This window comes from Capricornis sumatraensis, chromosome 18 (assembly GCF_032405125.1).
Source record: "Capricornis sumatraensis isolate serow.1 chromosome 18, serow.2, whole genome shotgun sequence".
In the NCBI taxonomy this organism is placed as follows: domain Eukaryota; kingdom Metazoa; phylum Chordata; class Mammalia; order Artiodactyla; family Bovidae; genus Capricornis; species Capricornis sumatraensis.
The window spans coordinates 77,602,588-77,744,048 of record NC_091086.1 but is presented as its reverse complement, the minus strand read 5'-3'; the positions used below and the strand labels follow the sequence as shown (position 1 = coordinate 77,744,048).

Here is a 141,461-nt window from a genome sequence, read left to right as displayed (position 1 = left end):
GGCTGCAAAGAATATAATCAGTCTGATTTCGGTGTTGACCATCTGGTGATGTCCATGTGTAGAGTCTTCTCTTGTGTTGTTGGAAGAGGGTGTTTGCTATGACCAGTGCATTTTCTTGGAAAAACTCTAATAGTCTTTGCCCCGCTTCATTCCACATTCCAGGCCAAACACCTGTTACTCCAGGTGTTTCTTGACTTCCTACTTTTGCATTCCAGTCCCTATAATGAAAAGGACATCTTTTTTGGGTGTTAGTTATAAAAGATCTTGTAGGTCTTCATAAAACCATTCAACTTCAGCTTCTTCAGCGTTACTGGTTGGGGCATAGACTTGGATGACTGTGATACTGAATGGTTTGCCTTGGAGACGAACAGAGACCATTCTATCATTTTTGAGACTGCATCCAAGTACTGCATTTCAGACTCTTTTGTTGACCATGATGGCTACTCCATTTCTTCTGAGGGATTCCTGCCCGCAGTAGTAGATGTAATGGTCATCTGAGTTAAATTCACCCATTCCAGTCCATCTTAGTTCGCTGATTCCTAGAATGTCGACGTTCCCTCTTGCCATCTCCTGTTTGACCACTTCCAATTTGCCTTGATTCATGGACCTGATATTCCAGGTTCCGATGCAGTATTGCTCTTTACAGCATCGGATCTTGCTTCTATCACCAGTCACATCCACAGCTGGGTATTGTTTTTGGTTTGGCTCCATCCCTTCATTCTTTCTGGAGTTATTTCTCCACTGATCTCCAGTAGCATATTGGGCACCCAATGACCTGGGGAGTTCCTCTTTTGGTATCCTATCATTTTGCCTTTTCATACTGTTCATGGGGTTCTCAAGGCAAGAATACTGAAGTGGCTTGCCGTTCCCTTCTCCAGTGGACCACATTCTGTCAGGCCTCTCCACCATGACCTGCCCATCTTGGGTTGGCCCATAGGCGTGGCTTGGTTTCATTGAGTTAGATAAGGCTGTGGTCCTAGTGTGATAAGATTGACTAGTGTTCTGTGAGCATGGTTTCAGTGTGTCTGCCAGCAGTGGCCACAGGACTGGAAAAGGTCAGTTTTCATTCCAATTCCAAAGAAAGGCAATGCCAAAGAATGCTCAAACTACCACACAATTGCACTCATCTCACATGCTAGTAAAGTAATGCTCAAAATTCTCCAAGCCAGGCTTCAGCAATACATGAACCGTGAACTCCCTGATGTTCAAGCTGGTTTTAGAAAAGGCAGAGGAACCAGAGATCAAATTGCCAACATCCGCTGGATCATGGAAAAAGCAAGAGAGTTCCAGAAACACATCTATTTCTGCTTTATTAACTATGCCAAAGCCTTTGACTGTGTGGATCAAAATAAACTGTGGAAAATTCTGAAAGAGATGGGAATACCAGACCACCTGACTTGCCACTTGAGAAACCTGTATGCAGGTCAGGAAGCAACAGTTAGAACTGGACATGGAACAACAGACTGGTTCCAAATAGGAAAAGGAGTACATCAAGGCTGTATATTGTCACCTTGCTTATTTAACTTCTATGCAGAGTACATCATGAGAAACGCTGGACTGGAAGAACACAAGCTGGAATCAAGATTGCTGGGAGAAATATCAATAACCTCAGATATGCAGATGACACCACCCTTATGGCAGAAAGTGAAGAGGAGCTAAAAAGCCTCTTGATGAAAGTGAAAGAGGAGAGCAAAAAAGTTGGCTTAAAGCTCAACATTCAGAAAATGAAGATCATGGATTCTTGTCCCATCACTTCATGGGAAATAGATGGGGAAACAGTGGAAACAGTGTCAGACCTTATTTTCTTGGGCTCCAAAATTACTGCAGATGGTGACTGCAGCCATGAAATTAAAAGACGCTTACTCCTTGGAAGAAAAGTTATGACCAACCTAGATAGTACATTCAAAAGCAGAGACATTAGTTTGCCGACTAAGGTCCATCTATTCAAGGCTATGGTTTTTCCTGTGGTCATGTATGGATGTGAGAGTTGGACTGTGAAGAAGGCTGAGCGCCGAAGAATTGATGCTTTTGAACTGTGGTGTTGGAGAAGACTCTTGAGAGTCCCTTGGACTGCAAGGAGATCCAACCAGTCCATTCTGAAGGAGATCAGCCCTGGGATTTCTTTGGAAGGAATGATGCTAAAGCTGAAGCTCCAGTACTTTGGCCACCTCATGCGAAGAGCTGACTCATTGGAAAAGACTCTGATGCTGGGAGGGATTGGGGGCAGGAGGAGGAGGGGATGACCGAGGATGAGATGGCTGGATGGCATCACGGAGTGAACTCCGGGAGATGGTGATGGACAGGGAGGCCTGGTGTGCTGCGATTCATGGGGTCGCAAAGAGTCGGACACGACTGAGAGACTGAACTGAACTGAACTGAACTCTGCATATGAGTTAAATAAGCAGGGTGACAACATACAGCCTTGACATACTCCTTTCCCCATTTGGAACCAGTCTGTTGTTCCATGTCCAGTTCTAACTGTTGCTTCCTGACCTGCATACAGATTTCTCAGGAAGCAGGTAAAGTGGTCTGGTATTCCCATCTCTTTCAGAATTTTCCACAGTTTGTTGTGATTCACACAGTCAAAGGCTTTAGTGTAGGAAATAAAGGAAAAAAAATATTTTTCTGGAACTCTCTTGCTTTTTCTATGACCCAGTGGATGTTGGCAATTTGATCTCTGGTTCCTCTGCCTTTTCTAAATCCATCTTGAACATCTGGGAGTTCACGGTCCACATACTATTTAAGCCTGGCTTGGAGGATTTTGAGTCAATGAAAGAGTCCAAAAAGCAGTACTTGGATGCAATTTCAAAAATGACAGAATGATCTCTGTTCATTTCCAAGGAAAACCATTCAATATCATAGCAATCCAAGTCTATGTCCCAATCAGGAATGCTGAAGAAGCTGAAGTTGAACAGTTCTATGAAGACCTACAAGACCTTCTAGAACTAACACCCTGCAAAAGATGTCCTTTTCATCATAGGGGACTAGAATGTAAAAATAGAAAGTCAAGATACCTGGAGTAACAGGCAAATTTGGCCTTTCAGTACAAAATGAAGCAGGGCAAAGGCTAACAGAGTTTTGCCAAGAGAACGCACTGGTCATAGCAAACACCCTCTTTCAACAACACAAGAGACAACTCTACACACGGACATCATCAGATGGTGAATACTGAAATCAGAGTGATTATATTCTTTGAGCCCAAAGATGGAGAAGCTCTATACAGTCAGCAAAAACAAGACCAGGAGCTAACGGTGGCTCAGATCATGAACTCTTTATTACCAAATCCAGACTTAATTGAAGAAAGTAGGGAAAACCACTAGACCATTCAGGTGTGACCTAAATCAAATCCCTTATGATTATACAGTGGAAGTGAGAAAAAGATTCAAGGGGTTAGGTCTGATAGACAGAGTGCCTGAAGAACTATGGATGGAGGGTTGTGACACCATATAGGAGGAAGGATCAAGACCATCCCCAAGAAAAAGAAATGCAAAAAGGCAAAATGGTTATCTGAAGAGGCCTTACAAATAGCCAAAAAAAGAAGAGAAGTGAAAGGCAAAGGAGAAAAGGAAAGATATACCCATTTGAATGCAGAGTTCCAAAGAATATCAAGGAGAAATAAGAAAGCCTTCCTTAGTGATCAATGCAAAGAAATAGAGGAAAACAATAGAATGGGAAAGACTAGAGATCTCTTCAAGAAAATTAGAGATACCAAGGGAACATTTCATGCAAAGATGGGCTCGATAAAGGACAGAATTGGTATGGACCTAACAGAAGATATTAAGAAGAGGTGGCAAGAATACACAGAAGAACTTTACAAAAAACATCTTCATGACCCAGATAACCACAATGGTGTGATCACTCACCTAGAGCCAGACATCTTGGAATGTGAAGTCAAGTGGGTCTTAGGAAGAATCACTATAAACAAAGCCAGTGGAGGTGATGGAATTCCAGCTGAGCTGTTTCAAATCCTAAAAGATGATGCCGTGAAAGTGCTGCACTCAGTATGTCAGCAAATTTGGAAAACTCAGCAGTGGCCACAGGACTGGAAGAGGACAGCTTTCATTCCAATCCCAAAGAAAGGCAATGCCAAAGAATGCTCAAACAAAAGATTACTGCCAATAAAAGACGACTCTGGACTTCCTGGTGGTCCAGTGGTTAGGGCGCCGGGCTGCCAGCACAGGGAGCGTGGGGTCATCCCGGTCGGGGAACAAAGGCCCCCACGCAGTCAAAGCCTAACGATCCAGCACTTACCGGAAGGTGCAAGAGTCTGGGCTCACTGAAGCCACTCCTTTGACTTGCACCTCAGCTACCTGGGACGAGGGTGCTGTGTTCACATCCTCAGCTTCCCCAGGCTGTGCCGCTGCACGTGGCTGGGCAGGCTGATGGCTGCTAGCTGGCAGGCACTCTTTCCTTCATGAGCTGCTCAGGGCCCAGCAGCTCACCACCGTGGGTGGCTGCAGCCGCCAGGACTGCGACACCTTTGTTTGCTGCTGCGGCAGGAGCCAGTCCATTCCGCCACCGCTCTGCCCGCAGCCTCTGAGTTCTGCTATGTTTCCATTCTCACTCATCTAAGCACTTTCTAATTTCCCTCGCGATTCTTCTCTGACTCAGTGACTGTGCTGCTTAATTTCCACCGGTGTGTGAATTTGCCGTCTGTTAGATTCCTAGCTTTCTCTGTTACAGTCGGAGAAGATACTCGGCATGACAGTTATCTTCTAAAATCTGTTGAGACTCGCTTCGTCGCCTAATGCGTGGTCTGTCTGGAAAATGTCTGGTGTGCATCCGAGAGGAGTCTCTGCGCTGTCGTGTTGGGCGGAGTGCTCTGTTAGACCCAGTCAGTTGTCGTGGGTTCGAGTCCTAGTTCCCTACTGATCTTCCGTGTGGTTGGCGTGTTCATTGTTGTGAGTGGTGTGTTGAAGTCTGCAGCTATTACTGTAGAATCGTCTGTTTTTCCAGCTCTGTTGGTGTTTGCCTCATAGCTTTTGATGGTCTGGTATTAGGTGCATATTTATAATTGTTGTGGCTACTTGCCGCTGCTGCTGCTGCTAAGTCGCTTCAGTCGTGTCCGACTCTGTGCGACCCCATAGACGGCAGCCCACCAGGCTCCCCCGTCCCTGGGATTCTCCAGGCAAGAACACTGCAGTGGGTTGCCATTTCCTTCTCCAATGCATGAGAGTGAAAAGTGAAAGTGAAGTCACTGAGTCGTGTCTGACTCTGTGCGACCCCGTGGACTGCGGCCCACCAGGCTCCGCCGTCCCTGGAGCGTCCAGGCGAGAGCGCTGCAGCGGGCGCCTCCGCCTCCTCCCACTTGCTGTGCTGGGCCTTTCGTTTCTGCGTGATTTCCTTCTCCATCTCTTGCGCCGTCTTCTTATTTCACGTCTGTTCTGCCTGATATCAGTGCAGCCACCCTTGCTCTTTCTTGTCACTTTGCATGGAGCGGCTTTTTCCAGCCTTTCACTCTATTCGTGTCTTTGGATCTCTGCATCACAGACTCAGTGGACGTGAGTCTGAGTGAACTCCGGGAGTTGGTGATGGACAGGGAGGCCTGGCGTGCTGCAAGTTCATGGGGTCACAAACAGTCGGACACGACTGAGCAACTGAACTGAACTGAGCTGAGCCTTTTGCAGGCCACCTTTCCTCGAATCATAAGTTTTTATCCATTCTGCAAATCTCTGCTTTTTACTGGAGAGTTTAATCCATTCACATCTAAAGTGCTCACTGATAAGCAGAGGCTCACTCTGCCATTACGCTTCTGTTTCCTATCCGCCTCGTAGGTCTTAGTCCATCATTTCCTGCCCTCCTTTGTGTTTAGTTGACCTTTCGCAGCGTAACTTTCACCCTTCTCCCTCATTTGCTTGTGTGTGTGTCCGACAGCTCTGAAGGGACGGAGGCTCTGGCCCTTTAAGCCCACAGGCTCTCTGCTGCTGCTCCAGGAGGCTGGGGGCCAGTCCTGCGTCTCCTCCTCCATCTCCAGGAATCCTCTCTCAATTGTTTTGAAAAGAAGCATTTCCCCTGCCACATCGCTTCCTTCATCCTGAAGACTGTGGCGCTAACCTGCCTTAAATTGTCTTTATTTCCTCCTCCCAGGGGTGCGGTTGTCCCAATTCAATTGGGAAGTGGTGACCAGAAATATTAGGTAGGCCATGACTCATCTGAAAAGACCCTGATGCTGGGAGGGATTGGGGGCAGGAGGAGAAGGGGACGACAGACGATGAGATGGTTGGATGGCAGCACCGACTCGATGGACATGAGTTTGAGTGAACTCCGGGAGTTGGTGATGGACAGGGAGGCCTGGCAGGCTGCAGTCCATGGGGTCGCAAAAAGTCAGACACGACTGAGTGACTGAACTGCACTGATGCCTAATATTATCTGGTGTGTAGAGTCTTGTGAACAGATGGCATGCCCCTAACAGACCAGATTTGTTTGCACGTGGCATTGGACAGTGGAGAACACACCCGGTGGGCTTGCATGGCTGGGAGCTGAGGGGGTCTGCACGACGTGGCCTTGGGTCCAGGGAGGCCCCTCTCCCCTTGGCTGTGGGGCTCCTCCAATAGTACCCTCACCGCACATATCTCAAAAGGAAACAAGAAGAGACCAGCTCTTGACGGTCCCAAATGAAGAGAGAGAGCTCTGTTGCAGGTCCCCGAGGAGGATGCTGGGAGCAGCCAGAACACCTCCTCCCTCTGGGACAGTTGCTCAGCCAGTCTTGCGAGCTTGGCTCCAGACTGTGGGGCCCCCCTCTGCTCTGCCCGGCATGGGCACCACACACGCAGGTCCTCGGACTTCTCACCTCCGTCTGTGGCGGGAGCATGGATGCGACACCGCCTTGGACAGGGAACGAAGAGACTGGGAGGCCTGTGCTGTCCCTCCTGGTATCTCGCCTCACTGAAGGGCTCAAAAATAGACCCAACGTCAGCTGGGCTGTCATCTGATCTGTGCACAGCTCTTAGTGTCCCTGAAGTCAGCACCAAGTACACAGTTCGTTAGGAAGGAGGGAGTGGGGTGAACGCAGAAACGGATAAGCCCTCTTTGTTGTTATTGCTGTTTTGCAGCAGAAACTAACACAGCATTGTAGTGCGATTATGTCTGTGTGAGTCGCTCAGCCGTGTCCAGCTCTTTGTGACCCCGTGGACTGTAGCCCACTAGGCTTCTCTGTCCATGGGATTCTCTAGGCAAGAATACTGGAGTGGGTTGCCATTCCCTTCTCCAGAGGATCTTCCTGACCCCGGGATCGAACCCTGGTCTCCTGCATTACAGGCAGATTCTTCACCTTTTGAGCTCTATGGAAGTCCTCTTAGTAATGTAAACAGTATACAGTATCTTAGAAAGAAAACATTGGAGTGAATAAAACAAAGCTGGGAGCTAAGCTTTGTAGATGGCAGAGTGGCTTGGCTCAGAGGAGCTCGTCCACAGATAACAATCGTGTACTCAGGGAAAAATAGGAAGCGCTAGCTGAAGGCACTAGAGAGTGACTTAGACACAGACAGTCCTTGGAAGGAGGCCCTGCGGCAGGTGAGGTTCACAGGCTACAGCTTTTCGCCTGAGGACACAGCCGTGTGGTGTGGGCAGGTGGAACCCGAGAGAGCACTGCAGCTTTGATGGCTGGAAGAGTCAGACATCAGGAAGTGAAGGCTAAAATCACAAAGCAGAAGGAGCTCACATCTGTGTGCAAATCCACCCAAATCCTCAGCTGACTTGTGTAGGGAAGATGCCAATGGTCCCACAGGAAAGAACCGGGCGGGGGGGACTGCCACCCACGAGGCAGGGACGGAGCTGGCGTTGAGTTCAGCTGGGCAAGCGGCCGGCTGGGATGAAGGTGAACCCTCACCACGTGAAGACCACAGAATCCAGAGGCATACCCGTGGACCAGCATGCAGACCAGCAGCAGGCGTGCGCCGGTGAGACAGGACACGGGAGGCCGGCCCAGTGACGCGCGTCCCGCAGAAGCCTGCCTGGCAGGCAGGCATGACAAAGGGCGAGCTTCGACCCGCTCGAGGAATTCAAGAAAAACCTAGTCATGACGAATGAACAGGGAGTCTCGGCAGAGAAATGGAAATGGTTTTTTGAAAAGAACCAAACAGAAATCTGGGACTTAAAAGTGCTACAGATTATGTGCTGGGTCACAAAATAAGTCTCAAATATTTCCAGTGTGAAATCTTAAGAGTATATTCTCTGATCACAAGGAAGTTAAATTAGAAGTCAATGAGGATTGGACACAAATATTTGTAAATTAGAGAACACATTTTTAAACAATTCATGGGTCAAAAGAAATCACCGGGAAATTAGGAAACACGTGGGACTGAGTGGCGATGAGCGCGCATGCGTGAGCGCTGTCGTTTCTGCCGCGCCCGACTCTGCCCGACCCTGTGGACCGTATAGCCCGCCAGACTCCCCCGTCCATGCGATTCTAAGGGCAACCATATGGAGTGGGTTGCCGCTTCCTCCTCCAGGGCATCTTCCCCACCCAGGGATCAGTCTCCCGCGCCTCCTGCTTTGCAGGCAAATTCTTTAATGCTGAGCCATTGGGGAAGCTCCCTGAAGAGTATATGAGTGCGTGTTAGCTGCTCAGTGTGTCCGGCTCTTTGCAGCCCCACAGACTGTAGCCTGCCAGGCTCCTTTGTCCATGGAATTCTCCAGGGAAGAATACTGGAGTGGAATGCCGTTCCCTTCTCCAGGAGATAATGAGTATATCAAATCTGTTAACTAAGCAAAAGCGAGCTTAACAGGATAATTATACCTTCAAATGCTCACATCAGAAAAAAATTTCCAAGAAATATATAAGAATTCACTTTAGGAAGTTTCAGAAAACTGAGTAAATTAAATGCAAAACAAACAGAAAGAAGAAAGTGATGGTCAAAGGAAAAAATGATCATAAATTACTAATATCAGGAATACAAGAGACGACATCACTACAGATTCTACGGACTTTAAGTAGACACTGAAGTGAAGTCGCTCAGTCGTGTCCGACTCTGCGACCCCATGGACTGTAGCCTACCAGGCTCCTCAGTCCATGGGATTCTCCAGGCAAGAGTACTGGAGTGGGTTGCCATTTCCTTCTCCAGGGGATCTTCCCAACCCAGGGATCGAACCCGGGGCTTCCACGTTGTAGGCAGACACTTCACTGTCTGAGCCACCAGGGAAGGTAATTGGACACTATCAGAGCACTATAAACAAGCTTACTCTGATACATTTGGCCATTTACACAGTGCACAAGTTCTGTTAAAAACATAGCTCACCAAGACTGTGAGTCAGGTGGCAGACAGACAGAAAGCCCTGTTTCCTGGGCGAGAACTTTGATGAACTGAATACTATTACAGACAGCACCTTATTTACTCGAGAAATTGAATTTGTTATGAATGCCTGGCCTGTGTGCTTGTAATAAGTCGCTTCAGTTGTGCCCAACTCTTTGTGACACCATGGACTGTAGCCCACCAGGCTCCTCTGTCCATGGAGATTCTCCAGGCAAGAATACTGGAGTAGGTTGCCATTTCCTCCCCCAGAGGGTCTTCCCAACCCCGGGATCGAGCCCTCATCTCTTGCATCTCCTGCAGACTCTTTGCCACTGAGCTACCTGGGAAGCTCTGCAAAAGGCGACACAGCATGACAAAGCAGTGTTTTTCCAGGAATGGATGCAAGACTAGGTTAGTATTGAAAATCAAATCAAGGGAATCCATCACATTGGCAAAGTAAAGGAGGACATCATATCAGCATCAAAATGGAAGCAGAAAGGGCATTTACCAAAATTCAAAACCCTTGCAAGATAAAAGGGCTCAGCAACAAAGGCATCAGGGTAAAACCAACCACTAACATCGGACTTACTGGCCAAATGCCAAATGCTTCTCCGAGCCCAGGGACAAGGAAAGCAAGCCTGTTCTGACCGTGTCTAGGCCACACTTTACTGCAGGTGTTAGAGCAGGAAAGCAAGAGAGAAATGGGAGTAAAGATTGGCCAAGGAAAGGTAAAACCCCTTCTAACCGTCACTCCAAGCCTTTGTTGTGACGAGACAAACGCCGAGGAGCATACACTCGCCTCACATAACCATCCACCGGTGCTGCAAGTGTTAATGCAGAGACTGTTCAGGAATCTCTAAAACGACAGTCAGCGCTGTTAAGAGCTTAGCTGTGTCTCAGAATACAACGTCAGTTAAGTCTCTATACAGTGACAGCAAATAACTTGAAAATAGAAATGTTGAATTACCCGGTTTTTAACAGCATCAAAACCGTAAAATACTTGGGAGTAAATTTAACAGAAGTTTGCAGGGCGTCTCTGAGACTCACCGAGAGGAAATGGAAGATCAGGAGACCGGAGAGATGGCCTTCTTGGGTTGGGACGTTTGTGGCTGATGGTCGCCAGCGGTCCCCCAGCTGGGCTGAAGACTCCAGGCGGATCAGACGGATCTGGGGTGGGGGCGGGGCGTGGGGAGACCCTGATTCCGAAAGCAGCCTTCAGCGTTAATGGCTCCAGTGCCAGCTCTGTTCTACCCCTCGTGGCTCGGCCTGGGAGAGGACACAGGGAGTCTCTGAGTCCTCACCCCACAAGAGGGAAGGAGGCACCCCTCTGAGGCACAGAGAGGCTGCTGGCCTGGCCCAGAGTCACCCAGCTGGACAGAGACCCTGCTGGGCCCCAGGCGCTCACCGCACGTGCGCAAGGGGTGTCCAAGGTCACGCTTTTGTCTCCTTATCACCATCCTGTCCCTCAGTGGAGTGGAGGCCTAAAATAGCACTTGTAGACCACTCTTTGGGGATTTCTGTCTTCATTCTCAGGGTTGAGAAAGACAGGCTAACCCTGGAGTGTGCTTTCGCTCTGAAGCACTGGGGTCAGGGGAAGCGGGGATGGCAACCCAGAGGTGGGCTCCCGGGGACCAGGGCCTGGGACTCGCAGCCTCCCCGCATTGCCCGAGTGTGGGGACATCATGGGGCCGCCTGTGATGAGAACGTGGGACCCTGACCTCCGAGGCCATCCTGCCTTGGGACACTTCACCAGGCGGGCTCTGCCCTGCCCACCCTGGGCAGCGGGTGGACCCACCTTGGCCCTGAGACCCCAGGTGTGAGCGAGGCCCAGGGAAGTTCTCACTTCCCTTGGCGGGATGAGGACCTTTGACGAAGTCCCAGGACCACCAAGAGGGCTGTCGGGGTTTCCTTGCAGGCTTGGGAGCGGCACGGAGCTAAGGCAGTACGTGGGCAACACCGCATCCTCCGTCCTAATCCCTAAATTGGCAGCAAGCTTCCTCCTCTGATAAGCTCGGCCTTGTTTTGAATGTCACCCAGTCTCAGAACACTGTGTTTTAAAGATTTCTTCACATCTGCTCTGCCCTACTTAGGGCATCACGTGACACCCAGCATAAGGCGTTCCCTTCTCTGCTCTTAATCCTTCAATTTCTGCTGATACTTAATATTCCCCACTCCTGAGCCTTCACACGGGTATTATGCTCTTGTTTGCTACAGAATTAAAGGCAGGAAGAGAATAGACAAAGCAATGCCTTTTGCGTGGCAAGCTCCCGTGGCCCTCACCCCTGGGGTTCCTGTTAGGGTGGCTGCCCAGCACCCTAGCCACCCGGGCAGGTGTGGAAGGTGCCACACCACCAGGCCTTTCGAAACTGTGCTAAAGTGGCTGGGTGGAGGGGAGACTGGAGGAGCTTGAGGAAAACCAAGTGTTCATTATTCCTAACTGTACTTTTAAAGCAGATTTACACCCTAAAATTACTGTGTGAGTTAGCAACGTGTTTCCTCTTGGAACAGCACGCGTGCTTTCAGGGTAATTTTTCAAGTCGCGGACAGAACTCTTTTTGACATTTTGTGATTGAAGCCACAGGTGGAATCATAGGACAGAACTCGGCGGTTTTCGACTTGTACAGAAAGCAAGCTGCACCTCTAGGCGCTGCCTCTTTGGCAGACGCTGTAAAGGAGCCACGGTGGCTTCCTGCTCCTAGCTCTGGGGCAGCCCCAGCCCCTTCGGGCATGGCTGGACCCAGGTGCCTAAGTGATCACTTCACAGAGCTGTCAGAGTCCACCTCTTAGCCGTTTTCTTCTCTGCAGTCACTTTCTCACAGAGGGGTGGGCTGTCCTGAGTAGCAGCAAATAGATCCCAGCTCCAAAGTCTGGTACAAACACCAACCACCTCTTTCCTAAGAGTTAGCAAGTCTTGATTCCAGCTCTCCCTCGATCACCTTGAGTTGGGGTCTACCCTGGTGCCTTGGAAACTTGTGACCAAGAGGGCAGCCCCTAGGAAAACCTAGACTTTGAAATCAGAGAAGGGGAGCTGAAGCTGCAGCCACAGAAGATACCCGCCAGCTGGTGAGGCTAGGGCAGGAGGAGCGCGCTCCGTCGTGGGACAGGAAGAGGGCAGGACTCCGCAGACAGGAGCCGTGGGGCGGGGCCGGAGTGCCAGGGGGAAGCAGGGCTGGTTCACTGGGAGGGCCCGGGTCCTTCCCTGCCGGCAGCAATGGGAACCCATGCAGGGTTCACACAGGGTGTGGTCACTCAAGCTGTCGGGGAGGTCACTCCAGCTGCCTGGGTTTGTAATATCAGAGCTGATGCAAATCGTGGCTCCCATGAACGCTCAAGGCTGGATGGGCAGACAGAGAACGGGTGGCTGGTGGATGGTGAGGGAGTGAACTGAGAGAGTGGAGGCTGAAGGGAGGGAGCGCGGTCCTGAATCTTAGCTCAGAGACCCCCTCGGCAGGCCCGACCCCATTTGGCCCCCTCATCTGTAAAACTGGGATCATGGGGCAGGACCCCAGCACTGGGTTCCCGTGCTGTTGGGGGAGGGGAGGAGGGTGCACGTTTGTTTCATGACTGGTCTGGACCCGCTGGGACTGACTCCTGGAACGCTCTTCCTGGCCCCGCCAGCGCCAGCCCTGTCCTCACCAAGTGGAGAGGCCCGCTGGCCTCACACCGTGGGCCACTCCAGGCCGACGCAGGCAGGCCTCGCTCTACTGCGCTTCACAGACACTGAGGTTTTTGTTGCTGTGGTTGGTTGGTTTGTTTGTTTTTTACAGATTGAAGGTTTGTGACAACCCTGCGTTGAACAAGCCCATCAGTATCATTTTCCCAATAGCATTTGCTCACTTACTGTCTCTGTCACATTTTGGTGATTCTTGAAATAGTTTAAGTTCTTCCCAGCAAAAAGAGTGTGACTCTCTGAAGACTCAGAAGATGGTTAGCATGTTTTAGAAGTAAACTACTTTTAATTTTTAATTTCATGGCATGAAATTAAAAGATACATTTCTTGGAAGGAAAATTATGACCAGCCTAGATAGCATATTCAAAAGCAGAGACATTACTTTGCCAACAAAGGTCTGTCTAGTCAAGGGTATGGTTTTTCCAGTGGTCATGTATGGATGTGAGAGTTGGACTCTGAAGAAGGCTGAGCGCCAAAGAATTGATGCTTTTGAACTGTGGTGTTGGAGAAGACTCTTGAGAGTCCCTTGGACTGCAAGGAGATCCAACCAGTCCATTCTGAAGGAGATCAGCCCTGGGATTTCTTGGAAGGAATGATGCTAAAGCTGAAGCTCCAGTACTTTGGCCACCTCATGCGAAGAGTTGACTCATTGGAAAAGACTCTGATGCTGGGAGGGATTGGGGGCAGGAGGAGAAGGGGACGACCGAGGATGAGATGGCTGGATGGCATCACCAACTCGATGGACTTGAGTCTGAGTGAACTCCGGGAGTTGGTGATGGACAGGGAGGCCTGGAGTGCTGTGATTCGTGGGGTCGCAAAGAGTCGGACACGACTGAGCGACTGGACTGGACTGAACTTTTAATTTAGCTGTGTACATTTTTATACAGTGCTTTTACACACTTAATTGACTGTAGTACAAAGTGAACATGACTCTGATACACACGTTCGTGTTGGAAGCCCGGAAGCCTGTGTGGCTCTTTATTGTGATGCTTTATTGGTGTGAGCTGTGTGCTCAGTCGTGTCCAGCTCTTGTGACCCCATAGGCTGTAGCCCACCAGGCGCCTCTGTCCATGGGATTCTCCAGACAAGACTACTGGAGTGGGTTGCCATTTCCTTCTCCAGCTTTACTGGCATCTGGAACCAAACCCACAGTACCTCCAAGGTTGCCTGAGCTGTGGAACGAAAGGAAGCATTATGGCACAGCTGGCAGACCGGTTTTGATCTCACCTGGTCCCAGGTCTGAGAAAGGCAAGGGTGAGCACTGTATGGACACTGTACATTTGGGTAACTCGCCCAAGGCCAGGTTGTGGCGCATCAAGTCCAAAGCTGGGTGCTAAGTGTTCCCACTGCCCTCTAATGCCTCCTAATGGTAATAATCATTGTTTTCTCAACTTTGAAAAATTATTTCTTTTTTTATAGAAGCAATAACTCTAACACTTTTCAGACAGATCATGAAACAGAAAGCCTGTCACAAATACTACACTGTGTTTAATAGGATATGAAGATAAAGAGACAACAAAAATAGTCTTTCCTGCACCTGCTTAATCATTGAGACGATAAATGCGTTTAAACCCTGCCTGCGTGCCCCCACACAGGACGTTATGTGTCTGTTGAGGGTTCCTGGTTACAGATTCAAGGGGTTTTGGTCGTAAAAAAAAAAGGCAGCTCACTGTCCGTGGCACAGGGGACATGAATTGGCTCCAGGAAATAACTAGACTGTTGAGACAGCAAAGTGCCTCAGGGCAGGCTTCTAGTGCAGTGGGCGGCGTTGGGATGAAACACATTCAGGCATTTTATGTTTTATTTTCGATGTTTTCCTAAAGTCACTGGGACTTGTTTCGTGGCCTAGCATGTGGCCTACACTGGAGAGTGCTCCCTGCGCAGCTGAAGAGGAAGTGTCTTCTGCTGCTTCTGGATGGGATGCGCAGTAAAGAATCAGGTGAGTCCACCTCATCTGACGCGCCGTTTGACGCCAGTGTCTCCTTACTGGCTTTCTGGGAGATCTGTCCATTGGTGTGAGTGGGTGCTGGAGTTCCCCACTATTGCTGGGTTACTGCTGATGCCCCTTTGACAGCTGTTAGCACTTGCCTCGCGTATTGAGGTGCTCCTGCGTGGGGTGCGCATACATTTACAACGTTGTGTCATCTCTTGGATTGATCCCTTGATCATACGTAGAGTCTTTTGTCTCTGGTGACAGTCTTTGTCCTCAAGTCTATTTAGCCTGATATGACTATTGCAACTCCAGCTTTCTACTGATTTCTTTTTTTTTCTACTGATTTCTATTTGCATGGAATGTATTTTTCCATCCCCTCAATTTTAGTTTGTGTGTCTTTAGCTCTGAAGTGAGTCTCTTGTAGAGAGTATACATATGAGTCTTGTTTTTATATCCATTCAGCTACTCTAAATGGAGCATTTAGTCTATTTACGTTTAAAGTAATTATTGATAGGTATGTACTTATTGCCATTTTAAAAATAATTTTTTATGTGGACCATTTTAAAAATCTTGATTGAATTTGTTACCATATTGCTTCTGTTTTACGCTTTGGTTTTTTGGCCACAAGGCATATGGGATCTTTAGCTCCCCGGCCAGGGATCAAACGCACACCCCCTCATTGGGAGGCAAAGTCCTAAACACTGGCGCACCAGAGAAGTCCCCTTACTGCCGTTTGCTAGTTGTTTGGGGACAGTTCTGAAGGTCGTTTCCGTTCCTTTCATTCTCTTTTTCGCTCTTCCCTTGTGATTTGATGACTAGCTTTAGTGTTACGTTTGGAGTCCTTTCTCTTTTTTGTGCACCGATTATAAATTTTTGGTTGGCAGCTATTATGAAGTCTTTACATAGCAATCTGTATTTACACGTGATTGTTCTAAGTTGCTTTTAACTTAATCTCTTAAGCTCAATGCGTTCTAACAGCTCTACAGGCTTTTCCCTCCTTCTTTACTCTTTTGACATTATATTTTGTATCTTTTTGCTTTGTGGTAGCTCTTAATTACTTATTTTAGATGATTTGACTACTTTTGTCTTTTAACCTTCCTAGTGACTAGTAGGAATGTTTAGTATATGTGGTTGGTTTCCTGTCTTTCCTGTATATTTGCCTTTTTCCAGTGAGATTTTCCCTGAGCACTGGGGCTCAGCTCTCAGCAATACCCACAGGAGTGGCCACAGACCCAGAGCTCTTCCAAGATGGAAGGTGGAGGTCTGTGTTGTTCTGGGCACCCCCTCAGGACCTCAGTTACTGTGCCAGAGCCTGGGGGCCCACCTCACTGTTCATGGCTCAGAGGTTCCCACCTTCAGGAGAGAGATATTGTTCCATGCCACCTGGGCCTGCAGGAGGCATCTCCAGAAGCTCAGGCTGAGCCTGCTGGCCCAGGCCCTTTGACAGCTAATCCTTAGGACACTGTGATCGATATCCTTGTTTTGCAGTCATGCCACTGCTTTGCTTAGTCATAAATGATGCAATTGGGAACATGTTGTTTTTTTTTCTCCAAAGAAAGACAACTGCCAAGTCATGGTTCCTTCTTGAAGGGAGCAGCATCCAGGGCTCAAACCTCTGAGCTCCACGTCTCCACCCAAAGTGTCTACAGAGAAGTTAGCTGTTGTCCCGTAACTAGCTGCCCCAAGACTTCAGCAGCTGGAAAGAACCAACACTCTGCTGCCCTGGCTCCTGGGTGAAGGTCTGGGGGTCGGCCGGCTGCTCCGAATCAGGGGGTCTCAGGGGAGCTGCACTCCCACCCGGAGGCTCATTGTGGGGTGGCGGATGCCCACCCAAGCTCATGCACATGGGTTGGCAGGAGGCATCGGTTTCACCCCAGAGGCTGCCGGGGCAACACCCAGAGCCAGAGCCCCATGAGACAGCTCCCAGGTAGGAACACGGCCCAGCCCACAGTGACAGCCCTTCATACCTGCCGTTTCCCCCGGCCTCCCTGGTGTGCGAGGGAGGCGACACACAAGCGGGGAAGCAGGGAGGATCGTGAAGCCGGGAGGATCGCGGGCTCCGCGGAGTGGCCACAGCACGGGAGCACAGTGAGGCGGATTTCCTTTATTTTAAATGAACTTTTGTCGGCTGCCTGGCATGTCTCTAATGTTGTGCCGTGTTTTGTAGCAAAAGATCATACATCTGACAAGAACTGAACAGTCACACTGTTTAATTTTCATGTTTTTCTGCAGAATGAATTGGCCTTGCAGAGAGATGCAGAAACTGCCCCAGATACAAAGGCATAATTAGCTGGTGATAGAGATAATTTCCATTTCTATTCTACTCCACACAATTTCTAAGAGAAAAGCACAACTTTTGCATTGAGGAAGAATCTGAAAAGAAAATTCTTGGAAGATAAACGCTTTCTAATGAATGAATAATCACAGACACAATATTTCCCATAAACTATAGGTGAAGTTACTGGTCCACAGTGAAAGCAAGAGAAAAGTAGGGGATCTCAGCATGTGAAGGCACAGTTTGGAAAAATCAAGAAAGAGTGCTGATTCAGGGGCACAAGAGATGACAAAACAGAAATACGGCAGCCAGGGTAGAAAAGAGACGGCATCAGGGTCTCTTGCAACCAGAGAGAAGGCCTTAGGTATAATTAGAGGGTTTCCCTTGACATCCGAAAGGTATAATTTTCTTATTAAAAATATTCACTGTCAATGATGTATTATAATGAAATTTCACTACCTACTTGAAAATATAATTACCTTTTTAGTCAATGATAATGAGTCATATACCTTGTATATCAGTGAATGAGGGCACAGGCAGGAAGCAGAACCTCAATTATTTGAAGGTATTCAGTTCAGTAGCTCAGTCATGTCCAACTCTTTGTGACCCCATGGACTATAGCACGCCAGGCCTCCCTGTCCATCACCAACTCCTGGAGTCCACCCAAACCCATGTCCACTGAGTCGGTGATGCCATCCAATCATCTCATCCTCTGTCGTCCCCTTCTCCTCCCGCCCTTAATCTTTCCCAGCATCAGGGTCTTTTCCAATGAGTCAGCTCTTCGGATCAGGTGGCCAAAATATTGGAGTTTCAACTTCAGCATCAGTCTTTCCAATGAATATTCAGGACTGATCTCCTTTAGGATGGACTGGTTGGATCTCCTTGCAGTCCAAGGGACTCTCAAGTCTTCTCCAGCATCACCTTTCAAAAGCACCGATTCTTCAGGCTTCAGTTTTCTTTATCGTCCAGCTCTCACACTAGAGGTGCAGATTTTCTTCCAAAACTCCCCACTGTCACATTTACACAGGGAGTTGAATGGAAAGTGTTGTTAACTGGATATGATGTTTATCAGGTAGCTGAAGGGTATCTTTTATCTTTTAAAGTTTGTTTGGCTGCACTGGGTCTTAGCTGTGGCATGTGGGATCTAATTCCCCAAACAGGGATCAAACCCCAGCCCCTGCATGGGGAGCTCAAGGTCTTAGCCCCTGGACCACTAGGGAATTCCCTGAAGGGTATCTTGTATCAACAGGTAGAAACTTCCAAAAGCAGCTACCATGTTTGTGGGGGAGGGGGAGGGGGGAAGATTGGAATTATTAAAATTTTAAATTATTACAATTATTAAAATTTTTAAGCTCAGACTTCTGAGAGGGGCACCTGCTGTCAGGACTGGCCTCTCAGGGCTCAGGGGAGACACCCTGTGTCAGGCACGTCTCAGCGTTTCCCACGAAGACATGAAACTGAGCCCACGCTCTTCATTGACAAGACCGCGTTTTCCAGACTGCTTTGCGGCACCTTTGCTGTTCTCCCACACTCTCGCTTTCTTTTATCTTTAGTATGAAAATAGTTGTATTTTAACTTCATTCTTGAATAACATCTTTACTGGATACAATATTCTAGGTTGGGAGTTATTTTTTCTTTCTTAGAGCACTAAAGACATGATTCCTTTGCCCTTGGCTTTCATTATTTTTAAAAATCAATTAATTTTTATTTCTGACTGTGCTGCGTCCTCATTGCTTTGCGTGGGCTTCTGTAGCTCCAGGGATCAGCGACTAACTTTTCTGGCAGTGTGAGAGCCCCTCGTTGCGGTGGCTTCTCCTGGCGCAGAACACGGGTTCTAGGCCTGCAGGTCTCAGGAGCTGCGGCACGCAGGCTCTGTGGTTGCAGCTCACGGGCTCAGCTGCTGCACAGCGTGTGGGATCCTCCTGGGTCAGGGCTCAAGCCCATGTCCCCTGCACTGGCTGGCAGACCCTTGTCCGCTGGGCCGCCAGGGAGGTCCCTGGCTTTCATTACTTCTGTCGAGAAGTTAGACGTCTATCCAAGTGTCACTCCTTTTTTTGTCTGTATCTTTTAATCAATTGTTAATTATTGCATGTGTCGTCGGCTGCACTGGTCTTTATTGCTGCACGTGGGCTTTCTCTGGTTGCAGGGAGCGGGGCTACTCTCTCTTGCTGCAGGCGTCTCATTGCAGTGGCGTCTCTTGCTACAGGGCGCAGGCTCCAGAGCATGCACGCTTCAGTAACTGAGGCTTGCAGGCACTAGAGAAGGTGCTCAGTACTTGCAGCTCACGGGCTTGGTTGCCCCGCAGCATGTGGGATCCTCCCGGACCAGGAATCTAACCCAGGTCCCCTGTGTGGCTGGTGGATTCCTAACCACTGAACCACCAGGGAAGGGCTCCTCCTTTTAAAGTGAACTTACTTTGCCCTCCAGCTGCTTTTATGATTTTCCTTTTTATTTTCTGCAGTTTTACTATAACGTGCCTAAGCTGTGGCTTCTTAAAATATTTATAAATTTTTGGGGGGAGCTGTGTTACGCAGCTTGCAAGGTCTTAGAGCCCTGACCAGGAATTGAACCCAGGATCCTGCTAGTGGAAGCACAGAGTCCTAACCACTGGGAACCATGAAGGAACTCCTGGTTTCATTTCTAATTCATTTTGTTTGGAGTTCTTTGGAATTTCTGAACACGTAGATTGGTGTCTTTGCCCACTTTTGGAAACATCTCAAATGCCATCTCCTTCCATGTGGATTCTCCCTCTTTTCTCGTGCAGCTCTAACCATGCACAGGTCAGACACCTCACTGTGATGGGCCCCCTCCTCTCTGCCCGCCTCTCTTTTCCTGACTTCGCTCTGGATCATTTCTTCTGAACCGTCTTCCAAGTTACTGAATTGCTCTTTCATTCTTGCTAATCTTCTGTTAAACTTATTTTCTGTGGGTTCTTAATTTTTGGCTATTGTAGTAAAGTTCTAGAATTTCTATTTGGCTCTTGTTCAGATCTGCTGTGTCATCCTTTGATAGTTTCCAATCTTCTGTTGACATTTCATTCTCACATCTGTCTTCCTGAGTACAGTGAGTGCCACTATCTAAAGACTACTTTATTGGCTCCAAAATCATTGAGGATGCTGACTGCAGCCATGAGATTAAAAGACGCTTGCTCCTTGGAAGAAAAGCTATGACAAACCCAGACTAAAAAGCAGAGACATCACTTTGCTGACAAAGGCCCGTCTAGTCAAGGCTATGGTTTTTCCAGTGGTCATGTGTGGATGTGAGAGTTGGACCATAAAGAAGGCTAAGTGCTGAAGAGATGATGCTTTCAAACTGTGTTGTTGGAGAAGACTCATGAGAGTCCCTTGGACTGCAAGGAGATCCAACCAGTCAATCCTAAAGGAAATCAGTCCTGAATATTCATTGGAAGGACTGATGCTGAAGCTGAAGCTCCAATACATGGCCCACATGATGCAAGGAGAACAGGGAATTGGTGCCATTACCTTGTAATCACATTTAAATAAACTGTAAAAATATTGAATCACTATGCTGCACACCTGAGACTAATATAATATTGGCAATCAGCTATACTTCAATAAATCGTTACGAAATAAAGGGGGAAGAAAGAAAACAAACTTACGGTTACCGAAGAGGAAAGGAGGAGGGATAAATCAGGAGTTTGGGGTTGATGTATTCACACTCAGTTCAGTTCAGTTAGTTCAGTTGCATCTAACTCTTTGAGACCCCATGGACTGCAGCACGCCAGCTTCCCTTGTCCTTTACCATCTTCTGGAACTTGCTCAAACTCATGTACATTGAGTTGGTGACACCATCCAACCATCTCATCCTCTGTTGTCCCCTTCTCCTCCTGCTTTCAATCTTTCCCAGCGTCAGGTCTTTCCCAATGAACTGGCTCTTCTCATCAGGTGGCTGATGCTGTAAAGAACAACATTGCATAGGAACCTGGAACGTTAGGTCCATGAATCAAGATAAATTGGAAGTGGTCAAACAAGAGATGGCAAGAGTGAACATTTTAGGAAAGAGCGAACTAAAATGGATGGGAATGGGAGAATTTAACTCAGATGGCCATTATATCTGCTACTGTGGGCAAGAATCCCTTCGAAGAAATGGAGTAGCCCTCATGGTCAACAAAAGAGTCCAAAATTCAGTAGTTGGGTGCAATCTCACCAATGGCAGAAGGATCTCAGTTCGTTTCCAAGACAAAACTGTTCAATATCACAGTAATCCAAGTCTATGCCCCAACCACTAATGCCGAAGAAGCTGAAGCTGAACGGTTCTATGAAGACTACAAGACCTTCTAGAACTAACACCAAAAAAGATGTCCTTTTCATCACAGGGGACTGGAATGCAAAAGCAGGAAGTCAAGAGATGTGCACACGACCATATATAAAACAGATGAACAGCGAGGTCCTACTGTGTAGCACAGGGGGCTACACTCAATACTGTATAATAACCTCGATGGGAAAGAGTCTGAAAAAGAATATAGATGTGTATGTACATAAAACTAAGTCGCTGGGCCACACACCTGGAACCACCACCACATTGTAAATCAATTCTACTTCAAAAAAAAACCTAAGGCAAACCCAAAGGGCCATCTAGTCAGAGTTGTGTGTTCATCATCAAAATGAGGGAAGAGAGGCGGTGGAGGGGGCAGGCTCAGCACGTGGCCCTTCCTCATCACTCCTGCGCATGTTCCTGGTCCTAGAGTCCATTTGCGGGCAGCGACAGGGCCATTGGAGGATTTTTATTTAACTGGTGTTTGTCTGGTAGAACCTCTTCCCTTATAACCTGCCTACACCATTCTATCTTAAGTTGCGGGTAGCTTGTAGATGTGTCTCTAAGACATGACTGTTACGAGCAGCAACTCTAACGTGACAGTGGAGTTCAGTGGGTGCCGATGCAACACACGTGACAAGCACAGCACGCAGGGTAAGGGAGGGAGGGATGAGCTTCCTACGTCCCCCTGGAACGGTGAGACTCCAATTCTGCTAGACGGATAAGTCGAGTGTGTATATAGTAATCCCTGCACAAATTGGGTTTCGTTAAAAAACCAACAGTCAGATCAAAATGAAATACTGAAAAATACTCCAATAATCCAAGAGAAGACAGGAAATGCGGGAGACGAGGTGGCGACAAATAGAGAACACGTATTAAGACAGTTGCTCTAAATTCAGTTTATCAACAATTAGAATGAGGGCAAATGACCTAAGAATCCAATGAAGACAGAAACGGTCAGCCTGGATACAGGCAACAAGAGCTCTCCGCAGCCATCTACAGACCCCGCCGCGATATGAAGACACAGACAATGCAAATGAAAAGATAGAAAAGACACTGAGCAAACACCAACTTAAAAACCTGAGGCTGCAGAGTAAACCTCAGAGCCAAGAAGATTACGTGATGACAAGATAGCCGTCACCAGGACGCGGCAGGCCTGAACGCGCGGGCTTCTGCCCGCAGAGCTGCAGGTCCCAGGGGCCCACGAATAGGCTCGAGAGGGGTGGCGGCCCCACCGCCGCGAGCGGGGCTCCACCCGCCAGTCTCCCCCAGCCACGGCCCGCACGGCTGCGTGGGGCCGGAGCGGCCGGAGCCATGCCACCTTCCCACATCCTGGAGCTGCGGGCCCAAGATCCCGGGGCTGGCAGGGCTGGCCCCAGCCAGAGTCCTCTCCAAGGCGGATGGAGTCACCTTCCTGCTGCGTCCCCATGTGACCTTCCTCTGTGCTTGTGGGGGAGAGAGGCAGAGAGTGAGACAGAGACACAGAAAGACAGGGACAGAAAGAGAGACAGAGACACAGAGACAGACAGAGACATGGAGAGACAGAGTCAGAGAGACAGAGACAGAGAGAGACAGAGACAGAGAGACAGACAGAGACACAGAAAGACAGGGACAGAAAGAGAGACAGAGACACAGAGACAGACAGAGACACGGAGAGACAGAGTCAGAGAGACAGAGACAGAGAGAGACAGAGACAGAGAGACAGACAGAGACACAGAGACACAGAGAGAGACAGAGACACGGAGGGACAGAGACACGGAGAGACAGACACACAGACAGAGACAAAGAGTGAGACAGAGAGACAAGAAAGACAGAGACACAGAGACAGAGACAGAGAGAGACAGAGACAGAGAGAGACAGAGACAGAAAGAGACAGAGACACAGAGACAGACAGAGACATGGAGAGACAGAGACACAGAAAGACAGGGACAGAAAGAGAGACAGAGACAGAGACACGGAGAGACAGACACACAGAAAGACAGGGACAGAAAGAGAGACAGAGACACAGAGACAGACAGAGACACAGAGGGACAGAGACACAGAGAGAGACAGAGAGACAGAGACAGAGACACAGAGAGACAGAGACAGAGAGTGAGACAGAGACACAGAAAGACAGTGACAGAAAGAGAGACAGAGACACAGAGACAGAGACATGGAGAGACAGAGTCAGAGAGACAGAGACACAGAGAGACAGAGACAGAGAGAGACAGAGACAAAGAGTGAGACAGAGAGACAGAGACAGACAGAGACATGGAGAGACAGACACACAGACAGAGACAAAGAGTGAGACAGAGAGACAGAGACAGACAGAGACACAGAGAGACAGACACACAGAAAGACAGGGACAGAAAGAGAGACAGAGACACAGAGACAGACAGAGACACGGAGAGACAGAGACACAGACAGAGACAAAGAGTGAGACAGAGAGACAGAGACAGACAGAGACACAGAGAGACAGACACACAGAAAGACAGGGACAGAAAGAGAGACAGAGACACAGAGAGAGACAGAGAGTGAGACAGAGACACAGAGAGATGGGGACAGAAAGAGAGACAGAGACAGACAGAGACACAGAGAGACAGAGACAGAGAATGAGACAGAGAAAGAGGGAGACAGGGACAGAAAGAGAGACAGAGACACAGAGAGAGACAGAGACACGGAGAGACAGAGAGTGAGACAGAGACACAGAGAGACAGGGACAGAAAGAGAGACAGAGACACAGAGACATGGAGAGACAGAGTGAGAGAGACAGAGACACAGAGAGACAGAGACACAGAGACACAGAGACAGAGAGTGAGACAGAGGAAGAGGAAGACAGGGACAGAGACCCAGAGACAGAGACACAGAGACTGACAGAGACATGGAGAGACAGAGTGAGACAGAGAAATGGAGATACAGAGACAGAGACACAGAAAGAGAGACAGAGAGTGAGACAGAGACACGGAGAGACAGAGACACGGGAGACAGAGACAGACAATGACAGAGACAGAGAGACACAGAGAGAGAGAGACAGAGAGAGACCTGACATCTCCCCCTCAAAACAGTTGGCAGAAAATTAACAAGGTTATATAAGAACCCACCCGGGCCATGAACCAGCTGGATGTAATCGACACTTATTGAACACACCAAACAAGGCCAAGACATGCATTCTCTTTAAGCACCAATGGAACATTCACCACCATAGACATTTCTTTGGTCATGAAACACACTTTGTTGCTGTCGTGTCCAACTCTCTGCGGCGCCATGGACTGCAGCACACCAGGCCTCTCTCTCCCTCACCATCTCTTGCATTTTGCCCAAGTCCGTGTCCTTTGCATCAGTGATGCCGTCCAGCCATCTCATCCTCTGATGCCCTCTTCTTCTGCCTTCAGAACACACTTTAATAAGCTTAAAAAAAAATCCTCAAAGGAATTAATGAAGAAATCAATAATCGACAAACATCTGGAAAATTCCCTGAGTATGTGGAAATGAAACAACATGCCTCTGGATCGTCTACATGCCAGGGAAGATATTTCAGCAAAACTGGAAATTATTTGAACCGAGTGAAAATAAAGATGCAGTATATCAAAACTAAAGAGTGTTTAGAGGAACATTGATAGAAATAACTGCTTGTATTAGAAGCATTTAACCAGAAGGAATAAAAGAAGTATTAAAGACAGAAGAAAATTAGAAATTAACAATGTGAGCTTCCACCAAGAAATCAGAAAATGAAGACCAAGTTAAACTGGAAGCGAGCAGAAGGAAAGACATAACAAAGATAAGAGGAATCAATGAAATTGGAAGCAGAAAGGCAGTTCAGAAAAGTATCATTGAAGCTAAAAGCTGGTTCTCTGAAAATATCAATAAGACTGACAAACCTTTAACCAAACGGATGAGAGAGGGAGACAGGGGACACAAAGTAAGTGGAGAGCAGGCGCCTGGCAACCCCACAGATGTTAAGGCGTCGTATGGACCACTGAGAGCTGCTCCAGTGCGTACGCTTGGCAAGTCAGAGGCAACAGACCAATTACTTGAAACAGATGACCAAAACTCATCCAAGAAGAAATAAACAGCTCAAAGAATCCTTCTTGTAGTAAAATAATTGAATTCGTATTGAAAAACCTAAAAATGAAAATTCCAGATACAGACGGTTCCATTAGTGAATTTTACAAATATTTAAAGAAGAAACAACCAACTCTACACAATCGCCCCCAGAAGACAGAAGACCAATTCTTCCTGTCTGACGTTCCGAGGCCAGCATCGCCCTGACAGCTAAAACTAGGCAAGTGACAGCCGAAAAAGGAAACTGCATGGAATACATGTCGTAAACCGAGATGCCAAAGTGCCCGGCAGTAGATCAGAAGGCCAGACGAAACGAGATGTAAGAGTGACGATGAGCTGCGACTAAGGGGGGTTAGGGCTGGACAAACACTCGAAACTCAGCCGGTATAATCTACCATATTTAGCAGATAAAGAAGGAAAACCATGTGATCATTTCAGATGATGCAAAAAAAAGATAAAATGTAAGATCCATCCATGACAAAAGTCTCAGCAGACTAGGAACAGAAGGGAGTTCCCTGAACCTGATGAACAACGTCTGCTTAAAAATGTGCACCTAACACCACACTCGGTGCCTAAACACTGAACACTTTCTTCCCAAAATCTGGGTTAAGGGAAGTGCGTCTGCTCTCACCACCCCGTCCAACATCGTGCTGGAAACCCCAGTGCCAAGAAGATAAAGGCACAAAGACTGTCAGATTGGAAAAGAAGGAAGAAAGCCATATCTGTTGGTTCAGTTCCGTTCAGTTCAGTTCAGTTCAGTTGCTCAGTTGTGTCCGACTCTGTGCAACCCCATGAATCGCAGCACGCCAGGCCTCCCTGTCCATCACCAACTCCTGGAGTTCACTCAGACTCACATCCATCAAGTCAGTGATGCCATCCAGCCATCTCATCCTCTGTCGTCCCCTTCTCCTCCTGCCCCCAATCCCTCCCAGCATCAGAGTCTTTTCCAATGAGTCAGCTCTTCGCATCAGGTGGCCAAAGTACTGGAGTTTCAGCTTCAGCATCAGTCATTCCAATGAACACCCAGGACTGATTTCCTTTAGAATGGACTGGTTGGCTCTCCTTGCAGTCCAAGGGACTCTCAAGAGTCTTCCCCAACACCACAGTTCAAAAGCATCAATTCTTCGGTGCTCAGAAATGGCAACCCACTCCAGTGTTCTTGCCTAAAGAACTTCATGGACAGAGGAATCTGGCGGGCCACAGACCACGGGGTTGCAGAGCCGGACCCAACTAGGCGACCTAGCAGCCAGCACACACGTTTAACGAAGCGCGACAGGGCTTGCAGGCTGAAAGAGACAATCAGCTGATGAAAGAAATCAAAGAAGGCACAAAGTGTGTGTGGCCTGGAAGACTCGGTAAGGCAAAGGGGCAGTTCTCCCCAAATCGATCTATGTATTTCACGCAATTCCAATAAAAATCTCAGCAAATGTTTCCAGATAAAGTGTTAGTCATTCAGTCGTGTCCAGCTCTTCACGCCCCCACGGACTGTAGACCACCGGGCTCCTCTGTCCGTGGAATTGTTCAGGCAAGGATCCTGGAGTGGGTGCCGGCACCCTCCTCCAGAGGAGTCCCTCACCCAACAAGGGGACGGCGTCTCTTGCATCTCCTGCTTTGGCAGGCAGATTATTTACCACTGCGCCGCCCGGGAAGCAGGTATCGAACAGACAAGCAGACAACCCTGTTGATAAAGGTGAAAGGCTTTATCAGACGCTTCACTAAGGAATTTTAGATGGCATGCTGCTGCTGCTGCCAAGCCGCTTCAGTCGTGTCTGACTCTGTGCGACCCCATAGATGGCCTCCCACCAGGCTCCCCCGTCCCTGGGATTCTCCAGGCAAGAACACTGGAGTGGGTTGCCATTTCCTTCTCCAATGCATGAAAGTGAAAAGTGAAAGTGAAGTCGCTCAGTCATGTCCGACTCTGCGACCCCATGGACTGCAGCCTACCAGGCTCCTCCCTTCACGGGATTTTCCAAGCAAGAGTACTGGAGTGGGGTGCCATTGCCTTCTCCGTTTAAATGGCAAATAAGCACATAAAAAGATGTTCAACATTGTTAGTGAGGGTGGTAGTGGTGGTGTGAAGTCTCTCAGTCGTGTCCGACTCTTTGCGACCCCATGGACTGCAGCCTACCAGGCTCCTCCCTCCGTGGGATTCTCCAGGCAAGAGTACTGGAGTGGGGTGCCATTTCCTTCTCCAGGGGATCTTCCCGACCCAGGGATTGAACCTGGGTCTCCCGCGTTCCAGGCAGACGCTTTACCCTCTGAGCCAGCAGGGAAGCCCTGTGAGTCGTGAGGGAAGTGCGAATGGAAACCACGGCGTTTGTCTGTGCGCTTCTGCGCGCATCATAAAAAATAAAAAATAAAATCACAACGTGACGCTGCTCTGCATTTATTAGAACAGCACAAGAGGAAACAGGAAAGGACGGACCACCGCAGCACCCCCAGGCTGCGCTGCCGACGAGGACGCAGAGCGACCGGGCGGACCGCGCTGCTGGCGCAGGCGCGCACGGCACAGCCGCCCTGGCAGAGCGCGCTTGCAACGCTGTCTTTTAAAGGTCAACATTCTTTTGCCATATGATTCGGCTATGTCATCCCTAGACATTCACCCTGGAGAAACGAAAACCTGGTTCACAGTGGACTCTATACCTGACTCTTTTTAGTAATTTTACCCACAATCAGAATCTGGAAACGGCTTCAGGTCTCTCAACAGGGGAGCGGATGTCTGCGGATGGAGTGCCAGGGGGCAGTCAGAAGGAGCAGACCGAACCCCGTGACAGCGCGGGCGACTCCAAACACACGCTGCTGAGTGAAGACGGCGGTCTCGGAAGGTAGACTCCCATGGCCTTCCCGGAAACACCAAACCGATGCGGAAACAGATGACTGGTTGCCAGGGGTTTGGGCTGGAGGAAGGGTTTGACTACAAAAGGGAAGCTCAAAGGAAGTTTTCGGGTGATGGCGCGGTCTCGTTTCCGCATCAAGGTGACCACCACTGGCTTTTCTCTGCCCTGTGCCCCCGCGCAGGGAATCACAGCTGACCTCGCTGTCAGCTCAGACACCCACACGGAAAGCTGGACCTGGCCCAGCGCCACGTCTCTCTCCTGCCCCTTCGAGGCCCTTTGAGTCCTCTTGGCATTTTCCCTGCAGGGAGATGTCAGCAAATCAAAGCTTACGTTTTCATTTCCTTGAAGCTGGTGAGAATTCAGGTGTGTGTCTGTGGGACGTGACCGGGCCCCACCCTGTGAGGAGCAGGTGCCTCCTGGGACTTCAAAGGTCCCAGAGGAAAGGGGCTGCAAACAGGTGAGTCAGCCCATTGTTCACTATCTCAAAATCAATGGAGTCCAAAGGAAAACTCTTTATTTAATGACCCAAAATATGGAGCTAATTGGTTTTTGAAAGGATATTGCTTCCTGCTCCCTGAGACTGAAAAGAGCCCTTTGAACGAACCCATTAACAGAGACTGCGTTCTGAAAACGGTTACTTGAGGTTAAGTAAGTACAGAAAGGGGCTTCCCAGGTGGAAGATCCCCCGGAGGAGGAAATGGCAACCCACTCCAGTGTCCTTGCCTGGGAAATCCCGGGGACGCCTGGCTGGCTGCAGTCCACAGGGTCACAAAGAGTCCGACATGACTGGGAGCGCACACAAGCGCAGAGGACAGGTGACACCTCAGCCTTTCCCTTGGGGTCCCGAGGAAGCTGCACACCTCAGGCAATGTGGTTCCAGGGGGACGTACCCCAGGAAGCCTGTGCCTGGGCCCTCTGTGGCAGGCTGGCCATGTGGCCGCCCCTCCCTTCTGGTGCCCAGGGTCTCATGGGGGGTGGTCTCCGTCACTGCTGGAGAGTGGAGCTCAAGTGAGTGCCGAGCGATGCCCCTCACCCCGGGAGTCCTGTGGCTGTCGGTTGAGATTCCATGGCTAGCAAAGCCCCTCTCCGGAAACTGCCTGGGCCTCCGGGTCCCTCCAGGTGCCCCTGAGACGTGAGAGGGTGCAGAACCCCAGGGAGCCTCTTTGCAGAGGCTCACGTGTAGGGTCACGGTGCCCGCGTGGACAGGTACCCGTGTCACAGGGCCGTGCCCGCCTGCACAGGGCCTCGGGGAAGGGCCTCCCTGCCTCCCCCAGCTCCTGGGGGCTCCGGACACCCCTGGGGCCGCGGCTGCTTTGCGCCCACTCTGCGTCCATCCGCATGCGGTCCTCGGCGTGTGCGTGTCTGCGTTCGCACTCCTCTTACCAGGACACCTGCGATGGTGCCCGGGCCCTCCCAGGAAACCCAGGAGACAATCCCCCCAAGACCCTGAGGTTACTCTCATCTTCTGACACACAGGCAACACTCAGGAGCGCCAGAGGCTTCACATGGATTCTTTGGGGGGGACGGGGCATTTTTCAGTTTCACAAAGCACACTATCCAGGAAACTGTAAGCTTCCCGAGCAAAGATTTCCCTCCACGTCTGTCTGCTTCTCTGGAAGCCTCATCATGGACTGTTCATCATTATGAGTGGCAAAGGGCAGAAGGCATGGCTTCAGAATTCACACTCACTCTGTAGCTGGGAAACCAGTCAGCTAAGCTTCAGGTTCTGTTTGTACTTCGCCCTGATCTGCTCCATCATCACCAAGAAGCTTGGACTGGGCCGGGCTGGACCCACACTCAGAGCCACACCGGGCCCCTGAGAAGAGGGAGCGACAGGTCCAGCGGGTCCGCCTCCTCCTCCCTGACTGAGCCTGGGGGCCTCTCACTCCCCACTCCTCTGCTAGGAGCGCCCACCCCCTAGCCCCTCCCCTTCCTCCTCGGGGACCACGTCTTGTCTCCCCCAGGTGGAAAGGGAGCCCTCCTTTGGCACAGTCGCCTCTACACGCCTGCCTTGCAGCTGCGCGTGCTCTGAACACGCTTGCCTGCGTGGTCTAGTCTGTACACTCGTGGTTCATCTCCCACCTCGACAGACGCCAGGATCAGGTGGGAAAGCCTTCAGCTGCAGCACAGGTCACTCCGCATTAGTCTCTTCTCACTGAGCCAGGAGGCTGGAGGGCAGCGACTGGCGTTGGTTTGGAGCACAGGCTGGGCACCTCTGTGATATCAATTTCTTTCCTCCTTCATTGCACCAAGATGGCTGCTGCAGCTCCAGGCATCACAACTGTGTCAAGGCAAAAAGAGAAGGTCCTGGCGTACATCACCTATACGTATTCCTTTTTCCAGAAAATCAAAACTTTACCCCCAAGTGCCACTGCAGCCTCCTGCTTAGTTCTTATCAGTCAGAAGTGGCCAACCACAGCTGTAAGAGACGTAGAGAGGGTCTTCACCCCCTACATTGTAAACAGACAAGGTTGAAGAGGGCTAGGAGACACTGCTCCCCTGGAGAACCTTGTTAATTTTTTTTCTAGAGATGACAAGACTGTGTTTGGAGAGCAGCTTGCCCAAGCTACATAGGCCAGAAAGCCAGCCCAGGGCACCCCTGCCTGGTCGTAGGCTGGCTCCCCCCTGCCCCACAACAGGCCCCTCCTCCAGCTGTACTGTTAAGCCTGAGTGCCTGGCTCTCAGCCCTGCAGCCCTCCCCACTGCCCACTGTGAAGGAGAGGTAACCAATGGCCCTCAAAAACATGGCAGCGCCTGGCCCCCTGCTGGGCGCTCACCAGGCTCTGCCACCCGAGGGCTCCACGCCCGGTGGGAACCAGCGCTTCCAGGGCAGGCAGGGCGATGCTGGAATCTTCAGGGTCTGCACAGGCAGGTTCTCGGGGAGGAGTGAAGGCGGCTGGCCGAGGCTGGTGGTGAGGGAGCAGGCCTGTGAGGCTTGCCGACCCCAGGTCATACTCTGCCTGGTCCAGAGGGCCCTTCACTGGAGCCTTAGAGGTGGGGAGAAGGCTGCAGGGCTCCAGAGAGGACAGAGGGGCCCTGGCCCTCGTGTCTCGGCTGAGGTCTGCCCTCATCCCTGTGTCTCCCCCGGTGGGACGAGCAGGAGTGTGTGGCAGGGAGGGGTGGGCAGGGCAGCTCCCACCTGGAAGAGGCTAGGTACACCCAGTCCCGCTTCTCTTGGTGAGAGGCCTGAGGGGCTGTCCAGACGGAGCCATGGTCTGCCTGTGGGGCGGCCGCTGCTCGCGCCTATGTGCCCATGCAGAAATGCACGTCCAGTTGTCCTGTCTCCGTGCTTTCAGAAAGAGCTGGAAGTTTTGATTTTCCTGAGAAGTCTCAGGCTTTTGTAAGGCCTTACAAATAGCTGAGAAAAGAAGAGAAGCAAAAGGCAAAGGAGAAAAGGAAAGATATACCTATTTGAATGCAGAGTTCCAAAGAATAGCAAGGAGAGATAAGAAAGCCTTTCTCAGTGATCAAAGTGAAGAAATAGGAAAACAGCAGAATGGGAAAGACTAGAGATCTCTTCAAGAAAATTATAGATACCAAGGGAACATTTCATGCAAAGATGGGCTTGATAAAGGACAGAAATGGTATGGACCTAAAGCAGAAGATATTAAGCAGAGATGGCAAGAAAACACAGAAGAACTGTACAAAAAAGGTCTTCACGACCCAGATAATCACGATGGTGTGATCACTCACCTAGAGCCAGACATCCCGGAATGTGAAGTCAAGTGGGCCTTAGGAACCATTACTTACAAACAAAACTAGTGGAGGTGATGGAATTCCAGCTGAGCTGTTTCAAATCCTAAAAGAAGATGCTGTGAAAGTGCTGCACTCAGTATGTCAGCAAATTTGGAAAACTCAGCAGTGGCCACAGGACTGGAAAAGGTCCGTTTTCATTCCAGTCCCAAAGAAAGGCAATGCCAAAGAATGCTCAAACTACCGCACAATTGCACTCATTTCACATGCTAGCAAAGTAATGCTCAAAATTCTCCAAGCCAGGCTTCAGCAGTATATGAACAGAAAACTTCCAGATGTACAAGCTGGATTTAGAAAAGGACGAAGAACCAGAGATCAAATTGTCAACATATGGTCATAGAAAAAGCAAGAGAATTCCAGAAAACCATCTACTTCTGCTTTATTGATTATGCCAAAGCCTTTGACTTTGTGGATCACAACCAACTGTGGACAATTCTTAAAGAGATGGGAATACCAGACCACTTTACCTGCCTCCTGAGAAATCTGTATGTGGGTAAAGAAGCAACAGTTAGAACCGGACATGGAACAACAGCCTGGTTACAAATTGGGAAAGGAGTATGTCAAGGCTGTATATTGTCACTCTGCTTATTTAACTTATATGCATGCAGAGTACATCATGAGAAATGCTGGACTGGATGAAGCACAAGCTGGAATCAAGATTGCTGGGAGAAATATCAATAACCTCAGATATGCAGACGACACCACCCTTACGGCAGAAAATGAAGAGAAACTAAAGAGCCTCTTGATGAAAGTGAAAGAGGAGAGTGAAAAAGTTGGCTTAAAATTCAACATTCAGAAAACTAAGATCATGGTATCTGGTCCCATCACTTTATGACAAATAGATGGGGAAACAATGGAAACAGGGACAGAGTTTATTTTCTTGGGCTCCAAAATCACTGCAGATGGTGACTGCAGCCATGAAACTAAAAGACACTTGCTCCTTGGAAGAAAAACTATGACCGACCTAGACAGCATATTCAAAAGCAGAGACATCACTTTGCCGACAAAGGTCTGTATAGTCAAGGCTATGGTTTTTACAGTGGTCATACATGGACATGGTTCTTTGAACCACAAAGAAAGTTGAGCACTGAAGAGTTGATGCTTTTGAACTGTGGTGTTGGAGAAGACTCTTGAGAGTCCCTTGGGCTGCAAGGAGATCCAACCAGTCCATCCTAAAGGAAAACAGTCCTGAATATTCATTGGAAGGACTGATGCTAAAGCTGAAACTCCAATACTTGGGCCACCTGATGACTCATTGGAAAAGACCCTGATTCTGAGAAAGATTGAAGGCAGGAGGAGAAGGGGATGACAGAGGATGAGATGGTTGGATGGCGTCACTGACTCAGTGCACATGAGTTTGAGTGAACTCCGGGAGCTGATGAACAGGGAGGTCTGGAGTGCTGCAGTCTGTGGGGTCACAGAGTCGGACACGACTGAGCGGCTGGACGGAACTCAGGCTTTTAGGTGTCAGGAACTGTAGGGAGAAGCTGGCTTCAGCTACCCCCTCACCTAGCATAGGTGGGCACAGAGGTGGCTCAGGAGCCCTGGGGACGGTCCACCCAGGTCAGCAGAACAGGGGGCTCTTGGGGCTGTGACTCTGTGGGCAGGGCAGGGTCTCTAGCTGGACAAAGTCAGGAAGGAGCCCTGCCTTGTGAGCCGAGCTGCGTGGCCAAGTGTCCAGGAGAGAGGTCTGGCTGCCAGCCAGCCAAGCGGAGCCCAGCCCACTTGAGGGATTCTAGCTGGCTGTCCTTACGCCAGATCCCCCGATAGCTCCTGAGGCCAGAGGGTTACTTGCATCTTCACTGAAGGCTCAGTTGGATATAAGCATTTACACGCACGTGTGAACACAGACTCCGTTCTGTGTTCAGTTGAGGTAGTCATGATAGTAAGATGTTTACATGAGCCCCTGCCCACTCTCAATCCTGTTCGCCTTCCAAACAGCTGCAGGCATCATCACACCCCATCGTATGCCACACTTTGGATACAGGCCAGTTGGCAAAATGGTGCATTCACACATATTGGATTTGACATTGTGTATAAAAACCGCTGGGAAAGGGCTCTTTCTTTCAATATTTATGAACGAATGAGCGCAAGAACCAGTGGGCAGCTATCCTTGACCAGATCCTGTCGCCTGACGGGTGAGGCCCCAGAGCCCTGGCCGCTGGGCGATGCCTCGCATGTGACCGGGGGTTCCCTGCCGTCTGGCAGGGGAATGGCCGCCTGAGTTGGAGCTCGGGCTGCCTGAGGCGTTCAGTGGAGTGGAGGTGGGGTTGTGTGGCTCCGTGCCTCCCGTGTGGAGGGCCTGGTGCAGAAGCACCCCTGGGCTGAGCTCAAGTCTGATTCTTGGTCCAGGTGCCCCCAGCCGGCTGGTGTTTCCTCGGGGGTGGAGTGACCGTGCTGGCGTCCACCCCAGGGCAGAGAGACACTGATACAACAGGTCACGGTTCCCAGGGCCCACGGCCAGGCCACAGGTGCTCGCCCTGCCTCCTCCCGCCCCCCACCGCCCAGCCAAGGCCAGATAAAGGGCAGGAAAAGTCCAAGGCGTCCCAGGCCACCACCACCCTGCAGGACCCCTCTGACTGCCCAGCGCGTGACTGCTATGGGCTCATCCTCAGGTCCCCATCTCTGTGGCCAGCTTCTCCCTGGGATGGACTGACCCTGCGGGCTGGGGCTCAAGGCTGAGGGCCCTGGAAGCCTCCCTGGAATGTTCTAGAAATCTGTGGAGGACTCAGGATTGGGCTGCCCGACCTGACGTGACTGGCATCAGGAGGAAGCTGTGGTGTTTGGCGTGTGGGTCGTGCCCTGACTGACAAGCTGCTTTTGGGGGGGAGGCAATCAGTGGCAGAAGCCTTTTGTTTGCCCGTGTTTACTTCTGAAAGCCAGGATATTTGCTGTTTCTAGCGTCCTTGCTGCACCAGCTCCACTCAGGTAGCCGCAGCTGGTGACCACATGCCCTCGGCTGTGCCAGAGTCTCTCCATGGTCTTGTGGGAAGCGGGACACTGGGCAGTTACGAAGCATCACTGAGTGTTTGCTGGTCTCCATAGATGACTTGACACAGGGCGCCCAGCAGGTGTGAAGCCCCGCCCTGCTCAGGAGAGATTCTGGTGCCCTGCAGGGGACCCACGCCCCAGCCTCCCGAGCACAGCCCCTGTCTACACCCCTGCTGCGTTCTGCCATCCTGCCCCACACCAGTGGCTAAACCTGCCCTACCATCTTCTCTACACCCGCGGTGCCACCACCCAGGCTGTGACAGGCCAGGAAAGGCTACCAACAAGCCAGGCTAATCTGGGCTGAGTGGCTGCAGGGGCGCCCCAGGCACCAGGAGACCTGGGCAAGGGAAGCCCCAGGACGCAGGCTGCCTGGGGCAGAGTCAGACAGACGGGAATGCAGGTCTTCCCTGGAGGCGGTCCACAAAAGGCCCAAGGAGCCCGACACACCGTGACCCCCGGGGTTCAGACTCCAGGCTTGTCACCTGGAAACTGCGGACGTGGGCAGAGCCGGACCCGCCGTAGCGGGCGGGAGAGCCCCGAGACCCCACGTAAGCCGCCGCAACCCCGGGCAGAACCCGCGGGCCTGCAGCCCAGGATGCAGACCAATCCGGGGGTGGGTAGGTGCGCCAGCTGGGGCAGGTGCCCTGGTGAGGCGAGGTCCCCAAGTGGGGCGGGAACTCAGGTATGCCCTGGGGTGGGCCCCAACCCTAACCCCGCCTCCAGGCTGCCTCGGCCAGACCCACATCCACGCGCCCTACGGGCCTTGGCTCCGCCCACCCGCCCTCTGCCCCGCCCCTTCATTCAGCCCCCGCCCTACAAGCCTTGGTCACGCCCACTTCGCCCTCGACCCCGCCCATTCCCTCCAGCCCCGCCCCTATCCCGCCCCTATCCCGCCCCTTGGCACCGCCCCCGGCACCGCCCCGCCCCGCGGCCCGTCGCGTCCCCGGCGCGCAGGCGCGGGCGCAGGTGCGCGCCGTTTGAAAGTATGGCGCCGGGCGGGCGGCTGGTGCTGTGTGAGGAGAAGATCCGGGAGAAGAGCGGCCTGGCGCCTCACTGCGACCTGGGTGCGCGCCGGGCGGCGGGCGGCGGGGGGCGCTGGTGGAGGGCGCGAGCTTCCCGCTGCGGTGGCGGAGGACCGGTCAGGCCAGAGGTCGAAAGAGACCGCTCGGCTCCGAGCCGCCCCAGGCCTGAGGGGCGGGGGAGAGGGCTGGGCTGGGGGGCGCGGGCCGCGCGAAGAGGGGCCCCCGAGGAGCGGGCCGGGCGGAGGCCTTGAGGGGCGGGCCGGGCGGGCTGCGCTCCCGGGCGGAGGCCCCCGAGGAGCGGGCCGGGCGGGCTGCGCTCCCGGGCGGAGGCCCCCGAGGAGCGGGCCCGGGGCGAGCTGGGGTCCCGGGCGGAGGCCCCCGAGGAGCGGGCCCGGGGCGAGCTGGGGTCCCGGGCGGAGGCCCCCGAGGAGCGGGCCGGGCGGGCTGCGGTCCCGGGCGGAGGCCCCCGAGGAGCGGGCCGGGCGGGCTGCGCTCCCGGGCGGAGGCCCCCGAGGAGCGGGCCGGGCGGGCTGCGCTCCCGGGCGGAGGCCCCCGAGGAGCGGGGCCGGGCGAGCTGGGGTCCCGGGCGGAGGCCCCCGAGGAGCGGGCCCGGGGCGAGCTGGGGTCCCGGGCGGAGGCCCCCGAGGAGCGGGCCCGGGGCGAGCTGGGGTCCCGGGCGGAGGCCCCCGAGGAGCGGGCCGGGCGGGCTGCGGTCCCGGGCGGAGGCCCCCGAGGAGCGGGCCGGGCGGGCTGCGCTCCCGGGCGGAGGCCCCCGAGGAGCGGGCCGGGCGGGCTGCGCTCCCGGGCGGAGGCCCCCGAGGAGCGGGGCCGGGCGAGCTGGGGTCCCGGGCGGAGGCCCCCGAGGAGCGGGCCGGGCGGGCTGCGCTCCCGGGCGGAGGCCCCCGAGGAGCGGGCCGGGCGAGGGGCGCTCCCGGGCGGAGGCCCCCGAGGAGCGGGGCCGCCCGGTCCTCGCGCCTTCCTAGGGGAGCTCCTCCGGGGCGCGTCTGCGGAGCCTTTGCGGCGGTGTTTTTTGCGTTAACTGGTAAGATGGCTCGGGTTTTCTTTCACCCGTTGGTCAGCTGGATTAGGTTGGTTTTCTGCGAAAGCTTGAAGCACCTTCGTTTCTCCTGCGGTAAGCCTCGTTCGCCCCTCCCAGGCCGAGGATCTCTGGACTCGTGTTGAAGACGGATGTTGGGCGCTAGTTTTTTATTTATTTTTGTCTGGTTTTGATATCAAGGTAATACCGAGCTCATGACATCGTGGGTAAAGTGCCTTTTCGGTTTTCTAGAAGAGATTCTGTAAAATTGGTGCCAGTTCTTTTTTGCTTGATAGAACTTGCCAACGAAACCTTATGCGCCTGAAAATTTATGTATTTGAAGCTTTTAAATTACAGATACGATGTCTGCAGTTGTTATAGAACTGTTCATATTATCGACTTCATCTTAAGTGAATTATGGTTGTGTGGGGTTTTGCAAAACTGATTTCATCCAACATGTTAAATTTATGTGTATAGAGTTTGTGGTATTTCCTTATTAGATTGTTCATGTCTGTGTGGTCTGTAGTGATACCCTTATTCCATTCCTGATATTGGTCATTTCTGTCTTCTCTTTTTTGGTCTTTCTTGAGGTTTATGGTTTTGTTACACTTGTCGGTCAGCCAGCTTTTGGGCTTTCTTCGCAGGTTTTTTGGTTTTGCATTTCACTGACTCTGTGTTATTTTCTTCTTCCTGCTGCTTTGCATTTGTTTTGCTTTTTCTTGATTCTTGAGATGAAAATTTAGATTTCTGATTTATCTGTTATATTTCTGAGCGTTTCTCTCCAGATACCTTTTTAGTCATTGCTCGTATATTGCAGTAAACGTGTCTATGTGATTTAACACAGCTTCCTTGTGTGGACGGTTTACCATGTCAAGGAAGATAGAAACTTCACCACTAGTTTTGCTGCTGCTGCTGCTGCCGTCCAGTTGCTCAGTTGTGTGCGGCCCTGAGATCCAGTGGGTGGCAGCACGCCAGGCTCCCCTGTCTTTCACTGTCTCCTGGAGTTTGCTCAAAGTCATGCCCATGGAGCCCATGATGCCGTCCAACCCTCTCATCCTCTCCTGTCCTCTCCTCCTGCCTTCAGTCTTTCCCAACACTGGGGTCTTTTCCAGTGAGGCAGCTGTTCGCATCAGGTGGCGAAAGTATTGGAGCTTTAGCATCGGTCTTTCCGATGAATATCTGGAGTTGATTTCCTTTAGGATGGACTGGTTGGATCTCCTTGCGTCCACGGGACTCTCAGGAGTCTCCTCCCGCACCACAGTGTAAAAGCGTCAGTTCTTTGGTGCTCAGCCTTCTTTATGGTTCAACTCTCACACCTCTACGTGACTACTAGAAAAACCATAGCCTGACTATATGAACCTTTGTCAGCAAAGTGATGTCTTTGCTTTTTAATACACTGTCTTAAGTTTGTCATAGCTTTTCCTCCAAGGAGCAAGTGTCTTTTAATTTCATGGCTACAGTCACCGTCCTCAGTGATTTTGGAGCCCAAGAAAATAAAGCCTCTTCACTGTTTGCATTTTTTCCCCATCTACTTACTGTGAAGTGATGGGACTAGATGCCATGATCTTCGTTTTTTGAATGTTGAGTTTTAAACCAGCTGTTTCACTCTCCTCTTTCACCTTCATCAAGACGCTCTTTAGTTCCTCTTCACTTGTTCCATTAGGGCGGTGTCATCTGCGTGAAAGTGAAGTCGCTCAGTCATGTCCTACTCTTTGCAACCCCATGGACTGTAGCCCACCAGGCTTCCTCCGTCCATGGGATTCTCCAGGCAAGAATACTGGAGTGGGTGGCCATTTTCTTCTCCAGGGGATCTTACCAACCTAGCGATCAAACCCGGGTCTCCTGCCTCACAGGCAGATGCTTTACCCTCTGAGCCACCAGGGAATGCAGCCACCCTATATGATATATGCAGATATCATCTGCATATCTAAGGTTATTGGTATTTCTTCTGGCAATCTTGATTCCAGCTTGTGCTTCATCCAGCCCAGCATTTCACATGATGTCCTCGGCAAGCGTACCACCATTTCGGTTTCATTATCCTCCCACTGTATGATTTGTCTAGATATTTCATCTGCATACCTGAGAACCACAGTAATGATGAGTTTGTTTTCTTTTTACAGTCATCTGACGGTTTAAATAGCTTAGGAGGAAGCAGTACCCACATGTTTACCTGTTTCATTTTTCTTTCTTCATGCCTGATGTCCCAGGTTTCCTTCTTTTATCTTTCCTTAATGTTTAAAGGTCTGTCTTAAGTAGTTATCTTCCGGCAGGTGTGCTGGTGAAAAGTTCTCTTAACGTTTCTTCATTTAAGAATACCTGTATTTCACCTTCAGTCATAAAGACTGTTATTGGAGAATATAGATTTCTAGGATGAAAGTTCTTTTTTTCAGCAATTGGAAACTGTGAGAGCGTTTCCTTTAGGCCGCCATGGTTTCTGAAGAGTAACTCCCGACCATGACAGTTGTTTCTCCCTCTGGGTGATGCCTTTCTCTTTGGTTGCTCTTGGGATTCTTTCATTGCCGTTAGTGTTTTTGATTCTGATATGTTAGCTTTTGCCTTTATTCTGCTTGGTATTTTTTCAACTTCTTGAATGTGTGGGTTTTTGTTTTTTTGCCAAATTTGGAAAGTTTTCAGCTGTTACTTTTTTTTTTTAAGCCATGCTGTTTTTCTCTTCTTGAAACTCTTAATTGGAACTCCATGGGTTCCCAAGGACATGAATGTTAGATTGCTTTCTCTTTTTCTATAGGACCTGGAAGCTCTGTTCATTTTTCAGTCTGTTTTCTATCTTGGTCAGATAGGACAGTTTTGTTTATCTTTGCATTTACTCTCTTTGAATTTTTTCCTGTCGTCTCCATTCTGTTACTAAGCTGTTCCCCTGGTGTTTGTTTCTTTCAGTTATTGTATTTTTCAATTCTCAAATTTCTGTTTCTTTATATCTTCTGTTTTTTTGCCAAGAATCCCTACTTTCTCATTTTTTAAAGCATGTTCATAATTGCTTATTGAACTATTTTTGTATCAGTTGCTTTAAAATCCTTGTTAGACAATTCTGGTTTCTCTCATCTCATCTCATTATTGGTGTCTGTTGTTTTCTCTCATTCAGATTGAGATTTTCCTAGTTCTTCATCATTTTTGATTGATCATTTTCATTGGGATTCTGCTTCCTGTTTAAATCTTGTTACTCGCTTCTGTCACTGCCTGGATGCTGCCTTGTTGCTGAGGCAGTGGCCAGGCCCCTGCCATACACATCTACAGCTGGCTCATTACAGACAGCCCAGGACAGTAGTCAGGTCCACTCTCACGGCCCCAGTGCTGGCCACTGTGCAAGGCCAGGGGTACGAGGTCCATGATTTTCCCTTGGCGTTGGGTGGGAGTGGGGCTGGGGTTGTCAGGAGTCTGTCCTGCAAGGCCATCACTGTCCATCTCTGACAGTGGACAGCAGGCTTACCCATCTCTCCTGGTAGATGTCCGTGGGCGTTTCTGGGTGGCCAGCTTCTCTTGCATTCAGATTGGGATGTATAGGAGACAACGAAACCAACCCTCGGTGCTTGACCCTTTTTTTTAGGTCCCTAGACGGTTGGCCTTCTGCCCCCACCCTTCAGTTGCCAGGCACTTGCTTCCCATGTTGTTGTCCAGGGTTTTTTTAATGGGAGGAATAGGGTGAAATGTGTCTGCTCTGTCTTGTCTGAAACTGGAAGCCCAAAAACCAGTTTTGTGTTTAATCAGAATGTGTTTTAAAACATAAGTTCCCAGGAAAACATTTGGTGTATCCAAACACAGTGTCTGTTTCATTCAGTTCAGTTCAGTCGCTCAGTCGCGTCCGACTCTTTGCGACCCCGTGAATCGCAGCCCGCCAGGCCTCCCTGTCCACCACCAGCTCCAAATGCCACTGCTTTTGTCGTGACATTTGTCTTATGAGTGCTTGCTAGGTGTGTCCCAGAGAAGTGTGTGGTGCCCCCCGTGCCGCTGGCCCTCACCCGAAATCGCGTGCCCTCAGGCCAGCCCCTGAGAGGGTTTCAGGTGTGGCCCCTGCTTGGAGGCTTAGAGGCCGTGGGCTGGCAGCCCCCTTAGGAGGGCTTCCTGGTGAGCGGGTTTTGGAGGGAAAATAAATTACTGTAATAATTTATTTTCAGTAAGATAATAAAGTTAAAATCTCATAATTTTCTATTCTTAGCTGAACTTCGGTCATTATCTATTCCGGGAACTTACCAAGAAAAGATTACTCACCTGGGAAATTCTTTGATGAATTTAACAGGTCTAAAATCTCTAGATCTCTCACGAAACTCCTTGGTTAGTCTAGAGGTAAGTTTTAGGTTTGTTTCTTAAAAGAAAATTTATTACTATAATACCAGTGGCAAGTACATTTATGGTAAGAAAAAAAAGCAATCTGCTTTATGGCTGCTTCTAAACTTGTAAATGTACACGCGAAGGGACTGTACGTGCCGTGCCCCTTCTCCTGTGTTTGCTGTGAGCGGGGTTTCTTATGCATCACATTGTATTCCGACTATAACATGAAACCACCGCGCTCTGATGAAGATGGCTGTGTCTGTAAAGGAAAAAAGGCCCGAAAGATGAGCGTGTGTGCCCCCGTCTTCATCCTGCATCAGCTGTCCTCTGCATCTACGCTGGACTTCTCATCCGTGTGTGTCTGACTGTTAGCGACCTTGGGCCCTTGAATGGCTCGCGTGCCTGACGCGGCAGGCGATGGTGATGGAGAGGACGCAAGAAGTCACCAGGCGATGGCGAGTGGGAACTGCCGGGGCCTGCGGTGGCGAAAAAGGGAGGCAGGACGTCCTTGCCTGGAGTGCGAGTCTGTCAGCGCCCCTGACCTGGTTGGGAGCCCTGCCCCTCGCATCAGCCCTGACCTCGTTGGGAGCCCTGCCCCTCGCATTAGCGTCTGGTGCAAGATCTCGTCCAGGCTGCACTCAGTCCTCACCTGTGAAGCGGCGGCAGCGGCGGTTCTGCTGATGCGGCTGGGTGTGAAAGCGTGGCGTTTGATGCGTCGCTCAGCTGGCGCGCGAGGCCCCGCAGGGATTGACCCGCTCGGCCGCCTCACGGCCCGGGTGCAGCGCTCGCGATAGGCTCACCTCTGCCCTGCTGCCTGTTGATGGGGAGGGGGGCGTGTGTGCGGAGTGCATGCGTGTCAGCGCCCGTCTCACCGCGCGTCTGTCCCGGCAGGGCATCGAGTGCCTGACGGCGCTGGAGAGCCTCAACCTCTACTACAACCGCATCTCCTCGCTGGCGGAGGTCTTCCGGCTCCGCTCCCTGGCGGGGCTCTCGGAGGTGGACCTGCGGCTGAACCCCGTGGCGAAGAGCGAGTCTGACTTCCGCCTCTTCGTGGTGCGCATGCTCCCGGGTCTCCAGCAGCTGGGTAGGCCGGCCGCGCTCCAGCCTCGCTCGGCGCCCCGCTCGTGCTCTTGGGGCGATCGCGCTGCTGGCCTTTCTGGAGAGGGGAGCTGGTTTCCTCCTCTCACAGGAAAGCCGCCTGGGAAGGTGGCAGGGAGCCACTTCCCGAGGCCACGAGTGCCTGCCGCGCTGGCCGGGGTGCAGGTGTGGGCTGGCTGGCTCTCCAGCTGCTCTCAAGCTCTGCTGTCTGTTCCCTCACACGGCCTCCTGGGCGTTGTCCCAGGCTCAGCCGGACGGCTGGATTCAGCCTGGCTTTGCCTGCGCCTGGGGCATAGGAACAAGAGGTTACTGTGCTGCACAGGCCCCGGGCGACAGCGTGAGAGAGCGGGAGGGCCTCGTGGGAGGGCCTCTTGGCAGGTGCAGCTGCCGCTGTGGCCCGGGAAGAACCGAATCTCTCAGGCTTGCGGGACGAGCTGCCAGGGTGCCAACCAGCCATGCCCGGTCAGGAGCGCTGTGCTCAGGGAGGCCGGAGCCCTCACCCGCAATCCCGGCACTCGGGAGCTGCTGTGCTGTGAGCACTGTGGCCCAGGCACCGCTGGCCAACCCCGGCCCGCCCCACGTCCCGCTTCAGAGGAGGGCGCTGCAGCGGGAGCCGAGGGTGTGCCAGCCGGAGGCCCTGGGGAAGGAGGGCCTCGGGTGTCGGACCTGGTCCTCCTGTGGAAGTGCCGCTTGAGGGCAGTTAGGACTGTCTGATTGGAGGGTGGTGGTCCTTCTGTGCCCCCAGTGATCAGTGCGTGTTCTCCACTCAGAGGGCCTTTGACTGCTTGGGGAGGCTGGAGGGATTCCAGGGTGTCTCCACCTCCCAGGTGCTGAGATAATGAAATGAGACCCAGATGGCAGCGCTTGTCAGGTAGACGCTGGGCAGTGGGCAGACCGTGGCTCCTGCCCGCCCAGTGTCCGCAGGACCTGCAGACACTCTGGCTCTGCCCCCTCAGCTGCACGGAGCGAATCTCACAGGCACCCTGGCTCTGCTGCCCTGGCTCACCTCCTTGTCCCCAGGCTGGTGCCGCTGGCTCTAGGGAGCCTGGCTGCATGGTTAGGCCACTTTGGCCTGGGTCTGGGCCTCTGACCCCCAGAGGCGCACTGTTTGTTCAGACCTACTTAGGGTTTAAACGTTATGTTGGTTTTTAGATATTTGGGAGGATTAAACGCTTGTGTCCTTAGCTGATTGTGTAAGCATTCTGTAAACTATTGAAGCATTACAATCCTTCTTGAAGGTTGTGCAGCCTTCAGTTTTAAATGATGAGTTTCTACTTGTGATGAAAGTTCTAGATCCGGCTTACAGAGCTGTTCCAGTCTGAACGGCACTCAGATGAGAAAGGAGAGTCACTGGAGCCCGTGCTCCGGGAACCCTGGAGCTCTTGGAAGGCCCGCTCTCCCGCCGGGCGCCGTGGGAGCTCCGCGGGAGTAACCCAAGCGCTCTGGCTGGGAGCAGAGGAGGCCCTCGCCGGGCCTGGGGGCCGCTGCTGTGCAGAGAGGGTGTGTTCTGGGTGAGAGGGGTTTGCACTGGTCTTAGCCACATGGAGCTTGAGTTCAGCGAGGGGCATGGTGCTGACTCAGTGAAGTTCAGGCTGAGCAAGTAGAGTTGTGAGTTGTTGGCATGAAGGCCACGTCCAGGCCGTGAGAGCGCAGAGCTCAGGAGGCCTCAGACTGGCGTGTGCCGGACGGAGTCCCTGAGGGGATGGAGGGGGCTCCCGGGGGCACCCCGCATGGGGCCAGGGCTGCCATGCAGAGTCCACACCTTGGTCCTTGTTTCTCACTGGGACGTGCGCCTCTGGGCGCTGTGGGCTCAGCTTCCAGAGCAATTCTGGGGCGGTCCCGACAAGTTCCTGAGGGCCGGCCTCCAGCGTTTGGGAGGGCAGCCTCCCTCGGGTACTCGGGAGGTGTGGCTGTGGACGCGGGAGGTCTTCTTGGGTCCAGGGCGCATGCGGAAACGGTTAAGCTTGGCTCTGTCTCCTGTTCCAGTCCCCGGGATCCGAGGAGGTGAGCCCTGGGTGCCAGCACGTGGCCTGGGCCTGTTCTCTCCAGTGTGTTGGGCTCCTCGCCCGTGGACACTTGCTAGGGGTTTTTTGGGGCCCTTGCCCAGCATCCAGGATATGTGTCAAGAGGAGGCGAGAAGGGCGTGCCTGCGTGCGAACTTGGTGTGTGTTTCCCTTCCCGTCTGAGGCTCAAGCCGGGCGTGAGCTGCCGCCCCCGGGGTCGCGCTCAGCATCCGCAGGCTCCTGTGGTGGGTCGGCCCTCGGGGGAGGGGAGGGCCGCAGAGCAGGGCAGCGCCCCTGGTCAAGTGCGTGTGAGGCTGGGTGGGCAGCGGACACCTTACTGCCACGGGAGCCGGCGGGCGCGCCGTGGAGGGGCCTGGCACCTGCCTCCTGCTCCTTGCCCCTGCTGTCTTCTCTGTAGATGACCGCCCCGTGAGGGAGAGTGAGCGGAGAGCGTCCCAGCTGCTTTTTGGTTCGGAGGACTCACTGGACTCAAAGCAGAGCTTCCCATCTGTTTTCAGAGAAGAGAGGTATGAACAGGAAAGTGAGAGTGAAAGTCGCTCAGTCTCGCCCAGCTCTGTGACCTCGTGCGCTGTGCAGTGCCGTTCTGCAGGCGAGAGAGCAGGAGCGGGTGGCCTTGCCCTTTTCCAGGGCATCTTCCTGACCCGGGTCTCCTGCATTGCTGGGGAATTCCTTACCAGCTGAGCTATCAGGGAAGCCCATGAACAGAAGTGGTGTTTGAGCATCTTGAGGAGTGTTCATTGTTGATAGAAGAATGCCAACCTCTGTATTAGCCGGAGATGCAAACTCTGCCTGCGGATTGCCCCTGAGAGGCCAGGCCTGCGGGGGCGTGGTGGGGCTGGGAGAGACGCCCCCGCCAGCTGGCGATCGCGGACCCTTGGGACAGACTCTCTTCCTGTGGATCACAGTGTCTGTAGGTTACTTTTCAGTGTTAGGTTGGCCAAAATGTTTGTTTGAGTTTTCCTGTAAGATGGTAAGAACTTTCTGGCCAACCCAATACTGGAAACGTTGTTAAGGAAATTGCCGTCGGATAGGTAGCAGGAAAGGCCTGTGGCGAGAAGCCGCGGTCCGCCTCCCAGCTCCCGCCCACTCCTCAGGCAGCCGCTGGCCCTCCTCCAGCGGTTGCTGCTTCCAGATACGTTTGTTCCTTCCTGGTCTCGGCCGGTGCAGACACTGCTGTTTGTGGATGGGAGTGCTCTGACAGGCCTGGCAGCTCTGGGGCCGCCTCTCGCACCCCGGCGGCGCCAGCTCCCGGGCCCCGCGCCCTCTGGTGCCCCCTTCCTTTCCCTGCTCTGCGGGCAGGGCTCACACTCACTGTGCCAGGCTGTGGGAGCCTGTGCCGCCTGTGCCTGGCTTCTCAGCGTCTCCCAGCGCCTGCCGTCTGCACTTTGATGTCTGACTTGAGGTTGTCGGGGTGGTAGCACGTGTGTTCTGAAAGCAGAGTCTTCATGTGTTTGGTTGATTCTAAAGGTGTCAGTCAGTCAGTGGTGTTCACCTAGCTTGTAATGTGTGAGGTTCTATACTCCTTCTTAGACGGCGTTTTGTTCTGTCGGAAGCTTTCAGTACTCTTTCTCTTGCATCACACACCTTCGTCTGTAAGTCTCTCTAACGTAGAGGTCAGCTGGCTCTTTTTGTAAAGGGCTGGAGAGAATGTTTTCAGCTCCGTGGGCTGTATGATCTGTGTTCTAACTTCTGAACCCTGACTTTGTAGATGAAAGCAACTATAGACAATGCGTAAACTAATGGCTGTGCTCCAGTAGAACTTTGTTCACAGCACAGGCAGTGGGTTGGATTTGACCTGTGGGCCATACTTTGCCAACTTGTGTTCTAACATCTTAAGATCAGTTCCAAATTCCGGGAATCTCCTCTTCCCTCAGCTGCCTCGCTTGGAGTTCCCCTCCCCTCACATCCCTATTTCAAACCCGGCTAACTGACCCTGCAGGATGGTCTGAGTATCGTGTGCCCCGGATTTTCATGCTGGGGTCCCAACCCCAACTCAGTGGCTCCAGGGTGTTAGGGACCATAACACAGGGGACAGGGCCTGTTGGAGGCGGTGAGGTCCTGCGGGTGGAGCCCTCGTGATGAAGTCGGTGCCTCCTGCAGAAGAGACCCCGCGGAGCTCTCGAGCCCCGTCCACACCCACGGGCGTTTGCCAGTCACCCAGTGTGGGTCCTGCGACTTTGTCCCCCTTTACGTTGCGTTGCCAGTTACTCTCCATACGACTTTCAGAATTAGCCTGTCGGGATCCACAAAAGACCTTGCTGGAATTTTGATTGAGATTGTGTTGAATCACAGATGAGAAGGAACTGACACCTTAATATATTGAGTGTTCGTATCCATGGACATGGAATGTCCATGTATTTAGGTCTCTGACTTCATTTATCAGGGGTTTGCAGTTTTCCTGCTTTGATGCTGTCCATATTTCGTTAGACTGATGCTTTAGTATGTTGGTCTTTTGAGGCTAATTTGGGCTTTTTAATTTAAAATTCCAGTTGTTCATTGCTGAGAATGTATAAAAGCATTTGATTTGTATGCAGCTGATAGTGACAAAGTACCACAAACAGGGTGGCTTAAAATAACAAAAATTTACTGCCTTACAGTTCTTAGGCTGGAAGTCTGAAGTCAAGGTGCTGTCAGCCCTGCTTCCTCCTGGAGGCTCTGAGAGGGAGTCCATTCCATGGCTCCAGCTTCCACGGCTTGCTGCCCGTCTCCAGCGTTCCCTCCAGCCCTTCTCTCCGCGGCTGCCTTCTCCCTGCGTCTTCTCACAGAGCTCCCCATTGTGCCGTCTGTCCTGTGTCCAGCTTTCCCCATTCTTAAGGATATCAGTCACATTGGTGAGGGCCCCCCATAATTTCCTCATTTTAACTCGATTACCCCTGTAAAGACTCTTATTTCCAAATAAGGTCGTGCTCTGAGGTGTGGGGTGTTGGGACTTCAGCATCCCTTTTTAGGGGATGTATGCCGTTAATTTCCTTTTCTCGTCCTACTGCCTTGGCTGGGACATCCAGTATGGTATGAAGGCCGTGGGCAGCGGGGCTGTGCCTGCCGTGCTCCTGGTCTTGGCGGGATGGCAGCGGGTCTCTCGCACCAGGGCTGCTGCCACCTGCGGGCTTCCGTCGGTGTTCTTTATCAAGCGGAGCAGGTTCCCATCGATGCCCAGGTTACTGACCGTTTTATCATGGATGGGTGTTAGACTTTGTTGAACACTTTTTCTGTATTTACTGATATTGCCCTGTGACTCTTCTTCTTGAGCCTGCTGCTGTGATGGGTCACGCTGGCTTTTCTCCACGTGTTGAGCCAGCTATGCATACCTGGACTAAACCCCCTCGGCTGTGGTGTAGACTTGTCACACCTTGCTGGCCTCACGTTGCTGGTGTTTGTTGGGGGTCTTCTGCGTCCGTGTTCGCGGGAGGTGAAGGGCCTGCCGTTTCCTTGCATTGTCTTTGCCGGTTCTGGCGTCACGGCGATGCTGGCCTCACGGCGATGCTGGCCTCACGGCGATGCTGGCCTCACGGCGATGCCGGCCTCAGAACAGGTTAGGGTGCATTCCCTCTGCTTCCTCTCTGTCTTATAATTTCTTCCTTGAATGTTGGTAGGATTTACCAGTGAACCTGTCTGGACCTGGTATTTTAGAAGGCTGTCAATTATTGATTCAAGATCTGTAATCTGTACAAGTCTGTTCTTGGTGCCCACTTGTCCTGGTGTGGGTTTTGGAAGATGGTGCGTTTCTAGGAACGGTCCGTTTCATCCGGGCTACCCCGTCTGCGGGCAGAGTGTCCTGGTGCTCTCTGCTAGCCTCTTGCTCTCCGTGGGCTCTCTAGTGGTGCTGCTGCTCTTAATTCCTGTGTTAGGCACATGTCTTTTTGTTCCTAGTTAACCTGTTATAGAGGTTTTTCCATTTTATTTCTCTTTTTAAATTTGGAACTAGCTTTTGGATTTGCTGATTTTCTTTTTTCCCCGTTTCCAACTTCACTGATTTTTGCTCTAAATTTTACTATTGCTTTCGTCCCTCCTGCTTTGGATCTAACTTACTTACTTAGCTCCCTAAGGCGGAAGCTTCGGTTGTTGGCTCTGGGTTGCACTGCGTCGACTGTGCATTCAATATCATGTGTCTCCTTGCACACATTGCTCTCACTGCGTCCCACACATTTCGGTGAGGTGTATATTCTTTTTAATTTAGTTGAAAATATTTTTATTTTGAAGTACTTTAGTTCAGAATACTTTTGAGGTTTCTTTGACTCATGTTATTTGGGAATATGTTGTTTAATCTTCCTTTTTTTGAGATTTTCCAGTTATCTTTCTGTTACTTATTTTATTACAAGTTTAATTCCATTGTGCCCTGAGAACGAGCCTCGTGTGACCTGTTTCCTCTCTAGCGTGTAGAGGCGTGTTTTGTGGCCCAGGACGGATCTGTGCTGGGGAGTGTTCCCTGTGACTGTGGGATGAGCATCCTGCTGTCTGGACAAGGTGAACGCCGGCTCCTCCGGGTGGTGGTGTTGAGCCCCGCTGTGTCCTTGGTGGGATCTGCCCCTTTCCGACGCGGGGGAGGTGGGTCCGTCCTGCTGAGCTCCTCAGCGTCTGGGCTGGGGAACCTGGTGCTGTCTTACTGGCACGAGCGCGTCCAGTGCTGCTGCCGCTTCCTGCAGAGCGGCGCTGAGTCCTTACCCCTCTTTATCCCAGGCTGCTCTCACTGCCCAAAGTCAGCTCTGTCTGAAAGTGATGCAGCTGCTTCCACTTTGTTCTGACTGCTGTTAGCAGTCTGTTTTCCTTTCTCTGTCCATTTACTTTTAAACCTGTGCATCTTTATATTTGAAGGGGGTTTCTGTAGGGAACATGTAGTCCGCCTTGTGTTTTGATCCGCGCTGACCGTCTCTGCCCTCCGCGTGGTGTGTTTAGACCCTGCTGTCTGAAGTGATTCTTGATGCAGCTGGGTTGACAGCTGCTGTGTTCGCTATTTCTGTCTGATGCCCTTGTTCTTACTTTGTCTTCTGACCTTCCCTTCCTTTCGTGGTTTTACGTGATCATCCAGTGATTCCGTTTTCCCCCTCAGCACATCAGTTATGGGCAGGTTTTCACTTCGGGGGTCGCCCTGAGCACACAGGACAGGCAGACCTCGTTTTCTGTGCTTTGCCTTATTGTGCTTTGCAGATTCTGTGTTTTCATAGATGGAAGGTTTGCGTTAACCTCGAGTCAGGCAAGTCTGTCGTGCCATTTTCCCAGTGACGTTTGATCTCCGTTCACTTCATGTCTCTGTGTCACATTTTGGTAATTCTTGCAGTATTTCAAACTTTTTCAGCTTTTTATATTATGGTGATCTGTGATCCCGTTGCTGCCATGACTTGCAAAAGCCTCAGATGATGGTTAGCACTTTTTAGCACACTTAGCACTTTTCACTCTGGCCTGGAAACTCCCACGGACGAAGGAGCCTGGTGGGCTGCAGTCCATGGGGCCGCTAAGAGTCAGACACGACTGAGCAACTTCACTTTCACTTTTCCCGTTCATGCATTGGAGAAGGAAATGGCAACCCACACCAGTGTTCTTGCCTGGAGAGTCCCAGGGACGGAGGAGCCTGGTGGACTGCCGTCTATGGGGTCGCACAGAATTGGACACAACTGAAGCGACTTAGCAGCAGCAGCAGCTCATTCTAAAATTACAGTGTATACATTGTTTTTTAACATAATATTGTTGCTCACTCAATAGACTAAGTGCAGTGTAAACAGTAAGAAAGCTAAGGTCATGGCATCTGGTCCTGTCACTTCATGGCAGATAGAAGGGGGAAAAGTGGGAGCAGTGACAGATTGTTCTTACCTTGGACGCCATGGAATTAAAAGACGCTCGCTCCTTGGAAGAAAAGCTATGACGAGACACCACTTTGCTGACAGAGGTCCACATAATCAGAGCTGTGGTTTTTCCAGGAGTCACGTATGGATGTGAGAGTTGGACCGTAAAGAAAGCTGAATGCCGAAGAACTGATGCTGTTGAATTGTGGTGCAGAAGACTCTTGTGAATCCCTTGGACTACAGGGAAATCAAATCAGTCATTCCTAAAGGAAATCAATCCTGAATATTGATTGGAAGGACTGATGCTGAAGCTGAAGCTCCAATAAATACTTTGGCCACCTGATGCGAAGAACCGACTCATTGGAAAAGATCCTGATGCTGGGAAAGATTGAAGGCAGGAGGAGAAGGGGGCGGCAGAGGATGAGATGGTTGGATGGCATCATGGACTCAATGAAGGTGATTTTGAGCAAACACCAGGAGATGATGAAGGACAGAGGAGCCTGGCATGCTGAGGTCCATGGGGTCACATAGAGCCAGACGCAACTTAGCAGCTGAACAACAATAATGTACATAAAGAGTTTCTCCTTCTGACTTGTTTCAAAATTTTCTTCTTCGTCTTAGCTTTTCTCCAGTTGAACATGTTCCTTGCTTTAATTTTTCCCAGCGTTTATTCTGCCACTGTTCTCAGAGCTTCCTGTCTCTGTGATTTGGTGTCTGACATTCACTTGAGGATTCTTGGTCATCTTCAAAGACATCTTCAGTCCCCCTCTCTCCTGCCGGTAGTCTCATGTGTGAATGTTATGCCTTTTGGTGTTGGCCCACGATTCTAGGTATTCTGTTCTGGTTTTTCTCTTTTTTCCAGTCTTTTTTAAGCTTCGCTTTTCAGTTTTAGAGTTTCTGTTGCTCTGTTATCAAGTCCAGAGAGCCTTTCCTCAGCCACATCCAGTTTACTGTTGAGCTCATTAGAGGCACTTTTCATCTGTTGCAGTGTCTCCAGCTAGCATTTCTGTTAGGGTCTTCCTTGGAATTTCCCCGTCTCTGCTTGCATTTCCCGTCCATTCTTGCATGTTGTCTCTTTTTTCCATTAGATGCTGTAGCATTATTACTCACAGTTGCCTAAAATCAGAGCCTGATTTCATCCAGCGTTTCTGAACCTGGTTCTAGTGCTTTCTTTTCTCAATGTTGTTATGGCTATTTGGAGCTCCATGGGATTCCAGAGGCATTTTAGGGTGGTTTTTCTGTTTCTGGGGAAAATATCACTGGGACTTTGATAGGATTGCACTGATTCTGTGGATTTCTTTGGGCAATGGATGTTCTAACAGCGGCGAGTCTTCCAGCCCATGCGCATGTGGTGTGTTTCCACTTACTGTGGAAACTTCTGAGAGAGGTGGGAACACCAGACCAGCTGACCTGCCTCTTGAGAAACCTGTATGCAGGCCAGGAAGCAACAGTTAGAACTGGACATGGAACAACAGACTGGTTCCAAATAGGAAAGGGAGCACGTCAAGGCTGTATATTGTCACCCTCCTTATTTAACTTCTATGCAGAGTACATCATGAGAAACGCTGGGCTGGAAGAAGCACAAGCTGGAATCAAGATTGCCAGGAGAAATATCAGTAACCTCAGATATGCAGATGACATCACCCTTATGGCAGAAAGTGAAGAGGAACTCAAAAGCCTCTTGATGAAAGTGAAAGTGGAGAGTGAAAAAGTTGGCTTAAAGCTCAACATTCAGAAAATGAAGATCATGGCATCCGGTCCCATCACTTCATGGGAAATAGATGGGGAAACAGTGGAAACAGTGTCAGACTTTATTTTGGGGGGCTCCAAAATCACTGCAGATGGTGACTGCAGCCATGAAATTAAAAGACGCTTACTCCTTGGAAGAAAAGTTATGAGCAACCTAGATAGTATATTCAAAAGCAGAGACATTACTTTGCTGACTAAGGTCCATCTAGTCAAGGCAATTGTTTTTCCTGTGGTCATGTATGGATGTGAGAGTTGGACTGTGAAGAAGGCTGAGTGCCAAAGAATTGATGCTTTTGAAGTGTGGTGTTGGAGAAGACTCTTGAGAGCCCCTTGGACAGCAAGGAGATCCAACCAGTCCATTCTGAAGGAGATCAGCCCTGGGATTTCTTTGGAAGGAATGATGCTGAAGCTGAAACTCCAGTACTTTGGCCACCTCATGCGAAGAGCTGACTCATCGGAAAAGACTCTGATGCTGGCAGGGATTGGAAGCAGGAGGAGAAGGGGACGACTGAGGATGAGATGGCTGGATGGCATCACTGACTCGATGGACATGAGTCTGAGTGAACTCCGGGAGTTGGTGATGGACAGGGAGGCCTGGCGTGCTGTGATTCATGGGGTCGCAAAGAGTTGGACACGACTGAGCGACTGGACTGAGCTGATGTTGTCTTTACTTTGTTTCAGCAATGTTCCGCAGTCTGTGTGTGTGCTCAGTCATGTCCAACGCTTTGCGACCCCATGGACTGTAGCCCACCAGGCCCCTCTGTCAACAGGATTCTCCAGGCAAGAATCCTGGGGTGGGTTGCCATTTCCTCCCCCAGGGGATCTTTCCAGCCCAGGCATCAAACCCGTGTCTTCTGCATCAGCAAATGGATTCTCTACCACTGAGCCACCTGGGGAGCGTGTTTTCAGTTGGCCAGCCTTGATTATCTCGAGACTAAGTTAGCGCAGAGTTTAGATGATCTGACGCAATGGCCTTATTATCCAGACGTGCCAGTAGAGGCCCGAACAGGCTGCATGCGCCCACCAGCAGGTGTCTGTGGCAGCCCTTGAAGGAGGACCCAGTCCCCTTCTTTCTGCAGGGGCCTGGAAGACTCTCAGCTCCAGAAAATAGAGTGTCAGCTACTTCTCTAGGTGTGATCAGGGACATGAAGCCAGTATTCGTGGTGTGTGACTGAGTTCTGTTTTGAAGAGTGATTCTTAAGCTGCCTTTGTTAGAAATTAGGTCCCTGTGAATGTTTGCCTTTGTGTGGAGGGACCTCCTACTCTACAGCTTCACGTGTCAGTTGCTAGAGAGAGACAGATAGTCACTTAATGTGAGAGTCGACATTGGGACACTGTGTTCTTGAACTCTCTTGTTGTTTGGTTGGTTGGTTGGTCCATATGGATCTTAGCTTCCTTGGCCAGGGATAGAATTCGTGCCCCCTGAACTGGAAGCATGGGGTCTTAACCACTGGACTGCCAGGCAAGTCCCTCCTTGAATTTTGCTGGTCACGTATACCACAGTGCTAGGAGACCCTCACACAGGGGGCTTCCTGGAACTGCCACCCTTTTATGAAGCCAGGTGTGGTGACCAGTCATCCTGGCCGAGTTCGCTCCGCTTTCCCTGTGGCAGAAGGCCCCGCTGCTCCTCCTCAGAGACCCTGAGACAGGGTCAGCGGTGTGGCGGCTGTGTCCCGGGGTCTGCACGCGCTGGGTGCAAGTGGGGGCACCAGAGCCAGGTTTGCTTGTCTTTGTAGACCTCATCACTCCAGAGTCAAGGGCACTGACCCCTCCGCCAAGAAGTGCTTGGTCATGGACGCGGATGACGAGGCGGTCCTGAGCCTCATTGCCGAGTGCGAGTGGGACCTGAGCAACCCTCCTGAGGGCATGAGTTCCAGCCAGAAGGAGTCAGAGGCCAGCCTCCAGAGCTCCCAAGGTAGGCTGCTCCTCGCCGAGAGGATGGGCGCCCAGCCTGCCTGGGAGGCTGACGTCTGCTGCCTCAGGATTCACGCTGCCTTTTTAGAAGAACTTGCCTTTAAATGTAGACTCTTCAGGAAGTCCTGTGGCTGTAATATCCGTAATTTGATCGTGGAGTTCCGGGAGAAGTCAGTATATTTAGGTGGAGGTAGTCACACTGCAAGTCTCTAACCTCAGGTCCCTCTCAGGTCAGCTGCAGGGGTAGTGAAGACGTGAGGCATCCTGTGCTGGAGGGGCTGAGTCCCCGCCGCCGGCCTCAAGGGGGCTCCCCTCTGGCTCCGGCTGCATGTGAGTGAGGGGGTGACACCTGATGAGCGCGGGCATGTGAGCTCCTTCACGCCCATGCTGGCTTTTCCGCCAGGACACGTGTGTGAGCTTCAGCTGCTTTGCTGCGGCTTCTCTTGTGGGTCCCAGGAGCTTTTCGTGAAGTCACAGCGTCTGGGTCTTCCTGCTGCAACAGCGCCCTGCCTCCGCCTCCCCGCCACCTCCTGAGCCCATCGGGCCCTCCAGGGTGGCGCCCGTCCTGAGCATGTGGCGGTGTCTACCGAGGGCTTTAGTTCGCATATCCTGGAGATGAGTCCCAGCAGCCTGCTCGTGCGCTCATGTCATCTTCTGAGCCGTTTCTGCTCCCGCTGCCCCCCTCCATTCCTTTCTTGGTGTTGACGCCCCGGACTCCATTATGCTGGTGGAACACAGCCTGTCTCCAGTTTCTGCCCTCCCCGTGGCTTGCCTTTCATTTTCTCAGCAGCGCTCCCAGGAGCGGTTCTGTCTGCGTGAGGCCGCTCCTCCCTGTTCCCTTCCTGGTTGTACTTTCCAATGTGCTGGCCGTGTCTGCAGGCGCTCCCTCCCATGCACCTGTCCACCTCCTGGGGACCTGCACTTGGGTCTGAGAGCTGCTCTCTCGAGTGAATTTCTGGCTGTGGTGTGAGGTGGTGGCTCAGGTTGTCCGTCTGTCCCAACGTGTATCCAGCTGTACCAGTGCCATTTATTGCAAAGACAACCTTGCAAGGTTGTCCATTCCGTGGCTGGAGTCTCTGGATCCGCTGACCGTTGTGTCTGTCCCGACTCATTGGCTGGATGTGGGGCGGGGTCCCCTCGCCTGGGCTGCTGTGGGCAGTGGCGCCCGCATGTTCCTTACAGGGTGGCCAGTGCTGTGTTACCAGCTTTTTTTCCTGTTTACCCCACATAGGAGTGTGCTTGACAGGTATGCTACACTGTCAGAACCGGAAGTGTAAGTTTTAGTGGAATAAACTTTTTAAATGTTTTTAACACAGCAGAGTCGCGGCACCGACTGAGCTCTCAGGCAGCCCAGCACCAGTGCGGAGACTTGCTGTGGAAGGGCCCTGAGCGGCGCAGGAGCAGCTCCAGGGCAGGCTGCGTGGAGCCGAGGTTGCAGGACCAGCGCTGCGGCGAGCTCCCCCCGCAGCTCTTCACCCCAGGTGACCCCTGGTGTGCTGTGCTCGTCTTCTCCCGACTGTGTGTGTGTGTGACCCTGAGGTGTGTTCAGGGAAGACGCTCCTTTACAAAGGGAAGCTGACAAAAAGACATGACCCCAGAAGATGAGCCCTGCAGGTTGGAAGGTGTCCAGCATGCTACGAGGAAGGGTGGGGGGCAATTCCTAGTAGCCCCACAAAGAATGGAGCAGCCGGGCAAAATGGGGAGCAGCACTCAGGTGTGGATGTGTCTGGTCGTGAAAGTAAAGTCCGATGCTGTAAAGAACAGTATTGCATTGCAACCTTGAATGTTAGGTCCATGAATCAAGGTAGATTGGATGCGGTCAGCAGGAAATGGCAAGATTGAACGGTAGCACCGTAGGAATCAGTGAGCTAAAATGGGTGGGAATGGGAAATTCAATTCAGATGGCCAGCTTACCTATTACTGCGGGCAAGCATCCCTTAGAAGAAATGGAGGAGCCCTCAGTCAACAAAAGAATTAAAAATGCAGCACTTAGGTGTGGTCTCAAAAATGACGGAATGATCTCTGTTCATTTCCAAGGCCAACCATTCAGTATCATAGTAATCCAAGTCTATGCCCCAACCACTAATGTCAAAGAAGCTGCAGTTGAAAGGTTCTGTGGTGACCTACAAGACCTTCTAGAACTAACACTGGAAAAAGACGTCCTTTTCCTCACAAGGGGTTGGAATGCAAAGCAGGAAGTCAAGAGACACCTGGACTAACAGGCAGGTTTGGCCTTGGAGTGCAGAATGAAGCAGGGCAAGGGCTAACAGTTCTGTCAAGACAACGTGCTGGTCATAGTGAACACCCTCTTCCAGTAATCCAGGAGGTTAACTCTACCCAAAGGAGAAGCCCCAGCAAGATGGTAGAAGGGGTGAAGTCACGTTTAGAATCAAACCCCGTCCCCAGCAGGGACGCTCGGAGGGCTCACACCTTGTGCACACCAGGACCCAGAGCCCCCCACAGAGGCTGAGACAGAGCTGTGTCTGAGTGTCTCCTGAGGAGGCACGGGTCAGCAGTGGGCTGCTGCAGGGCCAGGGCCTGGGTGCAGCAGGCCTGGGTGTGGCACAAGCCCTCTTGGAGGAGGTCACCATGAACCCCACCGCAGAGCTGCCAGGACTCACACAGGATGGGGAAACAGTCTTGGAGGGCACAAACAGAACTTTGTGCACCAGGACCCAGGAGAAAGGATCAGCGACCCCACAGGAGACTGACCCAGACTTGCCCGTGAGCGTCCGGGAGTCTCCAGCAGAGGCGTGGGTCGGCAGTGGCCTGCTGCAGGGTTGGAGGCACTGAGTGTGGCAGTGTGTGCGTGGGAGGAGATTGCCATTATCTCCACTACTGCCGCTGTAGGTTCAGCTCGGTGCAGGCGCTCAGTCGTGTCCGACTCTGCGACCCCACGAGTCGCAGCACGCCAGGCCTCCCTGTCCATCACCAACTTCCGGAGTTCACCCAAACTCACGTCCATCAAGTCGGTGATGCCATCCAGCCATCTCATCCTCTGTCGTCCCCTTCTCCTCTTGCCCCCAATCCCTCCCAGCATCAGGGTCTTTTCCAATGAGTCAACACTTTGCATGAGGTGGCCAAAGTACTGGAGTTTCAGCTTCAGCCTCAGTCCTTCCAATGAACACCCAGGACTGGTCTCCTTTAGGATGGACTGGTTGGATCTCCTTGCAGTCCAAGGGACTCGCAAGAGTCTTCTCCAACACCACAGTTCAAAAGCACCAATTTTCAGCACTCAGCTTTCTTCACAGTCCAACTCTCACATCCATACATGACCACAGGAAAAACAATAGCCTTGACTAGACGGACCTTTGTTGGCAAAGTAATATCTCTGCTTTTGAATATGCTATCTAGGTTGGTCATAACTTTCCTTCCAAGGAGTAAGTGTCTTTTAATTTCATGGCTGCAGTCACCCTCTGCAGTGATTATGGAGCCCAAAAACAAAGTCTGACACTGTTTCCACTGTTTCCCCATCTGTTTCCCATGAAGTGATGGGACCAGATACCATGATCTTAGGTTTCTGAATATTGAGCTTTAAGCCAACTTTTTCACTCTCCACTTTCACTTTCATCAAGAGGCTTTTGAGTTCCTCTTCACTTTCTGCCATAAGGGTGGTGTCATCTGCATATCTGAGGTTATTGATATTTCTCCTGGCAATCTTGATTCCAGCTTGTGCCTCTTCCAGCCCAGCGTTTCTCATGATGTACTCTGCATATAAGTTAAATAACCAGGGTGACAATATACAGCCTTGACGTACTCCTTTTCCTATTTGGAACCAGTCTGTTGTTCCATGTCCAGTTCTAACTGTTGCTTCCTGATCTGCATACAGATTTCTCAAGAGGCAGGTCAGGTGGTCTGATATTCCCATCTCTTTCAGAATTTTCCACAGTTTATTGTGATCCACACAGTCAAAGCTTTTGGCATAGTCAATGAAGCAGAAATGATGATTTTCTGGAATTCTCTTGCTTTTTCCAAGATCCAGCAGATGTTGGCAACTTGATCTCTGGTTCCTCTGCCTTTTCTAAAACCAGCTTAACATCTGGAAGTTCACACACGGTTCACATATTGCTGAAGTCTGGCTTGGAGAATTTTGAGCATTACTTTACTAGCGTGTGAGATGAGTGCAATTGTGCGGTAGTTTGAGCATTCTTTGGCGTTGCTTTTCTTTGGGATTGGAATGAAAACTGACCTTTTCCAGTCCTGTGGCCACTGCTGAGTTTTCCAAATTTGCTGGCATATTGAGTGCAGCACTTTCACTTTCATCTTTCAGGATTTGAAACAGCTCAACTGGAATTCCATCACATCCACTAGCTTTGTTCGTAATGATGCTTTCTAAGGCCCACTTGACTTCACATTCCAGGATGTCTGGCTCTAGGTGAGTGATCACACCATCATGATTATCTGTGTCGTGAAGATCTTTTTTCTACAGTTCTCCTGTGTATTCTCAGTTCTTAGTTTGGCCCCAGGTAAATAACAGGGAGGGAACACAACTCCACCCATCAACAGGAAAATGGATTAAAGATTTAACTTTGGCCATGCTTATCAGAACAAGACCCAATTTCCCCCTCAGTCAGTCTCTCCCATCAGGAAGCTTCCATACGCCACTTATCCTTTTCTGTCAGAGGGCAGACAGACTGAAAACCACAGTCACAGAAAACTAGTCAATCTGATCACGTGGACCACAGCCTGGTCTAACTCAATGAAACTGTGAGCCATGCTGTGTAGGGCCACCCAAGACAGACGGGTCATGGTGGAGAGTTCTGACAAAACGTGGTCCACTGGAGAAGGGAATGGCAAGCCACTTAAGTGTTCTTGCCCTGAGAACCCCATGAACAGTATGAAAAGGCAAAAAGATAGGTAAACTCCCCAGGTTGGTAGGTGTCCAATATGCTACTGGAGATCAGTGGAGAAATAACTCCAGAAAGAAGGAAGGGATGGAGCCAAAGCAACACCACCACCCAGCTGTGGACGTGACTGGTGACAGAAGCAAGGTCCGATGCTGTAAAGAGCAATATTGCACAGGAACCTGGAATGTCAGGTCCATGAATCAAGGCAAATTGGAAGTGGTCAAACAGGAGATGGCAAGAGGGAACGTCGACATTCTAAGAATCAGCGAACTAAAATGGACTGGGATGGGTGAATTTAACTCAGATGACCGTTATATATACTGCTGTGGGCAGGAATCCCTCAGAAGAAATGGAGTAGCCATCATGGTCAACAAAAGAGTCCGAAATGCAGTACTTGGATGCAATCTCAAAAACGACAGAATGATCTCTGTTCGTCTCCAAGGCAAACCATTCAATATCCTGGTAATCCAAGTCTATGCCCTGACCAGTAACACTGAAGAAGCTGAAGTTGAGCAGTTCTATAAAGACCTACAAGACCTCCTAGAACTAACACCCCAAAAGATGTGCAATCTATAACCCCTTTTTGTTATAGGGGACTGGAATGCAAAAGTAGGAAGTCAAGAAATATCTGGAGTAACAGGTAAATTTGGCCTTGGAATGCGGAATGAAGCAGGGCAAAGGCTAATAGAGTTTTGCCAAGAGAACACATAGCAAACACCCTCTTCCAACAGCAGAAGAGAAGTCTCTACACATGGACATCACCAGATGGTCAACACCGAAATCAGATTGCAGCCAAAGATGGAGAAGTTCTATACAGTCAGCAAAAACAAGACTGGGAGCTGACTGTGGCTCAGATCATGAACTCCTTATTGCCACAATCAGACTTAAATTGAATAAAGTAGGGAAAACCACTAGACCATTCAGGTATGACCCATAAAGAAGGCTGAGTGCCAAAGAATTGATGCCTTTGAATGATGTTGCTGGAGAAGACCCTGGAGAGTCCCTTGGACTGCATGGAGATCAAACCAGTCCATCCTAAAGGAAATCAACCCTCAATATTAATTGGAAGAACTGATGCTGAAGCTGAAGCTCCAGTACTTTGGCCACATGATGATGTGAAGAACTGACTCATTGGAGATGACCCTGATGCTGGGAATATTGAAGACGCAAGGAGAAGGGGGCAGCAGACGATGAGGTGGTTAGATAGCCTCACTGACGCAATGGGCATGAATTTGCGCAATGTCTGGGAGATTGCTCTGGAGGACAGAAGAACCTGGCATGCTGCGATCCTTTGGGTCACAAAGAGTCAGACACAACTTTGCAACTGAACAACACAAAGACGAGGGAAACTAAACAAGTTAATTGAGAGTGGTGTTTGCATGAACGTGGAAAAGGCATCAGAAACCTCCCGAGTGAGAGCAAACCTGGTCCCTTCCTGAGTTTCATCCAGGTGAGCTTGTGGGGACCTTGGAGGCAGCACGGGTCGTGGCGGTGCCTGCCTAGCGCCCGTGGCCCGCAGTCACGGCCTCTCGCTTCATGTGCTTTGTGTTGTGAGATCTCACGCATGTCCCTTCACACGGATTCACGTGGGGGTGCATGTGTGTGTGTTCTGATCCAGGTCCATCCAGCACACGTGGAGTATCTTAATGTCACGTCTCAGATGCTTGTGAGCAGGAACACGTTCTCAGTTTCCATAGTCTGTCCTGGAGCTTTGAAGTGTTCAGACTGTACTTCTGTGGGGTCACCCTCAGTCCCAGGCGGCTTGCTCTGCTGGCTCCTGATGGCCAGACACGCTGGGGTGTAGTGGGGTGTAGTGGGGTGTATTGGGGCGTGGGCTCGTGCAGAAGCCCCAGGCTGCTGCAGGTCAGGGGGAAGTGGGGCCGTGTCACATAGTGGGCCGAGCAGCATGGAGAGTGACTGGTGTGCCTTTGGGTTGTGGAAGGCGGGGGCTGGGTCCCTCTGAGTGTGAGTGAGACCAGTCCCAGCAAGGGGGTGGTGGTGGCCCGCTGACACTGGTCAGGTGGACTTGGTGACGGACGTGGAGCCGGGGGGCCTTGATGTCCAGGTGGTCTCTGACCCAGGCAGCCAGAGAGCAGTGGCCCGTCCACTCACAGAGCCGGCTGGCCCAGTCTGTTATACAGAGCTTTGGCAGGAAGACGCAGTGGTTGGCCAGCTTGCCACTTGCCGGTTACTTTCCCATGTCTGTGCGCACACAGCTGCAGCTGGTCCCTGAGCCCTGGGAGCCGATGGCGAGGGCTCTGCCTGCGTCTCTGTTACAGACTCCACGGAGGCCGAGGACTCGGGCGCTGCTCCTCAGAAGCCCAGTGTGTGGGCACAAAAGATGTTAAACCCCTTACCTGCTCCTGAGAAGTACAGGAAGCGGAGGATGCCTGGCGGGAGGTTCCAGGTGCCTGCAGACGAGGCCTGTCTCAGCTCTCTGGAGGGGAGCCTGAGTGTGAGCCGGAGGAGCGGTTCGGAGGGCTGGGGCCAGGCCGCCTCTTCTCTCTCGGCCACCCCAGGGCCCGAGCAGCCAAGACCACCCAGCGCCAGCGAGGTGAGCAGGGGTGAGGGTGCTCGCCGAGCCCCCAGGGTGGATGCGGCCCTCACATGCACGTCTCCGTAGTGTGGTCACCGCTGCCATTAGAAAATGCCCTTCTGGGCTGCCTTCTGGGGCGGGGTGCCTTGAGGTGTCGTCTTGGGCCTCCCGCCCACACGGCCTGGGCCCGCGGTTGGTGCTCCCCCGGGGCTGTCGTGAACGCAGTCCCAGCTGTGTGTGCTGTGCCTCCCCTGGTTCAGGAGAGGAGGTTCTCCCCAGACTGTCCCACAGTGGTCGTAGACTGTGCCTCGCTGCCAGTTATGGCCGAGTTGGAGACTGAGACGTTCTCAAAGGTTTGGGGCTCGAGTGAAGACCAGCGTGCGGACATAGGGCAGCAGGCAGCCCTGCCACAGCGCCCCACGTGGGCAGAGGAGGGGAGAGCACCCCAGCTGAGAGGGCCTGGGGGCGCTGAGCCCCTGTGGTTGGTCCTGAATGGAGACCAGCAGAACCAGGGACGCTGCGCTCGTAGGCGCTGGGCGGTTCGTGGCTGCCACAGGCCACGGGCCGGGGTCTCTGCTCCCACGGCTGGTCTGGCTGCATCTTCCGTCTCTCACTGGACTGAGGGAAGGAGTGAAAATGGAGATTCGCTTGAGTCAGGACTGTGCTGGGGCTTTCCTGTCCCCGAATGGAGCCACCCCGATGGACCCCACTCACCGTGGGGTTGGGACTTTGCACGAGGGGGTGCTGCCTGCAGCTCCCCTCCTTCCAGCACTGTGGCCCCAGGTGGTTGTCTTGGAGAGGGCTTGACCCTGGTTCCTCAAGTGGGAGGCAGAAGCCTGACCCCACTGGGCTCTGTTCCTGCGCCTGAGGCCGCGTCGGGGCAGCTTCTGACGGAAGTGTTGGTGCGGTGCTCCTGGGTGCTCTCACCCTCTGCTGCTTGTGGCCAGCTGGTGGCCTCAGTGTCCGCACGTCGACCAGCCCCAGGGGACGGCTGCCCCGGCCCGATGACCCCTCGTGGGCCCGTGCGTTCCCGAGCCCTGGGCTCCCGCGGGTGGGGAGTGGCGGGAGTGAGGGGCCTGGTGGCTCCTGCACCCCGTTCTGGGTCTGGCTGGCTGTCCCAAGATGCTCTTTGGGAGGAAACTTTTGCTTTGTCTAACAGTGAGGGCACCAGGCCTCATCCCAGCTCTGGCCCTGCTGGTATTGACTCGCTAAATCCCTGCTTCTCAGGAAATGTTCCCTGGACACTCAGAAAGTGAGCCGGCAGGTAGGAGCCAGCTCCCTTTCTGCAGTAATCCCTTAAAACTGATGAAATGATTTCTAAAGGGAAGAAAAGTGAGCTCTGATGGAAATGCCCGTGGCTGTGGGCCCAGCGTGGCTGGACCCGGGTGGGGCCACGAGGCTCTGCCCAGCAGCCAGTTGCTGCACCAGCCCAGCCAGCCCTCCCTCTGGTCCTGTGTGCACTGGTCTACTTCGGGCCACCGGGCTCCAGTGAGCGTTCGGGCCGAGACTGTCTCCTCCCCACCCCACAAGAGTGGCAGGGGCTGCTCAGGAGGGCCCAGCCTGACCAGCCCCTGACTGACACAGGCCACAACTCAGCCGTTCCTCTTGCTGAGGGATGGTTTCCCCGCCCCCCAGACATGGACAGGCATGCAGGGGCAGGGAGGCGAGTCCCACACACCATGCCTGCAGGTGTGTGCAGCGTGACCCTCCTCCGTGGCGTAGGCAGCAGACGAGACGGCAGTCTGACACTGCATCACACCCGCTGGGTTGGGCACGGGAGCCAAGGGGGGTTTGTCTCTGGGCAGGCGTGTCCCAAATTGCACTCCGCCGCGCTGCCCGGGAAGAAGGCCGCCCTGGAGGCGCTGGTTCTGGAAGCGCTCCTCGACCTGGTGGATAGGCACTGGAGTGGCCGCAGGTCCTTGCACAGCAGCGAAGCCTTCCTTGGTAAGTTGGCCCAGCGTGCCGCATGCCGGCGCCTGTGCCCACTGCTGGGCCTTTGTCCCCTGGCCTCGCTGGACCTGTCCCCGGCCTCACTGCCCTCTGGGCTGCGGGGGCATCCCGAGGGCCCTGCTCACGGTGTCTGGGTGCTCGGGAGGAGCAGACGAGGAGGCGCCAGTGGCCGGTGGCTGCTGCTGCCCGCCTGCTGGTGCCCAGGCCCCTGGAAGGCACCAGCAGCCAGCAACGCTGGCTCCTTCCTCTAGGTCCCTAGAGCTGTTGCTGTCTGCGGGTCATCCCCATCCACACCTGGGGGTAAACAGGCCTGACAAGGTCATTTCAATGGCATACATATCCCTTTTCTAGTCTTCGTACCTGTCAGTGTTTTTGAGGTATGCAGCCTGTATTTTTCAAAATGCATTGAACATGTTTTGTCTACACTTATTTTCTCAACATTCTCTCTTCTAGCTCAGGCGAGACACATTTTGTCGTCTGTTCAAGAGTTTACACCCACTCAGGACACTTCGACAACTCTGAATGAAGAAATTAGCTCCCTGACTCTGGAAAATAAGTCTTTGCATAGTCGCCTTGCTGAGCTGCAGCAGCAGTACGGCATGCAGATGACTGAGGTGGTGCTGGAACTCAGCGACACTCGGAAGGAGATGGTTTGTTCCATTTATTCTCAGTAGGGGCAAGAACAGTCTTGACATCACAGAATGAGCGTAGCTTCTCAACTCTGCTTCCCCTGACAGCTGTCAGGCACAACCCTGGGGCCCCTCCTGCCTTTGCAGAGCATAAGCCCCCCTTCCACCAGGCTTCCCCGTCCAGGACGCCAACTGCCCTGGAGGAGAGCGGCCTGGCGCTCGCTCCAGGACCCTCATGACAGTGGCTGCAGATGTCTGCGTTGCCGCCGGCCCAGCTCTGCCGGCCCCAGCAGCCTTGTTCTGCTCTGAGAGAGGTGGGAGGTGAGGCTGGGCTTGGGGGGCCTCTGCTCTCGGTGTCCCCTGGCCCAGGCTCCGAGACCACTGGGGAGGAGGTTCCAGGGACCTGCTGCTGTCCTGCCCGCCCCAGCCAGTGTGGCGCCGGGGGGGGGGGGGGTGTGTGTGGAGGTCCTGTGGGACCTGCGACAGCTCCACCACCAGGTGGCACCATTGGGCAGCCAGAGCCAGCGTGGTACGGACCTGGCAGTGGAGCTCAGCTCCGGCCGGACAGGCCCCCCTCGTCCCCTGTGACTTCACCATGAGACCATCATTCGTGGATGCCTGCACTGGGACAGGCCCCCCTCATCCCCTGTGACTTCATCATGAGACCATCATTCGTGAATGCCTGCGCTGAAGAGGAGAAAAGGTCTCAAAATAGCAAATAAACAACCTAACTTCACAACTCGAGGAGCTAGAGGAAGCTAAACCCAAAGGAAACGGAAGGAAACAATAAAGATCAGAGTAGAAATAAGGAGAGAGTAGAAAACAACAGGGAAAATTAGCAAAGCTGACTTGGATTTTGAAAAGACACAAAAAACTCTTAGGTAGACTAAGACAGAAGACTCAAAATCAGAATTGAAAGTGGATACATTACAATGAATGCCTCAGAAATGAGGTCAAGGAATGATTATTTACAAGCATTTTGGAGAACCTAGAAGAAATGGATAAATTCCATGAAACATACAACCTACTAAGGCTGTGTCAAGAAGAAATAAAGCCTAATAGGTCAATGACAGATAAGATGGAACAGTAACCAACTTCTTAAGAAGGACCAGATGGCTTCATGGCTGAATTCTACCAGATACTCAAAGAAAAATGAATACTTATTCTTCTCAAACTTTTCCAGAAAATAGAAGCAGGGAGCCTCCTTTCACACTGTTTCATGAAGCCAGCATTACCTGGACACCAAAGCAAAGACTCCACAAGAAGAGAAAGTACAGACTGCTATCCAAGACTCGGCAGAAGGCTGGCACCCCGGGCTGCACCCAACACTGTCCACAGCCTGCGGGGTTGCCCCCTGGGGAGCACGGCTGGCTTACCATACGCAGACACACCGTGTTAATGGATCTGAGACTCAGCAGAAGGCTGGCATCCCCAGTGCGGCAGCACAGCACGGAGGCTGTGCACACCCTGAGGGAGCCGTGCACACAGAGACATCAGCACATGGGGAGGGAGAAAATGCTGTCAGCCCGGTTCACGCAGGTGCAGCATCTGACCAAGGTCAGCATCCATTCGTGATTTTAAAAAAAGCTCAACAAAATAGGTGTGAAAGAAAATGCCTCAGCATGATAAAGGCTGTTTATGAGAAGCCCTTAGCCAGCCTCATGATCAGTGGAGAAAACTGAAAGTTTCTCCTCTAAGATCCAGTGCGAGGCAAGGATGTCCACTCGTAGCGTCGCTTCTGCTGGAAGCACAGTTGGCACTTGAGCAATGTGGGCTTGAACTGCGTGGACTCGTTTATAGGCACAGTTTTTGTTAGTGAGTGGTATGTGTGCTGGGCTCAGCCACTCAGCTGTGTCCCGACTCTCTGTGACCCCACGGACTGTAGCCTGCCAGGCTGCCCTGTCCAGGCAGGACTATTGGAGAGGGTGGCCACTTCTTCCGGGGCCTTCCCGGCCCAGGGGTAGTACTTGTGCCTCCTGCATCAGCAGGCAGATTCTTTACCACCGCACTACCTGCAAAGCCCAGTAGATACAGTAATGCTGTGCAGTTGGAAGTTGGTTGCATCTTTGGATACGGAACTGCAGATTTGGGAAGTTGACTATAAATTGACTATAAATTATTTGTGGATTTTCAGCCGCAAGGAGAGTTGGCACCCCTAGCCTCTCCACCCACCGTGTTCAGGGGTCAGGTATACTAGCAAGAGCAAGTGGACAAGAAAAGGAAATATAAGGCATCCAGATTGGAAAGGAAGAAGTAAAGTCACCTCTGCTTGTAAATGATGAAAACATTAAAGACAGCACGAGAGAAAATTAGAATAAATTCAGTGGAGTTGCCGGGTACAGAGCATAACAGAGATCATTCTTGTTTCTTGACACCAGTGACCACTCCAAAGCAATCCCATTCATAGTGTCAGAAAGAGTGAAGCAGTTATGGGCAAGCTTAAGCAGGAAGGCCAAAGACCTTAAGCCAAAGACTGCCACAGGTGCAGCGCAACCCTGTAAAACCCCATGGCTGTTCCCACAGCAGCAGGGCAAGCAGCTCTAAAGACTGTATGCTTCTGATCACTTGTGTGCTTCCTTTTCTAGTTCTACAAAGACCCCAAATCACCAAAGCAAGCTTGAGAAAGATCACTTTTCAGGCATCACACTTGCTAGTTTGAAATTATGTTACAAAGCTGTGGTAGTCACATAGCATGGTGCTGGCATGAAAGCAGGGACAGATTGCTGGAACAGAATTGAGGGCGAAGGAAACCCTCACGTAGACGCCACTGATCTTCGGCAGAACCACCAGGGACACGCCGTGGTGAAAGAGTGATCTCTGCGGTAAATGGTGTTGGGAGAACTTGGTGTCCACATGCAGAAGGTGAACCCGCACCCTTGTCTTAGCAGCACACACAAAATCCAACCCAGAACGGACTAAAGAGTTAAGTATAAGACTTGAAACTATAGAACTCCTGGAAGGGAGCTCCCTGGCAGTCCAGCAGCTAGGACTGCTTCCGCTGAGGGGTGTGGGTTCAGTCCCCAGCCGGGAACTACAATCCCACAAGCCACATGGTGTGGCCAAACAGACATGTGGAAAGGATGCTCAGCATCACTAATCGCCAGGGAAGTGCAAGTCAGAACCAGAGCGAGACACCACCGCACACCTGCAGAACGGCTTTCGCCAAAAGAGACAGCACGTGGAGGGTGTGGAGACGAGGGAGCCCTTGTGCTCCGTGGGTGGGAATGTAACTCGGTGCAGACACCGGAAAACGGTACAGGGATTCCTCAGAAAGTCAGCCCTGGAGCTGTGATGCTGTTCAGGCGCTCAGTCGTGCCCTGCGCTGTGACCCCATGGACCGCAGCACGCCAGGTTCCTGTCACTCACCGTCTCCCGGAGCTTGCTCAAACTCTGGTCCATCGAGTTGGTGATGCCATCCAGCCATCTCAGGCTCTGTCGTCCCCTTCTCCTCCTGCCCCCAGTCCTTCCCAGCATCAGGGTCCTTTCCAGTGAGTCAGCTCTTTGCAGCAGGTGGCCAAAGGATTGGAGTTTCAGCTTCAGCATCAGTCCTTCAGTGAATATTCAGGGTTCAGCTACCATGTGCTCTAGCAGTCCCGCTCCTGTGTGTTTATTCAAAGGAGGTGAAATCAGGATCTTATGCAGCGTATTCCGGAGAAGGCAGTGGCACCCCACTCCAGTGCTCTTGCCTCGCAAATCCCATGGACGGAGGAGCCTGGTGGGCTGCAGCCCACGGGGTCGCTGAGGTCATGAGACACGGCTGAGCGACTTCACTTTCACTTTCCACTTCCATGCATTGGAGAAGGAAATGGCAACCCACTCCAGTGTTCTTGCCTGGAGAACCCCAGGGATGGAGGAACCTGATGGGGCCGTCTATGGGGTCACACAGAGTCGGACACGGCTGAAGTGACTTAGCGGCAGCAGCAGCATACTCACAGTGGCCTAGGTTTGAGAGCCTGAGGCCTGTGATGGATACGTAGAGCAAGATGATGAGCGTATACAGTGGGGCGCTACTCAGCTTTGTCCTGTGCGCATGCTCAGCCATGTCTGACTCTGTGCAACCCCGTGGATGGTAACGTGCCAGGCTCCTCTGTCCTCGGAATTTTCCAGCTGAGAATACCAGAGTGGGTTGCCGTTTGCTACTCCAGTTATTCAGCTTTTGCTGTTCAGCCACTCAGTCGTGTCCGACTCTTCGCAACCCCGTGGGCTGCAGCACACCAGGCTTCCCTGTCCTTCCGCATCTCCTGGAGCTTGCTCAAACTCGTGTCCATTGAGTTGGTCATGTTGGATGGACCTTGAGGGCGTTGTCCAAGTGAAGTTAGTCAGACGTGGAAAGAAAAACCTCCATGATCTCATACCTGGGATCTGAGAGTTGAGTTTACAGAAGCAGAGGGTAGGCCGACGGTCACCCTCAGCGGGAGGTGGGGGACCTGTGGGCCCAGGCAGAGTGGCGGTTCTGTAGCGGTCAGTCCAGGGCTCTGAGCGTGGCTGGCAGTCCTGTTAGTCGGACCACGTTGACCCTGGAGCTCTCATCACCGAAACACGCTTCCTCTGTGCGGAGACGTGTGGGCTGGCTTGACTGGTCATAGCGTCACTGTGCACGTGCAGGTCACGTGATGTCATCGGGGTGCCTAGCCTGCATGCCGTAGGAAGGGAGACCCACCTGCGTTCAGTGCGAGCAGCTTTCGCCTCCGATAATCACGGTTCAGGGTAATGGTACGGGGACTGTTCAGAGTGTTCTGTCATTTCAGTTTTATTTATAGTTTATAACAGGGAAGCAGATTCGATTCGCATACTATAATTGCTGCTGCGGTCAGGCTCGGGTGTCGTCAGGGTGAGTGTGTGGGTGCTGGAGCTAGGCTGCCTGGCAGTGCGAGTCTGGTCACCCTGCGCCGTGTGGCTGGGCCCGCAGCTGTGCCCGCATGTGTGGGCGAGCTGCCATGGGGACCCGTGTGCCCGGCAGCAAGAGTCCTCTGGGCGCTGCCGTCCCGTGTGCGCCCTCCAGGCCCCTCTCTGCCTGTCCCCGCGTGCGGCGCTGTCGCCTGACCCCCACTGCTGTGTCACTCCCGTCCGGGCCCTGGTGTGCCGCCCTTCCCCCCCCGCCCCCCCCCCCCGCTTTCCCGTTGGTGCCCGCTCCTGCTTGCTGTCTCACTCCGCTTTGTCTGATGCCGCGTAGCCTGACGGTAGGGTTGTCTCAGTGCTTATTCTTAAGGTGGGTTCCTTCTAGGCAGCATACACTTGGGTCTTTTGTTTTTATTGAATTAACAACCTCTGCCTTTTCTTTGAAGTAGCATTTTTTTAAAATTCAGTTGATTTAAACTAAAAAACCAGAACAATTAACCCATTTCTCCCACCCTGTCCTCTGTCTCTGGCAATTACCAAGTTCTCTACATCCATGAGCTTCCCTTCTTTTGTTTGTTTGTCCTTGTAGATTTCATATATGAGTGAGATCATGTGGTATTTGTTTTCTTCATTGTGTTTATATACCACGTCTTTATCTATTCATCTGTTAATGGACACTTAGGTTGTTCCATATCTTGGGAATTGTGAGTAATGCTTCTGTGAAGATGGAGGTGTGCATATATTTTCAAATTAGTGTTTTTGTTCTCTTCACATGAATACCCAGAAGTGAAATTGCTTTATCTGGTAGCCCTGTTTTTAACTTTTTGAGGAATTTCCATACGATTTTACCTAGTGGCTGTACCAGCTTACATCCCCCCAGCAGCAGAGGAGGGCTCCCCTCCTCCGCACCCTCAGCAGCACTTGCTGTTGCTCGTCTTTCTGATGCCGGTCGTCCTGACAGGGGTGGGACACCTCACTGTGGCTTTGAGCTGCGTCTCCCTGGTGACCAGTGGTGCTGAGCATCTTGTCATCTTCCTGCTGGCCACCTCTATGCTTTGGAGAGATGTCTGTTCAGATCCTCTGCCCAGTTTTAAGTCATGTTTTTTCACTGTTGAGTTGTGTGAGTTCTTCATGTATCTTTTACGTTAACCTCTTATTAGATAAATGGTCTGCAGATATTTTTCTTCCAGTTCATCAGCTGGCTTTGCATTTTGTTGCTGGTTTCCTTGGCCATGCAGAAGCGTTTGGTTTCTGCCCGTGGTTGAGAGCGCGGGCTAGGGGGTGGCAGCAGGTGCCGAGCCTCTGTGTCAGCTTGTCTGCTGCAGCCCAGGAAGCTACCAGCTGGCCACACCTCAGACAACACATGCTTCCCCACGTGGCCTCCAGTCAGGGCCCAACGCGGCTGACTCGGGGTCTCCTGAAGTTGCCATCAGGCCGTAACTTGGGGCTGTGGTCACCTCCAAGGCTCAAGGGAGTGTGGGCCCTCCATTGAGGTCATGGGGGTGGATCCTCTGTGTGGGTCCTCTGCACTTACTCCAGGCAGGCCCAGGAGCCACCCCACGACAGCTGCCGACAAGTGTGTCCAGGCGGAAGGCCACCCTGAGGGTGCACGTTGTGGCTTCGGTGTGTCGTGTGTGCGGTGGGGTGGCCCGCTTAAAGGGGGCGCCTTCCAGGGCGAGAGCACCCTCTGCTCCGTCCCCTTGTTTGTAGAACAGGAGGGACAGCACCCATGAGGTTGCTGGAGGCAAGTGTCGGAGACGTCTGGTGCTCACTGTTTTATCAAGACAGAGAGGCCACACGGAGCCTTGCTTTAGAGGGCGCGTGAAGGCAGTGACATAGCACCGGCAGCCGCTGGGCGTCTGCACCAGCGGCTCCCGTGGCGTCCCTCTGGGCAGAGCGGCCTGGAAGCAGGACCACGGATCTGGAGGCTTGGGCGGATGAGCATGTGGCACCCCTTCCCCTTCCCCTGTGCATCCAGGCAAACGGACCTGGGTGCCAGCTTTGTACCAGTGCGGTGGGCAGAGTTTGACCTGTTTGCGTGCGTTATTCTGTCCAGGATTACCTGAGGCAGCATCTGGACAGATCTCTGGAGGAGAGCAGTAGCTTGAAGTCGCTTTTGTTCAGCATGAAGAAAGATGTGAGGACCGCTGACGCTCCGTCTGCGCTGAACCTGCAGATCTCCGGTGAGCTTGCGGCTCTCGCCGTGTGTGCGTCCCCGTGTCACTGGGCCCAGGCTGGTGGGAGCTGTGAGTGCGTGTGGGTAGGCATGCGCAGGGCCTGCCCGCTGACCCCAGGAGGCTGCAGGGCCCTCCCCGGCGCCCCTCGCTCATGGCCTCGTCCGCACCCAGGTCGATGCTGTTTCCTCTCTCCCCTCTCTCGGGCTCTGTTTTGCCAGTTTTATGGGCATGCCCTTGGGACTTGGGAGTTGGGGTGCGGCCTGCCCTGGGGTCGGTGAGGCATCGCAGGGTCCCCCGGGGGCTTCAGCCGGAGCACCTGCTCCCTTCTGGCCTCCCAGAGGCCCGCCGGGCAAACGCATCTCAGGTATGAGCACGACCCCCCGCCCGACCTTCACCCCAAGTATGTTGGCTCCGGGCTCTCCCTGAAGGCTAGCCCGTCCAGCAGATCCAGCCCTCTCTGCCCTCCTCTGCTCCTGGCACACGCGCCCCTCAGGGGCGTCCAGAGGGTGGGGTCCGGGGCTTTGTCCCCAGCAGGGCTGGCCCTGGGCCTGGGTGGGACGAGGGGGCCGCGCTGTCCACCCCAATGACCTCGCCCCACATTCCCCAGGCTCACTGACACCCTAGAATCATCTAGTCTCCCAGCACAGGAGTGAGTGATTTCCCTGAGCACGGCCACCCTTGTCCCGTCAGGACTCCAGGCGAGCGTGAAGCGGCTCTCGGGCGAGCTCGTGGAGCTCAAGCAGCACCTGGAGCATTACGACAAGATCCAGGAGCTCACGCAGATGCTGCAGGAGAGCCACAGGTGCCGCGGCCCCGCCCCCGAGCAGCGAGGCCCCGCCCCCGAGCAGCGAGGCCCCGCCCCGAGCAGCGAGGCCCCGCCCCCGAGCAGCGAGGCCCCGCCCCCGAGCAGCGAGGCCCCGCCTGCTGCAGCCTCCAGGGCGGGGGGTGGTGCCTGGTGGCCTACACGCGGCCCCTGGCGTGATTCTCGACTGTTCTCCGGGAAAGGGGAGATCCCACCTCACTCCCTGGCCCAGTTTTTGTGAAGAGACCTGTGGGGAGAGTGGGTGGGGTCTGTCTGCAGAGGGGATGCTGGCCAGGGGGCGGCCAGCGGGCGGCGCTCTCCCCCATCCTCTGCTCCCCTGCCCCTGCCCACTGTCCGGCCGAGGTCTCCACAGCTCCCCTGCGGCCAGTGGAGTCAGGCCATGACCCTGTGGGGGTGGAGGTCTCGGGCCCACCCAGCCCCTGACCCAGGGGGGAGGGCCAGGCAGGTCCCGGCCACAGGGCGCCACGGCCCGGAGTGGACAGGCGGGGCTGCAGTGCCTCCGGGAGCCGCGGGCAGCACTGGGCATCCAGCTGGCCCTCTGCCGTCCTGGCAGACAGGGTTTGTCCCTGCGGGCAGCTCTGCGGAGAACACAGCCCTGTGCCATTGGTTCCTCGTGGTGCCACGAAGGCCCTCAGTCAGCGCCGGGCCGGGGTTGGCAGTGTCCAGCCCCACCCTCCTCCCAAGACCCCTCCAGAGCTAAAGACGGCTCCAGTGACCCAGCATCAGGACTTCCAGTTTACTGTGTCCACATCAGAATTGTGTTTGAGCAGGAATTAGAACTGTCTCCGTCTTTAAGCCTTTTTTAGAAATGGAGCAGAGCTGTCAGTGCTAAGGGCCCTCCCTGCCCCTTGAGCTCACAGGCCAGTGGGGCACCCACCAGCCCCGGGCCGAAGAGACCCGCCGGAGGGGCGGGGGCAGCGGCAGGGGAGGCGGGGCCGCGGCTCCGGGCTGAGCGCTGCCCCCGCCCCGCAGCGCTCTGGTCAGCACCAACGAGCGCCTGCTGCAGGAGCTGGGCCAGGCGCGCGCGCGGCACCAGGCCGAGGTGGAGCAGCTGCACTGGAGCTACAAGGAGCTCAGGAAGACCCTGGCGCGGGCCCCCGGCAGCCCCCGGGGTGCGCGCCCGCCTCCCCGCCGCGCGCCCTGTGAGCCCCTCCGCGCTGTGTCTTCAGGGCCCGAGGCGCCCTAGAAAGACAGGTTCATCCTCGTTCTTCGCGTGTCAGTCAGATCTCTTACTTTTTCATCAGCTATCTTGAGGTAAAGAAGATGTTGCATTTTCCTGCCTAACATGCAAGAAAGCAGCTCTTTAGGACGATTGAAGAAAATAATTTACTGTGCACCAGGCAACCTTATTTAATAAACACGTTCTGGAAAGCGGCTCTCATTGTAACTGACCTTCACAGTGAACTCTGTTATGGAATAAGCTGTGCTCCACGGTTGATGAGCCGGAGCTGTCAGGCCCGAGACTGTTTGCAAGGAGCCCTCAGGGCTCTGAGCCTGTCGTCTGCAGAGCTGGCGTCCGCAGGGGAATGCCTGCTCGAGCGGCAGCTCTTGTTCGCAGGCATTTCTGAGAATTACGTCCTAACAGAGCACAGAGCTAGATTCTGAGTTTGGAAACGTATCTCGTGGGACTCTTGCTGTCTTTGGTGAAATGACGTGATCTGCTGAAAGGGCCTGTGGTAGATTTTGGGCCAGAGCTGCAAGTGGCGGTGGGGGCTGTGTGGGTCCCAGGCGGGGAGCATCGCCCACCTTCAGGTCGTGCTTCGTATTTGTAACTTCGCGGGGAAGTTGGGGGAGGGGGTCATCATCAGATTTTTTTTTTTATTTAAAGATTTTTGCATGAGTCCATTTTCAGCCTGTAGGAAATTATCACCACGCTGTTAGCTTGCTTCTGGTTTGGATTTTGTTGCACTTCTTGGAAACCTGAGTTTGTATTTTTCATCAAATGTGGGAAAGTTTCAGCCACTGTTTCCTGGCGTTTCTCACCTGGCCCAGCCTCCCGCCTGCCTTCCTGGGACTCCATGCTGCCCCCTCAAACTCCGGGTCCGACCCCCACTTCCCTGCACTCAGGCCTTCTCCTCCTCGGTTCTCAGCCTCTCCCGGTTCTCAGCCTCTCCCGTCCCGGCGCAGCTCACTGCCCATTCCGCCACCTGCCTGATGCGCTGTGGGCTTGTAGAGTGAATTTCTAATTTCAGAGATTATATATTTCTTAGTTCTAAAATTTCATTTGGTCTTCTTTTATAAAAAGGAAAGAAGCCTTTCTTGTAAAGGTTTTATTTCCCATATGTTCACGTTTCATGTGACTCATCAATCATATACTGAACAGCCTTACCTCAGGTCCCGGGAAACTGCGGTGCTGAGGCAGCTAACACGCCTCCCAGCGGGTCTTGGGGCCCTGCCGGCCCCGCTCCCACTGGCAGCTTCCCTAGCTCCCAGAGGGCCGCGCCCCGCCTCGCTCCCGCTCCCAGAGGCCGCACCCCTGTGCCCCGCCTCCCTCCCAGAGGCCACACCCCTGCGCCCACCTCCATCCCAGAGGCCGCACCCCTGCGCCCCGCCTCCCTCCCAGAGGCCGCACCCCTGTGCCCCGCCTCCCTCCCAGAGGCCGCACCCCTGCGCCCCGCCTCCCTCCCAGAGGCCACCCTGCGCCCGCTTCCCTCCCAGAGGCCGCACCCCTGTGCCCCGCCTCCCCCCCAGAGGCCGCACCCCTGCGCCCCGCCTCCCTCCCAGAGGCCGCACCCCTGTGCCCCGCCTCCCTCCCAGAGGCCGCACCCCTGCGCCCCGCCTCCCTCCCAGAGGCCACCCTGCGCCCGCTTCCCTCCCAGAGGCCACACCCCTGCGCCCGCCTCCCTCCCAGAGGCCACCCTGCGCCCGCTTCCCTCCCAGAGGCCGCACCCCTGTGCCCCGCCTCCCTCCCAGAGGCCACACCCCTGCGCCCGCCTCCATCCCAGAGGCCACCCTGCGCCCGTCTCCCTCCCAGGGTTCGCACCCCTGCGCCCGCCTCCCTCCCAGAGGCCGCACCCCTGTGCCCCGCCTCCCTCCCAGAGGCCGCACCCCTGCTCCCGCCTCCATCCCAGAGGCCACCCTGCGCCCCGCCTCCCCCCCCAGAGGCCCTCAACTTGGGCCCCGCCTCCCTCCCAGAGGCCACACCCCTGCGCCCGCCTCCATCCCAGAGGCCGCACCCCTGTGCCCCGCCTCCCTCCCAGAGGCCACACCCCTGCTCCCGCCTCCATCCCAGAGGCCACCCTGCGCCCCGCCTCCCCCCCCAGAGGCCCTCAACTTGGGCCCCGCCTCCCTCCCAGAGGCAATCATTCGCCCCGCCTCCGCCCTGTCCCAGGCGAGCACCTGGGTTTCCAGAGGGCCTCTTCAAGCCCTCTGTTTTCCTATGGGAGGTCCTGTCTCTAACTTATTTGTAGGAGTTATTTATAATTCTGGATACTAGTACTTTATGGAATGTTTGCAAATAGCTCTTTCTAGTCTTCACATTTTAATGGTGTCTTTTGAGGAAGAGAAAATTGAATAGGAGGCAATTAATCAGTCTTTTCCACGATGATTTTTGTTTGTGGTTATCACAACACACTGCGTGTGTCTTTTAAAAGCGTGCACAGCTCTGAGTTTTAGACATGCTCCCTGGAGCTGACTGCGTGCACGTGTGCGTGTCGGCCCAGCTCCAGGGTCCCCCCACGTAGGTCCAGTTGCCCAGCGTCATCACTCGCACGACCGCTTGGTCAGAGTGGTTTCTGTGTCTGCTTCCCACACTATCCCGTCCGTCCCTGAGCAGCACCACAGCCGCAGGCCAGGGCCTCCCATCCGCTCTCAGGACATTTGCGCTGCTTGTGACCCTTTGAATTTCATGAACTTTAGAATCAGCTGGTGCAGCTGGGGTTCTGTCTGAGACCACATTGTCACTTGGAAAGAATGGACACAGGTAAGATTGGGTCTTAGAGGCCATGACTCTAGGGTCTGTGTCCACTGACAAGACCCCCTCTGATTACAGTTCTGTACTTTTCTCCATGGGGGTCTTCTCTACCTCTTGTTTATCCCTAGGTTTTCCTTATTTTGTGACGCCATATCTAAAAGATGTATTTTAAAAATGTGTTTGTTTCATTATATGGAAATATGATTGACCTTTTGGTATATTAATTTTATACTCAGCAGTCTTGTTAGACTCTGACCAGTTTTCTGTAGGTGTACTGACCTTCCTAGGACAGGCGTAGCTCCGTGAGAAATGGCTCTTCTCTCTGTTCCACGCCGTCACTCTGGGTATTACTGTATGCGCTCATTTGGGTTTTGCTCCGAGTTCTGCTTTTCCATGCTGGCAGGCTCATCTGGTGCAGTGTGGATTATGCGTGGCCAGCCATAGAGGGCGCCTGTCTTGATACAGAATCAAGCGAGGCTTTCACCATTTCTCCGACAAATTTGAAATAGGTTTTTTGACCTTGCTCCTTCTGTTGGTTTGCTAAGAACTTGCCATCGTGAATGGATGAATTTTATTAATAAGACACTCTTCTCACGCTTTGGGATGACTGTACGACTTTTCTCCCTTGTTCTATAAACCTGTCCTTACACGCATGCTGCTGCCTGTGCCCCAGCAGGGCCGGGGGCTCCTCTGGCCCCTGACCCAGACCCTGGCGAGCCTGGCTGTGGGCAGGGGCCCCACTCCCTCCTGCGCCCTCCCGAGCCCGCTCTGGTGTGTTTCTGTAACCAGCTGATGTGACCGACAGGCTTTGGTTTGGGTCGGCCGTCTCGCCCTGCGCCGCTTGTTCTTGTGATTTTTCTTCTCTGGTGTTGCTGTGTTTGGATGGTTTTCTATCGCTCACATCTTCGCCTCTGCAAGTGTGGACGCTGTGTGCCCTGTTCCAGCGTGGGGGGCATCACAGCGTGCTCGCGTGTTTGGTCAGCACGGCTGACACCACGCACGAACTCTGAGCATGTGACTCCCTGTGGCGCGCCACGCCCACCACCCCGCCCCCGCCCGTTATGACCCAAAACCTCCCTTACTTTATGCCACTCCTGAGGGCGCCATCAGCCGCGTCCGGGGCTGCTCCGGGCGTTTGTGCTGTGATTTGTGTCCAGACCCCACTCCCCACTGTGAGCACTGTGGGGCGGTCCGTGCCGCTGTGGCCCCATGTGACTCCCGCACACACGGCGCAGCTGTAAGACTACAGGCCATGATCCAACACTTTTATTTGCCACTTTACCAACCGGACACAATGTTAGCAACAGGGAGCACACGAGGAGGTATGCAGACAGACAGCGAGCTTTCACCACAGGTTTGCGAGCAGGCCTCGTACAGCAGCTCCGGGGGAACACCATGCCTGCCCCCGACGGCCCCGGAGCTCCTGGAGAGCAGCTCCGAGCCCCCCCAGACGCCCCCGGAGCTCCTGCACAGTGGCTCCGAGCCCCCCAGAGACCCCTGGAGCTCCTGGAGAGCAGCTCCAAGCCCCCCCAGACGCCCCCGGAGCTCCTGCACAGTGGCTCCGAGCCCCCCAGAGACCCCTGGAGCTCCTGAAGAGCCGGCTCCAAGCCAGCCCCCAGATGCCCCTGGGGCTCCTGGAGAGCCGCCTCCGAGCCCCCCAGACGCCCCCGGAGCTCCTGGAGAGCCGCCTCCGAGCCCCCCAGACGCCCCCGGAGCTCCTGGAGAGCCGCCTCCGAGCCCCCCAGACGCCCCCGGAGCTCCTGGAGAGCCGCCTCCGAGCCCCCCAGACGCCCCCGGAGCTCCTGGAGAGCCGCCTCCGAGCCCCCCAGACGCCCCCGGAGCTCCTGGAGAGCCGCCTCCGAGCCCCCCAGACGCCCCCGGAGCTCCTGGAGAGCCGGCTCCGAGCCCCCCAGGTGCCCTCGAAGCTCCTGGAGAGCCGGCTCCAAGCCAGCCCCCAGACGCCCCTGGAGCTCCTGGAGAGCAGCTCTGAGTCCGGGTTCCATGCCGCTGCCCGCTGCTTGCCCCAGCACACTGACCAGGTGGCACTCTCATCACTCCCTCACAGTAAGAAAACAGTGCAAAAATAGACCGCGTCTCTATGTACATTTATTTCCCTTTCCTGAAAAGACTTGGTGCAAACCAGTAGCCTATGACCCCTTTCAAGTCAGTCATGTGCGTTTCCTCGTTGCCTGGCTTGGTCTGGGGACAAGAGCGTTAGCCAAAAGCACCCCCGAGTGCGGGGCAGCCCCTCCCTCCCCGGGCGAGGCCACACCGCTGAGGCGTGGGGCCCCAGAACGTTCAGTAGTCGGTCTGTGGAGGGAGGCTGCCCAGGGTCAGAGCTCTGAGGACGGTCTCGCCAGTTCACAGTATGGCTGAGTCGTCAGCCTGTGCCGTGGGGACAGCTGACAGTGCCACCAGCGCCCGCTGGGTCCTGGGGGGGGGTCCGCACCGGCGGCCTTCCCGGTGACCGCGGGCCTCGTGGGCCGTGGGGCCTGCGCCTCGCCTCCCTCCTCCCACATGGCCGCAGAGGCCTCCTGACCGCAGGGTGCTGGGCTTCCCACAAAGCCTCCACCCCCAGGCCACGAGGGGCCGCCTCGGCCTGCCCTGAGCTGGCGGTCCCTGGAGTGTGGACGGCCCAAGCCCCCACCTGCCTCTTCCCGACCGGTTTCCACCTGCTCGAACCTTAAGACTGAGGATACTCAAGGTGTAAAAATACTCCAGTACAAATATAGACCTCTTCCTGTAATATTTTAAACATACGTGGTTTCAGCTTCAGTTTTGGCGACCTGACTGTTGCCTGGTTGCTTCTCCTACAGCGTTAAATAGAAATAAATACGGGGGCGGCAGTGCTCACGTGCGCGCTGCGGTCCTGGCTGGGCGCCTCCACAAGGAGTGCCCCGACCACGTCCCCGCGTCCCAGCGGCTTGTGGTTTCCTTGGCACAGACAGACATGTAATTCCTAGTTGACTGCGGTTAGTAGAAGCGAGCGGGCATTGCAGAGAACATGCAGCAAGACGCACACCTGCCTGCAGCGTCTGTGCTGAGTGTGCAATCCGTGTCCATGCTGAGTTACAGGGCTGGCAGGCCCGGGACCTCCGCTCGCCCTGCCCTGAGCTGGAGGTGCATTTCCAGAGCTGCACTTAGGGAGGGAAACCTCAGCCAGGCCAGGGACACGCGAGACCCACCCGGATGCCTCTAGACGCCTCAGGAGCCCAAGAGCGTGGGGCTGGGGCTGGGCCTGGGTGGCCATGGTGCACTGACCTTCCCTGGCCTGGGGGCGGGGCCACCGCGGCCGTGGGGAGCCGGTCTCCCGCAGCCGGGGTGCTGCCCTGAGGCCAGGCCTGGGGGCTGTGGGACACGTGTTTCCCTACCTGACAGCTGCCTCTGGGAGAACACCCCAGGGCAGGGGCCGGTGTCCTGCCCACCTGCCCCCCAGCCTTCGGCTTCCTGGCAGTGGAGTGAGGGCCTGGCCGGGTGGCCTTGCTTCCCCGAGTTGGAGACTTCCCAGATGGCAGTGATCATGTCCTCCAAGTGCTTCCGGACGCCTGAGTTCCATCCCTCACTTCCCAGGTGTTTCTGCAGCAGGGTCTCAGGAGCTTAGGACGAAGCTGCCCGCGGAAGCCACTGCCGATCCGGCGTGTCCAGTGCTGACCTGAGCCCCTCTGCAGTGGGCAGGGCCTCCAGGTCCAGCAGGGACCAGCGTGCGTGGCAGTGCTGGCCTTCTCGCAGCCACGTGTGCTGTGGGCCGGCCGTGTGTCCAGGGAGGGGTGCCCCAGGCAGCCCGCTGCCCTGGACACAGGACGGACAGTGGCAGAGCAGTGGACTCCAGGAGGCACTCCCCAGGGGCCGCCATGGGCTTTCCCAAGACTGACCCCAGGACCCTGGGGCCTAGCGGGTCACGTGCCAGGCTGCGGCCATGCTCACGCCAAAGGGCACGTTGCCAAGGAGGCAGTGCGACCGGAGGCCCCGCCTCTGGCCTCTCGGAGACCCCGAACACAGATGCTGCCCGCCCAGGCCCTCCTCGGGCTGGGCTCGCCCTGCGATTTCTGCTCTCCTGGGCAGCAGTGGACGAGGGGGCCAGCTGGAGGGGGACGGAGGGGGCAGCCGGGCCACCCGCAGCCTTGAGCCCAGGAGTCTTCCTGGCCCAGGACTCGAGGCACCGGGGTTGTGAAAGAGAGGCCCAGAGGCGGGCTATTCTGAGTCTTCCCTGAGCTGTTCTGAGAGCAAACTCTATTAACCATTTCTTATTTCTTCTCAGAAAAGCGAAATGAAATGAATTGCCCTTAGTTTCAGAATCCTGTAACTTCACACTTCAAGTCAGTTTGGTCGACGGAGGAGGCTCCTTTCTTTGCACAGCAGCCCTCAGCTCAGCGCCCACCCTTAGCACAGCCTTGGTCCATGGGCACGTGTGTGTGTGTGTGCACGTGTGCAGCGTGTGTGTGCGTGTGCAGCCTGTGTGCGCACGTGCGTGTGTGTGGCCTGTGTGCACAGCATGTGGGTACGTGTGCGCACGCATGCAGCGTGTGTACGTGTGCCTGTGCCACGTGTATACGTGTGCGCATGTGTGCAGCGTGTGTGCGTGTGCGCACGCGTGCAGCATGTGTGTACATGTGTGTACGTGTGTGCACATGTGTGTACGTGCGTGTGCCTGCCTCCCCTGCCTGCACGGTGCCCTCTGGGCCCCATGGGGCCCTGACTCTGCTCCCCCACATCATCGGGGCTGCAGGTCGGCGCCCTTGTCAGCACAGACCCGACCCGACAGGGTCTGTCCCACCAGCTCCTTTGGACACCCCTTTGCTGCAAGCCAGTGGCCGGTGCGCTCTTGTTCTGGGAGACTTTGGAAAGGGCCAGCTGTCTAATTCCTGGCAGGGACGAAGCAGGTGTGTTAGGAAAGGTGAGTTCAGGGGCCAAAGCTGGGGTCCAGGGGGCACGAGGGCTGGGCGGGAGGGAGGCGGTGGCTCCGCGGCCACCCAGCCCCAGGTCCGAGTTCTGCCGGTGAGCGCAGGAATGTAATGAAGTGGAGGTGGCGAGGGCCCCGACGACGGGAGGCCCGCCGGCTACTTGCCCCCCTGCACCTTCTGGTCGTAGGTGCCCGCGTGCTTGTAGCCCGGCACGTAGCCCGACTCATCCACGAGGTCCACGCGGCCCGCCCGGCCCTTGCCCCTGCCTGACGGGTCGAAGCGCTCCTTGTGGGAGCCCGTGAACTTGCTGGTGTCCGTGAGCCGTGACACAGTGGGTGAGGAGATGGCTTTCTGCAAGAGAGCAGGGGCGTGGGGGAGGTCAGCCTGGGGCCCAGACCACAGACGGGGGCCGCCCGCGTGGGGACCCACACCTGTCCCGCCCACCTGCCCGGGGTGCTCACCGTCACCCCCGAGATGATGGGGGCCTTGCCCTCGATGAGCTTGTGCACCTCCCTGACAGCCTCCTCCGCGCTCTTGTCTTTGAATCTCTTCTTGGCGAGCTCCTCCAGCGCCTCCTTGAACTGCTCGAACGTGATGGTCCTGCAGGACTTGCCCCTGCAGGGAGTGGAGTCTCAGGGGGCGCCCAGGGGCCCCGTGACACCGGGGACTCCCACCTCCCCTGCAGAGCCCGGAGCGAGCCTGCCCCTCCCCCACCTCAGCCTATAGTGTTTGCGCCCAGCAGCTGGTTGCCATTGGCAATAGCAGCAAATATGAATTGTCTTGCAGAGAAGCTTAAAGAAAGCACATCGTTTATGAAAGACTGGACATCAAAACACAGCCTCGTCTGGTTCTAAAGCAGGCGAGCGTGCGGCCTCCGTGGGAGACGGACCCGCAGAGAGAGAGAGGATGGGAAGCACGTCGCCCCCCGCAGTGTGGAGGGCATCTCAGTCCCGCCGGGGGCTCCCAGGCTGCAAGGAAGCACCATCCCCAGAGGATAGGACTGGGGGCCGCCTCCCCATGTCCCAGCCTGACCAGGGGCCTGGGAGCAGCTCTCCACGAAGACGCAGCCCCTGGCTGCCCGGACCTGGTAGGTCATTCTCCCAACTTCAAGATGACTCTGAACTGGCTCTCCGTCTCTGAGAATCTTAACTGGTAAACAGTTCCTCGCCCTGGAGATCTCCCCCGGCTAATCTGCTCAGTGAGGGTTTCAGTGTTTTACAGCAAGAGAAGGTGGGGACGTGCCTGGGATGAGGAGAGAGGCCTCCTGCAGGAGCCCGGACTCCAGGGGCAGCGTGGCTGCAGTGCCCGGGGTCCTCCCTGGGTGGAAGGCGCCACGCCCACGTTGGCGCTGGCCACAGTGGCCGCAGGACGGCGTCAGAGATGGGGAGCACAGGATTTCAACAAGGTCACAGAGGCAGTGAGTGGTCGCATACTGTCTTTTCAGCAAACAGAGCCACAGCGACTGGTGGGCCGTGTGCAGAGGAGTAGGCCTGGGCTGGCCCCACACCGCCTATAGTCTCACTGGACCACAGCCCTGCGCTTGTCCCAGCACCTGAACCGGCCACCTTGTGAGAGAGCATACAGGTGGAAATCTTTGTGACCCTGGCTTAGGCAGAGATCTTCTTAGAAACAACCCCCCAAAAACAATCCAGGAAAAAAAATGAACTGGACTTGACCAAGACTTTTAAAACCATGCTCTTCAAAAAGATACTGTTAAGAGAGGCAAAAGGCAAGCCGCGGACTGGAGACAGTTGGCTGAAATGTTCGCATCTGAACGCAAATAACTCTCACACCTCAGCAAGAGGGAGAAAACCCAAGGCAAAAAGCTGCAAAATGTGCGAACCAGACACTGTCCAAGGTCTGCCAGATGCAAACCAGCCCAAGAAGGACGTTCCATGCTGCCGGGCGTGAGGGAAGTGAGGGGCGTCCCGGCGTGGCACACACCCACCAGCACAGCTGCCCTGAAGGCCGGATGAGCGCGCAGCGGGGTGCGGTGGGGCCCCTGGAAGGCCGGCAGCCTGCACAGCCCCGCGACCCCTCCTGGCCCACTTGCCCACCCTCCTGTTCACAGACCTGTTCAGTCACCAGAACTCAAGCAGCTCGGTGACGATGGACAGACACGCCTCGGGACGTCCCCAGCACAGAAGGGGACTCACACTTGATGCATGAGCCTGAGGACACAGGACACGCTGACCGACTACACCGAGGTCAGGGCAACAGCGGAAGGAGGCCTCCTGAGACTGGACATCCAGGCCGTGGGTTGCGCCCGCCCCTGGAAGCCCCACCGCCCTGCACTGCCACTCTGAGGCCACGGGCCCGGCCCCACCGTGGGCAGGGAACCCGCTGTCCCAGCTGGGGGGTGACCCTTCATGGCCACGGGGTCCCGCTTGTTTGTCCCGGGCCATCAAAGGCGAGCCTGTCTCTATTCATGGGCTCCAGGCCCGACCGGCAGCCCGGTGTCCAGCCGGGGGGCACACAGCCCTCCCCGAACCACGGCGCCAGGCGCCACCAGCGTGAATCACTTGGCCAGGGTTGTGGCACGACCGCCCGGGCCTCCGTCAGAGGCCACATTCAGATCGCGTGGACACGGGGCCCGGGGCTGACCTGCCTGCCGCGCCGGGCAGGGCAGGCGTCCCCACCGTGACTGCCCCACAGAGTTCGGGGCCTGGTCAGGACCACCAGGGAGCTTCCCCGGGGGCCCGTGGCCCGCTGCTGAGAGCAGTCCCTGGGGAGCTCTCCAGTGACAATGCCAGCTCTCCCCGGAGGCGCCTTGACACAGCTGTGCAGACACAGGGCGCCTGTTCTGCAGAGCAGAGATGAGAGGGTCCCCACTGCAGACCCCCCTTCTCCCGCCTGGCACCCGGGTCAGAGGCTGTTGTCCTGTGGGGACGCTGGCCTGGCGGTAACGGGGTCACCAGGCACACACGTGGCCCCCAAGCTGAGCTCCCTGGGCGCTGCACTCCCGGGCCTGCAGGCCCAGGGCAGGTCACCCGGGGACGCCGGGCGGCCAGGGATCCTGGCGGGGGGCCAGCCAGCCCTCCGAGGACAGAGGTCTGTGCCTCCCGGGCCATCGTCATGAAGGGCCCTGGACTTTAGCCGACACATCCCAGGACGACGCAAGGGTCCCCCCAGCCCGCCCCAGACCACAGATAACCTGCCGCCTGCGGGGGCTGGAGGAAGCCAACTCCAGGCGCCCCTAACCTGCAGGAGCCGGACACGGCGACCTGTTCAGAGAAAAGGAGGTGGGACCTGACCCCCAGCAGCCCTGGGCCAGGGGAGGCCTGGGGGGACTGGACCGCAGTGGACATGCGAGCTGCCACATAAGTAGCGCCAGACACCGGTCCCGGCTCTCTGCCCGGCTCCCCTCTGCGGGCCACCTCCTGGCCTCACCCCCGCCTGGGCCTGGGGCCCGAGGGCAACGCTGCTCACACGCAGCTCTGGGATGCCGGCTGGCCCCCACCCCAGGCCCAGGCTCTGCAGATGCACCAGGAGGGCTGCGGCAAGCCAGGCCAGGTGCTGCTGGATGCCTGCACGGCCTCAGGGGGCCGGGAGAAGGACCCCCGGACCCTGTGAGACCGCAATACCACAGCTGGAAGCAGGACCTGGGGGCGGCATCCCTACCCGCCTGGACGCAGGGGCGGCCCCTGACGGGCCTGTGACACCGCGTCCCAGGAGCTCAGCCCACCCCACCTGCTCCTCAGGCCCCGTGGACACGCACGCTCCATGCTTCAGACAGTCCCCGCCTGGCCCGCGTCGTCCCAGTCAGCCCAGACGGGGCTCCGGAATCACAGGGAATGTGACCACGGGCCAGAAAGCTGTGAGTGGGGCCAGGAGGGGAAGCCCCCTCACCCACACCCCACACCTGGGCACGCACACAGGGACCCCGCCACCCATGGGCCCCTGACGGAGGTGTCGGACGCCCAGTGTGCTCGTGGGAATGGCGTCCTGCGCTCACTCCTTTGGCCCTGGGGTGGCGGAGCAGGGATGGGGGTGGGGAGCCCGTCTCAGAAACAATAGTTTTCAATCAAGGCCTAGGGAAGAGGGCAAGAAGTTTGTTTAAAACTTAACACATAGTAACATCAAAACAAACAAGCGCTGCCATGGCGACAGGCCCAAACAGAGGCTGCAGATACCGGCGGCAGCAGGGCCACTGAGCCATGGCAACCGCCCCAAACAGAAACAGCCGCTGCTGTCAGCCCCTGAGGCTCTGTGTCCGCGACCACAGCTCCCACGAGCTGGGCCACCTCTGCCGGGGCGGCCACCTGGGGACCCTCAGCCAGCATGCACACGTCCACACCGCACCACGCTCCGCAGACCTGGGCACCCAGGAGCCCGGCCGGTCCTGCAGGACCCTTCCCGGAGCACCGCCTACGTCTCCCCAAGGACAAGAGCGTGAGGGTGGGTCCCTCACTCCATACCCAGGAGGTCTGGGGGTCCGCCCCCAGGACAGGTCACAGGGACCCCACGGGGAGTCTAGGTTCAGGAGGGCAGCGGGAAGGAGCCACAGGCTGCTCTTAACTGTGTCTTGATCCCAACCCTCGCTGGGCCCATGCCCCCAGACGGCCAGCACCCCGTGAGCTGAGGCAGTGATGCTGGGGTCTGGGCAGCCGGGGGGCTGGGGTGGCCCGCGTGTTCGAGCAGCTGGCGTTCTGCCCTCTGGAGTGGGGCTGGGGCAGGAGGGCCTGTGTCCCCCCACTGCCCACACGTCCTGCACACGGAGCCTTGGGGCCTGTCCAAAGCGTTCATCCTCCGGGTGAGCCCTGACCAGGGAGTGGAGCCCTGAGCTCTACATGTGCGTACACGTGCACACATGTGTGACGCGGCGGGTGCTTTTCTCGGGTGTGGTCCCGGGTGTGGCAGCCACGAGAGGGGGAGGGGCGCGCTGATGCCTTGAGGTGCTCACGCGTGTGGACACACGTGGACACGCATGCAGCGGCCACTGTTCATTACCCCTGCCCTTCCCCACACGTGAACGCCCCCAGAGCTGAGGAGCCGCACCACGGGCGCCTGCTTCCGGCTGCCACCCCCGCCAGCCCCCGCAGGCAGCACTCAACCTCGGGAGACCCTCCCCCAACCAGAGCCCCTGGCCCTGCTCGAGGGACCCAGCCCTCCCCCGAGACGGCCCCCGCAGGCAGGACTCAGCCACGCGAGACCCTCGGGCGGACTAGAGCCCCTGGCCCCACCCGGCTGCCCCACAGGTGTGGCTCTGGCCCCGCCCGCAGGGACCCAGCCCCGCCCTCGACGGCCCCGGGCGGAGCCGGCACGCACTTGATCTTGCTGAAGACGATGTCCACGTCAGTGACGGTCACGCTCCGGCCGTCGATCACCTGGCAGTCCCGGCACAGCTTGGACCAGTTCTTGCCGTGCATCTCCCGGCCCGACGCCCGGGCGTCCCCGTGCACCGCGAACCTCCGGAAGGCCTCCTCCAGGGCGCTGAGCTCCACGCCCGCCGCGGCCGCCCCCTCGCCGGCCCCTTCCGACTCGAGCGACAGCCTCTTGGCTGCCTTGTCCTTGGCGGGGTCCCCCGGGGACTTGGGGGGTGTCTTGTTGGCGGGCTTGGAGGGCTTGGGCTTGCTGTCAGCCATGTTGCTGGGAGGAAGAGATGAGAGGTCACCTGCTTTGTGGGCAGCTGTGTGAGACCCCCTGCCACCCACGGACAGCAGCCCTGCCCAGAAGCCACTTTGCAACCGTGGGGGACACCAAGTGTCCTGCGTCTGCTGCAGACACAGCCCAGCCCCTCCGGCCCTGGCACCCTGTCCACCTGTCCCCAGGGTCCCAGCCCCAGTCACGCGGGGAGCACGCGGCCAGCAGCCCAGGGGGTGCAGGACCACCCCAGCGATCCCCTCCCCCTCCCCCCGGCCCCTGCTCTGGGGGCTCCCCGAGCGACACCCCTCTGGGCACCGGTGGGGTGACACAGTCCCTCAGAGGATCCAGAGCAGTCACACAACTGCCCCCACCTCAGGGCCCAGCCTGCTGACCGGGGTGCCCCTCACCGGGTGGCCAAGCGGAGTGCTGGGGGGAGAGGGGGCCCCAGGTGAGGGCAGGCGTCTGGGGGACCCCAAGGGCTGAGCACAGCTGCGCCCAGGCCCAGGGTGGAGGCTCTGTGTTGGAGGCGCGGCCGACGGGGTCCAGAGCCCAGTGAATCCCCAAGGCTGGGCCCGGGTTCCCATGGGGCTGGGACACATCCACCTCTAGCAGCTTTGGGGGGCCTGGAGCTGAGCATCGACATCCCCAGAGGCACGGCCAGTGGCTGGGGCGGGACCCGAGAGCCCAGCCGCCGGAGGAGCAGTGGCCTCAGAAGAACCAGCAGGTCAGCGAGCGGAGAGAAGGCAGGACACAGCCCAAGCGTGAGTCCGGCTAGGCGGCCGGAGCCACAGAAAACCCTCAGGTCTAAGAGCACAGGAAGCAACGCCCGGCCAGGCAGGAGTCCCCGCCAGACCTGGCTGAACTCAGGACCTACGAGTTCCCCAAAAGAAAGGTCGGCACAGCTCGAGATGCGCCGGAGGCCCCGTTGCTGGTGCGGGAGGCCGGGGCCCAGGGCTCGGGGCCGAGTGGACGTGGCTGTGAACGCGGCTGTGAGCCCCAGAGCCAAGCTCTCCGTCCAGGGCTCTGTGTTCACCATGAACACACAGTATCTAATAATCTGAAAATTACTTTAGCAAAAAGAACAGGAGTCAGGACTTCCCTGGATATCCAGTGGTCAAGGATCCGCCTGCCCGTGCAGGGGACCCAGGTTCGGTCCCTGGTCCGGGAAGGTCCCGCCCACCGCAGAGCAGCTACGCCCGAGCGTCACAGGTTCTGAGCCAGGGTGCCTGGAGCCTGGAAGCCATAGGAGAGAAGACAAGCTACCACAGTGAGCCAGTGCACCCCAGTGCAGCCAAAAATAAACGAGAAAAATAGGAGTCAGACCCTGTGTGCGGGTGGGAAGCTCTCCAAGGGGACTCAGTGACTCCAAGGTGTTCTGGGAGAAGCCGGGCTGGGTGGGAGAGCGAATCACACAGCCCATGTCGGAGCCGACAGGGCTGCAGAGCAGGTGAGCGCCTGCAGGCAGGATGCCTGGCAGGCTCTGTCCCTGTTTGCAGGGAGGCTTCTCAGCAGCTGGTCCTCATGTGGACCAGGGCCGGGGCTGGGAGGACAGGTGGGCGGGCAGGGGACCTGGAGGCAGCCGCGTGAGGTGGCCCGGCCGGCCCTGCTGCGGCCCGCAGACCCCCGAGGCCTTGGGGGAGGGAAATGAGGAGGGGCTGTATGTCCAGAACTCTGCCTGGCAATGCCCTTAAGACGGGCGCCTGGAGCAGCCCCTATAGATAAGGTCACACGAGACGGACGCTTACACACCACAGTCACCACCTCTGCGTGACTTCAGCACAGTGTCCCAGCCAGGAGGGCTGAGAATCCATGATGGCGATGTGCCTGCAACAGGACCAGGTACCCGTGAGCGGGACCAGGTGTGCCTGTGAGCGGGACCAGGTGTGCCCGTGACCGGGACCAGGTGTCCCTGTGACCGGGGCCAGGTGTGTCTGTGAGCGGGGCCAGGTGTGTCCGTGAGCGGGACCAGGTGTCCCTGTGAGCGGGACCAGGTGTGCCCGTGACCGGGACCAGGTGTCCCTGTGACCGGGGCCAGGTGTGTCTGTGAGCGGGGCCAGGTGTGTCTGTGAGCAGGGCCAGGTGTCCCTGTGACCGGGGCCAGGTGTGTCCGTGAGCGGGACCAGGTGGTGGTTTAAAGGCAGCATCAACTCTGCCTCTCCTGGTTCTCCTCGCTGGAGCAGAAGGCAGGTGTGTGCTGAGAGTGAAGATGGAGTGTGGGTTCTGCCTTCTGCAGGTGTGGACGCGCCTCCACTCCCCGGCTCCCTCCGCCTTCAGCCCCTCACCCTGCCCACAGTCTACACCCCAGCCTGCGGGCGCTTCCTGATCGACGGCGCGTTCTGCCCTGGGAATCCGGCTGCCTTCAGCCCCAGGCCCCTCCCACCCGTCGGCGTGCTCTGGGCCTGAAGTCTCGGTGTAGACCAGACGCGCTGCCTCCCGCGCCTGCCCTGTCTCCTGCGGGTGCCAGGTGTGCCCAGATGACCCAGCCTCCCTGGGAGGAGGGGACAAGCGTCGCTGGAGAGGGGTCTAGGCTGGTGTGCAGACGCCACCACTCTGCGGCCCCCCCACCCACCAGAGCTCGGCTCCCAGGGTGGGATCAGCCCCCAGCAAGGGCACAGTCACCGAGCAAACAGCCCCGGGAGCGGCAGAGCCGGGCCTGCAGACCCGCTGGCTGCCCGCGGCCTGAAGCCTTGGCCCTTTATCGCAGAGTTCATTTGAGCCCAACGCAGCCATTTGGCAGTTATTCATATTCGAATCACGATGCAGCCACCACTCCCCACAGCTGCCCAGCACTCGACATGAATGACCACCCGTCCCAGTCAGTGGAGCCTCCCAGACGGGCACCTGCCCCTGGGAGCTGATGGTGCCTGGAGGCTCAGCGTGGATGCAGCCCCCGCTCCAGCCTGCCTGTCACATGCTCTGCAGAGGCCCTGGCAGGGAGGGACGTGTGACCGCCCTGCCTGACAAGGAAGACGCTCAGCGCCTGCGTCATGCACTTCAGGCCAGGGACCCGGAAAGGCCCCCAGAGGTGGGGACCTCCCGCACGGGGTGAGGTGTCCTCGGAGCAGCCTGGTCACAGCCACACTGGTCCGGGTCCCGGAGTCAGAGGTGACGTCTCCAGGATGAGAAGAAAGGGGTGGGTGGGCAGTCTTTCCGAGGGAGGCATCCACCGAGGACCAGGGCCACGCTCCTGCAGCCGCCCCACCCCCGAACCTGAGGGCTGCTGCCACTGGGCTGGGGCGGGGGAGGAAGAGGCCAGGACACGGTTACCAGCCCTGCCCTCAGCAGACCTCTTGTGGACAGGGGTCACTGGGTCCCTGCGAGGCTGGGGGTTTCCCTCCTGGGGACCCCTCGGCCTCCCAGGAGCCACACCCGGGCCCCAGTGTCCAGGCCCCAGAGCCGGCCTCTGCCGTCAGCCTGCTTCTTACAAAGCCCGAGAACACAGAACTTGCGGCCCAGCTGGTGCCAGGGTAAGTCAGGTGTGCTCACACCCTCACAAGGTGGGTGAACCTTGTTTGGAAGAAGGGTCCCTGCAGACGTCATCAAGCTAAGGACCTCTGGACCAGGGTGGCCCTAAGTCCAGAGACAGGCATCCTTGTGAGGGACGGGAGGGAAGAGACAGATACAGAGCAGAGGCCAGGTGAAGATGGAGGCAGAGACGGGAGCGCCGCGGCCCCGAGCCCAGGGGCCCCTGGCACCCCTGGGGGACGGAAGCAGCAGGAGGGGCCCTCTGGGGCCTCCCGAGGGAGCTCAGTCCTGCCCCAGCTTTACCTTGGACAGGGCTCTGGCCCAGAGCGGAAGGAGGACACGCCTCTGCTGTTGCAGCCTTTTTATCCCAGGGCGCAGGACAGCGTGCAGAACTCTGGGGTAAATGTCCTGCGGGCGTCTGCTACAGCAGTCCTGGAGCCCCACACACCAGGGAGGCCGGGGGGCTGGGGAGGGGGCCCTGCCCCAGAGAAGAGTGCTCGTGGAGGCCCAAGTGGCGAAGTGCCAGGCGGGCACACAGAGCCGGCGGCCAGAGCCAGCAGCGGGCCCGTCCTGGGCTCTGGCCCCCTGCTGCTGTGCACGGTGGGAGAGGCGAAGGCCTCGGCAGGAAGCCTGTCGTTCTAGAAGCGTGGCTGCGGTGGGTGGCCTGGCCTCTCCCCGACGGCAGTGCCCGGCAGTCACCATGGGCCTGCACAGCTGGTCCCAGAGCCAGGCCTCTCCTGCCCGGGACCACCAAACCCCGGGACACTGCGGCACCGAGGGTGGGCCCGGTGGGGCTGCAGACAGTGGGAGGCCACGCACAGGCCAGGGGCAGGCCCAGGGCTGCGAGGCAGGCGGCTGCCCACACCTGACCGGCTGGCAGGTGGAGGACAGTGTGGCCCGCAGGCCTCAAAGCCCTGCAGAGAGGAGAGGTGGCCCCCGGCACTGGAGTGGAGGCCGGGCCACCATCCCCAGGGAGCAGGAAGCCCCCGGCTCACCCCGGGGGAGGGGGGGCCCCCGTAGCAGCTGGCCCCACGCTCAGGGCTGGGGGCGAGGCGAGGCCTGCCAGATGGAGGGACGCCCGGGAGTGGGCGGGAAGCCAGCAAGGGCCGCAAAGTGGGCTCCTCTCAACTCACAACGTGGACTTGGGGGTCCTGGATCGCTGGACACGCCCACTCCAGAGGAAGAGACTCCCACTGGAGACAGAGACACTTCTCTGACATCTTTAGATCACCGTGTCCACACATGGCAAAGAAACAGCCAAACTTAATGGGAAGTGCCAAGAGCCTGCAGAGACAAGCGGGGACAGAAACAACGAGAGGCTCCACTCTCTGTACTGGACTCAGCTGGACACTGATTCAAAGTCACAGCATGTGCCGTGTGCAGAAGGAATGGGTGGTGCGTGCCGTGTGCAAAGAGGAGGGGCGAGGTGAGGGATTCCAGAAGAGAGCAGAGGCTGGGAGAATGCAGGAAGCGGCTTTGAAAAGAGAGCACATAGCGTCTAGCCCTAAAAAGCTAACAACTAAAATTCAGAACTCAGTGGATCAGTTTCACAGCAGGGCAGATTAAAGAACTCCTGGATCAGAAATCCCCGAAAGAAAACACCTAGATGTGGTGTAAACGTGTGTGCACACACATGTATACAAACACACACGTACACACATGTATACAGGCACGTGCGTGTGTACACATATGTATGCAAATGCGTGTGTGCACGTGTATACAGATGCGCGTGTATGCACTTGTATACAAACGCATGCATGTACGCACATGTATACAGGCACGTGCGTGTGTACACATGTATACAGGCACGTGCGTGTGTACACATGTATACAGGCACATGCACGTGTACACATATGTATGCAAATGCGTGTGTACGCGCATGTATACAGGTGCCCATGTGTATGCACATGTATACAGATGCGCGTGTGTGTGCGCATGTATACAGGCACCCGTGTGTATGCACTTGTATACAAATGCACGCATGTACGCACATGTATAAGGCGTGCGTGTGTGTGTACGGTATACACGGGCTTTCCTGCTGGCCCAGATGATAAAGAATTGGCCTGCAGCGCGGGAGACCCAGGTTTGATCCCAGGTCGGGAAGATCCCCCAGAGACGGGAATGGCAGCCCACTCCAGTACTTTTGCCTGGAGAATCCCACCCATGGACAGAGGAGCCTGGTGGGCTCCTGGGGCTGCAGAGAGTGACTGACACCTGGTGTACACACATGAAAATAATTTGATGGAATTTAGCATTTATTCATCATAAAAATTCTTAGCAAATCAGAAAAGGAAGCACATTTCTTAGCTTCACAATGGACGGTGTGTTACTTGCTCAGCCGTGTGCTACTCTTTACCGCCCCGTGGACTGTGGTCCACTGGGCTCCTCTGTCCATGGGCTTCTCCAGGCCAGAATACTGGAGTGGGTCACCATTCCCTTCTCCAGGGGATCTTCCCGACCCAGGGATCGAACCCAGGTCTCCCGCATTGCAGGTGGATTCTTTATCATCTGAGCCACCAGGGAAACCCTTGATAATGGGTACCTACAAAAAGCTACAAAACTATGTGGATACTGAACAAGTTTCTCTTCCAGCTGGAGTAAGGCGAGGACACCTGCCTGCTGTCGCCGCTTCTGTTCACCTCTGCTCAGTGTGGTGAGACAAGGACAGAGTGGCATAAACACGGAGGAAGAAGTGAAACTGCCACTGCTCCCAGTTTCTATGGCTGTGTACACACAAAGTCCAAAGGGATCCTGGGAAATGTTTCAGAATCAGCATTGAGTTTATCAAGATTTCTGCCTACATGGTAAACATACAAAAATCTATTTTATTTCCATGAAGCAGCAAAACCACACAATCACAGTGTTTAGAAATACATCATTTAAAATAATGTGAGGAAATCAATTTCCTAGGGATCAATTTAACAAAAGTTGTGCAAGACCGTTGACTCGTCACTGAGAGAACAGCAACGTCACGAACACAGACTGAGGCTGAGCGCACAGAGATGCCCGTCGCCCCCGAAGTCACCCAGCTTTAGTCTAATCCAACCAAAAGTGCCCACACCTGTGTTTTGTTCCGGGTTGGGAGACAAGCTGGAGGCAAAGCAAACGAAATGGCAAAAGATCGAGGATTAAGCAGCCAGCTTGGAGGAAGAGCAGGTGGGGGATTTGCCCAGCGGTTTTGAGACTTGATGGGAAGTTCTGGAAATGAAGTGGTGTGCGGTCCTGGTCTAGGACAGAGAATAAACCACGGGGCAGAAGCAAGCTCCCCACTCAGCGGCAAGGCAGAGACAGTGTGGACAGCAAGGTGGTCCTGCAGGAAAAGAGGGAAGAAAATGTTCTCCAAGAAAGGAGACAGGCTTACCGACTGGACACATGGCGAGAAATGAGAATTGATTCAGGTGCCGACTGCAGCAGGAGGCAAGGCCATTAAGCCCCAGGTGGGTGATGCTTAAGAACATCTGATGTCCTTGCATGGGAAAGACTGTATACGGCACACAAGACCACTGTCCCCAAAGCAGAAGACTCTGAAATGGACCCAGATTAAAACGTGGGACTTCTGCTCCTCCAAAAGTGTCAGTTAAGGAGTGAAAAGGCGGCTGTGGGGTGGACAAGGTGTCTCCTACGTGCAACCTACGCTGCTGGTCTCCAGAATCTAGAGAGAGCCCTGTGGATCAACCAGGAAGCTCGGAGGAATCCGCAAGGCGCAGGGGGGCTCGGGTGCCAAGCTTGGTGGAGACGCCAGGCCCGTCACTGTGGCCTGAAGCGCAGGCTCTGCCCCACGCCCTGCAGGCAGCCATGGCCTGCCCCGGGCTGCTGGCAAAGGGGCTGCGACTGGGAGGCGGCACCCGGGGCCCTGCAGACACTCGCCTGTCCCCCAAGGAGCAGAGCAGGAGGGCTCCTGGTGGCCGCACTCACAGGAACCAGAAATCAGAAGCAACTCAGGGCCCGTGGGGCACAGCAGAGCAGCGGACGGTGGTGGCGTGTTCACAGAACGGACGTGCGCTGACAGTGCGAGAGCACGTGCCCTGAGCCGAGGTCAGACTAGACGAGGGGTGGGGGGCGGACAGGTTCAGGCTGGAAAGCCAGCAGGAGGCAGAGCCTGGCCCCTGCAGGAGACAGAAGGGTACCCCGGGAGGCGTGGGCCCAGGGCTGCGGAGCGGAGTGAGCCCTGAACCTGCTCCCGGAGGCTGCTCAGGCTCAGAGCTGTGGCCGCGGTGGCCGGAGGCAGAGGGTGTGTGAGACGTACAGCTTCGTGACGTTCCCGCCAGGGCAGCCCTCCCAGGATTCACCTGCGTCTGGGCACCTGGGCCCTAACACACGGGTGCAACAGGGTGAGACCCTGGGAAACTCGGCCCAGAGCAGGGGGACTGTGCTGGGCACGCACACACGGGACAGGAGGGGCACACTCAGGGACGCCGTGCAGCAGGGGAAGGGCCCCGGCTGTTCTTAACTCCTAGACTTGGAGAAAGGACAGTCCTCCCTCTCCACAAATCTAGCAAGAAAAGGGAAAGCGGTGCGAGTGAGAAAATGAGCTCCCCACCCCCACGTCGCAGAAGACACGGGCGTTCGGTGCCAAAGTCGGAGCACCGTCACCCTCACAGCCCGTGGGAGTCAGCTTGCGTGTTCTCAGCCAAGAAGGTTCTTCTTTGGACACTCACACATTACATTGTGGTTGAGCTTCTCTGCGTGTCACCGCACGTCCTGGTACAGTCAGAGGGCAACTCCGAAGCCTGCAAGGAGTCTTGCTTCCCTGCCAGGGCCACAGCACACTCCTGACCCTGGCGTGGTCCTCTCCCAGCCCCGCCCTCCCCCACACACCCTCCTGGAGGCTGCAGATCACAGACCCTGCACCCCCTGGTGACGCGCGCCCCCCGGGCAACACACCCTCCTGGTGACCCCCCCAGTGACCCAACCCCCCGGCAACACAACCCCCCCACCACCAGCGACACACCCCCTGAGGACGCAACCTCCCCCCCACAGCAACACACCCCCTGAGAACACAACCCCCCCCCAGCAACACACCCTCCTGGTGACCCCCCCAGTGACCCAACCCCCTGGCAACACAACCCCCCCACCACCAGCGACACACCGCCTGAGGACCCACCCCTCTAGCAACACATCCTCCCAGTGACCCCCCGCCAGTGACCCACCCCCCTGGTGACCCATCCCCCAGTGACCCACCCCCTGGTGACACCCCCGTGATGCACCCCCCTGGTGACGCACCCCAGGAGCAGCCACGTGAATGCCGCAGAGGATGTGCCCTCCACAGAGGCGCTGCTGAGCTGGGACACCGAGGTTCCGTCGAGGATGCTGGGGTTTGGGGGTGCCAGCTCTGGGGATCCATGGACTGTGACCCCACAGCCACCTCCACAGCCAGAGAGGAAGCTGCTCTCCCAGGAGGGGCTGGGTGGTGAGCGGGCACGCCAGGGCCCCGCAGGCCCCACCAGGGCTCCACTCCTTCCTGCCCTGGGGACACCTGTCAGTGGGGCGGCCAGGGATGGAGGTGGGTCGCTCTTCCTGCCCGCGCCCGAGGCCTGCCTGGCCTTTGGCTTGTGAGCTCGGGTGGGCTCCTCACAATGCCCCGCACCCCAGGTCTGCCGGGGCTCCAGGGTGGCGCCAGGCGGGGCCCGAGAAGGGCCTGATGCCCGGTGCCGCGTGGCCCCCACATCCCCGGATGGCATCTCTTGTGCGTGCTCCTCCAGCCTCACCAGCAACATCACCAGCTATAAATAGCCCTGGCGCTAAGTCAGCAAGCCTCTCCCCAAGGAAGCGTTTAATTCTCAGCCTCTTCTGCAGGGAACGGCTCCTCTACCCACCGGGGAAGCGAGCCACGTGGAAGCGGCCCCGGAGGGCGCTTTGGCTGCTCATGGCTTTCTCTTAAACCTCAATCAGTGATGAGCCATTTTAATTTTCTTTACGAAATTCTCCTGTGATTTGCCCATTTCCCACAGTGAGCATCTATAACCTTGTATGTAGTGAAAAGTTTATTTATTGCTACTTCAAAGGATTCGCAAAGATTAGGCAAACAACGGCGAGGCGACAGGAACACGGCCCCACACGGCTTCCTCTGATCTCTCTCACATCATCATTCCAGAAAGAAGAATTTCTTAATGTAGTACTTAAATGATGGCACCTTCCTGAGATCCTTCTGAAAGTCATGAAGGCCACGGGCCCTTTCCCCAAGAAAACACGCACGCTCGTGTGTGTCGCGCTTGGCAGATACTCCCAGGAAATTCACCAACACCGCCTTGCCCCCTCGCTATCCCTGAGCCCTGAGATTCCAACCGCCGGGCTGGAACAGGGGCCGGTACCAGAGCCGGGATCAGGAGTCCAGGGGAAGGCCCCCTCAAGGCGCCCCTCCAGTGGCCGCCCACCCCGTTTCCTGCCTGCTCCAAGCTCGCCCTCCCCACCCCATCGCTCCATCCCCGGATGTGGTCCCAGGGCATTTGGAGTTCAGGTCAGGGTTCACTGACCACCGCCCAGGCTCTGGGGAGGCCCTGCCAGCAGCCCTCCCTGAGAGACCAGCCCTGGGGAGCCCTAGGATGCGTGCTGGGGGCCTGGGAAGCTAGGTCTTCTATCATTCGCAAATGTCAGACGAATCAGCCAATAAACGCACACATGGGCGACGGCACAGCCGCTCACCCGCAGAGGTGTCTCGTCTTCAGAGAACACGAAACGCCCATCAACACGGCAGGCGCGGGGCCCTTCTTCCCACCCCATTTCCAGGCTTCATTTACATAACTGAAGCCGCAGATAAAGGGTTTCTCCGGATCCTCCTCCAAGGGCGGGGCTCTGGTCCCCAGGGGCGTGTGGAACGCACACACTGGCCGCCAACCTCTTTATCTGGATTGACGGTTACGCGCCCACATGCGATAAGAAAACATAACACCCCTCTGGCGGATTCTGGGTCGCAGAGTGTCGGCCTGACACACTCACCTGCTCCGATAGGGCACAGCCATGCCCGACACAGAGGGGCGGTGTTCTCGCCAGAGGATCGCGCTCATTCTGGGCCGCGGACGCAAACGGCCCTTTCTGGGGCCCTGAAATTCGTGCAGCGTGACAGCGGCTCCATTTCAAAGCCTCCAAGCCCTAAATTCCTGCCGTCTCGTTGGCAGCCGCCATCCCGGGCCTGGGCGTGTGAACGGTGTTTATGCAGATGCACGCGGAGGGGGAAGGGGCAGCGAGGGGCGCGCTCTGGCCTCTGCGCCACGACGGGCAGAAAGGCCGGGGCGCCCCAGCGAGGGCCGATTACAGACCCGTCCTCTGCATCGCCGGCCGCTCCAGCCCGCGCCCCGCCGCCCGTCCCCAGACCCGCAGCCGCGGGGGTCCGAGCGCCGAGCCGGGCGCCGGCAGCTGGGGGGCGCGGGGCCTCGGGGAAGGGACGCGGCCGGCGCGCGGGTGCAGGTGGCCGGAGAAGCAGGCGCCTCGCGCCCCGAGACAGCGCCCCGCGGCCACTTACCTCGGAGATGCGGCGACCGCAGCGGCAGCGCCTCCGCGACTCGGCCGCCAGCGACCCGGTGCCCGGCCTGCGCTCGCGCCGCCGCTCCCCGCGCCCGCCCCGCCCCCGGCCCCCCGCTTCCGCGCCCGGCCCGGCCCAGCCCTGCGCGCCGCGCGCTCATTGGGAAACGCGGCCCCGGCCCGCCCCGCGCGCTCCGGCCGCCCCGCCCTGCCCTCCCCGCGGCCGCCCGGCGCCCCGAGGCCGGCCTCGCCCGGCCTCTGCCTTACAAGGCGGGTCGGCGCGGGCCCCGGGGCCACACGGCTCGGCCGGCGGGGGCGGCCCCTCCTGGTCCTCCCGGCCCCCGGGCGCCGGGAGACGGAGGGGCGCGCGGACCGCCCTCCCGGGTGGGTCGGTCGGGTGCGAGCCTCTCCGCGGAGACGCTGTGGGTCCGCGTTGGGGGCCGGGGTTGCGGGGTTGGGACCCCACGGAGCGGGTGCCGAGGGCGGGGAGTGGGAGCGCCCTGCGAGCGCTGGGGGCCGGCGGGAGCGCGCGGTGAGCGCCTCGGCGCGGTCGGGGCCGGGCGCTGGGCGCCGCCGCAGTGGGGCCGCTCTGGCGGTGGGGGGGCGGGGGCGGGGTGCAACCTTACTCCGGCTGGAGGCGATCGGTCTTGCCCGCCTGGGCCCCGGGCTGCCCGTGTCAAAGCGCAGACCTCAGAGGCTCTTCCACTGTCTCCGTCCTTCTCGGGACACCTGCTGCCCTCTCACCTCCAGGCGGTGAGCTCGCGGGCACCCCCGCTGCCCTGGACAGCAGTGCTCAGCAGAGGTTCTGGGGCTGGGGTGACGGAGGTGCTAGTGCTGAGTGCTCTGACCCGGCGTGCAGGGGTCTTCCTGTGGGTCCCCCAGGACCCCCTCCGGTGGAGGAAGCCGCCCCAGGCTGCCGGGATGCCCAGCCTCCAGGGGAAGAGTGGCCTTCCGGTCGCTTCCAGCTTCACTGCCTTGTGACTGGCCGAGGAGCCACCCCAGGCCCTTCCTCCCCTCCCGGCTGCCAAGCCACCCCCTCCCACGGTGACACACACACTTCACGCACACCCCCCCCCCCAGGATCTGTCCTCTGTCCTGACTGCAAAGTCCCTGCACCCCAGCTTGACTTGAGTCTCACCTGAATCAGGATTGTGGCAGCAGCTTCTGACGTCACCTGGGATTCCAGCCAGGCCAGGGGCCCATGGAGGCAGCAGAGGAAGCTGGGGTGCCGAGCCAGAGGACGGGTGACCGACAGGCAGCCCCACAGGTGAGAGGGCGCGGCTCCCCCAGGGCGCCCGGCAGGCGGGTGAGTCCTGCCCTCCCCGCCCTGGCCCTGGGCCTTCCCCTCAAGCCCTCTGGTTTCTGCTGCTCAAAACCAGCCGCAGACAAGCTTCTAGTTCTAACTCCGCTGCGAAGGTTCGCACTGCGGAGCCCGGTGAGTCCAGGCTCCTGGAGCAGGAAGAGCGGGGAGTCACCCGAGGCCGCTCCTGGCCAATCTTGGTCCTGACTTTCCAGGTGGATGCTGGGCTGCGCCCTGCCGGGCCCCCACAGCCCTGAGCGCAGCCCACGGTGTTCTTAACAACGCAAACGGAGTCGTGAAAACCAGTTATCAGTATCATGTCCCCACTGTTGTGTTAGCCAAATGGCATGTGTTCAATCCATCTTTCAAAACCAGTGCCAGTGCTGTGGCGTGACCCCTGGTGATTCTGCCAGCCCAGAGCTGCTGCGGGGGGTGCGTGGCAGGCCTCAGGGGTAGAAATGTTTGAGGGGCAGAGTCCTCGGGAGCCAGAGAGCCTGGGGACCAAGGTGGGCTCCCACACACGTGCCCCCCCCAACGACAGAATGGCTGGAGCCGCAGCCCTCAAGCCTGCCCACGCCCACGTCGCAGACGGCCAGAAGCCAGAAGGTGGGCCCTGGCGCCGTTCTGCAGGCTGCCTCCGTCGTCCGCGCATGGAGGTTGAGTTCACGGTGTGGTGCTTCAGAGCGTGGGGCCGTTCAGGGCACACTCAGAAACTCACCTGAGATAGTGGCGGTGGCTGTTTTGCTGGGAGCATTTCCTTCTCGATGAGGGGCAGGTTACGTCCTGGTTTGGGATCAGGGGACCCTTCTTCCATCTGTGGCTGCCGGACTGATCCTTTGTGGGGCTTGATCAGCCCCTGGCCCTCGGTCCTCTGACAAGACCTGGACGATCCCCGTCTACCCTGCAGCTATTACAGCCCATCCTGAGTGGGCAGGAGCAGGCCTGCACCCTGGCCGTGTGGGGGCCCACGGATGGGACCATCTGCCCTTGCGGGACACTGCCGGTTTTCAGGGCCACGGGGCAGAGGACCACGTGCTGGTGGCTTCAACAGCAGAAGTCTGCACCGTCCAGAGTCAGGGTGTCCGTGGCCGTGCTCCCTGCAACGGCTCTGGGGCCCTTCCTGCCTCCTCTGGCCTCTGGGCCGCCTGGCGTCCCTGGGCCCCAGGCTGCACCGCCCGACCCGGGCCTCCGTCCTCACGTGGCCCCCTCCCCCGTGTCTGCTTCTACCCTGCGTCTTTCACCAGGACATGCATGGATTTAGGGCCCACGAGGGTCGTCTGGGTGCCCTCCTGTCGAGCCCCTAAGTATGCCTGCAGGGACCACCATCTGTGCTGTCCCCCTGGGATGGGCGCTGTCTCTGTGGCCCAGCGGCCCCAGCCTGGCTCCAGACCCTGGGCCCCCTTCCCCAAGGACCACCTCGATGGGAGGCGGCTGTGGGCAGGAAGGCATCGGGCTCTTGGGCGATACTGAACTCCACGTGCTGGGCGTGAACGTGGTCCTTATTTTAAATCCCGAAGGACATCTTGGTTGAAATGCATCCTTGTCCACACACTTGGAGGCCTGGGTGGCTGCCTCTTGGACCACACAGTCTTCCCCAGGTGGGAAGCCGCTCGTGGGCCGCGGGCCGTGTCCAGGCCCCACTCGAGCGGCAGTGGGGGCCTGTCCATCTCGCCAGGGGCGGGGGCAGAGCTCTGGGGCTCCTGGTGGTGCTGCTCAGCTCAGGCAGAGTTGCCATTCATGACGGACGAGGCCTGAGGAGCTCTGTGCAGCCCAGGGACGGGGGAGCCCCGGGTGGGACCCCTTCTGCGGGAGGGCCGCTCTGCGAGCTCGAGGCCGGTCAGCGCCCGGCGGGGCCCCCTCCCCTGTGGGAGGCATGTGGGGAGGGTGGACAGCCAGCTCCTTGGAGGAACGTTCTCAGGACGGCCCAGCATGGCGGCTGGGGATGCCCAGATCTGCTCTGTGCCCCTGGGGGCCCTGTCTGCCTGCACATATAGGCCTCCTGGGGTGGGCGTCCAGCCAGGGCCTGTCAGGGGCCAGACACTTGCTCCAGATCATGAAGGATCTCACGATGGCAGCAGCAGAGGACTGGACCGGCCCCGGCGCCTCCCGGGGTCCCGACGTTCAGGCAGTGCCCCCGGGGCTCAGAGGCTGAGTTGTGACGCAGGATGCCCAGAGGGTTTGGGGCAAGGCTGGCGCCCGCCACCAGCCTGTGCTTGACACTCACCTCGGAGACCCGTACTTTGGCGGAGGCTCACCCTTGCAGTCACAGACCTGGACATGCAGTCTTATTAAGAAAGCCACATAGATTCCTCACGGTTTAAGATGATCCCGTAATTTTTATTGTAGTAAGATTTTCAGGACCTGGGACCTGTTATTTACTCTGCTTCTAAGAAAATCTAGCCTGGCTTCAGCTCTGCAAGGAGGCCGGGGGCTTCCCCCTGGGCCTGGGGACCCGTTGCCCAGCCGTCCCTCCCCACCTCTGCTTGTGTGAGACCTGCGGTGCTGGCCCTTCGGCGTCTTTACCCCGAGCTGGCACGGGCTGCTGCTCCCGCCACCCTCTGTGATGCCACCCCTCCTGGTGTCGCCCTTCTGCCCTCCTCCGCAGGATCTCTAGGTGGAGGTGCCTGTTCATGCAGCTTGGCACACGCTATGCCTCCCGTGCCTGTGCCCCGGGGACCCTGCCGCCCCTTGTAACGCTTGCCTCCCCGCACACTTGTCTTCCTGGCCTCTAGCTGGACGCATGGCCTCCCCTCTGCCCTCCCTCTCTGCCCACCTTTCCTCCTCCGTCCATCTCATCCTCTCTGCTGGGTAATTTCTTCACGTTTATCTTCCAGTTTCATAAGTCTTTCTTCAGCTGTGTTTATTGTTTCATTTACTTTAACAAGTGCGTTTATTTCTGAAAATTCTGCTTTCACATGTCCTTCTGATCATGTGGAAAATCCGCTTATTGCTTGTTTTTTTGTGATTGCCATGCGTTTACATCTCTTATGCGCCTACTGAATACTCCGCGTCTGACTCCAGATCGCGAGTTCCCAGGGCCTGAACCCACCTTTGCTGTTTGCCGGCTTCTACTCGTGATGGTGTTTGCATCTTTCACTGTGAGCTTGTTTTGATTGATCTTGAACTTTGAAATCTAGAGCTCTCAGAAATTTAGAATGTCAGCTTTGGCCACTTTATTTCAGCTTCTGCCTCAGTCCCTGACTTTGCCTTGGAATCTTGCACCCAGGCCTGCTTTTGACTCGAGGCCTGGTTGCAAAGAAGCCCGCCCTTCCGTGTGCTCACCACTTATCTCCGAGCTCGCTTTCTCCCTCTAGTTTCAGCCAGAGAGGCCTGGAGGGCCACACCTCAGTGCAGGGGTCTCCCCCAGAGACAGGCTTGGGAGCCTGTTCTGGAGGCCCAGACCAGGCCTGGTTCCCACCAGGCTGCAGACCCCAGTGCCAGCATGGGGGAGGGTCAGGGTTGGTTGCCAGCCCTCCGCGGAAGCCGCTGCCCAAAAGCCATCTACCAGGACTGATTTCAAGTTCATTACCGTTAGAATTAACTTTTACTATTTCCTATAAAACTTAATAAAGAGTTCCAAAGAATTTCCTTAAAAAGCTCCTTAAAGTCATACAGTTAAAAATATTAACCATCAATGAAAGTAAAAACACGGCACCCAGACCGTCTTGAATCTGCCTTCTTTCTGGAATAACATATAGACGTGTTTAGAAAACTAGGCGGGTCTTTAAGATATGGCCTCTGGAGTGAGGGAGATGCGAGTTCATGAGACTCTTCCGCGCGGCCAGAAGCAGCGGGCTTCGGCTCTGGTTCCCTCTTGATGCCGGGGGGCGGGGCTCTGAAGGTGGGCGGCGGGGCCCAGGTGTCCTCCTCGAGGTGGAAGCCAGGCTGGGCGGCATGGGCAATGCCAGCCAGAGGGAGGGGCGGCCTGGGGGCCTGGGGATGCGCCCTGGCTCTACACGAGCTGAGGAGCCCTGTCCCCGAGCTCCGGGTCCTCCGGCATCACGATCATGGTGACAGGGGTGGGGCTGCTGGGCACAGGGGCCTTCATCGGGGCGCAGCCCCCCACCTCTCTGATGACCGGGGTCCCCTCCTCCCCGCACTCTTCCTTGATGGCAGGCAGGCTCTCGGGCGCCGGGACAAATGGCATCACCGCCAGCGTGCGAGGCACCTGCTGGACGTCCGGCTCACCGTCCAGCCCTCCAGGGATGTTGATGACCGTGGACTCCACGGCCCGGGGCTCCTGGCGGCTGGGGACAGTGTCCTGGTGCTGCTGGGCCCACACGTCCTGGTCACGGCCCTGCAGCAGGGACGGCAGTTGGAGGGCTTCTGGGACAGACTCCGCAGCTGGGATCCCGGTGGAAAAGGACCCCTGGACGCGGGACTCGGCTGGTTCGGGCCCCTGGGCTTCTGCAGAGAAAGGAGACGCCCCCATGAGCACCTCAGGGCAGGGCTGGGAGTGGAGCCCGGACACCGCACAGGGCCCTGCACGCGGGCCCCCAGACGGCAGGGCCTGGCGCTGGCAGCAAAGCCCAGGCTCAGCCCTGGGCACCTCTCCCGCCCCTCAGCACGCCTGTAAGCTGTTTGATTCTTTCTCAAGCGCGTTTTGCTCACGCTCAGTCGCGTCCTACTCTTTGCGACCCCATGGACGGTAGCCCACCAGGCTCCTCTGTCCATGGGATTTTCCAGGCAAGGGTACTGAAGCAGGTTGCCATTTCCTTCTCCAGGGCATCTTCCTGATCTAGGGATGGAACCTGGGTCTCCTGCACTGGCAGTTGGGCTTTTACCACTGAGCCACCAGGGAGGCCCCGCAAATGTGTTTGGTAATGGACAGTTTTCTGTTCCCTTCAGATATTTTGAACTTTGTCTTTTATTTCCCTAAGCAAAGCAAACCCCGTGGTTATTTGGTGGTTTTGCCTGCTGAGTCCCGAGGCCCTTGGGGCTGTCTCTCCTGTGGTTTCGCTGACTCTCACCAGGACCCTGGTCTCCACGGGGGGCGTCAGCCACTCGGACAAGGAGCGGCCGGTTTTCCCTGTTCTGTCCATGTCGTCCGCAAGGAAGCAGCGTTGCGTGATGAAGGGCGAGTCTAAGGGGTCACCCCCTTTCACAAAGTCGGGGGCGGCCGGCCTCCAAGGTCAGCCTCTGCTCCCTTCCCCTCTCCCCAAGGGCTGCGGCCGGGGGTGGAGCGCTGGGGCCCTCTTGTTCACCTCTGCACCTGGGGGTCCCGGTTTTATGGGACATCTTGACCCGTAACGTCGAGTCAGCCCTGGACTTGGCCCTCTGTGTCTGCCTCCTGCACGTCTGTGAAGGCTAAACTCAGACGCCTGGTGCCCCGGGCGTCTCTCTGGGCGTCTCTCTGCCTCAGTCCCCGCCCGAGGCTCCCTTACCTCCCAGCAGGTTCACCGCCCACAGGAAGCCCTCCCTGCGGTTCGGGGCGCACCCCGCGCCCCCCCCGCGCCTTTCCTCCTGGGAGTCAGTCTGCTCGCTCGGGCTCACAGAACAACCTCCCTTCTTCTCCAGTTTCACTGACAGCACGTTTGTATTTTGTGATCCTCCAAAACCACCTTACGTGGAACCACGTAGACAGACATCAAACTAGCCTTCCGGGCCGCCAGCTCCCTCCCAGGGGTCAGAGGCGCTGAGCCCCACGTCAGGCGTTTTGAAAAGTTAACAGCTCAGGTGTCCTGTGCTCAGGGACGCACGCTCGTGAGAAGTTAGCATCATGAATGTTCACTGTTGGAAAGCTGAGTGGTGGGTGCTGTTTACACTCGGAAAGGATGAAGACTCACGAATGAAGAGGACTGTGTGAAAGCTCCAGAGACGCCGGCAGGCGGGGCGCGGTGGGGCTGAGCTCGAGGGTCTGCGGGACCCTGCCCTGCGGCCACCACGAGCTCGGCCACCATCACTCTCGGGCTCCTCAGCTCTGGGGGGGCCACCAGGGCGGCCCTCAGCCCGGGAAGACGTTTGCCGCTGCTGCTTAGACCCATGCCCAGCTTTACGTCTGGAGCCCACCGCTGTCGGGCACACAGCGGGGGCGGGCGCTGTCTGTGGACCCCCTGGCAGGCTCCCCCTTGTCTGCATCACAGACACAGGGGTCCCAGCCCTGGCTTTCTCTGGCAATTTCTCTCCTTTTTCTTTTGAGAATATTGGACATTCTAGACAATCAAATTTAGGTAGGTCTCGACGTGCCCAGACTGCAGAGGGTCTCACCTGAGGCGGAGCCTCGGTTTTCAGCCGCGTCTCCTGCTCTAAGTTGCTTGCTTTCTCTCTGATCCTTTGTGTTCTACAGAAAGAGAAATCACAGGGAGTCCAGGGTGTAGGGCTTGCCATGCTGCCAAAGAGAACGAAGCAGGTGACACTTTGGAGGACACTGCAGAGACAGGCAGGTCTGCCCCCACCCTCCACGAGCTGCGGTGGTCACTGAGCGCTTTAGAGTCTTCCCCTCGACCTGGGGCTGGAACCTGGCAGCCTCGGCGAGAGGCTGACCCTTCTCCACCCTGTGTGTCAGGACGGACACAGGTGTACTTTGTCTGACGCCATGTGAGGGTCTCAGGAAGCCAGGGAGACCCTCGTGATTCCCAGCACAGGAAAGGCTGGCTGCCCCCTGTGCGGGGCTCTGCCTACCAAGAAGCCTGAGCATTCCACCGGCATCTGAACACAGGCGTGTTCTCCTGCCCTGGCCCTGCAGACTGACGGCGGCACTGTCCTGTGTCTGCCGGCTGGCAGGTCAGAGGGGGACCGCAGTTCTCGCTGGACTCGCTGAACGGTCAGGGATGCACTGATTCCAGCTTTCAGCGGTGCGTGTGCGGGTCCCAGAGACTGGGCCTGTGCAAAACTTCTGAGAGTCTGGACAGACTTACAAGCAAGTCTGCAGCTGGGAGACTTCTCAGTCCAAACAGCACACCTGTAAATGCTCTCGACCCTTCCCTGGTCCAGGACTTTAAAAGTATCGTCAAGGTACAAATACCGACAGATAACGTGAGTGCGTGAAGATACAACTTCAGGGGAAACAAGGAGGGCCCTCGCTGGGCCAGAAGTATGCACGCCCCAGGAGGAGAAAGCAAAGGCCCAGAGGACGCTGCTGTGGACGGCGGGAGAGGCCCTCGCAGAATCCACTGCAAGGGAGGTGGGGGCGGCCACGGGAGTGGGGCCCCTGATGGATAGCTTGCTGGGGCCGCAGTGGGCCCAGCGGCCAGGCAGGCAGTGGGTCGCTGCTGCAAAGCCTCCTGAATCGATACCAACAGTGGGGTGCCTGCCCCGCATGAAAACGGTAACCTCAGTGGACAGAGGGCAGTGCGAGCACACACGGGAACCTCAGTGGACAGAGGGCAGTGTGAGCGCACGCACACCCCAGGGCGTGGTGCCCAGGAAGCGGAGGTGGCTCGAGGTGTCGCCAGACACCCAAGCGCCGCTGGGAATCAGGAGCAAAGCGCTGCTGTGGAGTGAAGAGAAGGCAACGCAGCGGGCGGACGGCACGCTGGAGGGTGTGGAGCAGAGCCTGCGGGAGGACGGGGGGCACAGGGGTCTGCCAAAAGGAGAGGGGAGCTGTAGGAACCTTCAGAAGCTTGCCCTCCACCGAGGGGCTTCCCAGGGGGCACTGGTGGTAAGGAACCTGCCTGCCAGCGCAGGAGACACAAGAAATACAGGGCAATCCCTGGACCAGGGAGCCCCCTGGAGCAGGACACGGTGACACACTCCAGTGTTCTTGCCTGGAAAACCCATGGACAGAGGAGCCTGGTGGGCTACAGCCCACGGGGCCCAGCTGCAGCTTCAGGGAGGCCAGTCCCCACTCCCTACTCTGTGCAGTGCTGGCGGCTGGCCTGTCACAGGTGTGGGGTGTGCGCTCTGGCTGGCCTGGCCCTTCACTGGGGGGTGGGCACAGCTGCTGTCCTGGTTCTGGCCCCCTTGGCAACAACAGCCTCCCACGTGCCGCCCAGGGGAAGACTTAAAGAGACAGGACCTTCCCCCTCCTGCTTGCAGCCAGTCAAGGATGTCTTCCTCAGGCCACTGGCTGACCAAACAGGCAATGGAAGAAAATTTTCAGTGACAAGAAATACACTCTTTGCAAAATTCAGCCTTCAACAGGCTAGAGCAAATCTGACTTCCATCGTTACCACATGATTTACTACAAAGAAATAGGAAGTCCGGACTTTCAAGTTCATAGTCAAGAATATTGAATCAGCTGCCTCAGAAATACTCAGTGAGTCAGAGGACATCAAGGATGAAGAATTAAAGCAGGTCAGGATAACGGTGTAAGAACAGATCAGAGTATCAACAAAGAAGTAGAAATTATGAACGGAAACTGAACAAATTCTAGAGCTGAAAAGTATAACAATTGAAATTAAAAACTTCACTAGAGGAGCTAGAGGAGCTCAACAGATTTGACCAGTGAAAAAAGGATCCCCCCAAAAAAAAGCTTGACTGAACTGAGATTATTAATATCCAGCCTGAACTGTAAAGAAAAACCAATGAAAGGGGGTGAACGGAGCCTGGTGGGCCTGTGGGTCTCCATCAAGATACGCCTCGCAGGACCCCCAGGAGGAGGAGAGAGAGACAGAGCAGGAAAATTGCTGAATAAATAATGAAAACTTCCCCAGACTGATAACAACATGCATCTACATCCAGTCTGCCCTCTCCAAGGCAAGCGCGAAAAGGCAGAAAGATACGACACTGAGAGATGAGCTCCCCAGGTCGGCAGGTGCCCGACACGCCGCTGGGGAAGAGGGGAGGACCAGCTCCGCAAAGAAGGAGGAGCAAGACACCCACGAGGCCCCGCTGCCGGCGTGAAGGAAGAGACGGAGCCGAAGCAAGACACCCACGAGGCCCAGCTGCCGGCGTGAAGGAAGAGACGGAGCCGAAGCAAGACACCCACGAGGCCCAGCTGCCGGCGTGACTGGCGGTGGAGGCAGAGCCCGACGCTGCAAGAGCGACGCTGCGTGGGAACCTGGAACGTTAAGTCCATGAATCAAGGTAAACTGGAAGTGGTCCACCAGGAGTGGCAAGAGTGAACATCTACATTTTAGCAATCAGTGAACTAAAATGGACCAGAATAGGTGAATTTAATTCAGATGACCGCTATATCTACAACTGTGGGCAAGAATCCCTTAGATGAAGTGGAGTAGCCGTCACAGTCAACAAGAGTCCGAAATGCAGTCCTTGGGTGCAATCTCAAAAATGACAGAATGATCTCTATTCGTTTCCAAGGCAAACCATTCAATATCGTAGTAATCCAGGTCTATGCCCCGACCAGTAATACCAAAGAAGTAGAAATTGAATGGTTCTACGCAACCTAGAGAGCCTATTGAAAAGCAGAGACATTACTTTGCCAACAAAGGTCCGTCTAGTCAAGGCTATGGTTTTCCCAGTGGTCATGTATGGATGTGAGAGTTGGACTGTGAAGAAAGCTGAGTGCCAAAGAATTGATGCTCTTGAACTGTGGTGTTGGAGAAGACTCTTGAGAGTCCCTTGGACTGCAAGGAGCTCCAACCAGTCCATTTTGAAGGAGATCAGCCCTGGTATTTCTTTGGAAGGAATGATGCTAAAGCTGAAACTCCAGTACTTTGGCCACCTCATGTGAAGAGTTGACTCATTGGAAAAGACTCTGATGCTGGGAGGGATTGAGGGCAGGAGGAGAAGGGGACAGCAGAGGATGAGATGGCTGGATGGCATCACCGACCCGATGGACGTGAGTCTGAGTGAACTCCGGGAGATGGTGATGGACAGGGAGGCCTGGCGTGCTGCGATTCATGGGGTCACAAGGAGTCAGACACGACTGAGCGACTGAACTGAATTGATGAAGGACCTACAGGACCATCTAGAAAGTGAAAGTGAAAGTCACTCAGTTGTGTCTGACCCTTTGTGACCCCACGGACTATACAGTCCACGGAATTCTCCAGGCCAGGATACCTGAGTGGGTAGCCTTTCCCTTTTCCAGGGGATCTGCCCAACCCAGGAATCGAACTGGGGTCTCCTGCATTGTAGGCAGATTCTTTACCAATTGAGCTATCAGGGAAGCCCTTCTAGGCCTTTAGAACTAACACCCAAAAAAGACGTCCTTTTCATCATAGGGGACAGAGATGCAAAAGTAGGAAGTAAAGAGAGACCTGGAGTAACAGGCAAGTTTGGCCTTGGAATGCGGGATGAAGCAGGGCAAAGGCTAGCAGCGCTTTGCCAAGAGAACGCACTGGGCACAGCAAACACCCTCTTCCAGTGACACAAGGGATGACTCTACACATGGACGTCACCAGATGGTCAACACCGAAGTCAGACTGATTACATTCTTGGCAGCTGAAGATGGAGAAGCTCTATACAGTCAGAAAAAACAATATTGGGAGCTGACTGTGGCTCAGACCATGAACTCCTTATTGCCAGATTCAGACTTAAATGGAAGAAAATAGGGAAAACCACTAGACCATTCAGGTATGACCTAAATCAAATCCCTTATGATTATACAATGGAAGTGACAAATAGATTCAAAGGATTAGATCTGATAGACAGAGTCCCTGAAGAACCATAGATGAAGGATGGTAAATTGTACAGGAAGTGGTGATCAGAACCATCCCAAAGAAAAAGAAATGCAAAAAGGCAAAATGGTTGTCTGAGGCGGCCTTACAAATAGCTGAAAAAGAAGAGAAGCAAAAGGCAAAGGAGAAACAGAAAGATATAAGCATCTGAATGCAGAGTTCCAAAGAACAGCAAGGAGAGATAAGAAAGCCTTCCTCATTGATCAATGCAGAAATAGAGGAAAACAACAGAATGGGAAAGACTAGAGGTCTCTTCAAGAAAATTAGAGATACCAAGGGAGCATTTCATGCAAAGATGGGCTTGATAAAGGACAGAAATGGTATGGACCTAACAGAAGCAGAAGATATTAAGAAGAGGTGGCAAGAATACATGGAAGAACTGTACAAAAAAGATCTTCATGACCCAGATAGTCATGATGATGTGATCACTCACCTAGAGCCAGACATCCTGGAATGTGAAGTCAAGTGGGCCTTAGAAAGCATCACTATGAACAAAGCTAGTGGAGGTGATGGAATTCCAGTGGAGCTGTTTCAAATCCTGAAAGATGATGCTGTGAAAGTGCTGCACTCAATATGCCAGCAAATTTGGAAAACTCAGCAGTGGCCACAGGACTGGAAAAGGTCCGTTTTCATTCCAATCCCAAAGAAAGGCAATGCCAGAGAATGCTCAAACTACCGCACAATTGTACTCATCTCACATGCTAGTAAAATAATGCTCAAAATTCTCCAAGCCAGGCTTCAACATTGGAGAAGGCAATGGCACCCCACTCCAGTACTCTTGCCTGGAAAATCCCATGGACGGAGGAGCCTGGTAGGCTGGGGTCCATGGGGTTGCTAAGAGTCGGACACGACTCAGCGACTTCACTTTCTTTTTTCACCTTCATGCATTAGAGAAGGCAATGGCAACCCACTCCAGCACTCTTGCCTGGAGCATCCCAGGGACAGCAGAGCCTGGTGGGCTGCCGTCTATGGGTTCGCACAGAGTTGGACACAACTGAAGTGACTTAGCAGGCTTCAACAGCACATGAACCAAGAACTTCCATATGTTCAAGCTGGATTTAGAAAAGGAAGAGGAAGCAGAGGTCAAATTGCCAACATCCGTTGGATCATGGAAAAAGCAAGAGAGTTCCAGAAAACATCTGTTTCTGCTTTATTGACTATGCCAAAGCCTTTGACTGTGTGGACCACAGCAAACAGTGGAAAATTCTTCAAGAGATGGGAATACCAGACCACCTTACCTGCTTCCTGAGAAACCTGTATGCAGGTCAAGGAGCAACAGTTAGAACTGGACGTGGAACAACAGACTGGTTCCAAATTGGGAAAGGAGTGCGTCAAGGCTGTATATTGTCACCCCGCTTATTTAACTTCTATGCAGAGTACATCATGCAAAATGCTGGGCTGGAAGAAGCACAAGCTGGAATCAAGATTGCTGAGAGAAATATCAATAACCTCAGGTATGCAGAGGACACCACCCTAATGGCAGAAATTGAAGAGGAACTAAAGAGCCTCTTGATGAGGGTGAAAGAGGAGAGTGGAAAAGCTGGCTTATAACTCAGCATTCAAAAAACTAAGATCATGGCATCTGGTTCCATCACTTCATGGCAAATAAATGGGGAAACAATGGAAATAGTGACAGACTTTACTTTCTTGAGCTCCAAAATCACTGCAGATGGTGACTGCAGCCATGAAATTAAAAGATGCTTGCTCCTTGGAAGAAAAGCATATTAAACAAACCTAGACAGCATATTAAAAAGCAGAGACATTACTTTGCCAACAAAGGTCCCATATAGTCAAGGCTATGGTTTTTCCAGTAGTCATGTATGGATCTGAGGGTTGGACCATAAAGAAGGCTGAGCGCCAAATAATTAATGCTTTTGAACTGTGGTGTTGGAGAAGACGCTTGAGAGTCCCTTGGACTGCAAGGAAATCAAACCAGTCAATCCTGAATGAAATCAGTCCTGAATATTCACTGGAAAGACTGATGCTGAAGCTCCAATCCTTTGGCCACCTGATGTGAAGAGCTGACTCATTAGAAAAGACCCTGATGCTGGGAAAGATCGAAGGCAGGAGGAGAAGGGGACGACAGAGGATGAGATGGTTGGAAGGCATCACTGACTCAGTGGACATGTTGAGCAAGCTCCGGGAGATGTGAGGACAGGGAAGCCTGGCGTGCTGCCGTCCATGGGGTCACAAAGAGTCAGACACGACTAAGCGGCTGAACAACAGCAGCACAGTCAAGAAGCTGAACTTGACTCCAAGCAAGTGAACCGAACACTCTCAGTGAGAAACGTCACAGCCAGTTTCTCAGAACCTAAAGAGAGAATTTTGAAAGCAGCAAGAGAGAGAACTAATCACAGAGGAGAGCTCCTCAGTGTGATAAACAGTGACTTCTCATCAGATTCCATGCAGGCCAGAAGGCACTGGGGCGCATGAGGTCATGAAGGGGAAAAAAACTGCCAACCAAGAATTCCAAACCCCCCAAAGCTATCTTTTAAGAATGATGGAGAAACTAAGACATGTTCAGGTAAACAAGGGCCGAGGTACTTTATTACAATAGACCTGCCATCCAAGAAACGCTAAAAAGACATAACACAGTTTACTAGTCTCTCCAAATTCTTCAGGTTAAAATGAAAAGATACCAGACACCAAAGCCTTAAAAGCAATAAAGAATACAGGTAAAGGGAACCACATGTTAGTTTATAAGCCAATATTATTGTACTTTGATTCGTAAGGCTTCCCCTTTTCTCTATGATTTAAAGGCAGATGCATAAAACAATAATTATGAATCTTTGTTCATGAGCACACCGTATACAAATATGTAATCTGTGACATTAACAACATAAAGGAGGGAAGACGGAAATGTGTGAGAAGAGAGTCTTGGAGCACTATTGAATACTGACTTAAAATACCATTGAAACTGAATTAGTATTATTCAATTCAATAAGGTAGAACTTTATTGTTATAAATTTAGAATGTTCATTGTGATCCTCAAGGTAGCCGTTAAGAAGATGACTAGAGGCCATGCAGAAAAGGGAGGGAGAAGGTGACCGCCGGGCACCGTAGAAAAAGGCAACTAAACACAAACAGTCGGTTGCACTTGTCCCTCAGCCCCTAATGGAGGATTGAGGAACAATCTGTATGATAGCTGAATAGCAGAAGCAAGTCCTTATCTACTGATTAATCACCTTCAACATGAATGAAGCAGGAAAAAGTAGAAATCCCACGGGAATCGGGGAGCCAGACCCCTGCCTCACACCGCACACACCAACAACCACGGATAGGAGAGGAAGGTCGAAATGTTAGACTTTCCGTAGGAGGTGTCAAAGACGCTCCTTTAGGTCTTTGGGTGCAAGATTTGTGAACAGAGTGCCAAAGCACTCACTATCTCTGAAATATTCGTGGGCTCACCTGGGGTGGCAGGGAGCTCTCGGGGGTGATGGTGCTGACGGAGGTCAGGCTGGAGCACCCGGAGAGCGGGGGCAGGAACTCCTTCCGCTTGACTCTGCGGGACCGAGAGAGACACGGAGACACGGGATCGGGCGTGGGGCGGCGCCACGAGGGAGCCGGGGGGCCGGGGCTGGGGTGTCTGAGGGCTGCAGGGGAGAGTGTGTGTGTGCCCGTGTGCATGTGTGTGCACGCTTGCGCGTGTGTGCTCGTGTGCGTGTGTGTGAACACGCACGCCTACACTTCCACAGACAGAAGTCAAACGAGCGTGATGCCTGGTGTCCAGCTCAGGCGCCAGCCGTGAGCAGAGTGACCGCGAGGGGTCATGCCTTCCAGGCTGGGGCAGAGCTGAGAGGCAGAGTCAGCTTCTGAACTCCGCACAGGGCTTTCCTGCCCCATATGCTCCGTCACAGATGCTCTCTCTCCTAGGAGACCTGCACCGAGGCGCGCTCCCAGCCCCCGTCGGGTGGAAAGGCTGGCAACTCACCGCACGCCGGACGCGATCCTGCCGGCACTCGCTTCCTGCAGGCAGGAGGGAAAGAGCAGCGGGTCAGAAGGAGCCAAGCCCCGCCCTGGCCGTCGCGTCAGGGCTCCTGGGGGCCCCGGGTCCAGGGAGGGCGCTGGAGGATGGCGCCCGGCCCCACCCGCGAGCTCTGGCTGAGCTGCGTCCCCTCCCTTCTGTGGTTCAAGTCCTGCCCTTCATGACGCAGCACGTGACCGTCCTTGGAAACCGGGCCGCTGGGAGGCTATCAACAGGGGAGCCAGGTCACCCGTGTGGGTCCCGGCCCACGAGGCCTGATGTCCTCGCAGGAGGATGAGCTCCGGACAAAGACCGTGGACCCAGGTGGCGCTGACGGCTCAGAGGCACCAGCCCTGGCGACGCCCCACCGCAGACTTGTAGCTCCAGGGTGGGAGAAGGAAGTGAGCTGCCTGGGCAGCTTGGCCTCTGCAGCCCCAGCGGAGAAGCACACTGTCACACGTGCTCGTGCGCGCGCTTCTCCTTGGTCGGGGGGAGCAGGACAGCCTCATCCCAGAAGGCGCCCATTTGGCCTCTGGGCACGGGCCTGGCCTCCTCGCCTCTGACTCAGACTTGGCATCCGCAGGTTGGAGCCTACGGGCAGGTGTGTGGTGACCCTCCCTGTGGCTCTCTTCTGCACGTCCTCGGGGCCTGATTCTGGGCATCTTTTCAGGTGCTCATTTGCCATCCAATAAATTGCTTTCGGTAAAGAGTTTGTTCAAATCTACAGTTTGAACTGTGGTGCTGGAGAAGACTCCTGAGAGTCCCTTGGACTGCAAGGAGATCAAACCAGTCAATCCTGAAGGAAATCAGTCCTGAATATTCATTGGAAGGGCTGATGCTGAAGCTCCAATCCTTTGGCCACCTGATGTGAAGAACTGACTCATTGGAAAAGACCCTGATGCTGGGAAAGATTGAGGGCAGGAGGAGAAGGGGACGACAGAGGATGAGATGGTTGGATGGCATCACCGACTCAATGGACATGAGTCTGAGTAAACTCCGGAAGCTGGTGATGGACAGGGAGGCCTGGCGTGCTGCGGTTCATGGGATCACAAGAGGTGAATATGACTGAGCGACTGACCTGAACTGAACTAAGGTTATTTCAGATTTTTGTTTTTATAAACAATGTTTATAAAATGTTACAGGGAACATCTCTGTCATAGAGCTTTGTCTGTTTTTCTAAGATTGGGCTTTAAGTTAATGGTGGTAGACAGCCGATGCTCCCACGTGCATCTCCTTTAATCATCACCCACACACTCAGAGGTTTGTGCGGGGACCCTGCCCAGGTAACTGCAGAACACGGTTGGACCCAGGAAGCCTTGGAGTCTATTTTCATTTTTGGGAGTGCACTTCCTGGGTCCAAAAGTTTATCAGTGGATTTACCCAAAGGAAGACCCTTTAAAAGTAAACCAGTGACCTAACATGCCTCATGGTGACTGACCTTGCAGTTTCAGGGTGCATCTCAAGGTCGTCTCCCACACACAGAGACGAGAGGTGACACCTTGCAGTCCTCTCACGATGGACACATGGGTCACTTTCCTCTTTAGTAGGTAGCACTCTGTGCACCGTATCAAAGGAGGCCTTACACAGGAAATCTTAACACAAGATCACACGCGATTTCCTCCAGAGCAGTAAACGGGGAGAAACGGGTGTGTGTGTGAGTGCCCGTCTGGGCCTGAGAACGGACACAGAACCCTGCTTCGCCCACACAGACGTGTGTCTCAAGAGTGACCAGGGACCTACATTCAGGAGCCCAGACCCTCACCCTCACCTGGGCTGGGCTCGAGCACAACATTGGGTAAACGTAGGGAGTGTGGACCCCATGTCTCAAGGGGGAGCTTTCAGCTTTTCATCGCAAGGTAAGATGTAAGCTGTGAGCTTTCAAGGTGCCCCCTGAGGGAATGGGGTCTTATCTTTGCATTCCCAAGCTGGGGCTGCTTTAAGGTCATGAATGGGAGTTTGTTGCCATCCGGTCCTCGCTCTGCACTGCCGCATCCATACGATGGTTGTCCAACCCTCACCCGACCCAGGCCTCAGACGCGGTGCCGCGTCTGCACCGGGGCGGGGAAGGTGGGGGCAGCTGCAGCGTCTCCAGACGGTCACACCCAGGCCCGCGAGGACCGGCGGGAACCGACCAGCCTCTGCTGCTGAAGGCCAACCCGGTGAGGGCCCAGGACCAGCGTGTCCTCAGAGGCAGACCGTGTCCGCGCTGCTGCCCCAGGAGGCCTCGGAGAGCCTCGCACTGCGTGCCCACGGGCTGCTGAGCCCACGAGGGGCGAACCCGCAGCAGACAGGCTGGGGCCACGCAGACATGGTGCGCTTGGCCCTACAAGCCTTGTAGCACATGGTTCGCACCTGCTTCTCTCGCACGCATGCCTCACGGCTACAGACACCATGCCACGCGCCCACCACCGTTCCCGGGCAAAGGAGCACGGCCCCGAAACACTGTAAACATCTGAAGTGGGCGTGCGAGACCGGCACCGCCTGTGCCGTGCGGCCCTCTGCGGGGTCCTGGGGTGGCCGCGCCCCTGGCCCCGGCCCCCACCACCCCCCCCGCACCAGGCTCACCTGCTGTGATGAGCAGCTGTTGGCACGGATGCCGAGGTCGGAGGCCTGCAAGTAGTCTGGGGTTGCTGGCAAGAGGTGCATGGACTTCACGCTGGCGGGGACGCACAGGAGAGAGAAAGCGCGCGTGTCAGCAGACGGGGATTCCTGGGGGCCCAGCAAGTCTCACGGTCGTGGTTTTCCATTTTCCTGAGGACCTCACAGCTTGGGATGGGTCGCGGGCTCCCCCGCCCCAGAAAAGTCAGAAAGCAAGCAGCCCTGCTGAGCCCCGGAGCCTCCGAGTGGACGGAGAACCGGGGCCTCCTGTCTTAGGCCCCCGTTTTGTGGGAATTTGTCGCACTGAACCTAAGATGCACACAGGAGGGTCCCGTTGAATTATCCGCGTGTGGTCATCTGAGTCTTGAGGAACGGAGGACCCGGGAAGGCTAGCTGAGAGATCGGACCGTGAGGAGGACTGGGACCGCTGCGGCTGGCGGGAGGAGCCTGTTTCCGGGCACTCCCGGGTCCTCCCCCGCGGGGGCGGAGCAGAGGCCAGGCTCACCTGGCTGGGCTTCTGCTCCGAGGAAACCAGGAGAGGATGCGTGCTGGTGTGTCTCCACGTGAGAGGCCGTAATCCTTGTTCATATTCTCATCCTACCCACTTAACATTTCAGAACAGAGGGACAGTCCAGAAGAAACTCTCTCAGAAACGGGACAATCACACCACCAGGGACACTTGGTAAAGCCCTCCGTAGAGGCTTTCCTCTGAAACGTGCCCTCGGAGCCCCCACACACCGCATGGGTGTGTGCTGGGCGTGTTCCTTCCTTCAGCAGGTGTCACGAGGCTTAGAAACTTCCTCTGATCACTGTGAACTCGATCCCACCGGCTCTGACTGGCTCTAAGAGGACCAGCCTCGGGAGTGGGGCTGGGAATGGCTGCCAGCAGTGCCAATTTGCTCAACTGGACCCAGAAACTGCATTACCCAGAAAACATTCCCTGCGGCAAGAGAGACTACCAGAATTTACTTCCCATCTCATCTAGAGGATTTGTAACTTACTTGTATCACATTTTACCCATTGTTAACCCTTGATTAAACAGGGCCAGCTCCTCTCCAGGAGAAAGAACACAAGCTGGATTGGAAATGAAAACAAATGTCCCCGTAAAAACATGCGCGTGGCAGCTGCCCGAGGGGGGTGAGTGAACCCGTAAAAGTCTTGCTGTTTTCTTTTAACAGAAAGAACCTCACATGAGGCAAAACAAGAAGCTCCTAAGGAATCGTATATGGTCACTTTTATAAAATAAAGCATTGTGTGTATATATATATATATATATATGCCCAGAAAAGGTACTGGAAAGAAAGATGTGAAAGATACAAGCCAATGTCCCAGCAATAGTCATTAGTGGGCGGGGAAATCTGTGTGTTTCTGCTTTTATACTGGGAATTTGTATTTCCAAATTTTCTATAATAAATACGTGTTGATTCTAAAAAAAAAATTAAGGCAAAAGTCTACCGTCCTGGTCCCAGTTAAGTTTCTGCCTTTCTTACCAGAAAAGGAACAAGTAGAAAGTGCTCTTAGATTTTCCTTAAAGGATCACGGTTAAACGATACTTTGAAGTGAAATTCAAAATGATGTGGATTTACACGTTAGTGTTGCCAATCAGATTTCTAAGGAAGAAAAACTGGAAGAAAACTTATTGGGTTGTTTGAAAGAGAGCAGTCCTTGCACAGTGAACTGCGTTTCCTGGCCAGCTGTGAACTAAGCAAGAACCTCAGGAACTCTGAGCCTTTGGGACACTGCCGAGTGCTGTCTTTCTCTTAGCTCCGCCTCCTGGGGTTCCGTGGGCCCTCTCTGCCCCCTGAATGCAGGACGGGGACGCAGTGACCCCAGGGTCACAGCCCCAGACCCCCACCCCGGCCCCAGGGCGCCCCTCCTGAAGGCACTCCAGGCCCCTTCCCTGCCCCCAGGGGAGACGACTCTGTTCCCCCACCTGGGGCAGCGACGCTGGGAGGAGCCTAGTCTCCCGTGAGTGAAAGTGTATTCAGCACAACGCCAACCCCAAATGCAGGTGACTTGGAACTGACAAAATCACTTGAAAGTTTACACGGGAAAACAAATGTGCAAGAATTGTCAAACAATCTGAAAATGAAAAAGGCTTGGGAGGAATCTGTCTACTAGGGAGTAAGGAGAGGCTGCAGAAGAGAGAGAGGACGGAGGAGGCAGAAGCAGGCGGGCCCAGACACGGAGGGTCGTGGGCCGTCTACGCCACGGGGATCACTGAGCTTGTTCCCTCTCTTGTCGTATCCAAAAGCCAAGATGTCCTGAGGAGCAAAGTGCAAAGAAAGCAAGTAACACTGCGAGAATCTCACAGACTTGGAGGGATGTTTGGAAAACTCGGGAGCAAAGAAGGTTTTTAAAATAAAAATAAAAATTTGACACATTTGGCTTCAGAAAAATTTGTGACCTCTACGTTGCAGAAGGGGCTTCCCTGGTGGCTCAGAGGTTAAAGCATCTGCCTGGAATGCAGGAGACCCAGGTTCGATCCCTGGGTTGGGAAGATCCCCTGGAGAAGGAAATGGCAACCCACTCCAGTACTCTTGGCCTGGAGAATCCCATGGAGGGAGGAGCCTGGTGGGCTACAGTCCATGAGGTCACAAAGAGTCGGACACGACTGAGCAAATTCACTTCACTTCACTTCACATTGCAAAAGACATAATAAAGAAACTTTTTAAAACGACAGATTGGATGAAATATATTTGAGACACAAGGAACAAAGAATTAATTAGCATTTTCAATAGTCAACAGCTCTTAAAATGGATAATATACAAATATCCCAGCATAAAAATGGGGAAAATATTTGAAAACCTAATGCAATGCACACAAGAGATTGTCAGACAGTCACAACAGATGAGACGATGGACTTTCCCACTGGTGTTGAGAGGAGTGCGCGTAGAAACAGCTACCTGTTTTCCTTGGATTAAACCAGATACACTGTCCTTGTGCTGCAGAACCTGGGGAAACTGGTGGCGTGTGAGTCACTCCAGCTTTGGGGGAAGTAATCGTGCAGCCTTAGGAAGACTTAGCACAGGCAGCCCTTTGCCTTTGGACGTCCGACAGAAGCAAGACCAGCTGCCCCTGACACCAGGGCCCCTCGGAGGCTCAGCGGTGAAGAGTCCAGCTGCAGCGCGAGAGACGCGGGCTCGGTGCCTGCATCAGGAAGATCCCCTGGAGAAGGCCATGGCCACCCACTCCAGGAGTCTTGCCTGGAGAATTCCATGGACAGAGGAGCCTGGCGGGCTACCGACCACAGGGTAGCAAAGAGTCGGACACGACGGACGCGACTTAGCACACACGTGCGCCTGACAAAGCTGGCACCAAGTCACTTCTGGTGAACTGTCCGAGCAAGCCACGCGGCCAGAGCCCCGCGGCCAAACAAGCCACGCGGCCGGAGCCCCTCGGCCTGTCGGGGGCGGGGGCCGACTAAGCCCTGGCCTGCCCGTGGGGTCTGCCGATGAGAGGCGGCCGCGTCTGCCCCCCGGGTCACAGGAGCCGCCCCGGGCCTCCGGCGGGGGTGTGAGCGAGGGCGCAGCAGACTGACGGGGCGGTATCATCTAACCCTACCCTGTAAGTTTCTCACGTGGATGGAGAGCGCTGAGAGCTGCTCGGGCCTCACCCTTGAGGTTCTGCTGGGGGCCACTGTCTTTACACTGGTTCACGAGCCCGTGTCACGATATAATAACGAAGAAGCGGTGAGGAACTAATCTCAACCGATTCTCACACTAAATGGGTAGCCAGTCTGGCTTCCTGGCATGGAGCTGGGGGGTCTGGCAAGGCCACAGATGGCTGAGCCAAAGGGGGTTGCTCTCAACACTTGAAATCTGAGGCACTTGCTGTGCTGGGTTTCAGACTGGCTTGGGGCTGGTGACCTTTGCTCCTTCAGATTTCTTCCTTCTTGAATGGGTGTCTAGCCTATGATGGTCCCCTCAGTGCATTTTGGAAGCAAATGGCTTGTCTGGTTTCACAGGTTCACAGATGGAGAGGACTTTGGTCCAGGATGAATCCTGCCCACAGTCTCAGCCATCACAGATCTGTGCGGCTTAGGTGACAGGCTTTGGGACTTAGAGCTGATGGTTGAATTCAGGGAAGTTGCGATGCAATGAATTATTCTGTGTGACAGAAGACGGTGGGCTTTCGGGGGCCAGAGGGCAGACGGTGTGGACCAAATTGTGTCTCTTCAAAAAAGATGAGTGGTTGACCCTCGAACAACACGAGTTTGAACTGTGCAGGTTAACATATGTGTGTGTGTTTCAGTATACCGTTGGCCCTCTGGACTCATGGGTCTCATACCCAAGGATCACCAAACCTTGGACTGAAATGTCTGTGTTTGGTTGAGCGCTTGGATCCAGAACTCATGAATATGGATGGCTAACTATGGGACTTGAGCATCCGTGGATTTTGTTAAACACAAGGGCTCCTGGAGCCAACCTCCCACGAGAACGAAGGACGGCTGCATTGGAGCCCTGAAGCATCAGCGTTAACTGATCAACTGACTCAGAATGAGCCAGTCTGACTTTTAGGAGCTTAACAAAAGCCGAATGTTATTACAGACCGTACAGAACACATTCAGACTCAACACTGCCCATGTTCTCCAGGTGGCGTAGAAAACAGATGAGCGTGGTCTCACTTTTGTGTGTTCGTTCAGATGTTAGTTGTAAAGCAGGCTGAGGAGAATCATTGTACTTTTTGCAGAATAAGTAAAACTGAATAATCGTTAGTAATGTTAAGCGAACTATTTGATCTGACTTACCTCTGTACAGATGGACTCGGGTTGGCAACTGGTTTCTGTGAGAATAAATAAAAATCAGCAACGCTGCACAAGAAGGCAGTGCCGACGCTGAGGCTATCTCCAGCTGTCATCAGCGGCTCCACCGGATGCTGCTGCAGGGGTGTCTGAGGCCCGGGGAGGGCTCTCACCGCGGACACCGCTTCTGTCCTCCCCAGCCATGCTGTGCGCCCAGGGCGGGCTTCTTTTCTCCTTAGTGAGCATGACTCTATTTAAAGGTTAAGAAAACTGCCAAACGGCTTTCCCAAGCGGTGTCACCGTAAGTCCTCGCTTTGCTGTCGACGTAGGAGACGCCCGTCCCTCTGCAGCTCCATCGCGTGGCGCGGCCTCCAGCGTCAGCCGTTCTGACTCACGTGTGCGTGAGTGTGTGCATGCGCAGTCGTGTCCGGCTCTATGCAGCCCTGTGGACTGTGGCCCACCAGGCTCCTCCTCGCGGGATTTTCCAGGCAAGAATACTGGACTGGGTTGCCATGCCCTCCTCCAGAGGATCTTCTTGACACAGGGATCGAACCTGCATCTCCTGCATCGGCAGGCAGGTTCTTTACCGCTGCGTCACCTGGGAAGCCCTGACTCCCGCGCGGTGGTGTCTTACTGCGGTTTTAATGTGCATTCCCCTAACGTCCAGTGGTCTCGGCCATCTTTTCACCTGCTTATTTTCCACCCATATATATGTATATGCTGCTAAGCCGCTTCAGTCGTGTCCGACTCTGTGCGACCCCATAGACGGCAGCCCACCAGGCTCCCCCGTCCCTGGGATTCTACAAGCAAGAACACTGGAGTGGGGTGCCATTTCCTTCTCCAATGCATGAAAGTGAAAAGTGAAAGTGAAGTCACTCAGTCGTGTCCGACTGTTAGCAGCCCCATGGACTGCGGCCCACCAGGCTCCTCCATCCATGGGATTTTCCAAGCAAGAGTACTGGAGTGGGGTGCCATTACCTTCTTGATTCTGAGTTATTTTTGTATCTGCTGTGAAATAGCACATTAGGTTCATTTTTTTTCCTTGTGTGTATCTACCTGATTGTTCCAGTACCATTTATTTGAAAATACATTTCTCCCCATTGAATTGCCTTGGCATCTTGGTTTAAAATCCAATAACCAGAAATGTAAATGTTTTATTTCTGGAGTTTCGACTCTGTTTCACCGAGCTGCATGTCTGCCCTTACGCTGGAACCATACAGTAGCTTCGTAGTAAATTTTGAAATCAGATTATGGAAGTTTTCCAATTTGTTTCTTCTTTTTCTAAATTATTTTGGTCATTCTTAAGGGTTTTGAATTTCCACATACAGCTTGATATTTCCTTAAAGGAAAAAGCTTGCTGGGAATTCAATGGGGATCATGTAAGTTTGTAGATCAGTGTGGGGGAAATTTCCTATCATGACAATACTGAGTGCTCCAATCCTTAGATCTTATAATCTTTCCATTTATTTGGATTGTGTTTACTTTTTCTCAACAATCGCTTGAAGCTTCACATACACGGATTTTGTATTTGTTGCTTATTATTTTTTGATGCTGCTGTGAAGGGGCACTTTCCTCAGTGCTGCTCTAAGGTTCCTCACTGCTAGCGTGCAGGGATATAATTCAGTTGTTAATATTGATTTTGTATCCTGCCACCTTGCTGTTATCCTATCATTTCTCTTAGCTTTTCTGCAGGTTTGTTAGGATCATGATACCTGCAAATAAATGCAGGTTCACCTTCAGATTTATGTGCGTCTAACCTCTGTTTCTTGCTTTACTGTGCTGGCTGGAAGCTTTTAGTAAAATGCCAGGTGGAGTTTGGAGTGCACATTTCTGTCTTGGTCCAAGTCTTAAGGGAAAAGCTTCAGTGTGAGTTAAGCATGCGTTTGTGGTAAGTCTCACCGGAGTTCTTTATCGGATGCAGGGGGCTCCACCCTGAGGCTGTGAGATTGTTTCATCATATCCAGCTGCGCTGTTAACAAATGCTTTTCTGACTGGGTGTGCTCATGTTCATCGTACTTTATTTTATTAATATGCTTATCACATTAATACAATTTCAGATGCTAAGCCGACCTTGCATTTCTGGAGTAATCCTCCCATAGTTTCAGTGTACGAACCTGTTATGTGTGTGCATATATGCCTGTGTCTGGTCAATGATATTTGCCTCTATATTCATGGGTGACATCAGCTTATAAGATTCTTTTTTGGCAACAGGATCTGGCCTTAGTATTATGTAAATCATATATGTACAGAGGATGAGAGGGTTGGATGGCATTGCTGACTTGATGGACATAAGTTTGAGTAAGCTCCGGGAGTTGGTGATGGACAGGGAAGCCTGGCGTGCTGCAGTCCATGGGGTTGCAGAGTCAGACACAACTGAGCGACTGAACTGAACTGATTATGTACTCACCTCGTAGGATGAACTGGGTGGTGTTTCTTCGTCTTCCATTTTCTGAAAGTTTATGCATGATTGATTTGGGTTTTTTCCCTAAAACATCAGGTAGTATTCGCCAATGAAGCCATTAGGGCCTAGGATTTTCTTTGTGGATAATTTAAAATCACTAGTCCACAGTTTTTACTTGTTATGTGTCCATTTGAATTTTCTATTTCTTCTTGAATCATTTAGTAATTTGTATCAATTAAGTAGAATGGTTAATCCCTTTCTTAAGTAATAAAGCATGTTTCAACCTTGGAACACTTATAATTAAGTATAGAAAAGTTTAAGAGACCCAGACCCATGGCGTTACTGTTTTTGCGTTAGCAACTCATTGGCGCGTTGGCAATTCGGGTTTCACGTTCCTGAACGCCAGAGGTGAAGGTGGCAGCCCCGCTGGCTCCATCCTGGGATGGCCGAGATGATGGAGCATGCTCACACGTCACGCCCTCACACCACACACACACACACACACAGAATACACACACACAGACGCACAGGATACACACTCACACAGAATATACACACACAGACACACAGGATGCACACACACAGAATACACACACACAGAATACACACTCACACAGAATACACACACATCACGCACAGGATACACACACACAGAATACACACACACACAGAATACACACACATCACGCACGGAATACACACACACAGAATACACACACATCACACATGGAATACACACACACACACAGACACACAGGATACACACTCACACACAGAATACATACACACACAGAATACACACACACACACACACAGACACACAGGATACACACTCACACAGAATATACACACATCACGCACGGAATACACACACACACAGAATACGCACACATCACGCACGGAATACACACACACAGAATACACACACATCACACATGGAATACACACACACACACAGAGACACACAGGATACACACACACAGAATACACACACACACAGAATACACACACACACAGAGACACAGGATACACACTCACACAGAATACACACACATCACACATGGAATACACACACACACAGAGACACACAGGATACACACACACAGAATACACACACAGACACACAGAATACACACACATCACGCATGGAATATACACACACAGAGACACACAGGATACACACTCACACACAGAATACACACATACACAGAATACACACACAGAATACACACTCAGACACAGAATACACACACACAGAGAATACACATACATCACACACAGACTACATACGCACACACACACAGGATACACACTCACACACAGAACACACACACACATCACACTCAGAGAACATACACAGAATGCACACATCACACACACACACATCCCACAGAAAACACATGCATCACATCACACTCACACACCGCTCACACTCACACACTCACACACACTCACTCACACTCACACTCACAGTGCTCGCCCACGGTTCAGCTGAGTCCTGTCCCTCACTTCCTCTCCTGTCCCCACCTCGTCCCCATGTGAGTGGCACTCCCCAGGCACGGCATAGGGCTGCAGTTCACACAAGCAGTTCCAAACATGGCTCTGGCCTGGTTCTTGGAGGGCCTTGGGCCCAGCCCTGGCTCTGGCCCAGTGGGTCGGTTCATGCCGGGGGGCTGGGGGCTCACCTTCAGAGACGTTGGGGTGTCCTCTGGCTGTATGATGGCGGTGGAACACAGACTCGGGTGCCGGGAGGAGGGCAGGGGCTCCTTGAGCGTCTCTCTGTGAGGACGGGGGTGGGGGGCAGTCAGCGGGGGGGCCTGGCTGTGGGTGGGCCGGGCACACGGCCCTCCTCACCCGCAGGGCTCCGAGCGGCTGCCTGGGCTTGTCCCCCACCCTGAGCACCCCGACCCCTGCACGTGCCAGTCTGGCGGCAGTGGGGCAGGAGCCGGCAGCAGCACACAAGGGCACAGCGCTGGGCCCACGGCCACGGCACGGGCCCTCCCCACAGAGGCCCCGGGAGATGGACCCTCGGGGGGCGGCGTCATCACACGAACAGGAGAGGGGCTCGGCCCTGCACTGCCGACCTGACGGCGGAGAGTGAGGACAGCTCGGGCCAGCCAGAGCTCCAGGCCCTCCATCCATGGGGACGCGGCCCCGGGAGTCTCGACCGTTCGCGCACAGCGCTGAGCACAGCCCGACGCGCCGGCTGGCATGCGAGCCACCAGGACCATGTCCGCTTTGCCACCCGGTCTGTGTAGCAACGGGGACGGGCGCAGGCCATGCCTGCAAGATTGGACAGTGCACACCTGCCTGTGTGTGGCCATCCCGACTCACATTTTCATCCTGGCTGGTCAGTCCCAATCATCCAATCCAGTTACAGTCCCACAGCAGCAAAGAGTCCAAAAGGAACACTCCCAATAAATCGGTCGGATCACTGCTGCTAGAGACACACTCTGCAATGTGCTACAAAGTGCTTCCGCTAAGCGCCCGTGAGGCATGGCAGCGCCCAGGACTCGAGCGGGTGCCCAGGTCTCCAGAAGCCCAGCTGCCTGGCCTGCTCCACAGCGTCCCCCCAGGCTGTGTCTGCTGCTCGGCGTTCATTTCCAAGGCCAAGTGTTCAACATCACACTAATCCATGTCTGTGCCCCAACACTGAAGCCAGAGATGCTGAAGGTGACTGGTTCTATGATGACCTACAAGACCTTCTAGAACTAACACTTATAAAAAGACGTCCTTTTCCCCACAAGGGGTTGGAATGCAAAGCAGGAAGAGACACCTGGACTAACAGGCAGGTTTGGGCTTGGAGTGCAGAATGAAGCAGGGCTAGGGCTAACAGTTCTGCCAAGAGAACGTGCTGGTCATAGCAAACACCCTCTTCCAACAACACAAGAGAAGACTCTACATGTGGACATCACCAGATGGTCAACACCGAAATTTAATCGACTATATTCTTTGCAGCTGAAGATGGAGAAGCTCTTTATAGTCAGCAAAAACATGAGCTAGAGCTGACTGGCTCATATCATCGGCTCCTTATTGTAAAATTCAGACTTAAATTGAAGAAAGTAGGGAAAATCACTAAGCCATTCAAGTATGACCTAAATCAAATCTCTTGTGATTATACAGTGGAGGTGATTAGTAGATTTAAGGGACTGGATCTGACAGAGCGCCTGGAAAACTGCGGGCAGAGATTCATAACACTGTACAGGTGGCAGAGACCAAAACCGTCCCCAGGAAGAAATGCAAGAAGGCAAAGTGCTTGTCCAAGGAGACTTTGCAAATAGCTGAGCGAAGAAGAGAAGCAAAAAGCAAGGGAGAAAGGGAAAGATATACCCAACTGAATGCAGAGTTCCAGAAAACAGCAAGGAGAGATAAGAAGGCCTTCTTCTATGAACAATGCAAAGAAATAGAGGAAATCAATAGAATGGGAAAGACTAGAGATCTCTTCAAGAAAACTGGAAATATCAAGGGAACGAAAAGGACAGAAATGGTAAGGACCTAACCGAGGCAGAAGAGATTGAGAAGAAGTGGCAAGAACACACAGAGTCCAGCTCAGTTCAGCTGCTCAGTCGTGTCCGACTCTTTGCAACCCCATGAATACACAGAAGAACTATATAAAACATGTCTTCATGACCCGGATAACCACGATGGTGTGGTCACTCACCTAGAGCCAGACATCATGGAGTGTGAAATGAAGTGGGCCTTGGGAAGCATTACTATGAACAAAGCTAGTGGAGGTGATGGAATTCCAGTTGAACTATTTAAAATCCTAAAAGATGGTCCTGTTAAAGTCAGCACGTCAATACGTCAGGAAATTTGGAAAACTCAGCAGGGGCCACAGGACTCAAAAAGCTCAGTTTTCATTCCAGTCCTAAAGAAGGGCAATGTCAAAGAACATTCAAACTATAGGACAATTGTTCTCATTTCACATATTAGTAAAGTTATGCTCAAAATCCTTCAAGCTAGGCTTCAGCAGTACGTGAACTGAGAACTTCCAGATGTATAAGCTGGATTTAGAAAAGGCAGAGGAACTAGAGATCAAATTGCCAACATTCCTTGGATCATAGAGAAAGCAAGGGAATTCCAGAAAAACATCTACTTCTGCTTCATTGACTATGCTAAAGCCTTTGACTGTGTGGATCACGACAAACTGTGGAAAATTCTTCAGGAGATTGGGAATACCAGACCACCTTGCCTGTCTCCTGAGAAACCTGTATGAGAGTCAAGAAGCAACAGTTAAAACTGGACATGGAACAGCCAAGTGGTTCCAAATCAGGAAAGGACTACATCCAAGGATACATCCTCACTCTGTTTAACTTAGATATGCAGACGATACCACTCTAACGGCAGAAAGAAGAGGAATTAAGGAACCTCTTGCTGAGGGTGAAAGAGGCCGGTGAAAAGCAGGGCTCAGTTCAAACATCTGAGACCACGGCATCAGGTCCCATCACCTCACGGCAAATAGAAGGGGGGGGAGTAGAAAGGGTGACAGACTTGATCTCCTTGGGCTCCAAAGTCACTGTGGACAGTGACTGCAGCCGTGAAATTAACGGGCGCCTGCTCCTTGGAAGGAAAGCTATGACAAACCTAGACAGCACATTGAAAAGCAGAGACATCACTTTGCTGACAAAGGTCTGTGTAGTCAAAGCTCTGGTTTTTCCAGTAGTCATGTATGATTGTGAGAGTTGGATAGACGGCTGAGTGCTGAAAAAATGATGCTTTTGAATTGTAGTGTTGGAGAAGACTCTTGAGAGTCCCTTGGGCTGCGAGGAGATCAAACCAGTCCATCCTTATGGAAATCATCTCTGAATATTCATTGGAAGGATAAATGCTGAAGAAAAATATTCAATATTTTGGCCATTTGATGCAAAAGAAGAGGGCGGCAGAGGATGAGATGGTTGGATAGCACCACTGACTCAATGGACACGAATTTGAGCAGACTCCAGGAGATAGTGAAGGACAGGGAAGGCTGGCGTGCTGCAGTCCATGGGGTCACAAAAGAGTTGGACACAACTGAGTGACTGAACAAGAACTAGTCAGTGGCTAGGCTGACTGCAGACCAGCCCAGGAAGATTTCCGCAGCAAAAGGGACGCACGTTCTCTTGCTCACTGGGTCTGGAGGGCTGGAAACTTGCACACTTCCCACACAATTAACCTTTCAGTAAAGGAACACAAGATTAGATTGAAAATGAAGGATGGGATTCTAAAAATGAGGAATACAGTATGTTCCAAAGATGCAATAACTTATATTCATAAAAATCCATATTTTCACAATATATGAAGTTTTCAAGTCTTCTAAAGAGTTCTACAATATAATTATAACTTTATAAGACATGATGTATGTTAATACACACAAAAAATTTTTAAAGGAAGACCCGAAAGATACTAACTGAAATGCCAGCAGTGGCGACTGTGGGGTGGGGAAAGAAGGGATGTTCGTTTTCACACTGGGAAGTTTTGCAGTTTCCAAATTTCCTGTAATGAATATACATTGATTAGGCAATTTGAAAAAAAGAGGCTTTTGTCTTGCTTACTTTTAGAGCTAAGTTTCCAGACTGATTCTGGTTAGTCTCTTACCAAGGGATAAAGAAAGGGCTATACAGCCGTGTGATTCTTGAAGGTGGAATTCAGACTGAGTAAGGTTTTAACAGCGTTAGTGCCAGCAGGTTTCTGACTCGCTTGAAAGGGACTGACCTTTCACACTAAACTATACCCCTTGATCATTAAGCCGAAATCTGTAGCGACTGTCAGCTTTGGGGGAACAGACCCATGGTGCACGCCTCCCTTTTCCGGGCCTCTCTGCCAGCTGGGCTGGAGGGTGGGGAGACGTGGAGCCCCCAGGGGCCCGATCTTCTCCCCCAGGAGCGCTAGCACCTGCCCTGCAGTTTTCCAGGAAGAAGGAGCCCGCTAGGGGTGGGTGCGCCCACCACCCCCAGGAGACTGGCTTCCTGGTTCTTCTCAATGCAGATGCTGAGCGGGGAGGTGGGAAGGCAAGCTTTGTCCCTCTCACGTAAAGTGCATACCTAGCCTAATTCTAGTTCAAATCCCAGGTTTCTTGGAACTGCACAAAATGATCTGTAAGCTTATAGGGGAAAATAAATGTGAGAGAATTGTCAAATGTAAAAAAAAAGCAAGAATAAAAGTATGAGAGGAGGATTTAACTACTAGGTGTTAAAAGGCAGCTAAATGATGCCCTTTTTAAATTGAAATGAAAACTGACTTTTCCAGTCCTGTGGCCACTGGTGAGTTTCCCAAATTTGCTGACATATTGAGTGCAGCACTTTGACAGCGTCACCCTTTAGGATTGTAAATAGCTGAGCTGGAATTCCATCACCGCCGCTCTCTCTGTTCACACTGAGGGCTCCTAAGGCCCAGCTGACTCCGCACTCCGCGACACCTGGCTCTGGGTGCGTGCCCACCCCCGCGTGGTCATCTGGGTCACAAGGGCCTTTCTCTGTGCAGCTGTTCTGAGTGTTCTTGCCGCCTCTCCTTCATCTCTTCTGCCTCTGTCAGGGCTTTACTGTCTCTGCCCTTTATCATGCCCATTCTTGCATGAAATAGTCCCTTGGTATTTCCAGTTTTCTTGATGGGATCTCTAGTTTTCTCCACTCCATTGTTTTCCTCTTTTTTTTTGCATTGTTCATTGAAGAAGGCCTTCTAATCTCTCCTCACTATTCTCTGGAACTCTGCATTCAGTTGGGTATATCTTTCTCTTCTTTTCTCAGCTATTTGCAAAGCCTCCTCAGACAACCACTTCGCCTTCTGGCATTTCTTTTTCTTTGGGATGCGTTTGGTCACTTCCTCCTGCACAGTGTTATCAACCTCTGCCCATAGTTCTTCAGGCAGGCTGCTCACAAAACTGTCAGCCTTTCTCTGCTTCACTTTGTACTCTAAGGCCGAACTTGCCTGTTGTTCCAGGTGTCTCTCAACTGCTTGCTTTTGTATTCCAGTCCCTTGTGATGAAAAGGACATTTTTTTTTTTTTTTTTTGGTGTTAGTTCTAGAAGGTCTTATAGGTCTTCGTAAAGTGAAGTCGCTCAGTCATGTGCGACTCTTTGCGACCCCATGGACTGTAGCCTACCAGGCTTCTCAGTCCATGGGATTTTCCAGGCAAGAATACTGGAGTGGGGTGCCATTTCCTTCTCCAGGGGATCTTCCCTGACCCAGGGATCGAACCCGGGTCTCCCGCATTCCAGGCAGACGCTTTACCTTCTGAGCCACCAGGGAAGCCCTAGAGGTCTTCATAGAACTGTTCAACTCCATCTTCTCCAGAATTAGTGGCTGGGGCATAGACTTGGATTACTGTGACGTTGAAAGGTTTACCTTGGAGACAAGCTGAGATCTTTCTATCGTTTTTGAGATGGCACCCAAGTACTGCATTTCAGACTCTTTGATTGGCTATAAGGGCTATTCCATTTATTCTAGGGGGTTCTTGCCTGTGGTAGTAGATATAATGGTCATCTGAGTTAAATTTTCCCATTCCTATGCATTTTAGTTCACCCATTCCTAAAATGTCACTGATCAATCTTGCCGTCTCCTGCTTGACCACGTCCAGTTTACCTTGATTCACGGACGTAACATTCCAGGGTCTTATGCAACATTGCTCTTTACAGCCATCGGACTGTGCTTTCACCGCCAGACACACTCACAGCGGAGCGTCGTCTCCGCTTTGGCCCAGCTGCTCTATTCTTTGTGGAGCTATTAGTAATTGTCCTCCACTCTTCCCCAGGAGCACACTGGACACCTTCCGACCTGGGAGGCTCCTCTTCTGACGTCCTACACTTTCGCCTCTTCATACTGCTTGTTCATGGGGTTCTCCTGGCAAGAATACTGGGGTGGGTTGCCGTTTCCTTCTCCAGTGGACCATGAAGGTGTCAAAGAGGCAGAGGAGGCAGGGATCAAGTTGCCAACATCTGTTGGGTCATAGAAAAAGCAAGAGAGTTCCTGAAAAAAACATCGACCTCTGCTCCACTGACCACTCTGAAGTCTTTGAATGTGCAGATCACAACAAACCACGGAAAATTCTTCAAGTGATGGGAGATGGGAATACCAGACCACCTGACCCGCCTCCTGAAAAACCCTTATGCAGGTCAGGAAGCAACAGTTAGAGCTGGACATGGAAGAACAGACGGGTTCCAAATTGGGAAAGGAGTGCGTCGAGGCTGCATATTGTCACCGCTTATTTACCTTATATGCAGAGTACCTGATGCAAAATGCCGGGCTAGATGAATTTCAAGCTAGACTCAAGATTGCCGGGAGAAATATCAACAACCTCAGGTATGCATATGAAACCACTCTAACGGCAGAAAGTGAAGAATTGAAGAGCCTCTTGATGAGGGTAAAAGAAGAGAGTGAAAAGTTGGCTTGAAACTCAACGTGAAAAAAACTAAGATCGTAGCCTCTGGTCCCATCACTTCATGGTAAATAGAAGGGGACAAAGTAGCAGCAGCGTCAGACTTTATTTTCTTGGGCTCCAAACTCACTGCAGACAGTGACTGTAGCCCTGAAATTAAAAGGCATTTGCTCTTTGGAAGGAAATCAATGACAAAACTAGTCAGTGTATTAAAAAGCAGAGACGTCATTTTGTCGACAAAGGTCCATCTAATCAAAGGTCTGGCTTTTCCAATAGTCATGTATGGATGTGAGAGTTGGACCATAAAGAAGGCTGAGTGCTGAAGAACTGATGCTTTTGAACTGTGGTGTTGGAGAAGACTCTTGAGAGTCCCTTGGACTGCAAGGAGATCTAACCAGTCAGTCCTAAAGGAAATCAACCCTGAATATTCGCTGGAAGGACTGATGCCGAAGCTGAAGCTCCAGTCCTTTGGCCATCTGATGAGAAGAAATGACTCGCTAGAAAAGACCCTGATGCTGAGAGATACTGAAGGCAAAAGGAGAAGGGCGCAACAGAGGATGAGACGGTGAGACGGCACCACCGACTCGCTGCACGTGAGTCTGGGCGAACTCCGGGAGACAGTGCAGGACAGAGCAGCCTGGCGCGCTGCAGTCCATGGGGCTGCAGAGGCCGAGTCGGACTCAACTGAGTGAGGGAGCAGCGCCAAGCAAAGGCCAGCCCTCGAAACAGCGCGGAGTCCTGCAGCGCACGCCGCAGACGGGCGGAGCAGCGTCCGGAGGCAGACGGGTCAGCTTCCAGGGAAACTTGGGGTGTCAGGGAGGCGCCTTTGGATTTGATGAGGAAGAGAGGACCATTTAGTTAACGAGACGACCACCACCAGGTAGGCTGTAATAAGATGACCTTGGCTCCTACTTCACTAAATAAAAAAATTAATTGAAGATGGTTTGAAAACCAAAATATGAAGCAAATAAAAATTCCGAAAGTGTTGGCAAATAAAAATTCCGGAGTACGGAGGGTATTCTGTGAAAAAAGAACGGTTGTTTAAAGCAAGGCGGCAGAGGAGAACACAGCTGCTTCAGACGCACAACAGAGCTCCAGGGAAGTGGCGACTTACCGCTGCTCGGAGGGTCCCAGGGGGCTGTCCGGAGGCTGCGGGGGGAGAGCACACGGTGACGGCTCTGGGCGCTGCGCCTGCCAGCACAGCACCCGCGCACCTGCAGCTGACGTGAGGGGGGGTCCCCTTTCCCACGCCCTTGCTCGTGTGTGTGTCTCCACTTCTCAACAGTAAGAGACAGGAAGGAGAAGGCTGGGTCACGAGAGATGTGTTTATTTTAGAAGAAAATGCCAACTCTTCGCAAAGGGTTGTAGCTTCACAGCCTGCCGGCCACGTGTGAGCCTGCTGTGTATGGCCGTGCCAGGCCTGGGGGTTGGGCTTTTCGATTGCGGCCACTCTGGCGGGCAGGCAGCGGCGTCTCATCGTGTTTCCTTAACGTGGGATGATGCTGATGTTGACCGTCGGGGTTTGTCTACCACCCGTGGCATCCCCCTTTGGTGAAGTGTGTTCAGATATTTTGCCCATTTAAAAGACCTAGTCAGTGTTCTTGTGAGTGAGTTTTGAAAGTTCTATACATATTCTGGGTACATGTATATGATTTGCAAATAATTATTTCTCTCTGTGGCTTATATTTTCATTTTCTGAATGGTGACCTTTAAAGACTAAAACTTAACTCTGTTAAGGAGCTGCAGAAATGGGTGGGTCTGAAAGGAGTCAGCCCCGCTGGCTTGATCTTGCGGAGAGTGAATTCAGAAACGATATAACACACACACTCAGGACTCGCCAAAGACCCACATACACAGAACCCCACACGCACACTGCTTCACACACACACACACCAAACACACAAGACCCACATACACAGAACCCCACACGCATACTGCGTCACACACACACACACCAAACACACAAGACCCACATACACAGAACCCCACATGCACACTGTGTCTCACACACACACACACACACACACCCCAAACACACAAAACCCACATACATAGAACCCCACACGCACACTGCGTCACACACACACACACACACACACCAAACACACAAGACCCACATACACAGAACCCCACACGCACACTGCTTCACACACACACACACCAAACACACAAGACCCACATACACAGAACCCCACACGCATACTGCGTCACACACACACACACACACACACACACACCAAACACACTCACATATATGTGCACCCACACTCACCGAAGACCCACATACACAGAACCCCACACGCACACTGCTTCACACACACACACACACCCACAAGACCCACATACACAGAACCCCACATGCACACTGTGTCTCACACACACACACACACACCCCAAACACACAAAACCCACATACATAGAACCCCACACGCACACTGCATCACACACACACACACACACACACACACACACACACACACCAAACACACAAAACCCACATACATAGAACCCCACACGCACACTGCATCACACACACACACACACACACACACCAAACACACAAGACCCACATACACAGAACCCCACATGCACACTGCTTCACACACACACACACACACACACACACACACCAAACACACAAGACCCATATACACAGAACCCCACATGCACACTGCGTCTCACACACACACACACACACCCCAAACACACAAGACCCACATACACAGAACCCCACACGCACACTGCGTCACACACACACACACACACACCAAACACACAAGACCCACATACACAGAACCCCACACGCACACTGCATCACACACACACACACACACACACCAAACACACAAGACCCACATACACAGAACCCCACACATGCACTGCGCCACACAGTCACACACACACACCAAACACACAAGACCCACATACACAGAACCCCACACGCACACACACACACACCAAACACACAAGACCCACATACACAGAACCCCACACGCACACACACACACACCAAACACACAAGACCCACATACACAGAACCCCACACGCATACTGCGTCACACACACACACACACACACACACCAAACACACTCACATATATGTGCACCCACACTCACCGAAGACCCACATACACAGAACCCCACACGCACACTGTGTCTCACACACACACACACACACACACACCAAACACACAAGACCCACATACACAGAACCCCACACATGCACTGCGCCACACAGTCACACACACACACCAAACACACAAGACCCACATGCACAGAACCCCACATGCACACTGCGTCTCACACACACACACACACACACCAAACACACAAGACCCACATACACAGAACCCCACACGCATACTGCGTCACACACACACACACACCAAACACACAAGACCCACATACACAGAACCCCACATGCACACTGCTTCACACACACACACACACCAAACACACAAGACCCACATACACAGAACCCCACACGTGCACTGCATCACACAGTCACACACACACACCAAACACACTCATATATATGTGCAGCGCCCCACCCCCCCCACACCAACATGGAGGTCCCAGCCTCCTGCTGGCCTGGGGCCGCCCCCAGTGCTGGACGGATAGATGGGGGCAGGGGCGCCCATACCTCTGACAGATCTTCCATCTGTAAACTCACATTCCTCTTGCCTGTCTGGTGTTCTGAGTTTTGCTGCTGGAGGCCCTGTGTCATGTAATCAAACGTGCTCAACCTTTTGGCCACTAGAAAGGAGAACGCAGGCAAGAGACAGAGTCACCACCCCCCGTCCACCACCCGCAGTGCTGGGAGCTGGCTCCCAACCTGGAGCCTGGGGAGCGGCCGGGAGGCCACCCTGAGCCCGGCTGACCTTCTGGCCGAAGCCGGCAGGTGCCTGCACCCATGGAGCCCACCAGCCCTGGCCCCAGGGGGCTTCACAGGCCCGTAAAGTGAGTGTGGATGCAGCAAGCGCGGAGCCCAGCTCTGTCTTAATTAAGGGGAGACAGCGGCCAGCACGTGGCAGACAGACTCAGGTAATTAGAGTCTCCAACGTGCTCGTCAGCAGAAGACCACACGAGTGGAAGCAAGCATGACCCACTCATGCGCCTCCGCCCTGGTGGTGTGGGGTGGGGCTAACTTTTCCATTTCTCTTTCTCCGAAAACTGACAAGCATGGGAACAGATGGCTTATGATTATTTCTGGAAAGAGAAAAGGCCACCCACAGAAGCCTATTTGCAGCTTGAGGAGCAGACGGAAGGCCGCTGCCCCCAGAGCCCCTGGCGGGGGGTCTGCTCCCCGAGGGGGGCCCGGGCTCAGCCCCACCCCAGCTCACCCCTCCCCGGGGGCCCCTACAAAGGCTGCGTCTTCTTGGACCTTGAATTCTTCCTCCATTAACTGCACACACTCCCTCAGAGGCCCTTGCAGTCTGAGGATGCAAACTGGGCCTTGCTGACATTCTAGTGAAGACATCCCGTCTTCTGCCCAGGTCTGCACAAAGGCCCCCAGACGAGGGCTGCCGGCAGGCTCTGTGTGTCTCCCAGAACCTGCCTGGTGTGACACGGGCATGGACGGCGGTGAGCACACAGAGGAGATGCAGGACGGGCCTCCGCGCGGCTTCCCGGGGCCTTCTGGCGCCTCCGCCTGCGGCCGTCTCCCGCCTGGCTCGCTGAGGACTCGCCACAGTGGGGCCAGGCTCCTCGCGGCCATGTCTGTGTGCTGGCCTGGTGGCTCTGCCTCGGACCCCGTGCCTGCAGCAGCCCGTCCTCCACACCCCTGGCCCCCAACCACACGGGAGCTGGAGACGGCGTCGGTGGGTCCAGTGTTCTTCATCATCAGGGATTTTGGCGGGAGCTTCTCTAAATGCCCTGTTCCTCCCCTCATCTCTCTCAACACTGGCACCGCCCGCTTTCTAGCCCTCTGTTTCTGCAGGTCTCAGAGTAGAACTCAGCCCTCTGCCCTCTCAGCGTGAGCACATACCCCTCCTTTCTACCCTGAACTCACTGCTGGAGGGGGCGGCCTGCCGGGGACCTGTGTGAGCACAGGGGTGAAGGCCAGCCAACCTGGGCAGCACGTGCTCAGGTGGAGGGGAGCCTGGGAGCACGTACTCAGGTGGAGGGCACCCGGGGAGCACGTGCTGAGGTGGAGGGCACCCGGGGAGCATGTGCTCAGGTGGAGGGCACCCGGGGAGCACGTACTCAGGTAGAGGTGGAAGAAGAGCAGGTGGCCGAGCAGCAGCAGGCTGATGAGCGCCAGCAGCAGCACCAGCAGCCCGAGCGCCAGGAGGACGCAGGAGTTGGTCCTCACGGGGGAGATCGGGAGGAACAGCAGCCACGTGTCCTTGTCGGAGATGCCTGTGGAGGCAGCGCCTCAGCAGGTGCCCGCTGGGCTCAGCACCGGGCAGTGGGGGAGGGGGCACAGCCCGAGAGAGCCCCTCCCTGTCCAGGTGGGCCCCTCCCTGCCTAGATGGTCCCCTCTCTGCCCAGGTGGGCCCCTCCTCATTGCTCTGCCTGAGTTAAGTACCCTTGCAGCCCCTCCTCTCTACAGTGGGCATTATGGTTCCCCTTGTGGGTCTGGAAGGTGAAGCTGGGAGAGGGCAACTAAATGCCCACGTCACAGAGCCTGACCCTGGTGCCCACTGTGCTGGGCCCTCTCCACTGTCCCTAGAGCTGAAAGGCCACAGCTACCACCTTGGGGCATTTCCAGGACACAGTCCTGTGTGACAAGGGGGCCTGACACCACAACCACACAGGTTCCCAAACCAAGTGAGGAGAAGCAGGGAGGGGTCGTGTGCGGGCCACTGAAGGCCGAGTCTCAGCTGAAATGTCTTCACCCCACAGCTAGGCCTGGACAGATGCTTGGGCAGGCGGCCGGCCTGGGGGCAGGGGGCGCGTACTCTGGTAGCGTGAGTCGGTGCGCAGGGTGGCAGGGTTGAAGAGGTACTGGAAGAAGATGTGCAGAAGGACAGCGATGACGCAGAGCAGACCGGCCGAAGCGGAGGCCACCGAGCCGAAGAAGCACCTGCGGGCGGAGCTGGTGAGTGCCCGGGAGGGCCGGCCCAGGAGGGGCGCCGCCAGCTCTGGAGTGTCCCCGCCGAGCCCCCAGGACCCCCGCTGAGCCTCCTGGACTCCCGCTGCCGGGCCCCCTGCAACCCGCTAAGCCCCGGACCCTTGTCAAGAGCCTGTGACCGGAATGAGGACAGTAAGCCCCAGGCAGCAGCCCTCAGAGTGGCTTCACTGAAGTGTCTCCCTCAGTCTTCCTGCTGTTACGCCGTTAGCGCTTCCAGCGTTAAACAGGGTCTTAGTTCACCCGAGACTTAGTTGGTTCCCCGCTTTTCCTGAAGGTCCCTTACACCTGCCGCCAGGCCTCCAGGCCCCTGTCCCCTGATGGCCCCGTCCTGCCAATGCTGTCTGTGGACATGGGGACTCCCGGGCTCACCTGCCCTGCCCGGAGCCCCTCTGAGCCTGCTCTGTGTCAGGAGCTGCAGCGCCCGTGAGTTCAGCCCCCTCGGCCCTCCTCCAGGCGTGCGGGCAGGGAGCAGGCACCCTGAGGGGCTGTGCCCCAGAGGAGGGGCCCTGAGCAGGCTGCGGAGGCGGGGCAGGTGCCGGGGCGGGGCGGGGCCCTCACCAGTAGTTCCTGCTCCCCACGCAGTTGTTCAGCCACTTGCAGTGATGGTCGAAGCCCGTGACGCACTTGTTGCAGGCGCTGCAGTGCTTGGCTTTGGCACTCCTGGGAGGAAGGGTGGACGGGCAGCCTGTCAGTGGGCCTGCAGAGCCTGTCTGCTCAGAGGGCCCACCCGACACAGTGGGCGCCTTCCCTGGGCCTGCTTCAGGTGGCTCCTGCCCGCCCACGGACGTCCCCGGGGCCCTGAGCAGCCCAGGCTGTGATCGGGCCGGGGTCAGCGGCTCGTCTGAGACCTCAGCAGGCACTCGGCCCAGGAGGGGGCGGGGGGCTGTGCCCAGGACCCCGCCTCTCTGAAGGGGGCTGTGCTAGGCACTTGCAGGGGAACAGGGGCACCTGAGTCCAGGCCGCTTGCAACCCCCTCCTCAGCCCTGGACACACTGCGGCGCCCCTGCCGTGACTGCTAACCCCGGACACGCACACGGTGACCTCGCAGAGATGACAGTACTGGTTCTGGATGACATGCAGGTGTTTGGACCGGTCGAAGGTCGGCACAGGCTGGGAGTAGCTCTTCAGGCGGACGCTGGCTTCGGCCGGGTCGATGGAAATGGCGGCCAGGTGGACTAAGAAGTGGAAGAAGAAGGCCCCGCTGGCCACCTGCAAGGGTGTCAAGGAGCAACGCGGCCTGGGCAGCGCGCGCGGGGCCCGCCCAGGAGGTGCGCAGTCGGGCCCTCAGCCGCCGGGTGGGCCTGTGCATGGCTGGCGGCAGGGAGCGGGCCCGCCCCTCTGACAGCCGCGTGCCCAGCAGGATCCTCGATCCCTCCATCCTCCAGGGCCAGAGCAGGGTGGCCCGTGGCCCTGAGATCCCCCGAGCCTCATGGAGGAGCAGGTCAGGCCTGTGTGTGCCCACGGGGGTCCTTGGGGCAGGGTGGCCGTGCTGAGCTTGAGTCCTCAGAAAACGAGGAGGGTGGGAGGGTTCAAACACCTGCCAGTGAGCCTCTGTGGCCGGTGGGCCCTCGACCGTCTGTGTCTGTCTGCCTGTCTCTGTCTCTCTGTCTGTCTCTCTGTGTCTCTCTGTCCCTCTCTCTCCCTGCCAGCCCTCTTGGCGTCCACCCTCTCTCTGTTTGTCTCTCTCTGTCTGTCTCTCTCTGTGTCTCTGTCTCCCTGTGTCTGTCTCTGTCTGCCCGTGTGTCTGTCTGTCTGTCTCTGTCTCTCTCTGTCTGTCTGTCCCTGTATCTCTGTCTGTCTCTCTGTCCCTGTGTCTCTGTCTCCCTGTCTGTCTGTCTGTGTCTCTCTGTCCCTCTCTCTCCCCCAGCCCTCTTGGCGTCCACTCCCTCTCTGTCTCTGTCTCTGTGTCTGTCTGTCCCTGTATCTCTGTGTCTCTGTCCCTGTGTCTGTCTGTCTCTCTCTCTCTGTCTCTGTCTGTCTCTGTCTCCCTGTGTCTGTCTCTGTCTGCCCCTGTGTCTGTCTGTCTCTGTCTCTCTCTCTGTCTCTCTGTCTCTGTCTGTCCCTGTATCTCTGTCTGTCTCTGTCCCTGTGTCTCTGTCTCCCTGTCTGTCTGTGTCTGTCTGTGTCTCTCTGTCCCTCTCTCTCCCCCAGCCCTCTTGGCATCCACTCCCTCTCTGTGTCTGTCTCTCTCTGTGTCTGTCTGTCCCTGTATCTCTGTGTCTCTGTCTGTCTCTCTATCTCTGTCTCTGTCTCTCTGTCTGTGTCTGTCTGTCTGTCCCTGTATCTCTGTGTCTCTCTCTGCCTGTCTGTCTGTGTCTCTGTCCCTCTCTCTCTGTCTGTGTCTCTCTGTCTCTGTCTGTCTGTCTCCCCCCGAGCCCTCTCAGCGTCCCTCCACCCCCGGGGCTCCCAGGGTGAGCCGACGCGCTCAGATCCACCCTCTGCACGTTCTCTTCAGGGACCAACACACTGTCCCCATGGAAACCAAACAGACGGGAGGAAGCCCTCTCTGGCCCCCCTCAGCCCTGCCCTGCTTCCCAGGATGGTCTTGTTTGGGGGGGGGGAGTTGGGTGCACAGGCCTGCTCCGCAAGGGCTGCCTGGGTGCAGTGGGCAGAACCTCCAGCCCACTCCCCGCCCACCGGCAGGGTCTGCGGGGCCGCACCATGTGTGGGCTCTGGGCAGGGCCAGCCTCCCGGGCCCCCAGCACTGCCGTTGGGTCCAGGCTCCTGTGGCCCCTGGGGCACTCGGCTCGGCGGGGCCCCCTGGGCTCGGGAGCCCATTCACGGCCTGCATGGGCCTCCCTGGGCCCACCACCTGCAGGGCGCAGCTGGCCTCAATTGGGGGCTGCTTTGCCCGAAGCCGATTGCCCCCTGTCCTCCAGCCTCCAGTGCAGACCTCGGGCCCTGGATGCCAGGCATGGGGCGAGAGGGGCCCGGGCCGGCCAGGGGGCATGGAGACCACCATGCGGGCTGCAGTGAGCAGGGCCAGAGGGTGAGGCGGACCGGAGGGCTGGTGCCCGGGTCAGGGCTGGTGCCCGGGTCGGACCTGTTGCCCGGGTCAGGGCTGGCCAGGCGCACGGCCTGAAGGACGTGGGAAGCACGACTGACCGAGGACCAGCTGGGTCGGGGACCCCCATGGAGGCGGGGCTGCCGGATCCCTCAGAGCCACTGGGGCCCTGCAGGGCTGGGCTGGGGGTGAGGCCCGCCTCTGCCCATGCTGACCAGCAGACAGGGCCCTGCCCCGTGCAGGGTGTGGGGTGGTGGGCGGGGCTCCATGGCCAACCTGTGGTGTCACAGCTGGGGGCACCACATGGTCTGTGCCCGCTGACCCCCCGGCACCCACTTCCCAGAACACAGCGGGCTGCTCTGTTTGTGTGGTTCCCGGGGCAACAGGATGCATCCGAGTGCAGACGGGAGGGGCCAGCGGGATGGGCGGGGCAGGAAGTGGCTCACTGCCCAGGTGAGGCCCTGCTCTGCGGGCCGCAGTGGGCTTGACCCCACCAGGCACCTTTGGGCAGGGCTGGGACAACGGGCAGGATGGCAGGCGGGTGGCCCACGTGCTCTCTCCCCATGAGACCAGGCAGGGAGTGTGGGCATGGCGCCCACGCTCAGACCCTCGGCCTTATGTGGAGATGCCCGACCCACAGCTGACAGGCAGCCCTGCAGACTTCCCAAAACTACAGGTGCCAGGGACCCCAGGACAGTGTGCCGCCTAGACACAGTGAGCCAAGCTGCTGGGGCCCCTCAGACACCAAGAGTCCAAGGCAAGCACACACCTGGGCCCGTCTGCAGGTGGGCAGGCATACACCTGTGCCCGTCTGCAGGTGGGGAGGCCAGGTCGGCCATGCTTGCCCACGATCGCCTGGCCAGGCCCGTTGGTCACACCCAGGGGGAGTGGCACTGAGCCCCAGAACAGATGGGTGCAGGCGGGCAGCGCACCCTCCAGTTGCTGGCTTTCGCTTTCAGAAGTAATTTTATCTGAGGAGAGTCTTAGGTTCAAGTTAATAATACAAAGAACCTGGTCCGGCGTCTCACTTCCAGCAAACAGGACGCGAGCCGCTCCAGGAGGAGGACTCGGCTGGTCCCCTAGCAACTATCTGTGTTCAGTAAACAAACGGCGCTGGGCGCAGCCCAGGACACCCGCCCTGCCCCCTGGCTGCCGTGCCGGCCCTGGGCCGGGGGCGGGGCCCACACTGGGGCTGCCCCCCTACCGCCTGAGTCCCTGAAGACTCCCACCCCTCCTGCCCCTCCTGCACACACAGGGTGGCCAGGGTCCAACTTGCTGACCCCCCTATCTCCAGGAGGCCTGCGGGGTGCCTCCCAACTTCCGGAAGCCCCACAGCCCTGACCCTGGCCCTGGCCCTCCGTTGGCTTTGCTCCTGGTTCCCTGCAGGTGCCAAGGGGCGCTGGCGCCCCGCCATGGCCAGAGAGCAGCACTTCAGTGCACTGCCGCCCTTCAGGGGCTTCGCTGACACAGGG

General features: G+C 55.0%; 2 protein-coding genes and 2 non-coding genes across 4 annotated transcripts; 2 read left to right on the top strand and 2 right to left on the bottom strand.

Moving 5' to 3' along the window:
• Positions 1 to 27,625: 27,625 nt before the first annotated feature.
• Positions 27,626 to 27,697, bottom strand: TRNAS-GGA (transfer RNA serine (anticodon GGA)). The gene has a single exon. It is a non-coding gene; the product is annotated as a tRNA-Ser (tRNA).
• Positions 27,698 to 35,990: 8,293 nt separating this feature from the next.
• CEP72 (centrosomal protein 72) lies at positions 35,991 to 77,216 on the top strand. Its single transcript, XM_068990536.1, is given in 14 exon segments — positions 35,991 to 36,069; positions 41,235 to 41,362; positions 42,239 to 42,431; positions 44,867 to 44,975; positions 53,732 to 53,910; positions 55,229 to 55,390; positions 57,520 to 57,543; positions 61,000 to 61,310; positions 63,098 to 63,236; positions 63,696 to 63,892; positions 70,767 to 70,893; positions 71,578 to 71,689; positions 72,683 to 72,822; positions 76,978 to 77,216. Coding segments are annotated over 14 exon segments (2,139 nt in total).
• A 3,464-nt stretch (positions 77,217 to 80,680) lies between these two features.
• Positions 80,681 to 97,738, bottom strand: TPPP (tubulin polymerization promoting protein). Its single transcript, XM_068990753.1, has 4 exons — positions 97,660 to 97,738; positions 85,793 to 86,113; positions 80,986 to 81,139; positions 80,681 to 80,875 (listed from the first exon to the last, which is right to left on the bottom strand). The coding sequence occupies exons 2-4, from the start codon at positions 86,107 to 86,109 to the stop codon at positions 80,681 to 80,683; spliced, it is 666 nt and encodes a 221-aa protein (XP_068846854.1). The 5' UTR covers positions 86,110 to 86,113; positions 97,660 to 97,738.
• A 20,105-nt stretch (positions 97,739 to 117,843) lies between these two features.
• TRNAS-GGA (transfer RNA serine (anticodon GGA)) lies at positions 117,844 to 117,915 on the top strand. Its single transcript has one exon. It is a non-coding gene; the product is annotated as a tRNA-Ser (tRNA).
• Positions 117,916 to 141,461: the final 23,546 nt, after the last annotated feature.

Coding starts and splice junctions, on each gene's coding strand:
- TPPP (XM_068990753.1), bottom strand. CDS start 86,109: ATGGCTGACAGCAAGCCCAAGCCCTCCAAGCCCGCCAACAAGACACCC. Junction 81,140..85,792: donor ATCGTCTTCAGCAAGATCAA/GTGCGTGCCGGC, acceptor CACTCCCTGCAG/GGGCAAGTCCTGCAGGACCA. Junction 80,876..80,985: donor CCATCATCTCGGGGGTGACG/GTGAGCACCCCG, acceptor GCTCTCTTGCAG/AAAGCCATCTCCTCACCCAC.